General features: G+C 38.1%; 14 protein-coding genes and 5 long non-coding RNA genes across 31 annotated transcripts in view; 11 read left to right on the top strand and 8 right to left on the bottom strand.

Moving 5' to 3' along the window:
• The first annotated feature begins 4,719 nt into the window (after positions 1-4,719).
• LOC112175667 lies at positions 4,720-6,734 on the top strand. The gene is made up of 3 exons (XR_002926579.2): positions 4,720-4,784; positions 5,744-5,893; positions 5,994-6,734. It is a non-coding gene; the product is annotated as an uncharacterized LOC112175667 (long non-coding RNA).
• A 4,312-nt stretch (positions 6,735-11,046) lies between these two features.
• On the top strand, positions 11,047-13,173 carry LOC112179313 (transcription factor TCP14). Its single transcript, XM_024317700.2, has one exon. The coding sequence runs from the start codon at positions 11,530-11,532 to the stop codon at positions 12,808-12,810; it is 1,281 nt and encodes a 426-aa protein (XP_024173468.1). The 5' UTR covers positions 11,047-11,529; the 3' UTR covers positions 12,811-13,173.
• A 3,938-nt stretch (positions 13,174-17,111) lies between these two features.
• LOC112179314 lies at positions 17,112-20,426 on the top strand. Its single transcript, XM_024317701.2, has 10 exons — positions 17,112-17,343; positions 17,423-17,592; positions 17,675-17,739; positions 18,037-18,077; positions 18,192-18,280; positions 18,366-18,479; positions 18,980-19,057; positions 19,454-19,519; positions 19,798-19,878; positions 20,034-20,426. The coding sequence occupies exons 1-10, from the start codon at positions 17,235-17,237 to the stop codon at positions 20,139-20,141; spliced, it is 921 nt and encodes a 306-aa protein (XP_024173469.1). The 5' UTR covers positions 17,112-17,234; the 3' UTR covers positions 20,142-20,426.
• Positions 20,427-30,121: 9,695 nt separating this feature from the next.
• On the top strand, positions 30,122-32,807 carry LOC112179316 (transcription factor bHLH47). Its single transcript, XM_024317704.2, has 5 exons — positions 30,122-30,445; positions 30,788-30,865; positions 31,731-31,849; positions 31,992-32,119; positions 32,199-32,807. Exons 2-5 carry the CDS (start codon positions 30,801-30,803, stop codon positions 32,634-32,636), a joined length of 750 nt encoding a protein of 249 aa, XP_024173472.1. The 5' UTR covers positions 30,122-30,445; positions 30,788-30,800; the 3' UTR covers positions 32,637-32,807.
• Positions 32,808-35,093: 2,286 nt separating this feature from the next.
• LOC112179318 (HVA22-like protein a) lies at positions 35,094-36,732 on the top strand. Its single transcript, XM_024317706.2, has 5 exons — positions 35,094-35,336; positions 35,432-35,458; positions 35,584-35,706; positions 36,100-36,343; positions 36,468-36,732. The coding sequence occupies exons 1-5, from the start codon at positions 35,275-35,277 to the stop codon at positions 36,525-36,527; spliced, it is 516 nt and encodes a 171-aa protein (XP_024173474.1). The 5' UTR covers positions 35,094-35,274; the 3' UTR covers positions 36,528-36,732.
• Positions 36,733-36,959: 227 nt separating this feature from the next.
• On the bottom strand, positions 36,960-40,573 carry LOC112179315 (microtubule-associated protein RP/EB family member 1A). 2 transcript variants are annotated; one of them, XM_024317703.2, is made up of 8 exons: positions 40,158-40,573; positions 39,373-39,441; positions 39,168-39,254; positions 38,633-38,739; positions 38,433-38,530; positions 38,225-38,301; positions 37,853-37,966; positions 36,960-37,429 (listed from the first exon to the last, which is right to left on the bottom strand). In XM_024317703.2, the coding sequence occupies exons 1-8, from the start codon at positions 40,263-40,265 to the stop codon at positions 37,271-37,273; spliced, it is 819 nt and encodes a 272-aa protein (XP_024173471.1). In that variant the 5' UTR covers positions 40,266-40,573; the 3' UTR covers positions 36,960-37,270. The 2 variants fall into 2 exon arrangements, with proteins under 2 accessions (XP_024173471.1, XP_024173470.1); XM_024317702.2 differs by having other exon boundaries at positions 38,403-38,530; positions 40,158-40,570.
• A 4,279-nt stretch (positions 40,574-44,852) lies between these two features.
• Positions 44,853-46,712, top strand: LOC112179305 (40S ribosomal protein S9-2). Its single transcript, XM_024317689.2, has 3 exons — positions 44,853-44,988; positions 45,412-45,793; positions 46,349-46,712. The coding sequence occupies exons 1-3, from the start codon at positions 44,961-44,963 to the stop codon at positions 46,530-46,532; spliced, it is 594 nt and encodes a 197-aa protein (XP_024173457.1). The 5' UTR covers positions 44,853-44,960; the 3' UTR covers positions 46,533-46,712.
• Positions 46,713-46,792: 80 nt separating this feature from the next.
• On the top strand, positions 46,793-48,105 carry LOC112179304 (pectinesterase 3). Its single transcript, XM_024317687.2, has one exon. The coding sequence runs from the start codon at positions 46,937-46,939 to the stop codon at positions 47,648-47,650; it is 714 nt and encodes a 237-aa protein (XP_024173455.1). The 5' UTR covers positions 46,793-46,936; the 3' UTR covers positions 47,651-48,105.
• Positions 48,106-50,889: 2,784 nt separating this feature from the next.
• On the bottom strand, positions 50,890-52,073 carry LOC112180531 (transcription factor ILI4). The gene is made up of 2 exons (XM_024319089.2): positions 51,857-52,073; positions 50,890-51,346 (listed from the first exon to the last, which is right to left on the bottom strand). Exons 1-2 carry the CDS (start codon positions 51,965-51,967, stop codon positions 51,182-51,184), a joined length of 276 nt encoding a protein of 91 aa, XP_024174857.1. The 5' UTR covers positions 51,968-52,073; the 3' UTR covers positions 50,890-51,181.
• Positions 52,074-56,929: 4,856 nt separating this feature from the next.
• LOC112176997 (RINT1-like protein MAG2) lies at positions 56,930-60,480 on the bottom strand. The gene is made up of 4 exons (XM_024315143.2): positions 60,083-60,480; positions 59,883-59,975; positions 59,096-59,199; positions 56,930-59,023 (listed from the first exon to the last, which is right to left on the bottom strand). Exons 1-4 carry the CDS (start codon positions 60,375-60,377, stop codon positions 57,125-57,127), a joined length of 2,391 nt encoding a protein of 796 aa, XP_024170911.1. The 5' UTR covers positions 60,378-60,480; the 3' UTR covers positions 56,930-57,124.
• Positions 60,481-61,533: 1,053 nt separating this feature from the next.
• Positions 61,534-62,750, bottom strand: LOC121050548. The gene is made up of 2 exons (XR_005803317.1): positions 62,481-62,750; positions 61,534-62,342 (listed from the first exon to the last, which is right to left on the bottom strand). It is a non-coding gene; the product is annotated as an uncharacterized LOC121050548 (long non-coding RNA).
• A 1,726-nt stretch (positions 62,751-64,476) lies between these two features.
• Positions 64,477-67,598, bottom strand: LOC112177007 (F-box/kelch-repeat protein At1g74510). 7 transcript variants are annotated; one of them, XM_040510949.1, is made up of 3 exons: positions 67,347-67,594; positions 67,114-67,206; positions 64,477-66,586 (listed from the first exon to the last, which is right to left on the bottom strand). In XM_040510949.1, exon 3 carries the CDS (start codon positions 66,570-66,572, stop codon positions 64,929-64,931), a length of 1,644 nt encoding a protein of 547 aa, XP_040366883.1. In that variant the 5' UTR covers positions 66,573-66,586; positions 67,114-67,206; positions 67,347-67,594; the 3' UTR covers positions 64,477-64,928. The 7 variants fall into 7 exon arrangements, with proteins under 7 accessions (XP_040366883.1, XP_024170926.1, XP_024170927.1 ...); XM_024315158.2 differs by lacking the exon at positions 67,114-67,206 and having other exon boundaries at positions 67,441-67,598; XM_024315159.2 differs by lacking the exon at positions 67,114-67,206 and having other exon boundaries at positions 64,477-66,607.
• A 12,274-nt stretch (positions 67,599-79,872) lies between these two features.
• LOC112180136 lies at positions 79,873-87,982 on the bottom strand. 2 transcript variants are annotated; one of them, XR_005803783.1, is made up of 4 exons: positions 87,721-87,982; positions 86,691-86,800; positions 80,731-80,799; positions 79,873-80,485 (listed from the first exon to the last, which is right to left on the bottom strand). It is a non-coding gene; the product is annotated as an uncharacterized LOC112180136 (long non-coding RNA). The 2 variants fall into 2 exon arrangements; XR_002928122.2 differs by lacking the exon at positions 80,731-80,799.
• Positions 87,983-89,013: 1,031 nt separating this feature from the next.
• On the top strand, positions 89,014-92,085 carry LOC112179416. The gene is made up of 4 exons (XR_005803684.1): positions 89,014-89,088; positions 90,786-90,856; positions 91,670-91,748; positions 91,855-92,085. It is a non-coding gene; the product is annotated as an uncharacterized LOC112179416 (long non-coding RNA).
• A 4,071-nt stretch (positions 92,086-96,156) lies between these two features.
• LOC112179948 (transcription factor PRE3) lies at positions 96,157-97,703 on the top strand. The gene is made up of 2 exons (XM_024318437.2): positions 96,157-96,710; positions 97,247-97,703. The coding sequence occupies exons 1-2, from the start codon at positions 96,582-96,584 to the stop codon at positions 97,394-97,396; spliced, it is 279 nt and encodes a 92-aa protein (XP_024174205.1). The 5' UTR covers positions 96,157-96,581; the 3' UTR covers positions 97,397-97,703.
• Positions 97,704-100,974: 3,271 nt separating this feature from the next.
• On the top strand, positions 100,975-103,364 carry LOC112175133 (vacuolar protein sorting-associated protein 29). Its single transcript, XM_024312801.2, has 4 exons — positions 100,975-101,110; positions 101,252-101,433; positions 102,001-102,138; positions 102,837-103,364. The coding sequence occupies exons 2-4, from the start codon at positions 101,302-101,304 to the stop codon at positions 103,140-103,142; spliced, it is 576 nt and encodes a 191-aa protein (XP_024168569.1). The 5' UTR covers positions 100,975-101,110; positions 101,252-101,301; the 3' UTR covers positions 103,143-103,364.
• A 1,849-nt stretch (positions 103,365-105,213) lies between these two features.
• LOC112180851 (galactose mutarotase) lies at positions 105,214-107,187 on the bottom strand. Of its 2 annotated transcripts, XM_024319416.2 has the most exons (6): positions 107,071-107,187; positions 106,652-106,853; positions 106,508-106,557; positions 106,221-106,347; positions 106,005-106,103; positions 105,214-105,916 (listed from the first exon to the last, which is right to left on the bottom strand). In XM_024319416.2, the coding sequence occupies exons 2-6, from the start codon at positions 106,824-106,826 to the stop codon at positions 105,297-105,299; spliced, it is 1,071 nt and encodes a 356-aa protein (XP_024175184.1). In that variant the 5' UTR covers positions 106,827-106,853; positions 107,071-107,187; the 3' UTR covers positions 105,214-105,296. The 2 variants fall into 2 exon arrangements, with proteins under 2 accessions (XP_024175184.1, XP_024175183.1); XM_024319415.2 differs by lacking the exon at positions 107,071-107,187 and having other exon boundaries at positions 106,652-106,936.
• A 12,021-nt stretch (positions 107,188-119,208) lies between these two features.
• Positions 119,209-124,754, bottom strand: LOC112176343 (ABC transporter A family member 10). Of its 3 annotated transcripts, XM_024314211.2 has the most exons (18): positions 124,544-124,754; positions 124,104-124,443; positions 123,904-123,986; positions 123,620-123,773; positions 123,015-123,134; positions 122,802-122,911; positions 122,505-122,663; positions 122,218-122,380; positions 121,986-122,111; positions 121,805-121,891; positions 121,308-121,654; positions 120,928-121,131; positions 120,715-120,824; positions 120,523-120,607; positions 120,266-120,394; positions 120,040-120,145; positions 119,830-119,918; positions 119,209-119,701 (listed from the first exon to the last, which is right to left on the bottom strand). In XM_024314211.2, exons 1-18 carry the CDS (start codon positions 124,619-124,621, stop codon positions 119,378-119,380), a joined length of 2,814 nt encoding a protein of 937 aa, XP_024169979.1. In that variant the 5' UTR covers positions 124,622-124,754; the 3' UTR covers positions 119,209-119,377. The 3 variants fall into 3 exon arrangements, with proteins under 3 accessions (XP_024169979.1, XP_040367750.1, XP_040367751.1); XM_040511816.1 differs by lacking the exon at positions 122,505-122,663; XM_040511817.1 differs by lacking the exons at positions 119,209-119,701; positions 119,830-119,918 and having other exon boundaries at positions 120,037-120,178.
• A 2,042-nt stretch (positions 124,755-126,796) lies between these two features.
• Positions 126,797-129,149, top strand: part of LOC112180000 — a 3,954-nt gene continuing 1,601 nt past the window's right edge. For both annotated transcript variants that reach the window (XR_002928024.2, XR_005802844.1), the window contains exons 1-2: positions 126,797-127,068; positions 128,736-128,849. This is a non-coding gene — a long non-coding RNA (uncharacterized LOC112180000). The remainder of the gene's footprint in view (positions 127,069-128,735; positions 128,850-129,149) is intronic.

Raw genomic sequence — 129,149 nt, 5'->3', positions numbered from 1 at the left:
TAAATTCAGCTATTTACAAAAAAAAAAAAAAAAAAAAAAAAAAAAAAAACTCTATACTAAACCATGTCTGCATCTCCGTAGGAGTTGAGGCTGAGCTCAAGGGAAATGCGAGAGTCACCGCCATAGCCGCTACCTCCCTCGGAAGTAGTCTTCATGTTGCCAAAGATGTCCTCACCATGCATGGGGAATAGTGGAAGGGTTTCAATCTCCTGGTGATCTCCTCCTCGTTGTTCCATGAAAGATTGTCCTCCAGTTGTGCCAAAGGAGGTAGTACTGGTATTAGTGTTGAAGGGTGAGGAGGAATATGGGTCAACACCATAGCCGACACGTGACCCAAAGTTTAGATCAATGGATCTACCATCATCAGTAGAACTAGTGGATCCAAAATTGAGATCGAGAGATCCACCAACCGGAACGTTCCGAAATTCCTTCAACTTCTGCCTCTCACGAGCCTTGAGGTTCTGGAACCAAAAGAAGACGTTTTTGTCCTCGATCTGCCCATACTGTTTCAGATGAAGGCAGATCTCTTGAATCTGCTCTGGAGTTGGGTACTTAAAACCCTTATCATAGTAAAGGCCCTTGAGGATTCTTAGTTGAGGCGGTGTGGGAGCCCACCGGTTATTAGTCCCGGCTGCTTGGTTGTTTCCTCCATCCTCGATTTGTTGCTGGGTCTGTTGCTCCATTAGTTGCAGAGTTCGTGGTTCCATGTTGATGAAGAAACGATTTGAGTTTCGAAAGAAAGGCTGAAGGGTTGAGAGAGAAAGGCTGGAACTCGGAAGAATTTTCTTTTGGAGTGAATAGTCGCTCCCTCAGAATGCACCTATTTATAGAACGAGTGAGCGGATCTCCATCGTTGGATGGACGATCTCTGAGATTAAATCTACGCGTTGGATTAAAGTCACCCGAAAACCCGGAAAAGCTGTTGGCGCGTGGAAGACACGTGGGGGAACCAAACGAATCTCGAGGAGCTGTGACAGACAAGCTACAGCAGAAAGCAGGTTTAATTGCCGTGAATCAAGGAAAAGAAAGGACGCGTGGGGGAATCAAAAGAATCTCGAGGATCTGTGACAGACAAGCTATAGCCGAAAGCATGCCATAAATCCAGGAAAAGAAAGGAATATTTACACGTGGGGGAGTTTCTTGGGCCGTGAACTATCATAACTCTTCTCCTTCCCGGAGAAGCTTTGTTAAAACCGTGTGCCTGTTGAGATTTCTACCCTATTTTGTGCTTTACATATACATCCTTTTTTGTCTCCTCCAGATTTTACTAAGGTTTGTCTAAGCGTGCAGTTTCAAATTCCTTCTACTTCCTCATGGCTCGAACCAAGGTTACCCCTCGCAGGGGCGTCAATCAACGCCGTGTTCTCTCTTTGGAAGAAGAAGGTCGTCAAGCGGCCATTAGAGCTGGGCTTACTCGTCCATGGGACCATCGTCCTATCCGTGAGCGTACCCGCAGTCCCCCTCCTCTGCCTCGTCGCTCTCCCAGACTGCATCCCGGAGAGTCTTCTTCATCACCAGCTGCTCGTGCTCCTCGCCCTGTGGCCACCCTGGAAAGCTTGTCGGATTCGATTGATGATTTGCGTTCCTCTCTCCGCGATGGTATTATGGTGACAGATTGGAGAGTCAATTGCATGATCGATTACATCTCTGAGATGAACTGCTCTTTGATCCGCTGTCACACTGCAATAAACAAGCTTGCTCAGGAAGTCAATAACTTGCAGAGTTATCCTCCTGGGTTTCCTCGCAAGGACGCTACTGCATCACAACATGAGGACCCGCCTCCGAAGGCTGAAACCAGCAAGAGGGCTGCCACTCGCCCGCATACCGCTCCTCCAAAGGAGTAAATGGAGGTACAAGTCTAGGCTGAAAGACTTTAAACATTAAGCGCTGCATGGGAGGCAACCCATTTCAACTGTAGCTGTGGAGGAGACATCAAACGCAGATTTGCTTTCTTGAACTCTTCCTTCTATTTTATTTTCTTAAATTTTAAGTTGTTTTAGGTTTCGTTGTGTTCATTTTCTCTTCTATGCTTGATTTATGCTTTGCATGATTTATATTTGTTTATACATTGAGGACAATGCATGAATTAAGTATGGGGGAAGGGTTATTGCTTTATTGTGTTTTTAGTAGTTAGTATATAAAGAAAAAAAAAAAAAAAAATAGTTGATGTTGGATTGTGTTTTTAATTGATGTTGTGATACACTAAGGTATATTGGATTAAACATAGTCTTGAAAAAGGGTAGCTGTTTCAGTCCCATTGCACATCGAGACTCCCTGTTCCCGTACCTAAGTGTTGAAATTAAATTAAATTGTTGAAAAAGAAAAAAAAAAATTTTACTTTTGTTTTTGTTTTTGAGTCTTAGGATGCCCTTTCAACTGTCTAGGATGATTCTATATCTCTGAAATCATGATTAAAAGAGGATCACAAAATTGAGATGATTTTTAAAATGGTATTCTTTGGTTAATTGAGATATATGAAAAATGCATGCATGTGTAGTGGATATGGATTTCGTAACCTTGGTACAGAATATGAGCATGTTAGGATGAGTTTTGATTCATAAAAGCCCATGTGAGATATTTGAGCCATGTCCCTTTTTCTTGGAGTGATAATTGAAAAATATATTCTTAATTTCTTGGCGATGTTTTGATGATCTCATTACTCTTTCATTTGATTGATTGCTTGCCATAGATTAAGTTTGATGGACTAGAGAATGCTAGAATTCGCTCTTGTGCTTGTTGAGACGTTTGTCAATACATGGCCCTGATTCTGGAAGGGATAGAGGCAACCTAGGAATTATCACCATTGCCAAATAAGCATGTGTCCCTATTTGTGCCCGTCATGGAACTCCCTTAGATAAACCCCTTTGAGCTTACATTAAGCCTTTTCTTTCATCACCCTTAAATCCTTAACCCTGAACCTTAGTATAGCTACACTCTTACCCTTTGTTCTAAAAACTTAGTGGAGCTATATTTTGGGACTTTACTTGAGGATTTGGCATTGAGAAAGAAGATTGAGAAGAGGTGAAAGTTCAAGTGTGGGGGTAGACTTGTCCATGAGAAAAAAAAAATTATGTGAAAGCCGTGAAAAAGAAATGGAAAAAAAAAAAAATTTGTGTACGGCTAGAAAAGAAAAGAAAGAAAAATGTTTATGGATTTTAGTCCTCCATACTTGGTGAGTTTGGAGTTTGTTTTGAATTGAAGACCCACTATTGGAAAATTTGGTCTTTGTCCATTCCACTATAGTTCTAGGGAAGTTTACAATGAAGATTTGGCCCAACATGAAGACATTAGGCCCTTTTATGTAACCTCTAGGGAAAGTGACGTTTTTGCAATGCCTTGGTGGATTTCTTGAGGTCTCTACATCTACATGTGCTCTGCTAGGTTTTTAGGACACTTTGACAAATTCTTACCTTTCAATTCTTGAAACCTTGAGCCTTAGCCCCACTACAACCCTTGATAAGACCTTCTTGATCCTTAAGATGGGACAGCCTTTGATTTGTGGAGATGAGTTACAAGAGTTGAACCTATGGCTTGGGTCCATCCGTGCAAGTAGTTGATATCCTTCATGAGATCTTTTCCAAAAAAAAAAAAAATATTATATTCACAAAGTGCTTTTCGTTTCTTATATATGTGAGCTATTTGATTGCCTCAAAATATTTTCTCTCACATATAATTGAGTGATTATAAGCTTTTAAGCATTGTCTTGAATTCTGAGAGAAGAAAGAGTGGATATACCTTGTGAGGATATGAATCATACTTGTTCGAAGCATGCTTAACAGAAACCATCACCATTGTCACAACCAAGTCCTACTTGTGTATGTGTGGATTATATGTTTTAATTAACTCTTGAATATCTACATATTGATTCTTGGTTGAGTGCTAATCTTGATGTTGTGAAAGTAGGAGATTTCTGAGACAAAAAGTTGAAGGGCAATAGAGTCATTGTTTTTGTAGAGTCTTTAATTTTCGTTGAGTGTTAGTGTGTGTCTTAGTGTGATTTTGCTAAGGGACTAGCAAAAGCTAAGTGTGGGGGAATTTGATAGGAGCATTTTAATGCGACGTTTTACTTGCTTTTCCCTACATTTCTTGCGTTATTTCCTTATTAAAACCTTGTTTAGGAAAGTTTTCATTCTTTGATTGGGAAAGTTCCTATTTGTAGAAAGTTTCTATTTTTATAGTTTCTATTTATCATTTTTAGTAAGTTGCCATTTTTCATTTTAGGAAAGTTTCTATTTTCTTATTAGTTTCTATTTTTTTAGGACCTCCAAGCAAGTGGAAAATCTTGAGGAGGAAAATCAAAGTTGCAAGCAAGTGGAAAAACTTGAGGAGGAAAATCAAAGTTGCAACCAAGTGGAAAATCTTGAGGAGGAAAATCAAAGTTGCAAGCAAGTGGAAAAACTTGAGGAGGAAAATCAATTCAAGTTGAACAAGTGATAAATAAGTGGGAAGATATTTTTTACAAATTTGTCTAACATATCTAGCCCTTCATTTATGTTCATCTCCACCCTCCATTCATCATTTTTTGGGCTATAAATACACTTCTCCTCTCACTCTCAAAACACATTCCTTCATCCATTCCATCTTCTTTGTCTCTCCATTTCCTTTCCATTTTTCTCTTCATACTCTAGTTTTAAGTTTCTGCATTTTTAAGCAAAGAAAAGAAGAGAAGAAGAAGCCATGAAGCCTCCTAGCCGTCATCATCCACCTTGTGCCGTGATAGTGAAGTCTTGCTTTAAAGATTCAAGATCAACGTCTCAAGCTCTTCATCATCCACTCCCTTCATGGTGTAATTCTATCTTTTTCCTTGTAATTTCTTTTGGTTTTCTTTGTTTAGATTTGTAGAACTATGAATTCTAGTTAACAAATAATGTTAAGGGCAAAGTTTAAAGCCCGTTTATATGTTTTGAGATAAAGTTGTGATTTCTATATGTTGATTTTTATGTTGCTTATGTGGGTTTGTTTAATTAAATTTGCATGATAGAAAACTTTTGTATTTTAATCTTATGTGGTTGCAAACACTTAGGGTTTTGATATAATTGGTGCTAGGTTTAAGAACATGAAATCGACTTTTCGTTTTGTGTAAACTTGAATCAAAGTAGTAAAGGTTTTGTGCAAAGACCGAATTTAATTAACGAGGATTGCAATTAGGTGGACTTTTCCATACTAAGTTGTACACTTGAGTTGATAGCCTTTCTCTATGTCTAATGCGTTGAACATGACATGATTGACTAGCTTTCTAGGGCTTGATTGCATGTTTGATAGGATTAATCTAGGTGCTTTCGCTTAGGTTAATTAGCATTGAAAAGTAAAATATGGGAAATCATTTGCTTTCGAATGTTTCACATGATCAACTCCTCTCTCATGACATTTAAAATCAACTATAGGAATTGTAATTGGATTTCTTACATATGGATGTGGTTTTGATCTTTGTTCCTTGCGATCCACCCTTGTATATATGTTTTTACATTTTCTTTATTTTATTTATCTTAATTTTCAATTCTATAATTCTTAAACCCCCTCCCTTATTTGTGTTTACTTGTATATATTTATTCTTTATTTTATTTTTGTAAATAATACTTTATTATTTTAATTCTTTATTTGTTTATACAATTGTATATATTTATATTCTTTATTTTATTTTTGTAAATAATACTTTTCTTTATTTGTTTCACAATTACAAGTGTACCCTCAATCCCCGGAATAGAACGATCCCTACTTACTTATACTACTAACGACATTTCAGGGTTAAATTGCGCGCTTGCTTTCGAGCGCATCACTCACCCAAAAAGAAAAGCTGAGAGAAAGAGTCCTTCTATCAAGTGCTTCACGCCTTCATGTACAGATATCATATATGCTGATATAAAAACACTGAGAGATCCTGATATAGAAATAGGTAGCTACTCTAATTTTAGTCTCGTGAGCTGTAAATTAAGATTTTTATCTTTATACTGTTTTCTCGTTGATATATTCGATGATATTTTATGTATTTTCAGATACTTCTAATTTGAAAATTGATATTCCACAAAGTAAATGAAAGTCTCTCTATTAAAAGAAAGGGTGAATAGTGACGACTAGCTCAATTAATCAGAGGAGGAGGGAAAGAAAAGGCTATATATACTAGTGGATAATGCATGCAACTGCAGTGCAGACCAAGGAAAGGGATTAGGTGTGAATCACCGTGAATCACAGAATTAAGGGATCCCAATGGCCGTTGTTTACTTTTCTTTTCTTTTTAATGGAGACGAGGAAGTCATTACTCAGACTCAGACTGAGATGAGTCGGCCGGACTAATAGAGGCAGACAAAAAGTTAGGAAAGTGATGTGACTCATCTCCTCTCTCTCTCTCTCTCTCTCTCTCTCTCTCTCTCGATCCTCTCTGTTTTCCAAATATTCCAGTAGTGCCACTTCCAACCCTACATGAAGGCAAAGATTCCAACTGTCTACTACTCTAAGCTCTAAAACCCATGTCACCACAGTGCATACTTTGCTTCCAAATCAAGAAGCTTTTCAATTAGGGTTCTCTCTTTTCAGTGCCCAATGAGTTTTAGCACCACAGAACGAGGAGCCAGCCCTGATGCATATAGGGTTGATGGCTACTAGAGCCCTAACTCTTTTTCAGGATCCAAAATGCCTTGTAATGGTGATTAATGAACCAAATATTAGCCCTGATTATCAAGTCCAAGCCCAATGATTTTGTTTTTGTAGATGAAGAAAGCTCAATTAATTGGATTCACTTTTAGGGTTTAGGATTATAAAGTTGGTTTTTAGGGTCTACGGTCTAATAACCTTTATACATATGTGATGCATATATGATGGTTTTACGTACAAGAGCGAGGGTGTGTTTGAATCGCTTGTACTCGAATAAACCAAAAAAATTTGTTCCTAAATTAAACCGTCCGTTAAACTAACGATAGTGGAAGACACATGATCTTTAATTATATACCCGTTACCAATCAAACTATTTCCAACGCCCGTTACATCATACTCATTTAAAAGACATTTTCCTACAAAATCAAACTTAACTTTGCTCAGCTCAATGAAAACGAAACAAATGGACTATATACACCAGGGATGACATTTTTGCATGAAGAGTACTACTCTATTCTTAATTTACTAGCCTTGCCCAATCTGTCTTCAATGTAATCATGCATAGTTATCTATCTATGTAGAAATTGATGAGTGGAAAGTCCATTAAATTTCAACGAGAAGATATTAACAAGCTTAGCTAGTCGTCCTAGCTAGACAGCAGAAAAAGATGGGCAAGCTGTCTCGTTCATATTTGCATTGGCATACATAAGTGGCAAGGCATGTGGTCTCAGAAAAGGCAGCATAATTTGCTAATATCTGGTTCAAATTTCTCGACACTAACCCCACCATTGCCGTCATGAACAGAACCTTAATTGCCACCCCCATTAGATAGATCGATGTGTGCGAGTGTGTGTATCTATATATACCTATATATGTGTGTGTATATATATATATATATATATATATATATATATATGGCCACATGTCACAATGGTTCACCGCATGGAGCCCCATTAGATTTGTTCTATCAGCTTCATGAAATCAGTTTGATGCTTCATGAAGTGAGTTAATTTGATACAGCTTTTACTTGAAGTAGATATACCAGGGAAGACATTGATATGTATATTTTGAAGGCAAATAAAGAGTTATAAATTTGTTAGGTTCTGCAACATTATCAACTCAGGCAAAAGTCGATCATGACCTAAGAAATTAAAGTTATAATAAAGGTCATATTAAAAGGTTATTAAGACGTCAGCAATCCAAACAAATTAAAGATGATAAATTTAAGATACAATGCTCGAATGAAAATAATAAGGGTAAATTCCTCCTATAGTACCTGAGGTATTGCTACTTGGACAGTTTGATACCTGATGTATTAAAGGGGACAGTTTGGTACTTGAACTTAAACTCCGTTTGACACTTTGGTACTTCTGTTAATTTTTCTGTTAAATGTAAGGATAAAATCAACATTTAAGATATATGTATAAAAACATAATAAAAAAACATGAATTTGTGGGTTGATTTTCTTCATAATTTTATAGGTATGAATTAGTGCTTAATTATGGGTTATGTTGAAGGTGAAATATTCGAATTTTATGTTTAAGAAATATAGTAATCATATAGTGAACACCCATGAGAGTACTCCATTGAAACTAGTCTCGTACAACTAAATTTTTTTAAACATAAAATTCAATTATGTCAACTTTAACATAATCCAAAAGTATTAATTCATTTTCTCCTAAAGGACCCAAAAAATGATGAAGACCTAAAATAATACCAAATAATATCATCGCATTGTGTTTAGGAAGAGGAGGAAAAATCCAAGTTTTAGAGCAAAAATCAGTGGATTCATAGAGAATAGTACAAAAAAAATATCTGATTATTATATTTCTTTAACATAAAATTCGAATATTTCACCTTCAACATAACTCATAAACATTAATTCATACCTATAAAATTATGAAGAACGGCAATCAATCCACAAACTCATGTTTTTTTATTATGTTTTTATACATATATTTTAGATGTCAATTTTATCCTTACATTTAACAGAAAAATTAACATAAGTACCAAAGTGTCAAATAGAGTCTAACTTCATGTACCAAACTGTCCCCTTTAATACATCGGGTATCAAACTATCCAAGTAGCAATACCTCAGGTACCATAGGAGGAATTTACCCAAATAATAATAATAATAATAAGAAAGAAAATGAACAGTAATGTTATGATCAAGGTTGATCTAGTAATTGTCGAATGCCCGCTGTTATGACTGGAAAAATATCTGAATTTTACTGACCAGCTGTATTATTATTATCATCATCCATATTAATCAATTTAGATTAAAGCTGGTACGTAGGAGGGAGTTGGGAATTTTCTAGATGTTAATTGTTCAGATTAATTGCTTATCTCTGCAACAGTGATCGATAAATTGTTATTAACGTGTGGTCCGATGATAAAAGAGTTCGATCAATTATTGTATATATGTTACAGAATTAATAGATCGAATATGAATCAAGCTAGGGCTTAGGTAACACCGTAGAACTGTAACTAACAGTTACATAGAGATAAATATATGAGACGGCAGCTTTTTCATTCAGTGCTGTGGGTTGAAAAACTAATGAAAATGAACGAAAGAAAACCAATCGAGTTTGTTTGTTTGTTTTCTTAATTAATTAAGTAGATTGCTAGAATGAGTGGAAGTATGGACCAGGATTAGATATAAACAAACCTCAGCAGATTCCTTAGAAAACCAAAATGATTTAGATGGGCCTGCTGCTGCTGCACACAAAGAACCAGTAGCTCCATATGATCATGATTGCATATGATCAGCATTGTGTAAATTTAATATTTGGAGCTAGTACTGAATCCAACGCCATCTGCTCCAACAGGTCCTGAATGGTAACCCACATTACCATCTATTAAGGAACACCAGAACCTAAACTTTTAATACCATCTGCCATGCCTCTCATAATTTAGGGAAAATCAATGAGAGTCGACTTCTTACTACGAGTGACATGGTACTACTCCATAGTGTAGATAGAACTTCTCACACCAATTGCAGCCTTGTATTATAACTCTCTTAGCGAATTGCTAATGTGATCTATAGTCAAAGTGAAGTATCGCGCTAAACTTCACCCTAACAATCGATATGTTTCCCTGATCAGTACTCCAGAGCAGAAAATAAGATTAGAACAATATAAAAAAGTTGAAATTATAATCTATCTTCCAACAACCACGATACATATATAGATTTGAGAGAATGACCGACTTCTTAATTTGTGACTACAAAATGCATGTGTGGTTATAACATATTTAGAATATCGAGAACACCATTTGTTTGAAGAGAACAAATCAAATATGCGTTTCATGATCTAGTACATTCTGACAGTAACAAATTTTTGCTCCTCCTTTTTTTTAGATATTTGTCGAGGAGACTTACTTGGTTTTCCGAATTTCCGATGTATTTTAGTAGTAGTTTTATTGTCGCTTTTAATCTATGAGACTGGAGGCCGGTTAGTACCTCTATAGTTCTTGTGTTTTTTGGCTAGGGACATGGGCGTTGTTCTCCATTCTTCTGTTTGTAATATCTAGCTCTTTTAGTTAATCAAGTTGGGAGACTCTGCTCCCTCCAATCATATTTTGACAAAAAAAAAATTTATCTCATAAACAAAGTACAAGATATATATGTTGTTTTCTATTTCTTGAATAATGACTTCATATCCAAACATAAGTGCCCGAATTGATCACTAGCTAGCTTATACATATATAAGGGTTCTAAGCCAAAACCAAGGAGTGGAAGATATGATGGTGATCGGAACCCTAGCTAACCGAAAAACCCTAATTAAGCCCAAACACCGTAGAATTTAGGTCATAGGAATTAATCCTAGGGTTTTTCTTCCCCTTCTTTTGCAAAGATTGAAGAGGATCCAACTCCATCCAGCTGCTGCTAGAATTAGAATTAGAATTATAGGAAAGCTGGCTCTCTCCTGAGCTTAGGTGGTGCACCAGAGCAGAAAAGGCAAATAAAGAAAAGAAAAGGGGGCCAAAGGCAAAACGAAATGATTACTTGAATGAGTCCGGGACCCACTCGATATAATCTTTCCTTTTCCAAGTCTCTAAATTTTTTTTGACTTGGGATCGGGTCCCACCTCGGCCACCATTGTCTTTATGGATTGAATGATAAAAAGAGCACCTCACGTGGAGTCTGAACCAAAGGGGCTGTCCAACCACAATCAAAAAAGCCAATTCCCTTAAAATTAAAATTTAGAAAAAATCCAGATATAATTCATCAAAAATATTTTATTTTTGATATTTTCCCTCCCAAAAAAAAAAAAAATTTTAAAAAAAAATTTAAAAAGGAAAGCAAGCTAGCTAGAAAAAGCTCAGCACAAGAAGAAAGCAATTTCTTTTCCTAAAAAATTTTGCTTTTTAAAGCTCACCCATATAATTCCCACTCATTATCTTTGTTGCTTAAAGCTTGCCCTCTTCCCTCCCTTATCTTCTCTCTCTCTGTCTCTCTCTCTCTCTCTCCCCCCCCCCCCTCCCCTCTCTCTCTAGAACTCTCAGGACTACCATTACCACCATTAACATCACCACAGTCACATAACTCTCTCTCTCTCTCTGTTTATGTACTACTACTACTGCAGCTCCATTTAACCCAGTCCTACACATCAACTTGAATTTAAACCAGACAGACTAGTCTAGTCTAGTCCTGTAAAAAAATAGATCAGTGCTCTCTCTCTCTCTCTCTCAGTGAGTGACTGAGTCTAGTCTTGAAAGAGAGAAGAGACCCACCAGAACCAATTTATACTAAATTAAGGGTTTGGTCTGTTTTCTTACCTAAGCTCCTCTCTCTCTCACCAGTACCAGTACTACTATAGCGCTTAGTCCTACTATACTTGTTTCTCTCATAAAACCCTACACACAGTTCTACTCACTCGTACTACCACTGATCGGTGGTGGTGATACAACTTCTTCTTTCTTTTCCTTTTCCATGCGATCATGGAAGGCGGCGATGATCATTTCCACCACCACCATCACCACTACCAACAACAGCAGCAGCAGCAGCATCACCACCGCCCCAACTTCCCATTCCAACTCCTCGATCAGAAGAAAGAAGACGAAGCCGCCTCCTGCTCCAACAACTCCGCCGCCGCCAGCGCTTATCCTTCTCTAGCTATTTCCAGCGCTGTAGATCCGATCAACCCAATAAACACCAACGCCACCGCATCGACAGCAGTCACCACCGCCGTCGCAGCCGAGCCCTCCAAGAAGCCCCCGCCCAAGCGGACCTCCACTAAAGACCGCCACACCAAAGTCGACGGCCGCGGGCGCCGCATTCGAATGCCGGCGCTCTGCGCGGCCAGAGTGTTCCAGCTCACTCGCGAGCTGGGACACAAGTCCGACGGCGAAACGATCGAGTGGCTCCTCCAGCAGGCCGAACCGGCCGTGATCGCCGCCACCGGAACCGGCACGATCCCAGCTAACTTCACTTCTCTAAATATCTCCCTACGAAGCTCCGGTTCAAGCATGTCGGTGCCGTCGCAGCTCAGATCTTCTTATTACAGCCCCAATTTCTCGTCGTCCATACACCAGAGTAGTCAGAACCAGCGGCGGAATCTGTTTCAGGGTCTGGGGCTTTCCTCCTCGGACAGCTCGTCGACGCTGCTCAATTTCCAGACCAACACCATGCACTCTATGCTTCAGGCCAAGCAGGAACTGCGTGATACGGTGTCGTTGGACTTATCCGAGGCGGCGTCAGCGGCGGAGGGAAGCATGGGAAGGAAGAGAAGGCCAGCCGAACAGGACTTGAATCAAATGGGAAGTGGGTATTTACTGCAGTCCAGCTCCGGAGCAATCCCGGCGAGCCACCACAGCCAGATTCCGGCCAATTTTTGGATGCTGGCTAATTCCAATAATCCAGCAGTGATGAGCGGAGACCCAATTTGGACATTTCCTTCCGTCAATAACAGTGGGTTGTACAGAGGCACCATGTCAGGCGGCTTGCATTTCATGAACTTCCCTACCCCGGTAGCGCTGATGCCAAGTCAGCAGCAGATGGGCGGCTCCGGCGGCGGTGGAGGCGGAGATAACGGCGGAAATGACGGTAGTGGTGGTGGAGATCATCACAACATGAGCGACGGGCAGCTGAACATGCTAGCCGGGCTCAACCCGTACCGGCACATGTCCTCGGAGTCACCGCAGCAGCAGGCCAGTGGGTCCCACTCGCATCACGGCGGCGGCGGCGACGACCGGCACGATAGTACTAGTCACCACTCTTAGAAGAAAGGATGGTTTTTTGTTTTGTTTTTTTTTTTTTTTTGCGATTTTTGGACATCAAATCATCATGAATTATGAACGAACGAATGAATGAAAATTCATCGTCGTCGCCGTCGGTCGTCGGTCGATCGTCGTCTCCGGTCCCCACATGTGTAGTAGTTTGCCTGTGTAACGACACACGTGAGGTTTGATTGATTGCATCTCTCTGAGGTTTTTTATTTTTACTATTCAATTTTTTCGTGTGATTAATATTTTACATCACCCTTTGGAGGGAAGTTTCTCTAGGGTTTGGAAGCTGAAACCCAAAAAAAAAAAAAAAAAATTACACTATTTAACATGGGTATTTTGGCTGCTCTTATTTCATCATATTAGTTCTTCCTCTTTCTCATTCTCCAGTTCTCCCTGAGTTTTTATTATTTACTGCCTAGTGAAGTCAATTATATACTATCTCCATGATTGTTTGTGTAAGTAAAATTTATTGCTTTCTGTTGCTGTGCCCAGAAAATGACTGCTTGATCTAGCTAGGGTAAGTCTCCCCCACCTAACAAACAACTGGTACTGGTTGGCCTTTTCATTCTTTGATTCAGTTTGGGCCACAAGTTTCAAAAGCGGGGGGAGAGATATGAAACAGTGTCGTCGCTTGTTACCGCAATGTAGTATTCGATTTTACACTGTGATCTCATTAGCCCTAGCTTTATTTTTTATTTTTATGATTCTGATTCTTCTGAGGTTTCTGAGCTGCCATGAATGAATCTTCGAGGGTTTACTGCATCAATGATTTCAGAGAGGTTAGGGGTTAAATAGAGGACTGGGGAGTGGGGCCCGGAACCCTTATCAAGTTCCAGGTGTTGGCTCAGGTGGGTGGGACCCGCATGCTGGGACATTGCCCGAACCAATATACAACGTCACTGACAAACAGGTGGATCATTCCTCCCTCCATCTTTTTTTTTTTTTTCCTTCTCTCTCTTTCTCTCTCTCTCTCTCTGTCGACCAAAAAAGAGGGGACGGTCCCACCGTCCCGTCAATCTGAGCCGTCCGTTCGGATGAATGGGAGTACAATTGAATGATTGGGTCTGGAACTCGAGGAATCTGGTGTCTTCCTCCTCGATCTTTAACCTCAAAGTCTTGTGTGTGCGGTTAGTTATTAAGAATATTAGTTGCCAAAAAACCTTCCAGAAAGTAAAACCCTAAATGAAGAAACATTCATATATCGAAAATTCTTCTACCCGAATATTGGATTCTGGGTATTTGTATAATATTGATATAAATACTTACTCCCATGGATTATATTGTTTAATCACATAGGGAATGGCACATTGTCAATGACATTGACAAAGGGCACATGACCTAAATCTAGTAATGTCCTATCAAAGCAGAGAACATGAAAGGGTGGCCGGCCTAGTGGGTGTGGGGTTTTATGGGTTTTATTTGATTTCATCTTAAAGAATATTCACTCACACACACACACACTGCAGAAAACATTACCACTCTAGGGTTTTGTGTTTCTACTCATCATCAGTTGACAGTTGATATTGAAGGCTTGTTTAATTGGCTGTGCTTCACCGGTGAAGCATTCACAGAGAAGCACGTTTCGCTTATTTCTGTCGTACGCGTTCATAAGAAGTGTGTTTGAATATCTAAAACGTACGTATGTATATGTTTTGTCAATTTTAAACGCACGGTCCAGCAAACTACAAGAACGGTAAAATTATGCCGGTAAAAAATGATTGTGCTCAGTTTGATCTTGGTGGGATCAGTTCACGAATTCAAAGCTAATCGTGATAGTGCTCTAATATAATTATCATTATCACGGGTGGTTTTGTTAATAATATTCTTCCTTTCCTAGTGATGGGTCCTAATTCTTTGAGCCTTTTGATCTAGCTTAGCTATACATAAAGCACTACGTACAGAAAACAATTCTAAAGTGATTGCTTGTTGTTATCGTGTATTAAATATAAAGCTGTGACAACTACAAAAGTCTAATTCCATTAATTATATCTACATGCATATAGACTATAGAGACATATGCTCATGATTTGTGTATATGTGTGTGTACTGTCAGATTAAATCTGTCATATCCATAATTTATTCCATCAGATCCAATTAACTATTGATAAGATAGTATAACTGTGTTATGAAACAGAGAAAGAGAGTACTTTGTGAATGCAACATGTACAATAAAGCAGTGCGCAACTTAATGCATTTCAATGATCGAAATTAATCATTATTTAAGTATTTTACAAAAATTATTCTGTAAAAATTAGCCAACGAAAAGCCACTAAAAATATGCAATGTTTGTGATATAGATAAAAGTCATAAAATTAAAAATGATAACAGTAAAACTACCAAACGATTTTCAATTTAATTATCTCTTGGCTGAGATTGTACGTACGTCCTAAAGAAGACCTAAAACTGCATACTTATGATTATGGATTGTATAATACATTGGTTGACATTGGGACCTTTTCACATACATTCATTCCACACATCCATATATAGTATCCAAGAACATTAGCTAACTGTATGCGCGTGTATAATCGTATATACTCTGTGTACGTATTTAACCTTACAACGTACTGAACTAAAATGGTTAATGGTCATGAGGGAAAATGAAAAATACGTACGTGTGTATGATGCATTATTATTAGGCTGTCACGATCATGGTTCATGATATATGACAAGTTTGTTTTGGCATTTACTCACTTTAATGTTAGCAGTGTGGGAAATCATCATCGCAAAATATAAATCGGTCTGGGCCGTACGTGTATATGCACATGGATTTGAAACCCCTGTGGACAAACACCATCCAACGGTCCCATTTCCAGTGACCTAAAATCCAATCTTGTATGCCAAAAATAGCATGATTAGACCAATCTAAACACCCTGAATCAGTTCTCCGTAATCTCCCAGTCTGAACCGGCAACCCTCTCTAGCTCCCTGCATTAGGTACACAAAGAATCAAGATTATTCCCACTAATTTGGTTTTAATTTGGGCCCCGGGAAATCTGATGAACCCTAAGTCCCTAACTGAGCTAGCTAGGGTATGAATATGTCGATCCCACTTAGTTTTTTTTTTTTTTCCTGTGATGTGAATAGATGGGTACAGTGGGCAGGTCACATGTGCCTCTCTGCCTACTGGCTTTTAGCCTATATGGGATTGTTCGTTGGCAAGCAAGCAAGTGAATTAAGGGTTAAAGACCCACCAGCTAGCACATCCACTACCCCCTTAACTACTGAACTGTCATGTTTGTGAAAGAGAAACACTTCCCTGTGCAACGGTTTGTTCACCACACCTCTCTCTCTCTCTCTCTCCCTCGAAATATCTATAGTACTCCTGAATATTGAAAGTCTGGAATCGATTGAGACACCTCTATTAAAATATCAATAATACTTTTGAGTTTTGAAAGTCTGAAATCAGGAGCCTGATACCTCTCTCAAAAGATCTATAATACTTGAGTATTGAAAGTCTAGAATCGAAAGTCCCTGCATTAGATTAGTCGCATTTTGTCTTGTGCAATGTCCACCGACTCTTAAATATTATAGAATTTCAATATTTTGGAGCACTATAAAACACTTTCGATCCATGTATCTATCTCATCACATAATCTAAGACCATCTACAAGTATAATTCACGATGAACTTGTATTATTTTCTGTTTATAACATGAAAAACATGTAAAAATAGTCCCCAAAGTAGTCTACCTCTTAAATGGGTCTCAAAAATATTCTTTCAAGTTCCCACCAATACACTGTGAAATAAGTTATTAGGGGTCCAGCACTGAGGACAACTGCAAGTAATTTATTGGTAACAAACTTCTGGAAGAATTTTGCACCAAAAATATTAACTAGTTTTACTGTCTAACATGCATTGTCCTAGTATGTATAGCCCTAAATGCTATGTATCCATTTCATGATCAATGACAGAGACCGAGAGAGAGACTCTGTGTGACACCACTGATGTAGTCAAGTATTTCTTGGTAATAAAGAAGCTTGTCTCACATCTTTAAGGTGTTCTTCAAGAATTGTTGACCTTAGATCAAACTTTTGTGACCAATTATGCTGTGTTTGTTGGTGAAGATTTTATAATACTTTATCATCGAGATATTTAGTTACTGTTTGTTTGTAGTGTGCGTTCACATAATCAATTAATTTAACGACTCGATTCGCGACTTGATAATTTAATTCTTGAAAGATCTATTACCTTTCAATTTTACAGAAAGAAAAGACGAATGCTTTAGTTAGAAAACACACAAAAGATGGACTCTGTTTTTCTTCCTTTTGGTCAAAGAAAATTACAGAAAGATGATTGCTGTTACCTCCCTTTTAACCTCTTAACCTTAATCACTTTCCAGAATTTACAGTCTTACCTAGAGACCCCATGTGGCTTTCGGTTAAATGCTGTGGCGGTGACGTGGTGGCGCATCAGCCATGCATCACTCGAAAACGGTAGCTCTGCTCTGGCTCACCTCCGCCTTGCTCTTCTTCTCTCTCTTCCAAATGGCCCGCCGGGACTCCGACAAGGCACCCTCCGGCACGGGTAAATTACCAAACTTTTACCGTGCTATTCAATTCGTTTTCTTTATTTGGCTTTTGATCGGAAAAATTTTCCGTTTCAGGTTCTGTGATTCCGATCAGGGATCGGAGGTCGGCATTGTACGAGAAGATGGCTGGGGATTTGGACGAGAAAGGTCCGCTGTTTCTGAATCACGGCCACACCTCTCAGTCTCTGTCGCTCTCCGACATTTTTACGGTGAAGGATGATGGATCCGTGGCACCTGTGCTCAAGGTGAAGTTAATTTTTCTTTATCAATTGATTAATCGAATGTTTAGTGTTTCGGAAATTTTAGCTAAATTTGGGTTGTCTGTAGGCAGCAAATCCTCCCGTTCGTGCGAATGTGTTGTATCTGAGCACACAGTACTCGGTTCGAATCTCGTATGTATGGTTTAGATTATCGTGTTTGAATTTAGTTGTAAATGATAACGTAATGGAGCGTTGGATTGATTATGTGAAATGGAAAGTAGGTTGTAGCTCAGGGCGGTTTATAAATCTGACGGTAGACTAGAGAGTCTTGATTCAGCAATCTTTGTTCATTAGTTACTCCGGAATCCGGATGCTTTTTTTTTTTTTGCTTGTGGAAGGTAGTTTAGCTGCAGAATTGTAAGATTAGGTACGATTTTTCGTTTACTCTGCTCTAATTAAAGTCATGCATTCATGCTTGGCTTGTTGCAGGGAGGTGCTCAAACCGATTCTTGATCCGTACTTTGATAAATGTAAGTAAAAAAATCGTTTTTGAGTTGGTAGATTAGACATGGCAGAAGAAATGATAAGGTTACCATCCTAGCTTTTCAACTATCATCACTTACTTTTTGCTGTGTGTCTTGTAGTCATCTGGTTTCAGAACTCAAGTTTGTATCATTTTAGTATGTTCCACGCCTCGCATCATATTTCACCTGTTCCTGCGACCCAAGATGAGGTGATATGACTACTTGGAGCCATTTATGTATTTCTTTATGCCTAGATGCCTGTTTTAGGTTTTGAACACTGTCTATTGTCCTCAGATTGAAGCTGAAGCAGCCACTGTTAGAGCTGTTGTAGAAGGCCTGTGCCCTTTAAAGATTGTCTTGGACAGAGTGGTTTTAACCTCAACAGGTGTGCTTCTTGGATGCTGGCAGGTTATTTTCGTAATCCACATACTTTGTCTTTCATCTCTTCTCGTGATGTATTCTTTTGAACTGGAAATCATGCTTCTAAAAAGTGTGTCTTTCTCAACTTCAACTAGGTTATATAATCCTCATTTCCTCTCCCTCCCCTTATTATCTGAGGATATCTTGACTTGTTATATATAGCATTTGCTGAATAAGTGATCAATTATCATCATGGCAACTACTGTCCTTACTTCCATGTATTGTGTTCGTGACTTTTGTTTGTCACTTCAGGCTACTTTTTCCTTGTTTGTTGTCATTTGTAAAACTTAGTTTTTCCCTAAGATGAAACTCTTGGTACAACATTATTTTGTTGGTTCTTGTCTTGGAAGGTTAAGCAGGTGAGAAAACCTTTGTATTTTATATTGACATCTGTTAGGATTTTTGCTATAAATTTGTCATAGAGTAGTCTCACATTACTGTAATCAACTAATCACTAACTCTTATGTGATTTTTTTGTTCCAATGTAGGTAATGTCTGGATCAGATCCTATGACTGTCCGAGCAAAACTAAGGACCGCACTTCCACGTGCCCCTGAGAAGCAACTTGTGAGAACCATATCATAGTTCCTATAATACTACCGCATAAGCTATAAAACTATTTAGGTTAAGACTCATCTAGTTTTTTTGGAATAGTTAAGTCTCGTCTAGTTAATGATAGAATACTCCAAATGACTTGAGATCATCGAATACCTAAAACTTAGGAGCTAATGTGTTTTTCTCTAATGCAAGTCCTTCTGTATTTTCCTTATTGGCCATATTTCCTTTTGAAGTAAAATCTTTTGCTAGTTAACTGCTATCAAGGAAGAAAACATATAATTTTGTTAATCTAGGAAATACTCAAATACATGGTAAATTTTTAATTTAAACTGACAGTAAATGGCTTCTGGAACTCCACTTTGTATGCTTCTTCAGTTGCTAATCTGCTGCCATTGTTTCCTGCAGTATGATGTTGCTATTCTTCATACATCATTTGCAAGGCTTTTGGGCGAGCCGAAGGCATCATCCATGGTAGTACATCTCAACTCTCTTTGAGTGAAAATGGTTAACTATATCGCTTCTTGACATGATATATAGGTCTATTATTGTTGCAGTTGCGATTTACTAGGGGATCTGCTTGAAAATGATATTCTTGATCTTATACTGAAACTAGGCTAGTTGCTGATGGCATATATATTTTTTTTCATAGTTTAAGGAGTTCAATAAGTTTTGATAAGATTAAGAGCATTCCATCAATTTAGAGTTGAAGGAGTTATCTTTTTTTGTAATATTTTTTTTATCATGTTCAGGTCCTCTCTAGTACTTTGGATCAAATCCACTTCTTTCATGAGCTTGTTGATCGTATAAACAAAGAACTTCAAGGATTTGAGGTATGCTGTCATTGGTTTTGAGATACACTTTCAAGAGATTTTGCTGAGAATACATTTTAATGAGGAAGCTTTGATATACGGCTAGTCGTTGTGCTTACACTTCTAAGAATGTGTGTGCATCCTTCAACTGACAATGGCTTTTGAATACAATTCAGGCAGTGGTTACCGAGCTCTGGTATGTGGAGGAATTCGACGTTTTGGCCCTTGCGTTGAATGGGAGAATGAAGGTGCGCAAGTTCCAACTTGGGTGCTCAAGACATTGATGGTATGAAATACAGTAATAGCGCACAAGGTTTATACAAGATTTCACACGATGTGTAGATGGTAGCATTTTTAGTTCATCCCCTGCCCTTGGTCTATTAATGTGTTCCTCTATTATGGCCCGCAAATTGGCTTATAGTACTCATCTGTACTGGAAATCAGGGGATATCTTCACAAATGGTGTATGAATTTTAGGCCATTCTACATTTTGGTGTACCAACTTTCAAAACTATCAGAATGGTGTATCAAGTTTGCTCCAATCTTTCATTTTGGTGTACGCCGTTAAATTTTCCGTTATCTTTGCAAAAAAAAAAAAATTTCCGTTATCTTTCCTTTAGCTTTGTCAGTTTTTTTTTTTTTTTTTTTTTGTAAAGATAACGGAAAATTTAACGGCGTACACCAAAATGAAAGATTGGAGCAAACTTGATACACCATTCTGATAGTTTTGAAAGTTGGTACACCAAAATGTAGAATGACTTAAAATTCATACACCATTTGTGATATTTTCCCGGAAATCAATAGAAACAAAGAAAAGGGTGTTTGTTTTTCGAATAGAGGACTGGACTTTATGAACAATGCTTGAATTTAAAAGGAGTATTATGTTCTGATTGAAGAATTTGGTTCACTAGCAAACCTTCAATCTACACGTGAAGATAAGTGGCTGCATTCATCATCTTCAACCTTGTCGTTTTAGATGAGATGAGGGCAAGCCTCATCTCATGGCCAGCACACGCCTAGCTTCTTCTGCAAATTGAATATTGTTTTCACTTTCAACAAAGACTTGCATGCCTGTTTGCGGATACCACTAGTCTGAAGTCTCTTATATTTATGTATAAACATTGATAAGAACTAAAATATAAAAATATTAATTGATAAAAATTATAAAAATATTACAACAGCTCCAATAAAAAATTGAGAAATTTCCCTAAAATATAGTATTGAATGTTCGAACACATGATTTACAATTTTTTTTAAAGAAAAAGAGAAGAAAATTCACACATGTGCAGAGACTAGTGTAAGGTAAAGTTAGTTTCAACTAGATATATCTAAACCAGCTGTTCATCCAAACAATAGTTTTTAAAGGACTACAATGAACAAATGCATCTGACAATTGATAATAAATACACAGTTTTAAGTTGTTATAATTTCAGCATTTAAATTTGAGAAATTTAGAAAAATAACCTTTTTAGGAACATGAAATTGACTTTTAACCTTATTTTCTAAACATGTTGAAATCTAACCCAAATGAAGGTTAAAAGTACTTAAATGCCCTTATTGGCTTAAGTTATTTACATTATTCTATGACTCCAATTATGCATATGGGGTTGGGATCGGATTGGAGTTGGGTCCTTGTTAGGTTGTGTTTTGCAGCGGTCGGAGGGCGAGTCGGGCTCGATGGATTGAGGGATCGGTTCGCTGGGTTGATGGGAGGAAACGGTGTGGAGGCGGTGGGTTGGGAGCAGCAACGCGATTCCGGGTTGGTGGTTCTGTTTCCTTGGTTGGTGATGGGTTGAAGGATTTTCGATCTGACTTCTGGCCATACGGGTTTGGGATTGTGATGGGGTGTAGGATCCATACGGGTTCGATCTGGTTTCGCTGGTGGTCCGTCGGCGGCAGGGTGGTGATGGTGGTGAGGGTCTTGCGGCGACAAATTGAGGACCTTTTATATGTGCCTCAATTGTTCCTACGACAAATTGCATCATCTATGTTGTAGCAAGGATGGGTTTTTGCAGCCCAGATTGATAAGTAGATGGAGAGCAATGGCTGATAACAAGGCTGTTACGATCTGAACCAGGAAGTTCAGAACAAAAGAACAAAACATCTTCTCTCCAGTAAGCAATTCGTCGTCATCGATATCTTGCATCCAGGAAGACCAAACGTCTCCAAAATATTCCATCTTTATTTTCAAGTTTCGCACCCATTTTGGAGAGGTATGTCTGATTTAATGGACTCCACTAAGGTGGAGAAGTAAAGGAAGAACTGAGCTAATTAAGAAGATCCATGAAGTATAGAACAAGGTTGTTGATGCTACCAAGAAGAAATGTGCTTCTACACATTTTGAGGCTGCAAGTTTCTGCACTAACATCTCATGTCGTTCTTCTTATCTATACTATTATTAAGAGAAGAGGTTTTGTTAGCTAAAACTGAAAATTTTGACATATTTAACCCTGAAAGATTAAAAAACTTTGACAACAAATTAAATCACAAGGGTAAATAGGACAATTATAAAATATATTTTATTAAGAAAATTGAAAAAAAATTATCCCACAACCTCCCATTTTCTCTCCCACTATTTTCTCTCTGCAATAACTACCCACTAAATCTATTTTCTTTTGCAGATAACTTTTTTTTTTACAATTAAAATTTTTCTTACTCTGCATGTGATTGCAGACTAGTATTCTTTAATTAGTGAACATAAACTTTCCGATTACACAAAGAAAAAGTAGAACTTTGCATTTTGGGTACTCATGTCTTTTCACACTCTAAAAAAATTAGATTTCAGTTTTTTTTTTTTACAAAGAGGTTAATAATCAACTTCATGTTTAAAAAGAGGTTATTTTTCTAAATTTCTTTTTAAATTTAATACACTTGATTGAGATTCATTTTTCTCTCTAAAAAGGAATCCATTTTGTAATAGCAAAACTGTCTAAATCTAATCTATGTTGTAGTAAATAGGTAAAATGTCTATATCATGGAGTATGCACTTAAGAAGTGGAGAATGTGTGGTTTGTATGGAATGCACATTGAGAGGTAGAGAAATTGTGTAGCAAATATACTAATGTATGTAGGGCAAATTTACACTACTTTGTAACCCTATATAAACCCCCTCAATATGAGAAGAATACTCACCAATTCACTCTTCAGTTTCTCTGAAACACGTTATCAGCACGAAATCGCTCTAGAATTAGAATCGAAATCGATTAGAGTAGTGAAAGTTCTTGATCCGAACTAGGTCATTTTACCAACCTTACAAGAAACCCCCAAATCCTATCACATATCAAAGCCCTTGATCCCAGAAGCTCAGAACCGGTTTCAGAACCCCCAGAACCGGCCGGAAACCTGCCGAACCGGCTGCCGGAAGTTCTGAACCGCTGTCAGTGTGCTGCCGAGCCCCTGCCGAAGTGCTGCCGAGCCCCTGCCGAAGTGCTGCCGACAGCCCCTGCCTACCCCCTGCAGACCCCCTGCGCAGCAGCTGCCGAGTATCTGCCGACCCCCTGCCTACCCCCTGCGCAGCAGCTGCCGAGCATCTGCCGAGGCCCTGCGCAGCAGCTGCCGAGCACCTGCCGAGCAGCCTGCCTAGCACCTGCGCAGCAGCTGCCGAGCTGCTGCCGAGCAGCTGTCGACACATCTGTCGAGCGACTTTCCGACAACTTTCCGGTGACTTTTCCGGCGACTTTCCGGACACTTTTCCGGCGACTTTTCAGACACTTTTCCGGCGACTTTCGGGACACTTTCCCGGCGACTTTCCGGACACTTTTCCGGCGACTTTCGGACACTTTTCCGGCGGCTTTCCGGACACTTTTTCCGGTCAATTCTTAAGGTAAACTTTTCTAAAAGTTCCCGTTTTTGAAGTTTTTATTACTTTTCTCTTCTTTTCACGGGGACTTCCAACATCCCTTATTCTACCCCCCTTTCTTCTTCATAGGGGAGACCAAAAAGGCCGAACTGTGGGGGTTCGTGCTCACTCCAAGCTTGGAGCTTGTAGAGTCCTCCAAACTTAGAATTTGTTGAGAAGAAAACAATCGACCACATACATCATTGTTTCGATTTAATCCAAAACCCCTCTTGGAATCAAGATTTTCTTGGAAGCGACTACGCTCAGAAAATCCCTAATTTCTTGAAAGCGATTACGCTCAGAAAGTTTATAGTTTTTCGTGGTAGCCTTTTTCGCTCCGAAACTAACCCTATTTTCTTGTTGTTCTTCAGGATGAGTAACCTGAACAAGTTGAGCTTCAACCCACTAGGGACAACAGGCGCAGGATACCACAGGTGGATCCGTGATATGCGCCAGCATCTTAAGGCTGATGGGATCCTGAGTACGATCCAAGAGCCAAGTCAGGACGTGCTTACTCCTCAACAAGCTCTTGCTTTTGAAGCAAATAGAGCAAAGAGAGAGGCTAATGAAGCAAAAGCCATCATTCTCATGACAAGGCACATGAATGACGCGCTCCAAAATGAGTACCTCAACGAGGAAGACCCAAGAAAGCTATGGGTAGAACTCGAGCAGCGTTTTGGCAACGTCCGTGATTCCCTGCTTCCCGACTTAGAAGAGAGATGGCAAAGCCTCCGCTTCTGTGATTTCAAGACAGTTCTTGACTACAATTCGGAAGCACTTCGTATCAAGTCTATGATGGAATTCTGTGGACATCAAATCACTGATACGATGTTGATCGAGAAAACTCTCTCTACCTTCCCTGTCTCTGCATTAATGATAGCTAAAAACTATCGAATTGATATCAATGCTAGACGCATCACAAGATTTCATGAGCTAATTGGTGTCATGAACGTAGCTGAAAAGCACGACAACATACTTGTGAAGAACTATAACTCTAGACCCGTGGGAACCAAGTCAATTCCGGAGTCTAATTATAGTCGCACCTCCAAGGGAGGACGCAAGGAGCGAAACCCTAAAAGAAGGGATAATTATGGACGTTCAGGTCCATATTCTCGCCCTAAAGAGGAAGGAAACCGCCAAGATAGGCGTGCACGGAACCGTGGAGGTAAACGTGTGAAGAGAGAGCGAGGCCAAGCCTCCGGTTATGGTGGTAACACCACCAATGGAAACAACCGTTTTCAAAGTGCTCCTAAAGCACCTCGATCAAGGGAACCTGACCATAATGATGCTTGTCTCCGATGTGGACTACCTGGACATTGGGCAAGGGCATGTAAAGCATCCCAGAATGTTGCAAACGCGTACAAAATGTATCGTGAAGCAAGGGAGGCAAATTACATGGAACAAGAAGATCAAGATGGCAATCTCGATCTAAGGGTGGAAGACGACAAAAATCAAAACCCAGAAACTGGCGATTTTGATTAAGTCTTTTCATTTTCCAAGAGATGTAGGCAATCGCCACATTATCCTATAGTAGATGCCAATGGGATTAATCTTTCTTCAAAAGTAGGCGTACTCAATGTAATTGTGATGTCTAGGAAGGTTTTGAGATAATTGGTACTTAAGCGAGCCTTTGCTCCACCAACATCTCTCTACTCACCTGGTCACCTTTGCATTGGAATTACCGAAAGAAGTTAGACGACTACCATTGCTTTGCATTAACTAAGTTTATTGGATTACGCTTTCTTTGATGAAATAAATGATGATGTAATTCCGTTTGGCTTATTAATAAAAGTTGAGTTCTTTCCTTTATGACTCCTTTTTAATTACGAGCTTTTCTCTGAAGGAATGGATGAACTACAATGTCTCGCTGATAGTGCGACTACGCACACCATTCTACGACATAGGCAATTATTCTTGGAGATGTTGCCTACATATTCCACTATGACTACGATGGCTGGGCCATCAGGTTTAGTTCAAGGACATGGAATGGCCCAATTCCTATTGCCAAATGGCACCTTGATTAAAGTCACTGAAGCTCTCTATGCTCCTAAGGCAAATCGAACCTTATTGAGCTTTAAAGATTTAAGAGCCAACGGATTCCATGCGGAAACGCATACTGAGAACGGAAAAGAGTTCCTTTGCATTACCTCTAATGATTGCGGACGAAAGCGCATCTTAGAGAAACTTATGTGTCAATCTAGTGGACTTTATGTCACTACAATTCGACCAATTGAATCCAATAATGTCATAAGAGAAGATCTCTTGGATTCTGACACATATTGGCTTTGGCATGACCGACTAGGGCACCCTGGTCGTGATATGATGCTCCGTATACTAAAGACTTCACACGGACATCCATTCTTCAGAGTGAGAAGAAGCAAGAATCGAGAATTGATTCCTGGACTTAACAAGACCGCAACAATTGCAGCATCTGGTGCTGCAGCCGTCTTGGGGCGCCATAAGGCTGGCCAAGTCCCATGTGATGACACCAACCATGAGCATAACGCCATGATTGTTCCTCCAAATAGCTACAATGCCATAGAAGGAGATGTAGTCACACATTTTGCTTCTAATAGCGCTACAGACGCTCAGGCCCAACCAAAATCCTCATTGGTTGCTTCTAAGGCCCCTCGCTCATTTTGCAAAGCCTATTCCTTCGGGAAATTAGGACCGAGACCGTCCTACGCAAAGGATCCTAAAATACTCATTCCGTTCTTACAGAGAATCCAAGGGGATATCTGTGGACCAATTCAACCATCATGCGGACCTTTCAAATACTTTATGGTATTGGTTGATGCGTCGACACGCTGGTCACATGTCGCGCTGTTGTCCACTCGAAATGCTGCTTATGCTAAACTCCTCGCCCAGATTATCCGTCTACGGGCTCACTACCCTGACCATCCAATTAAGTCAATTCGACTTGATAATGCTGGGGAGTTTACATCGAAAACATTCGATGACTATTGCATGTCACTGGGGATTGATGTAGAACATCCAGTTCCCCATGTTCATACCCAAAATGGTCTCGCAGAAGCTGCTATCAAACGACTACAAATGATAGCACGGACATTGGTAATGCACACTAATCTCCCTGTTTCTGCTTGGGGATATGCAATATTACATGCAGCGACGCTAATTCGTCTACGACCCACTGCAACCCAATCTTACTCTGCGTTACAGCTAGTGACTGGGTACGAGCCTAATATCTCGCACTTACGCATTTTTGGGTGTACTATTTATGTGCCTATTACGCCGCCACAGCGTACTAAGATGGGTCCACAACGACGAATAAGCATTTATGTTGGATATGAATCTCCAACTATCGTCCGCTATCTTGAACCCTTGACAGGCGATCTCTTTACCGCTAGATTTGCGGATTGTCACTTTGATGAGACAGTCTTCCCATCATTAGGGGAGATAAGAACACAAATGTTCAACAGGAACGACAGGAATTGTCGTGGTCTGTCCCCACTATGTCTCATCTCGATCCCCATACCGCACAGTCCGAACTTGAAGTGCGAAGAATAATCGAGCTCCAGAACGTAGCAGACACTCTGCCTGATGCGTTTTCTGATATTGCTAAAGTGACGAGATCACACATACCTGCTGCAAACGTGCCTGCAAGGATTGATGTCCCGAATAATGGACATAACGCCACTCCTTTAACGCTAGGAGATGGCACCATTGCTCAACATGGCAATAATGTGGCATCTATGGCTGTAGGTCCCGCAAGGAAGCGCGGTAGACCGATTGGTTCGAAGGATACTCGCCCTAGAAAAAGAGCGAATGAGGCACAAATAAATCCTTTGATCATCGATACTCAAAATCCGTCCCATGAGAATGTTCCGGATTATGGTTATGTCCAAGAGACATCATTGGGGGACTCCTCAGTGTCAGAACCTATCCATGAGAACATAGAGATCTCTGTAAATTACACTAGTGTACATGGGACGTGGGAAAGAAACTCCATCATCATTGATGATGTATTCGCGTATTCAGTGGCGCGTGAGATTATTGAGACCGATGACATCGAACCACGCTCCGTTGATGAATGTCAACGTAGAGCTGATTGGCCAAAATGGAAAGATGCGATCCAGGCAGAACTTGATTCTCTAACGAAAAGAAAGGTATTTGGCAAAATTGTACCAATACCACCCAACACCAAACCAGTTGGTCACAAATGGGTATTCGTTAGAAAGCGTAATGAGAAAAACGAGATTGTAAGATACAAAGCTCGTCTTGTGGCGCAAGGCTTCTCACAACGCCCTGGAATCGACTACGAGGAGACATACTCTCCCGTAATGGACGTTATTACGTTCCGCTACCTTGTCAGTTTGGTAGTTTCCGAAAAACTGAACATGCAGCTTATGGATGTGGTTACTGCATATCTATATGGGGATCTAGATACGGAGATATACATGAATATTCCAGATGGAATTCAACTACCCAAATCAAGTGGCTCTAATCCACGGAGCGCGTTTGCAATTAGATTGAAACGCTCACTATATGGATTAAAACAATCCGGACGAATGTGGTATAACCGTCTAAGTGACTACTTGATTGGTAAGGGATATGTCAATAACGAACTATGCCCATGTGTGTTCATAAAAAGGACAAGTTCCGGATTTTCAATAGTAGCGGTTTATGTCGATGACATGAACATAATTGGCACCCTTAAAGAGTTAAGGGAAACCGCTGAACACTTGAAATCCGAGTTTGAGATGAAAGATCTTGGGAAAACACGGTTTTGCCTCGGTTTAGAACTTGAGCACCGTAGAGATGGTATCCTGATTCATCAATCAGCTTATACCCAAAAGATGCTTAGGCGTTTCAACACTGACAAAATTAAGCCTTCAAGCACCCCAATGGTCGTCCGTAGTCTTGATCCAAAGAAGGATCCATTTCGTCCAAAAGATGACGATGAAGAAGTGCTAGAGGCAGAAGTGCCCTACCTAAGTGCAATAGGTGCATTATTGTACTTAGCACAATGCACGAGACCAGACATCTCATTCGCTGTGAACTTGCTAGCTAGATATAGCTCTGCGCCAACACGACGCCATTGGACTGGTGTTAAAGATATCTTTCGATACCTAAGTAGTACGATCGATATGGGCTTGTTCTATCCCTACAGAAAGAAGATGGATTCGGACCCATCAAATGTCAGGAACGCCACACATAGTGGATTGCGTTCCCTCTCCCCATCCCAAAACGATATAAGTGTTTTGGAAGGTTTTGCTGATGCTGGGTACCTCTCTGACCCACACAAAGGTCGCTCCCAAACTGGTTATGTTTTCACCATGGGAAAAACCGCGATATCTTGGAGGTCTACAAAGCAGACCCTAGTCGCTACCTCTTCAAATCATGCAGAGATTATTGCTCTTCACGAAGCAGTTCGTGAATGTATATGGCTTCGATCCATAGTTACGCATGTTCGAAGAAATTGTGGTTTGAAGTCTACCACAGATGAGCCAACGAGCATTTATGAAGATAATGCTGCTTGCATTGACCAAATGAAGCAAGGTTACATCAAAGGCGACAACACCAAGCACATATCGCCCAAATTCTTCTACAATCAGCAACAACAGAAGCTCCTCAAGATCAAGGTGAACCAGGTTCGATCTGAGGACAATGTGGCAGACTTGTTCACTAAGTCATTGCCCAAATCCACGTTCGAGAAACATGTGGCAAGAATTGGCTTGCGGAAATTATCTGAACTCCCATGATCGTTGTCATCAGGGGGAGGCACAGACATCATGGGGAGATGTCTACATGTTCGTCTCAAAAGCGTGAAAGGTGTGTTGTGCTCTTTTTCCCTTTCGACCGAGGTTATTTTTATCCCACTGGGTTTTTGTTACTCGGCAAGGTTTTTAATGAGGCAACAAGAGAAGCACCATGTTATCCAGAAACAAACTCCACACTCAACGCGCGTTGTGCTCTTTTTCTCCTTCGACCAAGGTTGTTTTTCCCACAGGGTTTTATTACTTGGCAAGGTTTTTAACGAGGCAAATTAAAAGCGCATCTCCAAGACAATACTACTGACATGATATATCCAAGGGGGAGTGTTGTAGTAAATAGGTAAAATGTCTATATCATGGAGTATGCACTTAAGAAGTGGAGAATGTGTGGTTTGTATGGAATGCACATTGAGAGGTAGAGAAATTGTGTAGCAAATATACTAATGTATGTAGGGCAAATTTACACTACTTTGTAACCCTATATAAACCCCCTCAATATGAGAAGAATACTCACCAATTCACTCTTCAGTTTCTCTGAAACAATCTAAATATTTTTTTTTGAAATATTAGTTCCGTGTCCGATCCGTAAAACGCTGAACGTAGCAGATTTAGTCACCGAGGATATCAGCCAAAACACAAAAGTTGTAATTAAAGCTTGATCATCTAATTTTTTATCTATTAACTCGCCAAAGCACGTGAGAAGCGAGAGAAGCCACAAGCCAGGTCACGTGGCATGCTCACGTGTCCGGGTTCATTGCACTAAAACGGCGAGCGCCCGCCACACGCTTTCCCTCTCCCGCCACACACTCTTTGTCTTCCTCCACCGTCGCTCGCCATCGGCAGTTTCTCCATGCCCATCTCAGACTCTCTCTCTCTCTCTCTCTTTAATCTCTTATTACCAATTTTGTGTATAAACGCCAAGCCCCCATCTATTTCCCTTCGAAATTTCTCATCTTTTTTCTCAGTCTGACACCCAATTTGAATTTGCTCTACCCAGCAGCATTTTGATCTCCAGGTAGTTTTGATCTCTGCGTGTATTTTTGGATTTTTTATTTCATTCAAGAAAGTTTAAATCTTTTGTGGGTTTGGTGGCTAGTTCTGGATTTTGTACAAGTTTAAGTACCTGTTTTTATTGGGGTTGTAGTTTTCATTCGACAAAGCACCCAAGATGTCTATTTTATTTTGACGGGTTTCGTTTCAATTGCTTAAGGGGTGTAGTGGGATTTATGCAGAAGATTGATTTTTTTGTGGGAGAGAAAAATAGGGTTGGAGTGTAAAGTCAATTTTTTGGGGGGTTTTTGATTAGCATGTGCTTTGTAGGATTGGTCTGAATTCTGTGTTGCTTTGTTGTTTTTAGGCTGTTGGGGATCATGGGTTCCAAGGATCCTGCTCCGGTGGTTGACAAGGTTAATGAGGCAACGCAGCCGGTGGACCGGTAAGTGTTACAGATCTTAAGTTTGATGTAGATGCGCACAAGTGTTTGTGTGAGTGCTTGGAATGTCAATTTCATGTTGTGAAACTGTTCATGTGTCATTAGGGATGGTAGAGCTTGTCTTACTTTGAAAACTTGATGTAAGATAGTGTAACCTTTAGACCAGAAGGGTGCAAGATGGAAATTTAGAAATGGGATTTCAGAAGGAAGGAATTCATTCAAGGGACACAGGATATGCAAACAGTATGTTGTGGCACCAGTAAACCCTATATACGTTACAAGTACTCAAATTTTGGGCAATTGTTGGATGTGTATGTGTTTAGCCATCTTGAATTTGCTTTTGCATAAAAGGATCAATACAATGAATAGACTGTGGATTAGAAATTGCGTTATAAAAGTCTGTGTTAGTTAAGAAAGTATACCAACTGTGGAATTTGCACTAGATGAGCATTTTAAATTCTTGATTTGACTTGACTGTTAACTTAGGTTCTCTTCTTAAGATAATTTGATTCCCGCTTGATAGATTGGTGAATTTTGGATGAATCACTTCCGCATGATGTAGCACTGTTAAAATAAGATAAAGAAGAAGAAAAAAAGAACCAGCAACCCTTTCTTTATTTGAAGTTCATATGCTTTCAGAATGCCCTGGTCTTGATATGCTTATGCACTATAAAAGTTTTAGCCTTTGAGGAGGATTCCCTAACAGCATATCCTCTGGTCACATATATGTCTGAAGTTCTATGATTAGATTTTTGGATATAAGAGATTCAAATGGTTTACATGACTGTTATGTATGATTAGTTTGTGCAAGTTAAGAAAGAATACAAACTGTGAATTAGATGTTTAGAAAGCTATTTGATGTGTGCAGGGTTTGTCCTGGCAAAAAGATTCAGGGGAAAATGCCTAAGAGAATCCACAAGGCTGTGAGGGAGAAACAGAAGCGTGAGCATTTGAATGATCTTTTTCTTGATCTGTCTGATGCTCTCGGTAACTTCTATTGCCTTTACGAGAACATATAATTTTACTTTGCTTCATTTCATCTTATATTCATGATTAGCTTTCGATATTTTTCTTTAATCATTATCCATATGATGGTGGGTGGTTCGTAATTGAGATAACTTTTGCACAGAACTGAATCAGCAGAACACTGGAAAGGCCACTATACTTTGTGAAGCTACTCGACTATTAAAGGATTTGCTTGGTCAAATCGAATCCTTGAGAAACGAGAATGTATCCTTGTTGTCCGAATCTAACTATGTAAGCCACTTAACAGATTTCTTTCCCCTTCAATTATATGCGTACTGGTTTCTTATCAGTTGTGTTTTCATCTAAACAGATGACTGTTGAGAAGAATGAGCTCCGAGAGGATACTTCTGCCTTAGAAACTCAGATTGAAAGATTGCAAAGTGAGCTACAAGAGCGGGTTCGCCAGTCTAAACCTGACCTTAATGTACCACCTGTAGAAGTTAGACAAGAAGTGGCATCCCATTTTCCTGGAAATTGTGTCGGATTTCCTGCTCAAGAATCAGGTTTGCAACAAGCACCTGCTGTCTTTGTCATGCCCCTCCACCCTGATCTCCAAACTTATCCACCGGCAGATTCCGCCCACCTTACATCTAAGATCAACTCAAATGTGAGCAAACCACACCCTAGGTATCCAACCTCGGTGGATTCTTGGCCATTTCAACTTCTCAGTGAGCAACCAGCAGCAGGCAAAGACTCTCGACAGAATGGTCACAGTACCAGCGGATATAATGGCCATGATAACATGTAATCAATCTTTGTAATTGAAATTATTTTAAGCGCAATGTTGTTTACCTTTTCTTGGGTTAATTGACAATGCCCCCTAGTGCTAGTTTTGTATATTTCATGATGAAGGTAAAATACAAGTGCGTTGAGACTGCATATATTAGAAGCTGGTAGCTAAGCTTTTGCATCCATTAAACTTATTAGTACAAAAGGAATGGAGAATTTCAACTTGAAACTAATTTCAGTAATTTTTCATTGTCGAGAAAATTATTATAGACTAATTTCTAAATATAAAACCTATTATTTTTTTTTCATTGAAAAGGTCAATCTAGAATTTAAGCAAACATCCCTAATAAGGGTCGTCAGAAAGATTTGATTTTTTCTTTCTTGAGTTGGGTGTCAATCCATTAAAACTAGAAAAAGTTACATAGAAAAATAGCTCACCCAAAGAGGGCTACGACAAGATTGAGCAATTCTTAAGGAGCCTAATGGTCCGAAACTAACATAAATAATAATACAAGACAACCTAACATGTAACCTGATCATAAAATTAAGACATATGAAACCCGAAGGCAGTTTCGTGACACTACATAGGGAAAGCACCGGAACACAACCAAGTACAAGCCCTAATAATACTCATTGAACCACCCTACGGAATAGAGCACCCCTTGAGAGCAATGCAAAACAAAAAACTAGAGTAAAAAAACCCTAAATAGACTGAGCCCATAACAGGCCCAGCCCCTGTCCAACCCAGCAAGAAGGAAGCCCAGACTGCCCAGCACCCACCATCAACCACTACCCGGATCAATCCATCAAGACCGCCGCCTCCGACAGCCATCTGCACCAGCCAGATTCCAGCCGCCGTTGACAGCCACCGCCTGCGCACCTCGCGTTCGATCCGAATCAAACACACGCCGAGCAATCGCCTCTGCCAGCCAACCGAAGCAAACCCCACCAGAAAATCGTGAGAGACCACGACACCCCAAGCGGCAAAACCCCTTCCACCACCACGGAAATCGCAACGTGCTCAACCTCGCCTGCACGGCTGCACCACCCTCTCATTAGCTGCAACAAAGGCAAACCAGATCAGGGATCCAGTTGCCAAGCCATGGCACATAGGCACTTATGCTCCCCCATGCTCACCTCCCACCTCGAGGAAGCAGATCAACATGGAGGTCAAGAAGACCCGTCCGACGACGACGTCGAAACGACGTGCTGTTGGACCGAGCAAAAGAGACTGTGGCGGCAACCCTAGGGCACCAGTGCTTTCTCTCGAAAGGAAGAGAGAAAAAAATAACACGAATAGTTTATAATACAATAAGATTGGTTTCAGAAATATCTGATTTTAAGAGTACAACTAAAAAACTTATTCTAAAACAAGATAAGCACTTAGTATAAGGTCTGATTTTCATAGTACAGCTTAGAAATCTATTCTAAAACAAGAATAAACACTCGGTATACTCCCAATACACCCACAATCCACGCACCATCATTGAAACAAAAAAACATAGTATTCCGTAGTCAAATATAATAGAGAGTTAAACACAACAAAAATATGGGTGCGGCTATTGTCACCCTACCATTTTCTTAGTTCATCCTACAAACACATGAATTATTGAAAGACTATATTACCCAGATGTACAATGACTAATAAGTATACTAATTTTTAAAAATCCAAATATATGTACAAAAAAATAATACATAAATAATTAATTAAATATAAAGACTACTTAATTTCTCATTGGATAACATTAATTTTTATCTTCTCCACCCAAATTTGAATTTATTACTATTTTTTTTGTCTTTTTGTTGCCTCCTCATCGTTAATTCGATATTTAATTCACAAAACTATTAGTGTTAGCTTTATCAAAATCTTTGCAATACCCTTTGTGAACACCGCAAATAAAAAATTGAAAACACCGCAAAAAAAAAATCAATCTCTTCTTCATTTCTCATAGTTGTAAATTTATTAATTTTTTTACATGGATTGAAATAGAGAACATTGAAATTGAAAACAAAAATAAAAAATGGAAGTAAATCAGATTATGATTTTATTATGAAACTTTAATATATTTATTTTTTTATTAGTATAAATTAACTGAGAGATTTTTGTAAAAAAAAATTATTTTTTAATTTAATATGTCATATAAGGATATTCTTAAAAAGAGAAATGAGTTAGATAAGTAAATTTAATAATTGAAATTAAAATGTAGGGTGTAATGAGCAAGTAGGGTGAACAAAGAAAATTATAGGGTGGCAATAGCCGCACCTCAAAAATATATATATATATACACGTGTGTATTAAGCTATTAAAGTAATGTAAGAATTTAACTTGAGAATCAACATCAAGAATCTCGCTGTTGTTGCCCGATTTTCTCTGGGTCAAATAATTTCGCCGTCCCTAGATTTCCTTGGTGAGAGGAAACCCACTCCGTTTATTTTCTTTAGCTTAACAATACCTTGGAATAATGAATTTATAGTGTCGCTGTAGGTAACCACACTTGTCACTCTCCTTATTCTCTCTCTCTCTCTCTCTCTCTCTCTCTGAGCAGAAGCACTAGTAGCTACACACACAACTCATTAGCTGACAAAGGCAAAAGCAAAAGAAAAAGAACCCCAAGCTTCAGTTTCAGTTCTCAGTTACCGACATTCAAAAACCGGAGATGGGATCTGGTGCCGGAAGTTTCCTCAAAGTTCTCCTTAAAAACTTCGATGTTCTTGCTGGGTATCAACTGCTACAACCCACTTTACCAAAACCCTTTTTTTTTCTTTTTTCTTTTTTGGGTTCTGTAATCTGATTTGGGGGTTTGTTTCTTGCAGGCCTGTGGTTAGTTTGGTTTACCCACTGTAAGTTTTGGTTCAAAGATTATAGCTTTCTGAATCATGATCCTTGTTTTTTTTTCTTATGCATTGTTCTGTGTTCTTGTTAAATCCTCTGTAATTTGGCTAATTGATTCTGGGTTGTTGTGTAGGTATGCCTCAATTCGGGCTATAGAGACCAAATCTCCAACTGATGACCGCCAATGGCTTACGTATTGGATTCTCTATTCTATGATTACACTCATTGAGCTCACCTTTGCCAAACTTATTGAGTGGTAAATTTCTACTATGTTTTTCTTTTATTGTTCGATTTGTTTCATTGATTCGTGAATCCAATTGAATGTGCTTTATATGGGTAGCATAAGATGATAATTTGTTGAATTTTAGTGTAAGATGCATAAAGAGGGATGCTTCCATTTGATTAGTTGGACACAAGTGTGATAGAATTTGGACTAGTAAGATGTGTGAAGGAAATACTTGTTCTGGTGTTTGAACAGAACAAAAGCTTATTGATGTGTCAATGAAAGATTTATAAAAATTTATCTCGATGTGGCATTAGGTGCTAGTTAATCCAAAGCGGTTATGATATACTAGTCGGTGATGAACTGATGATGTTGCTGTCTTTTATTTAATTTTGTGCCTAAAGTGATCTTAATCTTTTGTGGCAGGATCCCAGTCTGGTCATATGCCAAGCTGATCATGACTTGTTGGTTGGTCATCCCATACTTCAGTGGTGCTGCATATGTCTACGAACACTATGTCAGGCCGTTTTTCCTCAACCCACAGACAATCAACATTTGGTACGTTCCAAAGAAGAAGGATGTCTTAAGTAAGCCGGATGATATTCTAACAGCTGCAGAGAAGTACATTGAAGAGAATGGTACTGAAGCATTTGAGAAACTCATTCACAGGGTATGTCCATTGAGATAAATAAATTCTTCATACTAATGTATACCCTTCAAGTACACGTAATGCATGCGATTTTTAACAAATGCCACTTTACGAGTGTTAACTTTTACATTGTCATGTATTGTAGTCTGACAAGTCCCAAAGGAGTGGAGGATTCATCTTTGATGATGATCATAAGTACTACTGAGGCTCATACTTGCAACGCGTTTTCAATGTCATGTAGTTCCTTGGTGGAGTAAAAGAGATGTTAGCCGTGATCCTTTCATGGCTGATGCCTAGATTTTGCTTTGTTTGTTTGTTTGTAAAGGATACTCAACGATCCTTACTTTTATGTAATTAATGGTGGTTTGATGATAATATGTTTCTTAATTAGATTATTATTTGTTCCACAATCTTTTTCGTTTTCCTCGCCTTTAACTGTGAATTCTGAGCTTGTGGATTGATTTATTGTGGGTATCATGCTTGGAAAGTATACTGCAACTCTGGTAAGTTCCTGCAAAAGAATTTCTATATGTAGACCGGGGAAATAGACTTGTGGTTGAATTAACTTCCCTCACATTGAGCAACCCTGTTAGTTAAAACACTGGCATGCTTAATTTAACTATCAGAGAGATGGGGGTTAATAGCTAAATAAGAGATTCAAGATTCAATAATACTGGGCTTCACACTACACAGAGCAGTGAAAATGCTAGGGCACACTATCCACAAACAAAGCAGTGAAAGATCTGAGTGAAACAAATGTCACTGCTTTCAGTAGAACTACTGGAGAGGCACTATTATTCAAGAAGTCATTTCTTTTCAATCCACAACAATCTGTTCAGCACATTCAAAGAGGAATAAGAAGTTCTTCACTTGACTGACAGAGATCACTGATCCATGGGTTTGTTTAGATCTAGCTACCCAGGCAAATAGCATGTCCATTTTTAAAACTCACGGATCTGTTTCAGCTTCAGGTCCAGCTCCAGCTCCAGCTCCAGCTCCTGCTTCAATTTCATCTTCTTTCACGGAAAGGAGATATTCTTGAGCTTTGGCAAGAGCTGATTCTTTTGCATCAGCAGCATACAATATCTTCTTTATTGCTACTGACATCTGCATTAAATTTAATCAGAAGCATGATAAGTCAAGCAGTTATCAACTGTGCGTATCATCCTACTACATCAGTGTCAAGAGAGATGTTCCAAAAGCGAAAAAGTAAGAGATATCCTGGCTCGTAAGAAAAAGAATACTCAGAATATCACAGATCTACAGTATTCATAGGTCATAAGCTCAAAGTTTCATTGACCATTTCAATAATTTTCTTCATAGATGATAAAAGATTGTAACTCTAGCATCACAAATGTTCATTTGTCAATGGTCACCCAGATGCAAGTGAGTTTTGAAAACTGGGGCAAGACAGCACAATAGAGGGCAAGAAATGGTAGGAAGCTGATCCATTGAATCAACTGTATATGTGGACATTAAAAGAGAAACCATAAGACCAATACATATTAAAAATCTGTCAGAAAATCCTACCGGGATACTCTCCAATCCAGACGTTTGACAAAGAATTTCAATATCCCTCAGTTTTCCAAAGTAAAAGTCTCTTTCTTTTTCCAAAAGGTCCACCGAGACCTTGAGATCTGTTATCTGTAGAGTAGAAGCATAAACAACATTTTAGGAATTGACCAAATTACCAAAGCTAGACAAACTTCACTATTTCAGTAGGTTTTAACGAGTCAACAGAGTTCAAAAAGAGCAACACACGACTGATAGTTCATTGACTGCTCAGGGCAAACCAGTTCAAAGAATATAGTACTTTTTTGGGAAAGACAAATCGAAAAACACATCAAGGAGAAGAAAGGTTCATTTAGCAACAACTAACAGACATTGGCCTTATAATGATACCTCCTTAGACAAAGCTAGGACCTCTCCTTCGTAATTAGCACCACCTGCCCCTGCATAAGTCTTCCCTTGCTTTGGTCCTACAGAAGCAAGCATCAAACAAGCACTAGGAGGTGTTAGAAAAAATAATTAATGCAGCATTAAAACAAATTTGTATTTCTTTTTGGGGAGGGGATCTAACCAGAGGTTCTGCTAAGACCAACTGGGTCACCTGAATTGTTTGCCTGCAGTGATTTTGGGATTTTTTGAGAACCCTTGGCATACCGTTCCTTCCCTCCCTTGCACCTTCGCTCAACAGGATTATAATTTCTACAAGGAGAAAAGAAAGTGAATTGGAGTAAAAGAATTATCAGTTCAATACAAGCAAACATTCACTGAATAGAGAAGCCAAAAACAGAAGATGATCCATACTCATTCATAATGCCACCATTGACAGAATCACAGTATCGTTTCAGCCATTGTAAGAACTCCAAGTTGTCCAAAGGCCTGCCTTTAACAAGCCTATTGACTTCAAGAGGCTGCAAGACAGCCAATGAAAAAATGAGAGAGAATAGCAATCAATAGAAATAAAATATGCTGGTCAAGAAAAATTCTCACTAATCCAGTCTTCCAACTCATTTAAGTTAAAACTTACAACATGGAAGACCAGCATTCAGATTTTGGTTCCAACCAACAAAACTGGGATGGTGTATCGCTATGGTATTACATGTCAGCCTCAGTCTCAAAAGATCATACACTAGTCTTAACACATAAATAATTGAGGTATAATTACATACAACCAACAGCGTATCCCTATAAAATGGGTCTTGCATAGTGATCTTTCATTTTTCCTGATAGTCTAGATAAAGTTGAGACCAACCAACTATTAAAGCTAAACCTGAAGAAGTACCTATACATGAATGCATGTTATCCTAGAGCAAACAAAGCTAAAGTATGATTAAAATACCTTCTCAATTTTTAACTTATTGAACACCTCCTGTAAAATCTTATAGTTCTGGATCATATCATATTCTGTCTTCGCATCAAAATTGACCTACAATAAGCAAAATAGAAGACAGGCAAACCAATCCGTTAGAAAAAAGGGACACTGCAGCTATTCTAGCCATAAAAATGTTAATTCAATGTAATGTGCAGATTGAAGATAGTGATACCTTGTGCATTGGAACAACTCCTGGGTACGTCATATCCATCATTTGGCATTGCACAGCACCAGATGCAGCCTAGCCACATTTGCTCAGATGTTTAGAAATATAAAAAAAAAATTACATGGTTAAATATAAAGTTTACAAGATGAAAATATCATGATGTGACCAAAGTCCTAATGACGATTGCTTAAGCAAAATCTAGCAGACATCCAACTTCCAGTAACTTAATTCCAGCATCATGCATTTTTCTTTCCAAACACTCGTACTCTTTGCATTCTCCAAATGTTTCAACACCCAAACCAGATAATTAGCTAAGAGACTCCTGGAAGACCATAGCTCCAAATCATTGAGGTGTAAACTCAAAGTTACCTCAAGTAGAGTAACGAGCTAATATCAAAATCCGCAATTAAGTTACCTAATCAGTCAGAACATACCCATGTACTTGTGATCAAATGGGTCAGCGAAAATGCACGAAAAGAAGCAACATTTACATCACAACTAGTGAAGAGATGATAAAACATTCGACTTTTCAGCACTAATGACCACAATTAACCTTTTGGTGGGTAAGATTTCAACTCAGAATCAAGAAAAGCACCAAACTTTGAAGCATTATAAACATAAAAATCCAATCTTTCTAACATTGGCAAGCAATCAAGAAAAGGACAATGCAGAAACATAGAAACCCAAAACGATTTCTGCCCAAATGGGTCACAAGAACTAGTTAACAATGCTGAAACAAAGAAACCCATAATCAAGATCCTTCCTTTTTTGCTAATACAGAGAGAACAAACCTCTTCGATGCGAGAGAGATTGAGCTGAAGACGATTGTTGATCCAAGTCAAAATCTCATTCCTTCCAACGAAGTAAGCACTGTCCATAATTCCTATGTTGGAAGCCATTTCCACCCAAATTTCCCAACCCTTTCAATTCAAAGAAAGCAGAGAAGAATGGAAAATGCAGATAGTGAGAAACAGAAGAGGAGGAAGAAGATTAGGGGTTTTGCTTTGAAAAAAGAAAATGAGCTGAAACAGAACTTTGTTTTTTGTGTTTTTGAATAAGAAAAAAAAAAAACGATAGTGAGAAACAGAAACTCAAGGAACGGAACGGAACGGAATTGAGAATTGAGAATTGAATTGAATTGAATTGAACGGTGAGAAAATAAAGAGAGAGAGAAACTGAAGGGATGGCACCGAAATGAAGGGTGTCTGTTATTCATATATTTTGCAATCTAGACGTTTTTGTAACTCCATTTGTCAACAGGAAGGATTCTGTTTTTGTTTTTGTTTTTAGAATTGTTTTATCTTTTCTTTTATTGAAGATTTTATTGGTTGATAATCTTTTTTAAAGTGGGAAGCCACGCCGGATTGGTGGTGACCTTTTTCACATGCATGATGCATCATTAGCTGTTGTGAGGGACGGCACAATCACCAATATGCACCACACATCACTACTTGACCAGTGTCACTCGCAAAGTCTTTTTTTGTTTTTTTTATAAGGGAAATTCATCCAAACAGTGTCTGAACTTTTCCAGACTATTAATTTTCATACATATACTTTGAAAAATGTCATAATGGTACCTGAAGTTTTGGCCCCGACCCAATTTCCGTACCTAGCAACAGTAAAGTCGTCAACGGCGTTAAATTTTGAGGGGTAAATCTGGAACTTCAGGTATTCTCAAGGGAAAATCTTCTAAACAGTGTCTGAACTTTTCCAGACTATGAATTTTCATACCTATACTTTGAAAAATATCAAAATGGTACCTGACGATTTAAGCCCAACCCAATATTCATACCTAGGAACAGTACAACGGTTGACTCCGTTGAACAGTACCAGAAAAGTATGTCAATAAACCGTTGGGTTCAAATATTGCCCCCCAGACCTCGAAGTCAAAGGTCTTCGTCTTACCTCAGTTGAGAGCCGCAGAACTCAGCTACCTACCTCAGTTTTCTATCAGGAGAAAAAATTGAACTCGGGTTCTTTACTCCTAACAGAAGCTCTGGTACTAGAAGATATGTTGGAATTCGCTATTACAGATCGAATCCACAATGTGAGGCGTCAACCACCCAATTATTCCCTCTCAGTGATGGCTTCGCCGGCAACGCGATCTTCTCCAGCATCTTCTCTGCTTCGATTTCAATCAAAAATTCCAAAACCCACAATCCAAAAAATCAAATTCAATTATTTGCAGCTGAAATCAATTTCAATTTTTCTTTTTTTGATGGGTTTGGGAGAAGACAACAGAGAAGAAGGAAAGAAAAGTCGTGATTAGGTAGATGCATGTGGAAATTTTGGTAGCTATAACAGCAAAAATGGTTTGGTTTGCAAGTGTGTGCTCGGTTTTAAGCCTAGTTCACCAGATAATTGGAATCATGGAGATTATTCGGGTGGATGCACAAGGAAATTTCAATGCTTTAGGTTGGAATCCGACGAGTCTGATAGCAAAGGAATCTGAAATTTTGGTAATTCCACTTTGGGTCAAGTCTGGGTCCGATCTCTGTCGGAAATGGAATGGCGAAGCGATTCCGATCTCTGTCAAAACGGGATGTCGTAGTTTGGGCAACCTGCTAGACAGCCTTGACGCGGGACCCTAAGTCAGGTTCTGGCATGGGGTGTCGGAGGACGATTCAGAATTCAGGTCGTCAATGTAGATGAAGGTCGGGTTCCGATCAAGTATGGGTCTGAGCACGGCTGTTGGCGGTGGTCTGGCATCGTACGCCGATCTTCCTGAGTTCTTCTGGATACGGGTATATGAATATTTAGATCTAGGTATACCATGTTGATATTGGTATTTGAATCTCGTATTGGGCATGGTAGTTATTGGCATACTTTTCTGGTACTGTTCAACGGAGTCAACCGTTTTACTGTTCCTAGGTATGAATATTGGGTCGGGCTTAAATCGTCAGGTACCATTTTGATATTTTTCAAAGTATAGGTATGAAAATTAATAGTCTGGAAAAGTTCAGACACTGTTTAGAAGATTTTCCCTTGAGAATACCTGAAGTTCCAGATTTACCCCTCAAAATTTAACGCCCTTGACGACTTTACTGTTGCTAGGTACATAAATTAGGTCGGGGCCAAAACTTCAGGTACCATTATGACATTTTTCAAAATATAGGTATGAAAATTAATAGTCTGGAAAAGTTCAGACACTGTTTGAACGAATTTCCCTTTTTATAAAGAGCCGGTGCGGCTGCTGTTAAACATGTAACTCTCAAATTTAAGAGACGACATCAGGCCTAAGCCCCTTATTACAATAAGCATCTAGAGTATTTTCTGAAATAATATCAGGAAGCTCTACAGAAGACTTGTATATTCTAACAAGCACCTACTAGCAAATAGTGTTATACCGGCTACTCCATTTGCTTTGACATAGTGGTGACATAATGGAAAAATAACTTAATATGTAACCCGATTACAACGTAACATAGTTATTATAATCCTAGCTTTCCTACTATGTTACCGCTAGATGATAGATTTGACGACACTTAGTTTCACCATGTTACTAGGCGGTAGCGATTATTTGACGAAACAAGGAACTCGTCGCTTAACTAGAGCACCTAAGTGCATACACAGGCACATAGCCCGACTACACCTACAAGACTACTATAGGGACTTATTGCTCGCAAAAAGCACAAACATAATAAATAATATAAATAAAAGACAACATTAAAAAAAATAAAGAAACCCTAATTAACCTAGGGTGAAGCCCAAGGCCCAGGTACCGCCAGGCCAAAAACTGGCCTACAAATGGACCAAGGTCAGAAGGGCCCAAGCAATGCGTCCAGCCCGAGACTACTCTGGCACACGGAGGTCAGCCACCACCGTCACACCACTAAGCCCGTCGCACTGCAGCTTTTGGACCCCAACAACTGTCGATTTGCCGCCAATTGAGCTCCTACAAATTGGAACCACCACCACCACAACCCCCAATCTCAAGAGCACAATCACGCCTCCTTCTGCTATGTGGTTTGAAACCCAGCCACACCCCATCTTCACTCCATCTGCAACAAGATCCAAGCAGATCAATACCCAGACCTGGAAATCAGATTGGCTGCGCCCGGTTACATGACCGACTTCCACCAATTGCCCCTCACCGGACTCCAGTGCAGCCACTGCCTTCGACTGAAACCACTGCAAAGAGAATCCTCCCAGCCCTAATCCCCAATCACTTACACCACTATCCTGTCCGACCGCACTCGATGCACGCCTGCGTGGCCAATGGCCTACAACAACACCTCGACGCAGCCGGACTAGAGTAGACGAAAACAGCGAGAAACCTAGGTTAGGGTTACCACGTGGAGCGCGTTCCCCTAGAGAGAGATATATAAACAAAAGAACCTTTAGACCGCTCGCAAAGTCTAGCAGCCTGAATTTGTAATTAAACAGAGCATTAGAGTAATCGGTTATGTGAGATATATTTCTATACGAAGTGTTATTTATTGGTTAGTTGATTAACGTTTTTTTTAAATAACAGTGGTTATGTTATTTAGTTAAGAATAATGGTGTAACATTTGTTATTTCTTTAGTTAAAAAAAGTTAAATGTCATTTATGAGCGACAGCTTGAGTGCAATTTATCTTTTCAATTTGATGTTTTTGTGTCCTTAGTATGTAGCTGTCAACCATCACAAAACATGGTCTGATTTACTCCTAAGATTTACCCTTTACAATTTCTAGGACTCACATTGCTATACATTATGTGACTAGTAATTTGTGGATCTATTTTGTTACTATTTTGATCCTATAAATACTTGTATCTATACTTGTCCAAAATTGAAGGCCTGCAGAAGTGTGAGCAGCTTTCTATTTGTTTAGCAATTTTATGAGTCTTGATCAGTCTAAAACCTTACATTTAAGACTAGAGTCTCAAAGCCGTCCAATAGGCAATAGTGGAGAAACACAACTTAGATGCATAAATTATAAGAAATTAAATAAATAACATTTATTGTTTAGCAACTATCTGAAGTGACATATAAACTCGATGCATTTTTTATCTGAAAATAGTAATGTTTTTTCTTGCAATTTTTTATTTGAAATAAATTACAACCCAATACATTACATTGGATCATTTAGGTGAGCGTTATGTGTATATATATCTTTAGCTCTCTGGTGAATATATATGAAGAATTAAACTATGGTGAGTGGTTTGAACACCTTATTAATTGAACCATACATGTGTGTCCCTATGGACCAAACCCAGATTTGATATCAAAGATGTGCCTTCAGTGCCTCGGCATTGTAATGCAAAAAACGTGGTGGTTGCATCCTCATAATTCAAGCAGTCAAGCCTTTGTCGGTTTCATTTTGTTTTTTTTGTTTTTTGAGAATATTGTCGGTTTCATTTTTATAAATTAAAATAAAATGAAAACAATGATATGTAGGCCCAAAATTACAATTGGATCTCATGCATAGGCCCTAATTTAGAATTGGGTCATAACGTTATGGACCATCCCTTCAATATTGAAGGGTTAGGGTTTTAGGGTCTCTCTGCTAATATAAGTAGAGCGAGCTAGAATTTACGGCTATTTTCAGAGCGAGAGAGAGAGAGAGAGAGAGAGAGAGGCACAAGTCGCCGCCGTGCCGGAGTGGAGCAGCCATGGTTCACGTCGTGTTCTATCGGAACTGTAAGTTCTTTCTCTATTTCCCTGACATTTGATGAAGTACTGTGTATATCATATGGTATCTGATATTTGAGTATGTGATCAAAGTTGCTGACTTTGATCTTTTTGGTTAGAAAGTTTTGATTTTTATGATCAAATTTTTAATTTTTCATTTGATTTCACACTTTTGGCTTTCTGGGTAGTGATCAGGTTTAAGTTTTGCTAGAATGTATGTGGTATTTAATTTCAGTAAGCTCTAGGAAAAGCTGAGATGAACATAGGCTTAATCATTGTGCCTCATATGTGAAACATTATTTATAAAGGTTCAATTGTGATTTGTGTTAGCTGATGGGGTTTGAAGAAGATGAAATTTTAGCTCAGTTGGGTGTGTTTTTGTGGTTTGCTGTTGGATTCTGATTTTGTAAAGGAAATTGTGAAAAATTTTAGATGGCAAGACGTTTAAGAAGCCCCGTCGGCCTTATGAGAAGGAGCGTTTGGATGCTGAGCTGAAGCTGGTGGGAGAGTATGGGCTGCGTTGCAAGAGAGAGCTCTGGAGGGTTCAGTATGCTCTCAGCCGAATCCGTAACAATGCAAGGATGCTTCTGACCCTTGATGAGAAGAACCCTCGTCGGATCTTTGAGGGTGAGGCGCTTCTTCGGAGGATGAACCGTTATGGGCTTTTGGACGAGGGGCAGAACAAGCTTGATTATGTTTTGGCTTTGACCGTGGAGAACTTCCTTGAGCGTCGCCTGCAGACAGTTGTGTTTAAGAAGGGTCTGGCAAAGTCCATTCATCATGCCCGTGTGCTCATCAGGCAGAGGCATATCAGGTGATTTTACCTTATAGTTTTTTGTTCTAGAAGTAGAATGTAGATGACAATAAAATTTTAGTACCACTATATCAATCATGGAATTTGAGTATATGATCAATCTCAAATAAATGCCTCTGTTAACATAGGAACAATATCAGATACTTGTTGTCTTGGTATATGGGTGTAGCACTGGCCAGTTGATTATTGGGGAAAGGATAGACATGGACCCTAATGTTTGGTGAAGTTGAATCTATGAGTTTTGAAGCTCACGTATTGTACTGTAGAAAGCTTGCATTTCTTACATATGGGAGTTATCTTCTGACATCAGTGTCATCTACTCAGTTCACATGTAACTGATGTAAGCAGTAGAGTGCTTTCAGATATTCATGTTCTTGAAAGGTGTCTGTTGTTTAGCCTTTTCTTATTGTCATTCCTGCTAAGAACTCATTTGATATTGATTTAAATGAAAAATCAGTGGATTGTTTAGATTACCAAACATTAAACATTGAGCAATACGTGGTTGATAGCAGATGATGAAACATTATTTTGACAATGCTGATGGTTATTTTGCAGAGTCGGAAGGCAAGTGGTGAACATTCCATCCTTCATGGTCAGATGTGATTCCGAGAAGCACATTGATTTTGCTATTACAAGTCCATTGGGTGGCGGAGGTCCCGGTAGAGTCAAGAGAAGGAACTTGAAGGCAGCTGCCAAGAAGGCTTCTGGTGGAGGAGATGATGAAGAGGATGAGGAATGAACAATGAGATAAAACCATTTTTTTCTAGGACTTGCTTCTCAATAACTCCTACATGGGCGTAGTTTTGTGCATCATTCTTTTTCTGGTTCTGAACTTAGTTTTTGAGTTCGTGAGTGAAATCTTTGCTTGCGAGAAATTTTGAAATAATTAAGATTAATTATATTACTGGAGATTAAATTACCCGGTTCTGACTTTTATGAGTTTTCGCCCAATGTTTTCCTTTGTGAGCTGTTGGTATCTAATAGGTCTGGGTGCTCCTTTTATCTTATATTCCTTATTACTCTTTGATTTCTCTGGAAAAAGTCTTACACTCCATCAATTTGCTTCTCCTGTACTCAATCGCCACAAGTCATCAACCCAAAAACACCCATCTTGTTCTACCTTTCTCAACCCCAAAACCAGAAATGGATTCCATCAACGCCCTCAAAGGCTACGGCAAGGTAAACCCAGAACACCACCTAGAAGTCCAAGCTCAGAAGATCCCCCAACCACCCAAAAGGCCAATCATCACCGCTCTTGTCATCTCAGCAATAGTCGGCTTGACCTTTGTGATCGGCCTCATGCTCGCAGCTCTCATCCATGAATCCACTACCGAGCCAAAAGACGAGTCCCCATCCCTCTCCAGCTCTGCCGAGTCAACCATCAAAATCGTCTGCAACGTGACTCGGTACCCCGAGTCTTGCTTCACCTCCATTTCCTCCCTCAACAGCTCTCCTAAACCAGACCCTGAGTCCATCCTCAAGCTCTCTCTCCAAGTCTCCATTTCCGAGCTTTCCCATCTCTCTTCGGTGTTGAAGACCATGAACTCCGATGCCGCCATCCGTGACTGCCGGGACCAGGTGGAGGACGCGTTGAGTCAGCTCGATGACTCGGTGTCGGCAATGGTGGTGGGCAAAGCGTTGACTGAAGCAAAGGTCAAGGACGTCCAGACGTGGATAAGTAGTGCGGTGACGGACCAAGAGACGTGCTTGGATGGTTTGGAAGAGATGGGATCAGCCAGTGTTGATGAAGTGAAGAAGAAGATAAAGAAGTCGATGGACTTCACCAGCAACAGCTTAGCCATTGTGGCTAATTTCAAGGCCATTCTTGACAGGTTTAGCCACAGTCCACTCCATTAGATTAAAAGCAAGTTCACATGTTGAGCTTGACTGGTCAAGACTATTCACTGCTTTTTTGCCTTGTATTTCCACTATTGAGCTTGACCAGTCAGATACTGTTCACAAAATGTCACGACTAGTCAAGTATTTCCACTATTGAACTTGACTAAAAACTTGACTAGTCGTGACATTTTGTGAACAGTATCTGACTGGTCAAGCTCAATAGTGGAAATACAAGGCAAAAAAGCAGTGAATAGTCTTGACCGGTCAAGCTCAACAGGTAGAATTGAGATTTTGGGTTGTTTCATTTTCTTCTTGAAAATCTGAATTGTGTTTTGTTGTTGGTTTATGTAGCTCATTTGTTTTTGGTTTGTTTATGAAAATATGATCTAGATTTACTTTCAATAAGCAAACCTTATGGAACACTAAATTGATGTTTAAATTATTGTTAGTAAAATATGGAATGAGTGTACAATCTCGTTATTATTCTCAACTCTCAATAAATTCGATTCAACACTTGGAATATTTTCTTTTGTCAATCCAGCGGATGTTGAGTGGTCGTCATTTTATGGTTATTAAGAATCAGTTTGGGGTAGCTTGACTTAAATTATAAACAGTGGTAACTTTTTAACAGGACTCGAATTGAATTTTACTCTGAAACCCGAAACAGGCCCTGAGGGGCCCACCTTAGAAGCAATTCCACCGAAAATTTGGCAGAACATCTCCTAAAAGTTGACTACCCAAAACTTGTAAAAAAACATTATAACACTCCTTAATAATCAAATTCATCCTCAACTTCTGGAGCTTATATACTCCCCACAATTCATAAACAAACTTCCCAACAAGTAATATAAGACAATTCTGAAACTCAAGTTTGAAAATCAAATTATCTTTCTATTAACACAACTAAAAGACGGTCATCAGAGCAAATCTAGACAATGAACAGAAATAAGGTACAAGTAGGTTAACATATAACCTACTAAGAAGATGGAAGCGGTGGTCACTATGCCTCGACTCCTACACAAGCTCGATCTCAACTACTCTGCAGACTGGGCACGAGAAATCGAAAAGCCCAAGAAAAAACATTTGAAAAACCATTAGAGTGAGTGGATGAAAATAAATAATTATAAACAAAATAAAACGAATATTTAATGCTTTCTCAAATTTATTCTCTTCAAAACCATGCATGCAATAAAATCTCGTAGAAATACTCTTAACTAATCTCTGATCTCATAAAAAAACTTCAAATTATTTCAAAAAAAAAAAAAAACTTCAAATTATTAGTGAAATCATTTCACAAAACTCTTGAAAATCTCATAATCTCAAAATACTCAAATATCAAACTAAAATAAAATAATATGGTAAATCAATATTTAAAATTATATTACTGCATGCATATTTAATTTAAAAAACAAATGTTCACTCACAGATTTGCTACTACAACGGCCGTCCAACGATTTCCTTCTCAAACTTGGTCTACAGGTCGTCCTGGAAAGCTCAAAAACCCTAGATTTTCCTCTGATCGTCGATTCTCCTTTCTCCAGCAAAATTGGAGTTACCCACAGGTTGGGTTAGAACCAGAAGAAGAGAGGTTCAAGATATGGGCGGTGGCACGGCCTAAGGTGGCCAGAATAATGAGATTTGGCCTGAAAACCGCAGATAACGTTGCCAGAGTTCTTGCTTGCTGCACCTTGTATCGCAACAATAGTGGTAAGTCGCCACTGGGAGGAAGAGGAAGTTGAGGCAGTCCAGATGGGACCAGTTTCACGGTCGGAGGTGGTCGGAATCTGCGCCTGGGAATCCGAGAAGTTCGATGCCGGTCTGCCCTCTCTCTCTCTCTTCGACTTCCCAAAACGAAAGCCCCCAAAAATAGTAAGTTTCCCTTTCGGGAAACACCCCAATATACTACAATGACCTTCCAAAATTATAAAATTGCCACTACGTTTAAACCCTAATAACTTCTTCGTTACAACTCCGATTTTAACGTGCCGCCTATCCACAAATTTGGTTTAACATGCTCTACAACTTTCTAGAAGGAAGTTTCATAAAAAAAGGACCCGAATAAAAAGTCAGCTCTTGAAACCCCTAAAAATCCGAAACAAAGGTAAAAAATAAGGATAATTATCGTTTACCATCTCAATGACTAGTAAATGGATAAATTTGGGTACATGGTGTAATACTTTTAACTCTTGAAAGCTGCATTTTGTCAATTTTTGTAAGCAGCAACTTAATGGTATAACTTTGAAATGAGCTGGCTACTTTATTAAAGTTTACCAAACATCTTTTGCTACTTAACTTATAAGTTAAACACATTTTACATTACAAAAGCTATAGGGTTAAACACATTTTACACTAAGCTAAGTTAAACACATCATACATTACATAACTTTAAATCCTAAGCTATGTCAAATTTGGCCTAAGTTTCTCGTGAGGTTTGGGTTACATTATTTGCTTTAAGTTTAGGGTGACACATGACTTGTACTCTGTTATGCTTCTCCTTCAATTTGATTTTTCATAGTATTTACTTCTCTATTTACAAAACAAAAAACAAAAAAAACAATAACATGGAGCACCATTTCAATAGGCCAGCGTAGCTCAAGTGGCATTGCTGCCTTACACAAATGTTTCGCCCTTTAGCGATGATTCGTATTAAGAATATGTGGTTTTTATGTTTTTTGTTTTTTTTGTTGAGCATTTATTTTGATAACTATGTTATACATAAATCAACTTTTTTGCGGGTGCATTTATAACATTCACTTCAACGATCCTCTTATGGTGAAGTTGTACGGAGTCAAGACTTTGAATTTTTCTGCCGACCCAATGAAAAAACGCTTTGAAATTTTGAAGTTTCTTGACAACCTTCAGTACTACAAAATTATTTATAGGAATTGAAAGTCATGCTTGATTGATTAAGTTGGATGAAATAATGATAGCTAGGTTAGTTAACAATTGACCTTTACAATTTCAACTCTGGTAGTCTGGTATCTTCTCCCATTAATATAGTCGGGGAAATGAATCATCCCCATTAATATATATACTTGGGGAAATGACTCATCCATTTTACCATGAATCTCCATAAATACATACAAAGTCCGTTTTAGCAGACAACTCACCCTTTTGGAGATTTGGTTAATTTCAAAAAAATAAATTTCCCTTGTCCTAATTGGTTTAATCATTGAATGATTGTGATACTATAGTACTAAAAGATAAGAAATGTTTCTGGTCAGTTCTGAGTAGCTATAGCTACACAATATTAATTCATGATTAATATCGATCTGGGGACCAATAATTATTACATGCTAATTAAATAGCTAGAAGCTAGCATTTCAACAATATAGAGAGACATCTCAGAAAAGGGTACACTGGAAAATAAAAAAATAAAATAAAAAACATATTCCGCTCATTCTATATATATATTATCTCTCATTGGTTGGAGACTTGGAGTACAAGAACAACCAAATTAACTCATATTACAATTAATAATAGATGTACTATAGCTAAGTAGGCGAGAGAGAGCTTGAGAGAGAAAGATCGAGCTAGCTGCATTATTAATTAATTAATGTTGGAGAGGAGTCGTGTAATTAGCTCTTCATCAACCTCAACAAATTCTGCAGAATCATGCAGTAGTTGAGATAGTCTTTGGCTCAGGTCGCCTACCTCTTTATGCAGCCTCTTGATGTAAGAACAAGTTTCTTCCAAAATGGTTGATGCTGATGCCTGCAAAATATAAAACCACATAATTATTGGTAATTATATTCTTTATGGAAAACTAATAGTTAAGAAATTTAAAACCATGCATGACTGTTCAAAATTTCTATGTTGATTAAGGTTTCTGCTTCATGCTAGAAAATATAGCTTTTCACCAAGATAATCTGAGCTCCCCTTATTTTAATTACTTAAAAGTGCATGGGGGTAACTAGCTCTGTTGGCTTTGAACTTTGAAGCAGGAAATTCAGTAGATTATAAAGGCATCTGTTTTAATTTCCTTTCCATCACGTCTCATTCTCATTGTGTTCGCAGTTGGTCATATATTGGAAATGTTCTCTTCCAAAGTCTCTCAATATAACCATCTTGTGCCGTTGTTTTGTCCGTGATGAAGTGAAAATTAGTAATCTTAGAACATCGCTATTAAAGATTAGTCGTCAAGAGGAGAAAAAAGAATTAATGAATGAAATTCAAATAGAAACAACAGAATAATGGTGAGTAAAACAGAAAATTGGCCTGTACCTTTGTGTTTGGCCTATGATTAAGCTGTGGTAGCAGTGCTTGTAGTTTTAAGATGAGCTCCTTAATCTCGTCCTCTGTGGGTTGAGAAGCTCTTGTTGTTCGGCCTGACATGGCTATAGCTAGGTACGTAGCTGAAACTGGAAGCACTAGCTTTGCTGTATCACTCTCTTGCTTAATTAGCTTCCTGGAAAGAATGGCTAAGGGGGAAGTTGAAAGTAGGAGGCAAGCACTGCTTAAAAAGAGAGTGGGAAAATGAGGCTGAGAAACAAATCGTCTGATTAGAAAAGGACAAAAACAATATTGATATGTTTTTGAGGACCCATTTGTACAACAATTTGGGACAACAAGGCCCCCTTCTTGTACAAAAGAAAAAAGGGGTCCTTTTCTTGTGGCTTATGAAATTTCATCAAAATGGCCAAACACCCTTTTGATGGTTCTAATTAGGGAATCACATCTGCCCCTATTCGGACTCGCGGGCCAATTAGGTTGCTAGATTGCTAATTACTGTGTATTAATAGTTAATAGACGTTGGTGTTACATGTTCCCAAAAATATACTTTGTCTTGGCACCAATACATAACACCAATTAGGTTGTTTGGTGATGCATTGCCTTCTTCTATATATCTTTATAAATTCTTTTTGTTATGGTTTTGTTTTTTTCTTTTCCCTAGGGTTTCAGCATCTTCTTCTTTGTCAATTAAAACCTTTTGTTTAATTTGGTTCTGTTTGAGCCTGAATGGATTTCTGAAAATGTTTGATGAGATTAAAACGTTATATATGCATGTATATTTTTCTTTCAATCATATGTAACCTCTGAGTCAATTGAACCCTAGTTACTGAATTACTACAAGTAAATGACTAGATAAACATTCCACATCTCCAATCCCAATGACTTAATTATATAAGTTACGTCTTTTAACTCGGAACAATCACATCAGCTACATCTACTGTCCAATCTCAATTTTATATTAGAAGATGAAACACTCAATTAAGACGAGCCTTATAATAGTCAGACCAGAGTAGGCTGTCATATTTAGTTTGGGATTGCTGTGACTTATAAAAAAAAAATGTTGTTGCTGTATTGTCAGAATATTTAACTTTGAATTAAAACAGTACTGTATTTGATAAATAATACTTTTTAAAAGTGTTGTCAGTATACAAACAACTTTAGAGTCGTTGAAAACAGTTTTTAAAAGTAACATTTGAGCTGCTTCTAAAATTAGAGTTCAGTGACCTGTAATTTTTAATTAAAGCTATTTTTTATTTATTTACCAAATACAAAAAAATCTAAAATTTAGATAAAAGTTAACTTTTGAAAAGGAGAAGCAATCTCAAACGGGATATTACTCCAAAACAATTCTTTGAGATATGAGGTTAATTTAGGAGACTAAGGACGTCATTGTAAGTCCTTGCACCTTTATTATTGTTCGATAAAAAAAAAAGTAAAAGAGAACATAGATAAAAATCCCAGAAAGAATCTCATCAAATTGAAGATTTACATTCTTAAGAATGGAAGAAGACTCAAATACCAAGTCACTAAGTAATTAAATGAGCTATAGTCTATTTGGCTATGGAGAGATATGACATACGTACTCACAGGACAATTGAGTTTGGCATCAGAAGAGTTGATGTGACAAAACATAGACAAGTTGTTGAGTGACTAAACTAAACAGACAATGGCTATGAAGGCGCCATCTGGGTTGTTTGGGAAACGGCCAATAAATGAGTGTTTTGGCCTCATTTACCAACCAGCCTCTCTCTCTCAATTTTGGGCCCTAAATTTCCGGTACTTTCTGCAGCTAGCGCGTGGCACTCCAGTGCGCACCATCGCTCATGACTCATGAACTGTGATGTGTACGTATCCTTTCTTTCTTCACAAAAACTTTGGTACAGTGTCTCAGTACTGGGCACTGATTAACTTCGTCTCTCTGTTCATGGACCCCCGAGCTCAGTTTTCTTCAAGGTGCTGCCGTTATCGATCCTGGGCATCTTCTAGCTTAGAGTAGATCGAGGGCAAACCTAGCTAGCTTGCACGACTAATTTAATTCTACCCTCTTCGAGCTTGAGCTGAAGCGGAAGATGCAACATGTCCCCCCCCCCCCCCCCCCCCCCCCTAGCTCAGTAATTAATAAGAAGAAGTACTATTCATAGACACGGTCCCTAGCTAGACCGTTCGTTGTTGGTTTTAATTTCTTTGAGATGCAATTCGATCATTGAACACCGTACGTACCTGCCCGTTCATTTATTAGCGTTTACGGAACCTCTATTACAGCATATACATGTATATATTCAAAGTGAAGTCTCGCTTTGAAATTTCAGAGCGAGATTAGGATTTATGATCACTTTTCAGTTGTATATCTACATCTCAACCGTTCAGTTTCTCGGTACTAATGTATAGATCATCTCTGCAAAATTTCAGCCAAATTGATGGTCGTTAAAATATTGATAACTGCTTAAAGCTAGTACATTTCATGTTGAACAAATCCAGTTCGTCCATTGGTTCGAGATGGCCTTCATCGGAACCATATTCTGCTAAAATTCTCACTGATCGATCGACTTCAATTTGGCAGCAGACTAGTTACGCTGTTCTTTTACTATTTGGATCTCGGTATTTACTCGACAATATTCATGTGACGTACAGTCTGATGTTCCAACTTCAAATCTACCTTGTTTTCATCAAATTTACCGACCTAGCTAGCAAAAGCTACCTAGCTCCTTTTCTGTGAGAGTGTCCCATATAGAACTGTACCTATGTATATATGATGCAAGACTAGCTAGCTCTAAGCTCTGACCCATTACTTCAATTCTAGCAATAATATCATTGTCCAGGTGGTCCATGCTCTGCAGGAACGAATAGTAGGCTCTTTCTTTTGGACTGAGATCGAGCAGCAGGGTGGGTCGATTAATTATCTTGATTGGGGAAACCTCCAACCAGTCTAATAGTAGACACGTTTAATATATATATTTCTTAGCTCATGCACCAAGCTTACCTTCTATTCAAGTTCTTCAGGACGATCGATGGATCAGTTGCATGGAAGACACATGCATATATGTCAGAAGAAACTCTATTTGTTTGGGTGAAAATGGCATGGCCGCTTAACGATCGAGCAGGGCGGTTCCAGCCAGATAGATCGAGTACTAGTACAGGCCGGGTTACCTAATCGCTCTCATTCGAAAAGACCTCCTCGAGATCGAGTGTTGAAGATGTTGGCCGAATTGCCTCAAAAGACCTTGAACAAGTAAAACCAAACCGGAGTTCCTCTCCGCGTGCTAGGAAGTGGCCCTAGCTAATTAACTTTAATCGTTGCAGATTGAACAGTGTTGTTCATTTGTTTTGTCACCGCCTCACCGGCACGAGCACAGCTAGAACCAAGTGGCTTTCGTAGCTAGGCAGAGAGAGACACTGGTGTGGGGAAGGGGAACAGGGTACGGAGATCGATTGATGAAACGTCAATTTTTTTTCAGATGCCAACAGTAGATCTTCTTCCTCTAACTAGCTTGCTTCCATCAGCATGGTGTAAGCTAGGGGTGGGCGCGGATCGGTGTTGGGCCAAAACAGCAACATAACCGCTTCATTCGGTTGTACTATACCTAAAACCGCAACCGCATTTTAAAAACTCACACCGCTTACTTCGGTTACACTCTTTTGCGGTGAGGATCGGTGTCGGTTGTGTTCAGTTTTTTTTTTTTTTTTCTCTGCATATTTTCACTTGTAGCAGTTGGTGTTGTTCCCGTGCTTGACCCAATTGGTGTCACATTGGGAGTTTGCGATGCTTCACTTCCCTAACAATGAAATCAAACACATAATTTAGCAGAAATGAACATAGTTTGCGATGCTCAACTAATTTGTTGTACTAGTAGCTCAATAACAGTAAACAATTAAACAATCAATTAACAAACACTCATTGTCAAACAATTATCAAACACTCAAACAGTCATTATCAATCAATTATCAAACACTCTGTAAAGGAAAACTAATGAAAATCAATTATCAAACACTCTGTAAAAAAAAGAAAAGGAAATACCACACTGAAATCAACAGATCAACAACAACCAGACTTGAAATCAACAAATCAACAACATTAAGACTTGAAATCGAACTCAAAATCATCACTATCCACACAATAGCTCAATCATGATTTCAGACTTCTCAAACAAACTTAGGAATCAGTGATAACAAAACCAAATCGATTTGAAGAACTGAAGAAGCAAGTAAGTAAGAATTGAGATAACATAAACAAGCTGAACCCAAAATCGATTCGAAGTCGAACTCAAAATCAAGGTGAACCCCATACCGATTCCATCCAGAGATGAGATGAGACGACGTCCTCGGTCGGAGTTAGTCGGCGTCTTCGGTCGGCGTTCGATTGCTGTGCGTCAAGAGAGAAGAGGGTTGTCGCTATGAGTTGAGAGAGAGGAGAGGACGACCTCGGTCGGAGTTAGTCGGCGTCGTCGGCGCCTTTGGTCACCGTTCGATTGTTGTGAGTCGAGAGAGAAGAGCGGCAGTCGCTGTGAGTTGAGAGAGATGAGGGTCTCGACGAAATGAGGTAGAGTCGACATGAGTCAGCTAGGTTTTCTTCAATGAAAGCAATCAGGTAAAATGAGGAGTACGTGTAACCATTTGAACCAATCAGATCGACAACTATTAAAAATAATATCAATATCAATATAAATAATATTAATTTAAATAAATATTAATTATTTGGACCGGTTCGTTTTTTTTCCAGCCAGTTCACAAGCTGAACCGGTCCAGGACAGTATATATCCGGTCCGGTTCGGTCAAGTCTTTTTTCCTCCCTGTTTCATCCGGTTCGGTCCCCGAGCAGGTTTTTCGGGCCGATTCGGCCGGTTTTTGGCCTCCGGTTCGGTTTCTGTCCACCCCCAGTGTAAGCTAGATCCTAGCATTATGTCAAGTAACCAACTTACCTTCAATTCCAAGTATACTCTTAACAAGATTGATCCACATCCAGCCACTCTTGTTGTCTTCAGTATGTGCGAGTTAGAGTTTCAGTTCTGAAATATCATCGATGCAGAGAAGTATTAAAAAATGATACAACCAAATAGAGCAAGAGTATATATACCATATGTTTGTAGACTCAAGAAAACATTTATCATTTAAATGTATGAGCAATCTTTGAGAAGTTTTGATTACATTTAACAACTAAACGCAATAGTTTTCTCAATCTGCAACTACAAAGAACTGAATAATTTTCCTCAAAATGGCTGATTGTTTCTCTTCATGTACAGCACAAAACCCCTGGGGAGCCCCTCAACTTGTAAATACCCTACTCTTCACAATCTTCTCTGCCTCGGCCACGCTCAAATGTCTGATCCCTCTTTCCTTCATCCATGTCTCTCCAGCCAAACTATTTTGAAGTTCCTCTTCTCCAATTTTCAACAGCTTCAAGCCCTCACTTACTCTAGGGAAGAAACCCTCGGGTCTCAAACACCAAGCCCCAAATGCCCCAAATAAAACCTCTAAATCCCTACCAAACCTCTCAACTCCTCCATCGTGAAACCTTGCATTGCTCATTAGAATACCATTGAAAAACAATCGATCTATCCCACCTGCCAAACTTCTCCATACCCCAACAAAGTCTACTGCATTCAAATTTACTTCTACCACCAATACTTTACCTTGCAAATAATCAAGAGCACCAACTAAATACTTAGATACTGTCCAACCGTCCTCACCCTTTTCCTGCCACTGCCTTCTGTTCTTCACATAATCACGACATTCAGCATCGAATCCCCTCAATATAACAACAGAAATTTTTTCTGCCCACTCTGTTCTAAACTCCTCCAACTTTACAATGTTTTTGTAGAAAATACCACTTTCAAGACCTTCAACTGGATCTACATTACCATCTTGCTCACCCATTGACATTCCTGGTTGGTCGTATTGATTTGACCCAATTTCAAGGAAAAAGACGTCTTCACACCATTCCTTCAAAACAGATTCGAAGTAGCGAGCAGCATTAATGGAGTTGGCAACTTTGATCAAAGCATCATTGTCTGTCAAGGCAGTCAGACCTTCAGCTTCTTGACACCTAAAGAGTAAGCAGTCTAAAAATTTGTGTATAACAGGTCCCCCAGCTAATCTGAGAAACCTTGACCTCATAGAGATTCTAGGCAATGATCGGCAACGATCAACCACAGATGATAGGCATCGAAGATAAGCACTGGAAATTGCAGGAGCTTTGTGATCTTCAGCGTCAGACAAAAGACCTGCTCCTTGGCCTTTCACTGTCCAATTTCTCTCATCGCCAGTTTCAAGTTTCAACTTATCTAGTATATCACTTAATTCTATCTCTGCCCATAAATCAAGCCAGTCTGGTCGATCACAGAAAACATTAAGAGAAGAAGCCTTTACGAAGTTACCATCGTCCTCAAATGAAAGTAAGATTCCAGAATGTTCTATCAGAGACTTGATTTGTTTATCAAAAGATATCATCAAGTCCACAAGATGAAGCCAAGATATTTTAGCCTGTTCCTGAGTACCCATTACACCATCCTCATCGGGTTGAGCGTAGTTTGGGAATATCTCTTTTGCCAAGTACATCGATAAGGAGGAAACCATTCCAGAAATCCATTCTTCTCTGCAACTGTACCCAGTTAACATTGCTTCATCAACCAATGGTTGCAATAGTTCATCCATAGAGTCAACATAATCCCTGGTGATCTTGTAGACAAGAGCAAATATAAATTCTGGCTTGTCGATCCATTTTGAGAAATGGCGTTGGGATGCCAATGCTATGGGATTTACAAGCTCTTCAATCACCCAAAGTGGCTGGTACAGAGCAAGTTCGCGATTATATCCCTGAAGTTGTCGCAATTTTCTTCGTCTTTGCAACTCCTGTAGGCTGCAGAGGGCAAGAAAGTTTTCATAGTACTGGTCTTTAAGGTCTCCTTGCATTGTGAAAAGAGGATTTTGAACATCATTTGATCTCCCTGAATCTGGAGTTGAGGAAAGAGGTGGTGGCCATCCAAGGGAAGTAAGAAGTGCCCTGTGATCTGCTATAGCCTGGGGCCTTAGAATGGCCAGAGCCCTATCTACTCTATGATCAACTGCTGACACAAGATGCGCCCATTGAGGGTGCGTCTTTGTAACTGAAGTTAACATGTCTTCTGTCAGTTTAAGGGTTTTAAAAGCAACCAGACGCAGTTCCTGCAGACAACATTATTTTACATAAGAAATATTGATATAAGAAACTTTGTTTCAAAAGCAAAGGGTGCTCACTTCAGAATTCTGTTTCAAGGAATGCTTCCATGAGTTTTTCTTCATGGTGGAAGATACAGCATCTTCAATATCACCAATCATAGTTTGAAGCTTCAATGCTGTCTCTGAATGGAAAAATGGAAAAATACAAAAAGACCAAGAATGGTCAGAAACTTCGCTTATACATTGAGCATGCTTTGTGATAATTAGTGCCCAAGGAAAAGGAAAAGGAAACAAAAAAAAACCCAAGGAAGACACAGGCTAAGCTATAGTAAGTGCACTCGATATATCACAGTATAATTGGTGGCAATTCAGAACAAGATGGACAATGAGGCTGGATAAGGTTTCCTGCTGTTAAACAAATACAGTATTGTAATTTGTAATATCATGCAGATCAGATATTCTTCTACGCATTTTCTTCAAGTTTAGCCCTCTATCACTACCTAAATAAATTTGTGGTTACACAACCTATAGAACAGTAGCGGCATTCACAATGCAAATCATACAAGTACATTCACAAAACAGAACAAAGCATAAAAGAGTTCAAACGCCACCTTCACCGGAGACGGCATTTACAAGATAAATGACAAGTTGAATGGAACTAAGCAAATTAAGTTTATCATTCATCATTCTCTTCTCGAACACAGAATTGAAGCATTAATAATGTAGATATTAATTCTCAACGTTACGAGGGCTTGAACAACCATCCTTATCAAAACGAAAGTGATTATGCACATAACAAATCCAATGCTTGCAACAAAAACTAGTCCATTCACTTCATTGTCCAAAAAAAAAAAAAAAAACTTACCTGCATATGTTCTCACCGACTCAACCCTAGCTACTTCCTTCGCCAGTGCCGGCAGCTCCTCCCCCAATATCTGCTCCACTCCTCCTTCTCCATCTACACCATCACCAAAATAAATACAAATCATAATCAGTTGCAAAATCGAAAACTAGAACGAAATTCAAGAGCTTCTGATAGAAAAAAGCAAAGTGAGATAAGCGAACCCGAGCTGCGGGAGCGAGTAGAAGATTCGAGACCGGTCAACTGCGAATCGATGAGGCTCAAGAAGCCGTGGGCGCGATCGGAGACGGAAGCGTAAGCTAGGAGAGAGGATCCGAGGCTCCGATTGAGGTCGATTAGGGCTTGATCCAAGTCGCCGCACTGGGCCTGGAGCTCCGAGAGGAGAGTCGGAGCCTGGCTGAGACTTTGATCGGTCCGGAGCTTGTTGTTGAGGAAGGAGAGGATCGAGGGCGAGAGGACCGACGCCGGAGGCAGCGGAGACTGGACCACCGAGTCCATGGTTTCAAGGCATTTCCGGTTCGGTGGTGCGCGTGGCGAAATTCGAACGGAGCGCGTGAGGGTAATGTGGGCTTAATGTGCTTTGCCTTTCTCTCCAGGGACTCAAAATTGACTTCCAGATTCAGGAAATGGTTTCTCGGGTCAACCCGTGTAGGACTACACTACAGTTGGGCTTGTTCTTCCATTGTCTTAGCTAGTGGGCCTCATCTTCTATTTTCTGTGATTGGGTACTGGCCCATATTTATAGACCTGGGCCTCACAGCTTTCAATAATTTAAAGGAGGGGAAGCCCAAGTGGACTTGGGCCTTAGACATGTTCATCACCAAGGAGGGGAAGTCTAAGTTGGCTGTTTGCCTTCCTTAGTCATCACCTTCCTCAATCAAACCCAAAAGATTTTTGATTTTTTTTTTTTTTTTTTAAGAAGAAAAGAAGAACGGTTACAGATGGAAACCTCTAGGACAACCCGAAAGACTGTTTTTGTTTGATTGAATATTTAAACCCGGAATCTCTCCTTTTAAGTTGGTTTTTTTTTTTGTTGCTTTCCACAGTGGTAGTACTAATTGGCTATATTTATAGGAAAGTTATATATAAAACTGTTGTTTGAGCATGCAAATTGGGAACCAAGAACTGCGGTACTATGGTTTAGTTGATAATCTCCTTCCTTTTCTGTTGTGTCGTCTTAATTTTAAACGCTATCCCATGTCAGAGATGTTACCTTTATATAGTGCAAGATAAACCAACCCACCATCATAAACGCACCTAAATTTGCAGCACAATGTTAGGCTTTAACACTTTGGACCACCCAAAACATGTCAATTGGGCACCAAGGGGTAACACATTTTATAATATTATGGCACACAGCAATGCTTCCTTTTGACCCTTCCCTTTAGGCTTTAGCTAGCTCCCATGGTGGTTGGTGGAGACCATTTGGCATTTGCACAGTAGAATTTGATGATGTACTTCTCTTCTCACCCCAATTTATATCTAAATCAAAGGCTTCTTGATAGGGATATGTTTTTTGACTGTTTGATAATTGTGACAGAGATTGGAACCTAAACCTTTGTCTATGTCAATGTCATCCCCTCGGCTAAATTACTTGCCATGCATATGATTGGGCGGGGGCTAATGAGGATAAAAAACAAAGGGATAAGGCGACTGTATCTAAGACATGCCTGTAGATTAAGAAGAGTTAGTCCACCACTACAATCGGCCTCATCTACCCCACAACGGTCTAGTTTAACATTTGATATATGAGTGCATTAATCCACCAAAGACATTAACACACCATCACATCACATAGGGTCACTTTTTTTTTTTCTTTTTCTTTTTTTCTTCTTCTAAAAATGTCCCTTTCAATTCCTTTCAGGGCCGCACCAAAATAAGGAAAGGCTGATCCCAGCAAGTAACTTCTTTAGCAATTAACAGTAACTGTTTCAGCTCCAAAAATGGTTGCCTTGCCTTTTTCTTTCGGGAGAGGATCCTCCCTCTTTCTTTTCAACCCTTTTTCTGGCAGCCTGAAAACCTGCCATGGAGTCCTTGATGACATCACCGGGATGATAACACCAATTTGCCAGTGGCAAATTCCAAAACTTTGACACCCGTAGTGGCAGAGTGAGAGAAAAGAGCCAAAGAGGAAAAAGACAAGGGTGGAGGAGTCAGCAACAGTCCAAGATGGAAACATTAGACGGTGAGTTAATAAGGCTGAGCAGAAGCCACGTTACCTCTGCAACAGTTCTTTCATGGGGTCCGTGGGCATAACAATAAGAGGGTCAGAAACTCGGACTCAGTTTTCCTCATACAGATACTATTTTGTACTTTTGCTCTCTGATTCAACCAGCCAGTGGGACTGGGACTGGGACTGGGAATGGCTCTCCTCCTTCAACAAAGATTTATACTCAATTTTTGCTTTGCAGGTAAAAGTACACCATGGAGCAGAGAGCCAGGGGAAGTAAGTGCTTTTCTTCTCTGGGGCAGTAAAACACGGTACAATAAAAAGAAGAACATGACCATGTGATTTATAACTTCCCAATAATAGAAAAATAAGATAAATACAAAGGACCCAATTATAAAAAAGGGAAAGAGGAAAGGCAAAAGAATATTTACAGGTCTGAATGATTGCAGGCTTGTACTTTTACATTTATACCCACAGGACCTGAAATGCCAGATTATAGTATTGCTGAGGCTGCTAGAACGGTTTGTGCCAAAAGGCTTAATAAATTCCCACTTCTTCTTCTGGCCTGAAAATCCTAGCAAGAAGCCAGAAAGTAACTGATACATATGCAGAAACAGAATTTCAGGCTCAATAGATTTCCATGTAAAAACAGACTAGCTCCTGCGGCATTTCCTTTACTCGTTCTTAATGCATACATTCCTCACCAGAAGCCAAGTTTCATACATGCAGTTCTGCCTAGACACAACTGTCATTGAAGAACATAACTTTCCTGAATATATATATATATACAGGCGGGTTCTGAAGCGGACGTCCGCACTTCGCTAAAGTGCGGACGTCGATGCAGCAGGAGGGTTCCAGGAGAAGACGGCGGCGCGGGGCTGGCCTGAGGGAGGCCGGAGGAGTCCCAGACCTCTTCTGGGCGGCGTTCGAGGTCGGGCTTGCCGGTTTCTGGGCAGCCACCTCACCTGCAGTTGCAGGTTCTGTGCAGCACCGCAGAACCGTCACCGGCGACTCCACCGCACCGCATACCCCTCCACACGACCTCCGGCGTCCCTCCGGCAAGCCGCGCCGCACCGTCGCAGTTCGATCGAGGCCGGAGGAGCGACGTCCGCACTTTTTCTGGGTTGCGGACGTCCTCTTCAGAACATTTTCGTATATATATATATATATATATATATATATATATATATATATATTAAAAATCTCTCCCCTTGGGCATTTCCTCTTCTCTCATGCATCATTTGAAACCAAGTTTCCAACTTCCAGGCAACAAATGTCATGGCAGTAGAAAACATGTCTGAGAAATTAATGGATGTGTCAACGCTTGTGACCTAAGGATTAACAAGAAGCAGAATCACTTACCATTGAAGTAAACCACAACTCCGCAGCTCTTTCAAAATGAGCAAGCAGTTCGTACTAGTCATTAGCATATGTACCATTTCTTTAATTTTCTGGCATTGTATTTCATACTGTTTATTAGTTTTCTGTTCTATGATTACAGAAACAACCCTGCTCTGGTGTCAATTAATCAAATTTATTTGAAAACCATCATTACTGAAGATATCAGTACTCAAGGAAAGAGAATTAAAGATTTTAACAAAGCTGCAATAAACTTATGCAATGGAAAAAGGGGGGGAAAAAGAAGCCTAAAATAAGAAACAAAGATCATATTAAATCACAACAAATGTTATCAAACCAAAAGAAAGACCAAGGACAGTAATGCAGTCATCAAACCAAATGATTCACCAGTAACTTGATTTGCATCTCGGTGTGGTGATTTAACTAGATCTCTAGGATTTCAAAATAGTGTCATGCAATGGCAAACAACCGGAATGACAAGAAATTGGTTGTATTTAGTTTGCTAATGCGATCAGTGCTGAGGTTGATATGGAAAGTACAAGTAATAATGATAATGTGAAATTAAATGCAAGCAAACACAGGAGATCGAATGAGAGCTTCACGCAGGCAATTATCTAGACAGGAAAGAGGGAAAACCTGATCCATATTCCCCATCAGTAACTTGATCTGAGCTAGCTGCAGAACCAATTGGAATTTTTTTCACCATGCAGTTCCTGTTTTTTCGTACTCTGAAATACCACATTCACAACTTACAGGCCTTAAAGAGAGTGAAATCCGCACAAACCATTCAACTTTAGCAATAACCAGAGCAGGTCAAGTGTTCCAAATCTTTTTACTTCAGAGTCTCAATCATGGAGGAGATAAAAAGACTGAAATCATGTACAGAAGAAAAAGTAGAGGGAAAATTCAAATTTTACTCTTCAGCCAGATCTTAAAAAAAAAAACCAATTACCTAAACTATTTTTAGGGTCCATTCGGATTCTGCAAAACCAGGTGAGCAACAGAAAACAGCATATATGAGCTTCGAGGATCAAGATACATTATACATTTACAACAGAAACAGAAGTCTGTCTGTCTTCCTCCTATTTGGGAGGGGAAAAGAGAACTTAAGTTATATTAACTTGAGAAAATGAAAACTTGAACCATTACATAATTCTGCAATGTTTCAATGAAACTTATGAAATGGACATCACAACCTACAAATGTACCAGAACTTCAGCTTATTCATCTTTGCTACTTCTACATGATACAACCTTTGAAAAGCTCTCAAGGTAACAAAGGGGTAAAGAAAAGAGATGCAACACACTAAAGGTAAAATTAAAAACTTTTAAAAAAGGAAACTAACTCTCCAGGCCACCTTTCTGTAAATGTATCTATGACTCTAAATTTAACCTGAATTTTCCCATGTTGAGGGCAGAAATTACCCAGGAACCAGGAACTGGAACCCAAACTCCTTGAAAGGCGAAGATTGTAAATTCCACCCTTCCAGCCAGCACATGGTGTCACGGAAACGGGACACCTCAGCATCCCATCACTGCACAATTATAGACAAAGCCTCCCCGATCCTTTATAGCGAGCAGGTTCCACTGCGGCGGACCTTCATCAGGGACCCAAGAATTGACTTCAATTTGCCCTACGCTTGAACCCCTAGGTCCACCGATTACAATTAACCGATTCCCACATGCCCGAAATGCTACTCCCCAACCATTCATCGAGGATGTCCGCTCAGGCAATCTCCCAATGGTAACCCACACTTTTCTCTCCTTATCATATTTTCTCACCTCCTGTTCTGCATAATCTGCAGCATACAGTTTGTTATTTACAACTGCAAGCAGCGGAGGTGCCTCAGCTGTAGCAGGCATATCAGTTGCTCCAGCCCCTCCATTTTTTCTAGGGTGCATGTTAGGTATCTCAGTCCAAGTCCCCCTCTCCAAATCATAAACCTCCCCACAGCTAAGTGCATTTGGGCTGCCCACTCCAATCCCGCCAATGACATAAAGTTTTCCATCCATAAATACCCCAGAACACATTTTTCTAGGTTTATTCATGCTCGGAAGAGTCAACCAAGTTCCTGTTTCTGAATTGTAAAGCTCAGCAGTGCTCAAGATATTGCCACATGGATCGCAACCGCCAGCTAGAATGGCAATTTCCCCACTGCTAGCAGAAGCGAACAAGCACCTAGGTGTATTCATCAAACGGCCGGATGACCAGCTGTGTGTCAAAAGGCTGTATTTGTAAACCACATGGGACATTATTTCCTTTCCAAATACAAGAAGTTCGGTGCCAACGGCTACAGACTCCTTATCTGAACACATAAAACATCCATTTATTTCCATTTTAGGCAAAGGCATCCAATGTCTACGATCTGGATTAAATGCCCACCATTCAGAGAGAGCACAAGAGAAGTAAGCCCAATGTTCTACAATACCCATTCTCCGCCTCAGAGTGTACAGCTCCCCAGTCCGAATTAGAGAACGGAAACTCCTACACAGCATGGCAACTGAGCCGTAATCAGCCCTTGAACAACGAAGGAGACAGTTTATTGAGACATCCCTTCCAAGTTGGTGGAATAGTGAAGTGGGGTCATTGTTGTTCCCGTCCTGATTCTGGTCATTTGGCTGGTCAGAGTTGGCATCAGAAAGAGCAAGATTCTGGGCATTTGGCTGGTCAGATTCGGCCTGGGAATGAGCAAGACTCTGGTCATTCGGCTGGTCAGATTGGGAATGGAAAGGAGCAAGATTTTGGTCGTCTGGCTGGTCACAGTTGGCATGGGAGACAGCAGGATTCTGGTCATTTGGCTGATCAGATTGGGCCTGGGAATCAGCAAGACTCTGGTCATTCGGCAGGTCAGATTGGGCATTGGAAGGAGCAAGATTTTGGTCATTTGGATGGTCACAGTTGGCATGGGAAAGAGCAGGATTCTGGTCATTTGGCTGATCAGATTTGGTATGGGAAAGAGCAAGATTATCCATCACTGCTTCCACTCGGTCAATAGCATCTGCGTGCTTGCATGCCTTCCTCAATGCCACATCTTCCCCATCTTCAAGTGGGCGCTTACTGTTTGAGAAATCAAGAACACGTTGAGTGTTGTACATCCACTGACTCTCTTGCTCACAGGAACTTGGAAGCTGCCTTGAAACAAGATAGGAAGGACCCTCCAACATGCTGTTGAATTGGGCTGCCGCAAATGAAACCTTTCCTTTGTTATCCATCAAAAGAACATAAATCAGAGAACAAAATGAAATCTACACCTTAGTTAATCAACATGCAACACCAACCATGATTGACTTCTCGGAAACCCAACCCCCATCCCCCCACCCCCCCCCCCCCCCCCCCCAAAAAAAAAAAAAAAAAAAAAAAACCCTCCCAATCTTTGAAGTTTGAACTGAATCAAGAAATCACATACCCCCAGACCAACAAACAAGATTCAAATCAAGAAACCATGAATACCCATTTCACAGAGCATAGAATCTACAGCAAAACAGCAAACTTTCCATTGATTATTTCTGTATATTGGGGGTATCAACACATATCTCTCCATATCCAAATTTCTCGGCAAGAAAAGCACATGCAACAATGCATTCTAGATCAAAACCATACACACAACTATAAAGTCTTCATCACTCATCCATAGCAGCTAAATTTTAATACAAAACATAAACATTCATGCGTGAATCCAATCCCATCCTCAGAGATGAAACTTACCCAATTCAGATCTCCGGGTTAAAGACCAACACAGAAATAAAAAAACTCCAGGAAACAGATAAGCAATTGAAAATGAATTATCCACATGACAGACTGTAATCAAAAAAAAAATATATTAATGCAGCAGCAAATCCCAATACAAAGAACCTCGCTTTAACAAAAACCAGAGATCCATACACAATTCCATATCAATATCTAACAACCCATCAACTCCTTTTTCAATTTTCTCTCACCTTCAATCACAACAACTGGTAGCTCACCCCAAAAAGCTACAGAAGCACCAAAACAATCAGACTCATAAAGAAACCGAAGCCACAGAAAGCTTACGATTTTCGTCAGAAGAAGGCGTTGAGTGCCCCAGCTCTACTGCTTCTTCCCCTCTCTCTCTCTCTCTCTCTCTCTCTCTCTCTCTCTCCCTGTTAGATTCTCACTCTCTCTCTCTCTCTTGCTCGCTGGTTATATTCGCTGGTGTGGAAGAGCAATGTATATAATAATGGGGTATATATATATATAGTGCTAGAAAAGAAAGCAAAGTTAATTAATTCTAATTTCTTTAAAAGAAAAAATAGAAAAAAAAAAAAAAGAGAGAGAGGGAGGAGGAGGTAGTGGGGTCTCAACGGGCTAGACTCGCCGGTTGAGGCAGAGGAGGACCTGAAACCGCCAACGGCCGTTTCTGCACGTGTAACGAACTTTTATGTAAACTCTATCTCCTCTGGCGCCAGAACAGCCACCACTTCTGGCAATGGGGATCACAAGACAAGTCTCTTGCATGCAGAGTTGGGTCATGAAAATGGTGTTTGGCTTTAGAGCTTTGCTTTGCCCATTTCCTTAAAGGCAACCTGGTATTAATGGGCGTTTCTCTGTTTGGTTTCGATTTTACAGATGTGATCGATATAAATTGCTTTTGGTTGATACAGTTTTTTGAAAATCTTGGAGGATACAGTTTTTTTGAAAATCTATGCATAAAAAGAAACGGTTGGTTAATGATTCTCATAAACCCAAAAAAAAAAAATTCTGAATATTTCATGAGTTAGGAAATGTAGTCAATGGAATTTACTCAACTGTTACCAGGAGTTATTAGTGTGTGACTCCGACGGCGTAGCAACACACGGGGCTTTGTTCGGCTGCAGACCACCTCAGATTTTGAAAAAAAACATAAATTTGTAAATCCTAGCTCCTCCATTGAGTGTGTCTAACATCTACTTTCGGTGTTTGTTTATGCACTGAATTTGTGAGTACGTATTGTAAAAGAGTCTATGTTTCTGTACAAAAAATTCGAGCTATGCACAACATGAGCTTTCATTTTTGATCTCTCACTCAAAATATTTCTACTTCTATGTGTTATGTAAGAACCCCATGTTCTTTATTGAAAACTCAATATTTACGTGATGGTCTCCTCGATCTTTTTTATTTTGATAATTAGTTCTATTACTAAAACTGCTTACATCTCCCAATATAAGATATCCATTTTGAGGTTTACTTATTCACCAAGTTTTTGATTGTATGTACTGGTGTCCTCTGATCTTATACCACAAACTTGAGCTATATATCTTTGATGTTCTAACTCGAGTAACAGGAGTAGTTATGTCACTAACTCATACGTTGAACATATGATTTCATTATTGATCACTCATTATATTGAAGATACTTTGAATATTATGTTGTAAGAATCCTTTTTGGGGAGAAAACTCAAACTAATCCGGTAGGTCGAGTTGTAAGAATCCTTTTTGTTTACAATACAATTGAAATTGGAGATTATATCTTCATATCAGATTGAAACCCAGATGGACAAAACACATAATCAAACACCAACTGGGCTTATATAATTGAGACCCCTTCCCTACACCCTCTCGAGCTCTCTCTCTTTCGACACCCGCAACTTTTCTCTCCTCCACAACCGTCACTACCTCCCATGTCGTCTCCAGCGCCTCCATCGGCTCCGGCCAGTACTTCGTCGACCTCCGGCTCGACACTCCTCGTCATCGCCGACACTGACAGCGCTCTGGTCTGGCTCCGCTGCTCCTCCTGCAAAAGACGCGCCAATCAGTGAGAACTGCGATGAGTTTGAGATTTGGATCGGAGAGAGAGAGAGAGAGAGAGAGAGAGAGAGAGAGAGAGAGAGAGAGTTTTAGTTTTACTTTTCATATTAGAGCAAGTTCACCCGTTGGGTCACCGGGTCACCTACTATTCATTGCTTTTTAGTGTATATTTTCATTCTTTGGGTCACGAAATACACTGTGCCCGTGACATAGGGCACGAAATACACTGTGCAGGTCACCATGGTGACCCAGAACACTGTACAGGGTGACCCAGGGCACGAAATACACTGTGCTGGTGACCCAGAGGGTGAAATTAACACTAAAAAGCAATTAATAGTGGGTGACCTGGTGACCCAACGGGTGAACTTGCTCTTAGGCCATGGAAGAGAGAGGATGAGACAAATAGTATAAGGGTGATTTGGTAAAAACAGTACACGAGGAGGGCAAAATGTAAAAGTAGGAGTGCAATTTTCAGCTCCCTTTGTCTTTGTCTGTTGCGAATAGTTAAGTGGTACTGTTGAAATAGTGGAGCTCAATTAAGGACCCTCTAAATCAGAGTGTGGCATGTGTACGTATATATTACTGCTTCACGCTTCTGAAAGGTTCTCATATATATATATATATATACAGATTCTATCCAGAGCGAGGCATCGCTCTGAAATTTCAGAGCGAGGTTAGGGTTTAGGCTAGGGTCACTTTTTCAGTCGTATATCTACATCTCAACCATTCAGTTTTTATGCATTAATGTATAGATCATCTCTGCAAAATTTCAGCCAAATTGATGGTCTTTAAGGTCCCTAACTCACTTAAACCAATGGACGAACAGAATATGTCCAAGCTGAACCGTACTAGCTTTAAGACAGTTATCAATGTCTTAACGACCATCAATTTGGCTGAAATTTTGTAGAGATGATCTATACATTAGTAGCTAAAAATTGAACGGTTGAAATGTAGATATGCGACCGAAAAGTGACTCTAAACTCTAACCTCGCTCTGAATAAAATCTGTATATATATATAGACACACACATATAAGAAATTGAGCTCAGCGTTTACTCTTTTGTTTGTTTGTTTTTTAAAATTGTTTTTTGTGTTTCTATTTCCTAATGTTTCTCTTGCCGGAAGCAGGTCTATATATTAATTATTAAAATGGCAGCAATAGCAAGCATGCACGAAAATATGTACGATCTTCACTTGTGCATAAATAAAATATAAAACTAGATAACTGATTTGTATATATGAAGGATTGAAGTTAAATGGGTATAAACGTTTGTAATGAAAGACCATTCACAGAAGGTTAAGCCCTGGTCTGTTACTTTGTTTTGAGGACTTAATCAACAGTTTACAGCTTGAAGAAATTTTCAAGCATATGTATTGATCGCAAATAATGAATTGTTAGACTCTTAATCTAGAGCGGCAGGTCGGGTGGTTGTTGGCTTCTGTTTGAATACTCGATTTGGGGTATTCTCAATTTAGCTCACTCCAAGTTGATCTGCGGGGGTTAATCTCAGAAATAATATCGCTTGCTAGCTAATCCAATCGTATTTAGCAAATTGAGGCCACATCAATGCAAGAACCTTTTAAATGTCAGCAACTGCATCAGATGCTGTGTGGTCTCTGTTGATATATACAACTAGTGCTTCAAGAATAAAATTAGCAGGACTTTAATAACTTTTTTCTTCCAATAACGATGACTTAAAACAGATCATTACTGTGGAAGTGCAATATATAGGCTACTAATTTACAAAATGATACATAAATTAACAAAGTTATGAAGAATTAACAGATCACAGATGCCTGCTGGGTTCTGAGCATAGCATCTTGCATATATAGCTACTTAGGTAGCCATACTTTATATGCTTTCATTGATATTTAAACGTACAAGTAAGAGTTGGAATTATTTAGAACAACTGGGAATAATAAGTGACTTTTTCAATCAGTTGGGAATCAATAACCTGAAACCAATGTCAGAAAACCACTTGCAGATCGATGTATCATACAAGACAAAAATGAATCCAATATTTGCATCAAATGAGACATGAATTGAAGCTAGGATCTGTGTACAAAAAAGATGTTAGTTAGCTTTGTTTCATTCAATCCCATATTGAGAAGTGAATAATGTATGATACAGTTTCCCCAGCAACAGGGAAGCTAACATTGTCGAGCAGACTAAGAACTAGCAACAGGCGGCCGGGGCAACCAAATTAGTGTAGTTTTGCATTGATCAGTAAAAAGTGATCCATCTCAAACACTAGAGAAAGTTAAGAACATCAGTAGCTGAGTTTGCATGCATACACACACACACACAAGAATAAATATTAGCATATCTATATATGGAACAGCATTGGATTTGAGTCTTTTGACAGCATATACATGAACAATTAATAACAAACCCTAGTAATTCTTCTGAAGTCATTTTTAATCTGCTAAAGTAGTGAAAGAAATATAGTTAAACAGTTCGTTTTAATATAAATATACTCATACCCTCTCCCCTGTAAAGGTTTAATTTTGAATGATTAGTTCAGGAAAATGATTTCAAATTTGCGCAGAAGATGATATTGCTTTCTCCTGAAAGGCCAATTACTTGGCATAATCACTACACAAAAACGAACCTGCTTTGACTTCAAGATTAACACCTAAATAGAATTGCTTACGATCGACACCATGGGTTCTTAGATAGTTGGATCAATGCGAAAATTGGGAAGAAATCGATCGGGTTACTTTCTTTGCTTAGGGTTAGCAGTTTTACACAATATATAAATGAGCTAGTCACTGACACTTGTGAAGCCCAGGTCAAGATTAAGACCAAACATCATATTGGGCCTTCTCTCGAGGAAGTTAGCTCAAGATGATTAGATCTAATCATGTGAAAAGATCTATATGTATGAAACCCACCAACCGGCCCACCAGAAAAGAGATCCGGAAAAAGAAGTTCAACAGATATTGGTCACGACTATCATGCAAGCCAGCTTACGGTAGTGACTAGTGAGAGGTTTTTTTTATTTTTTTATTTTTTTTATTTTTTTTTTTATAACAAAACAGAATCAAGTTACATTAATAAAACTACCTTACTAGATTAAGTTAGAGGGATTCGAAAATCCCTCATATTACATCTCGATGCACAAATATGCCTGCATAAAGCAGACCAAACAAAAACAAAAATCCAAACTAAAAACAAAAATGCAAAAAATAAGAAAGATGTTATATGTTTTTCCAATCTTGTGAGTTCTCATTTCTCAATTCCTAAACTTCCTTACAAAATTAAAAAAAAAAAAAAATCTGAGATCGTTATTTTCTACTCAAAAGAGTGGAATAGCATACAGTTTTTTAGCAAATTAAATTCACAGGTTCTTATTTTTTTTTACTAGAATTTTAAACCTCAAAATCATATAAAAAAAATTAAAGAAATTTAGTTTGAAACTTTTGTAGTCTGTCACTTGGAGCAACTCATAAAAATCATGTTTGTAGAATATAATCAATATATAATTATATATTAGCAAAGGGTGAAGCTCTAATGAGAACTATAAAAATGAGGACTTCATGAGGATTTTCTAATCAACGTTTGAGATACTCACTTTTCGATTACATTTCAGAAAATAGACTGTTATATGTTTAGGTATGCATGAGTATATCACTTTTGAAAATTTTCTTCGAAATTGCTAAACGTTAAAGTATTGAATTAGATTAAATCAATGGACAAACCAAATATATCAAACATGAAACATAAATGATAAATCGCGATTACGAATACTTTAACGAATTTCAATTTATTTGAAAATTTGCATAAATAATATACTCATATATATCTAAACATCTAATGGTTAATTTGTTGAAATGTGATCAAAATGAGTACTCTCACAATTAATCATTGATTAGAAAGTCCTCATGAAGTCTTCATTTTAATGGTCTTCATTAGAGCCTCACCCGAATAGAATAACATAACAGTATATGAGTTTTTCTTTTGGAAATAGAGTCCTTATGTGAATTGAAGTGTCTTAGGCTTTGCATACAACTTGAGAACTTCTGTACTCGCTAACAGTGTCTTTGTAAAACCATGTCATTGCTCTATTATATTATATGTCTTTTTAGACGCTGCCGACAATTGATGTGATGAATTAATTAAGGAGCAGATTTCTCAATCAACAATGTCAGACCTTTTATCAGGTCTTTCCATTTCACGTACTGTTATAGTTTGACGTACAAGATATAGCCAAACAATGTTCAACAATTGCCAAGGACTTTCCAAGCTGATATAATCGATCGAGATGTTCACACAAGAGTGAATAGCCACTCGATCACGTTGGTCTGTCAGATTGAGTTGGCAACTTGCCCTAATATTAGAATTGCAACTTGCGATTAAACTTCTAAACGGAAGCAGAGATCAAATTAGCTGCAGATATGATCCTCTGGTTCTCGATCTCTGGCATGTATAGCATAAACAGGGTTTAATTAGTTAAAATTTGTGTACATGCATGGTACACTAATTTAATTAACTAACAAAATACGAACTTTGAAATTTCTCCATCTTAATTTTCTTTTTTCCTGTTTTTTTCTAAACCTGTTATACTTCTTTTGGTTTATGAACCTAGATCTAATTCGAGTTTATCTACGCTAGCTAGTTTCTTAACTAATTAAGATTTATATGCAGTACAACATATATATATATATATACAGCCCTTCTCCACTGCGGACGTCCGCAGTTTTTCATTGGTGCGGATTTCCAGTTTTGACCCACTTTCCGATCATTTTTTCACATCTTAACCGTTCAGTTTTTAGGTCCTAATGTCTAGATCACCTCTGCAAAATTTCAGCCAAATTGGTGATCGTTAAGGCATCCAAAACTGCAATTTACAACAATGTACACGAACGGTTCCGGTTCGGCAGATTCGGTCCGTTCGTGTAAATTGCAGTTTTGGATGCCTTAACGATCACCAATTTGGCTGAAATTTTGTAGAGATGATCTATACATTATGACCTAAAAACTGAACGGTTAAGATGTGAAAATGTGATCGGAAAGTGGGGAAAAAATGGAAATCCGCACCTGAGAATGATTATATATATATATATATATATGCATGCTAAGAAAATAAAAGGACTGGCATTAGTGAACTCAGATCCACCTAAAACGTACTCGGCCGATCCCAAACTACGTACCCTAGCTCTAATTAGAAGCCTGGAGTTACTTAAACTACCTAGCTTAATTAGCTAGCAGAAATTATACTAAATATACTAAAGGCAAACTACACTTTTTCTGGTTCATTTCGCAAGTGACAAAATGAATAAAAAGACCGTTCTGCCCTCAGTTGAGATCTTCTTCTGTTTTCTACACTGGGCAATCGTGGTTTGCGTCGCATCTGTATTCCATCTCCAGCATCATCAGACTCCTATTCAATCTTCAACGTCGTCAGAGGTCTTTGAAAATTATTAATTCTGAAATTATTTATTTTTGATTTCGCATGAGTTATGATCGAATGGGATTTTTGGTTGTTTTGGGTACCGACGGAGCTCACTGTGCACGGCAGTTTGATGGGCTTCGTGGTTTGATTTTGACATTGATGATCATCCTAGAGCAAGAAACCGGGCTTGGTAGTGCTCAATTTCAGAATCTATGTAGTGGAGTGCAAACCCGAGTGGAATTGGAGGGTAGAAGGGTGTTGGCTTCGAAGTTAGAAAACATCATGTTCAGTGATCGTGTTCAAAGCTACACACAGTAGCAATAATCGTTATTAACACAAGTAAAGGTAAATTTCATTCTCATACTCCATGTGTATTGAGATTGTTTTGCTCGGTGCAGAAATGGAATGGGTTGTGGATGTTGGCTCTGTTGTATTTCGATCGATGAGAAAAGGACGAAGATAAAATAGGTAGTTGGCTTAACTTCATTAAATCTTCCGTGTTTTCAGCCGCGTTCCTCAAAAGCCATTTTCAGAAGCTACTTTTAGTAGCTTCTGATTTCATGCTGCCCAGAGAAGCGCTTCCGCCCAAAAGCAACAATTTTGAAGTTTACCAAACAACCTCACTTTCCTCCAGAAGCGCTTTTGGACCAAAAGCAGGTTCCAAAAGCAATCCCAAACTAAGCCTATATCTGATTGACAATGGTTTCTTGAGTTTGCGAGAACCAACTGACCTAGCTAGCTAGCTAGCTACTAGCCGAGTGGCCGGAATGATTCGTACACGGAAACACTATTGTCTTCCTAATCCCAATTAACATGTGATCGATGGATCTAGCATCTTGTATCTTGTATATGATCTTGATCCATCAATCTTCCTCTTGGCTGCAGGGAAAGTTCAGAGCAAAAAAAAGGCCCACCATGACTGACAGTGCCTACTTTCGGTTTAATTAGTTTAATCAATTCTCATTCGATTCCCAACTGCATAAAAATTAAGCATATTTCTTTTCGTCTATACAACTCGATCGTTTTTTGGGCAAGTAGCTCTTTTGAAAGACCCCTGTGGATTGACACAAAAGGCGTAGTGGGGGATTGTTGTGCTGTGAGAGGAAGCATTTCCGAACTTGCTGTGAGAAGAAGCAGCTGAGGTGTTTGGTAAACTTTTTTTAAAGGGCTAAATACTAGTTAGTACCCTGTGGTTTAGGTCCAAAATCAATTCAGTCCCTGGACTTCTAATTTCATCAAAAACACCCTTGCACTTTAAATTTTGATCTAATAGGTCCAATTCGTTAATATTCTATTATAGGTTCAAGTTATAGTTGGATTATTTGTTGAAAAACTATTTATTTTTAATAGTAGGACTCACTCCTAAATTGACTATGTAGACCACCTCGACACCACATCATAAAACATAGGCCATATATGAGCTACATTAATAAGTTAAATAACTCAATTGTCGGAAAACTAACAAATTGGACCTATTAGATCAAAATTGAAAGTGCATGGGTGTTTTTGATGAAATTAGAAGTTCAGGGACTGAATTGATTTTGAACATCAACCACAGGGTAGTAATTTGTATTTAGCCCTTTTTTAAAAGTGTTGCGAGAACAAAAAACAAATTTTAGGTGTTTGGTAAGTTGCAAGGCAAAAGTGCTTTGGCTAGATATAATTATCAAAATGGGCATACATGCTAAGATATGCTACTAAAATACATAATTTTGCTTTTTGATTATGTAACCATACCAAATAAAAAAAAATTTCATGTAATTGTGTACATGTAAACATAACTTGCTAGAAAGTCATATGTTGTATATTAAGGGGGTGTATTGTATATTAAATTAGTGGAAGTTTAAAGAAATCTGTGGAATTTAAAAGTCTAGGTGTATTCAATATAGACTTTTACACAAATAACATTTACTTAATCCGGGATGGTGAGAGGGCCTCCGAAACTTGCGGAGCGATCCGGTAAGATGAAACCTAGGTTTCGGTATGGCGGAAGGGAGTCTCGTGTTCTCCTGACCAAGCAGAGGCGAGATGACGGCGACGTAGGCTGGGAGCGTCCATGGTTTCTCAGGCAGCGGCGTTGGGATCTCGACAAAGGTTCTCCCAGGCCCCGGTTGAGGTGACTCTTGACTGAGGGTGTTTTGTTGGTTGTGGAGTGGTGGATCGTGTCAGAGAGGCGTGGGTGTCGGGGCCTGCCATCTTCGAAACGATCATCCTTTACATCGTGGAAGCGTCGGGTGGCCGAGGTCAGATCTGAGCGACGGGAGGCGCTGGCTGTGGTGGCGTCTGGCCGGGATGAAGGCGACTAGGGCTGTGATGCAGGCTTGCAACTGGCGGCGATAGGAGATCTGGGACTGGTTTCTGTACTGCAGTCGGTGGCTGGGTCGGGTCTGATGGCGGGAACAGGTCTGGTGCTGGGGACGAGTGCGACAGCGGCCTGCGGGTCAGAAGAGCCTCCGGAAAAATCAGCGGGAAACCCTAGTTTTGACCTAGGGTTGACCGCTGGTTTGACCGAGCTGATTATAGCTTCTGGGCCTACTGGGTTCGGGGCTGCTTTCAGTGGGCCGTTCATGGTGATCACTGGGCCTGATTGGGGAGGGCTCAAATTTGGAGACAAGCTGCAGTGCCTCAAGAATAGCCCAAGGAGCAACCTATTTCCGAGGTTGTTGGCTACTGAGGAGACTGAAGATGGTGCAGGTTCCAACCCTAAGGGGGTGGGACTAGTGCTATCTTAAGTTCTCTCGGCTTTTAGACATTCTAGACTCAAGCCTTTTGAAGTAGGGGTAATTTCTATAAGCTTTCCTAAGACGTGTCTAGTTGATATTTGTACCACAACTGCGTGACTGGCAGATTAGACTAGATGAATATTTCTTCCTTAGAGAGTGAGACTACTCTTGCTTAGCTTAGGCTTGCTGTTCAGCGAGCGTCCCTTAGATCTTAATGAGTTTAAAGTGGCTTAGATAGGTTATCTGGTTTGTCCCGGGCTTTCTTATGTAAGTTCTATTAGACTTTGACCTGTTTTTCATGGCTTTGATATCTAATAAAATCAAATCCTTTCCAAATATATATATATATATATATATATATATATATAGCAGTTGATGAAAGTCTTGGGGTATTCAATTAGGATATTTAAAGACTTCATGAATTCCACCAAAATCTATGGGTATTCAATTAGGATTTTTAAAAATGAATGAAAGTACACAAGTATTCAAAATATCATTCATACTTATAGAATTATAAAGTTATGGATAATTATAGACTTTGTAGTGCTTATTATTATTATTATTTTTTTTTTTAAAGAGGATCAAAGGGTTTCACTCCTGCCCCCATGGTGACTCGAACTCAAACTCTAATAATTTTTCAGCCACCAGACCAAAGATTTGAAAAAGTCTATCAAAATTCCATTTCTTTAAAAATAAATAAATAAATAAATAAAATCTATACAAATTCTTCTCTCTGCGCACGGAGATATTGGTCCTCCATCATCTTTCTTTCTTGTTTTTTTGTCTTAATCTTTTATGATATCACCATTTTTTGATACCCGATATATTCATTCTAGTTGTTGAATGTGATTTTTTTGTTTTTCAATAGTGATACTTGGACCTCTAATCGCAATAAAAATGATTTATGGAACCCTAAAACCCAGATATTGTGGTCTACTAATAAAACCTTGAATAATATTGCTATGAATTACTAGATTCATTAATTATTCTCATCGATTTAAATTTATATTATGGTTCAAAGAAAATTTGAACAATTGAATTTCAATTGATTCATTATAGATCAAGACATTGACCAATATCATAATAATACGAAAATGCTCCCTTGGTCAGTTGCTGACCAGGGATTTGTGGTCACTCACCGTCCGATTGAAATCAGACGGTTGATAGCTCTCACCACAGACCTCATCACTTATCTGTCAACCGTCCGATTTCAATCGGACGGTGAGTGACCACACAATCCCTGGTCAGCAGCTGACCAGGGAAACGAGACTGCATAATAATATATGCTAATCGGCAAAAATAAAATTGATGAGAATAAGTAACCATAAACATCATATATATATATATATATATATGGGAGAATTTCATAAATGATCATTCAATTATGACTCATTCGACACTTTAGTCACTCAATTTTCAAATATATCACTTTAGTCACTTAACTATTACTATGTCAATCACTTTAGTTACCGAATGAGCATTTTGTCTCACTTTAATCACTTCTCCCAATCATTCCAATTCATACTTATCAATTTTTCACAATTAGTTGGATGAAAATATCCTTGATATTGTGGCAAATAATTTTTTTTTAATGAAAATAATTAACGAAGTGACTAAAGTGAATAACAGAGTTAAAGTTGAGTGACTAAAATGATATATTAAAAAAGTGAGTGACTAAATTAAGTGTCTTACAGGTAAAAGTTGAGTGACCATTTATGATATTCTCCCATATATATCAAGACATTGAGCAATATTATTATGATATGTGTTAATCGACAAAAATAAAATTGATGAGAATAAGTAACCATAAACATCATATATATATATATATATATATATTATGAGGGCCCTTCCACTAAGGGATCCATTTTTTTGGTATTTTCTAGGGATATAGCATTAGACCAACTTTTCGATCATATTTCGTCATCTCAACCGTTCAATTTTTAGGTCCTAATGTGTATATCACTCTTGCAAATTTTCAGCCAAATCGGTGATCGTTAAGGTATTCAAAACGGCGATTTAAGATTATAAGTATGAACGGTTTAGGTTTGACAGATTTGGTTTGTTCATTGATTTATTCAAGTGATACCTTAACGATCACCGATTTGGCTGAAAATCTATAGGAGTGATTTACACATTAGAATCTAAAAACTGAACGGTTGGGATGACGAAATGTGATCGAAAAGTTGGTCTAATACCCTATCCCTAGAAAATACCAAAAAATGGATCCCTCACTAGAAGAGGCCTGATTATGTTATATATTTGTGTGTGTGTGTGTGATTGGGAGATTAGGAATGAGAACAAACCAGTTAGACAGAGTAATAATCATTCATTTGAATCAATTTCTACAAGAAGAGTTATTATTTTGTTTTGCGTTTGGGCTGCAGTGGTTTTTTTTTTGTACGTGCTATCAAATCTATAGAAGTCATTCTTAATAAAGTACATAGATTTTTATAAATCAATAAAAAGTCTGTTGCTAAAATCAATGGTTTTAAAAAATCAATAGCAGTCTATCAACTTTTTAAAGAGTTTATGGACTTTTCAAAAAGTCTGTCATTTTAAAAAAGTTTACACAAATCCAAATACAATACACCCCCGTAAGTGTACATTTGTTGTATAACCAAAATGTAAATTAGGTCTGTATATATGACCTTGATATATATTCACTATGACAAGAATATTACACAGAAATTTTGTAAAAGAGAACATTGTTCATATAAGTATATAACCACCCCTTTTATGGTACAATAGATGAGTAGAACATTAAATCTGTTGCATATATAGATGAGAGTTGACTTCATTGGAAACCGAAGTAGAGGACATGAGTGTAACCGCAGAGCTTACATGAAAAATAACCCAGATTACAATGACTAAAATCATTGCCAAGACTCTGAAGTCTGAAACAAGCCTTTGCTGAGCAAAACCTTACTTCAACTTAAACAGGGTTTGAGGGCGTCAATGAGTAAATTCCATCTACATAAAAGGCTGAAAGACCAACCAGCAAAATAACACCCAGAGAAAGAACAATGGTAACATAAATAAGCTGTACAGAAAGTTCTCTCTCTACTGGTGCTATGCTATACTTAAATGACTTTTGCCAAATGCAAGTAAAATTTCAAGAACTATCACTAATGTTGTTGGATTCATCGACGATACTACTGGATTCATCAACGACGCGTCAATCAAGATTAAGTCGTTTCATCGAATGCCATGACCTACAAAAGCCAAACGATAATTCCACAGTTTAGACTCTACGCATTCATGAATAAAGACATTTTTCATTCCTATCTTGATATCAAAAGAAATCCTAGAAATATAGCTTTAAATAGCATTTTTAGTTTCTAAAGTTGATACTTGATATTAAGGTATGCAGCATCCATCCCTCTACACTACAGAACATTGGTAGAGTTTCAAGACAAAGCAGGGTAGTGTAAAACTTTCAATTCCCAAGTGAGTCTACCTGCTTGATTGTACCTTGGTTGAGCAGAAATCATAGATATTCAACAATATAAAACCAAATTGCTTGATCCTGCAGCTCGAGTATTGTATTGGTGAGACAAAGAAAGATCTACTCCAGGATAGAACTATATAGTTACAATTTTTAAATTTAACCTTCACATATGTTGTGGCAAAGGAATTTCCCTATTATATAACAAAATAGGATTAAATATTGTTTACTCCATATACTTATAGAGTTTCATCGTTTCAGTCCTTGACCTTCAAATTTCACCTAAAAAGTCCATGAACTCTCAATTTTCTCTTAATTGGTCCCTGCCGTTAAAATTTTCTGTTAAAGTTGCTGAAAATGTCTATTATGCCCTCACTTACATTTTTTAAATTTTTTCTCTGTTTTATTTCTTTTTTTCATTTCACATCTTGAAGGTCTGTGGATTGAACCATCTTGATGAGAAGATGAACAAAAGGAGGCAAAAGAGCTGGAAGGAGAAAAGGTAAAAGAAAACAAAAAAAAAAAAAGAGGAAGAGAAATATATATTTTTTTAAGTAAATGAGGATATAATAGACTTTTTAGGGGAAGATAACGGAGTTTTTGACAGATTCTTGACGGCAGTGACCAATTGGGAGTTCATGGACTTTTTAGGTGAAATTTAAAGGTCAGAGGCTGAAACGATCAAACCCTATAAGTATAGGGAATAAGCAGTATTTAACCCAACAAACACTACTACAGAAAATGAATCACACGACACTTCTCATACGACGCTACACTGTTTTCCGTGGTGTGAATAATTTCTCATTATTGAGACGACGGTTGTAAAATTTCCGTCTTCTAATATGAATTCAACCAACGGGTGTTTTTCATGCTGGAATTATGTATTGCTTCATAAGACGTTTATAAATGGAACCGTGGTGTGAGGTTAAATTATTATAGAGGCGGCAAGTTTCTCACAATTTGGTATTCCTCAGCATGTAGTGGTGATACGACGGTTTGTTTAAAACCGTGGTATGAATTCATAGATTTGCAAGTGCAAAACATGTCCACCAACATTCCCTCCAACATTTCCCTCCATTCACCCCTCCAAATCCATTTCCCTCTTACCGGACAACAAGAGGCGGCAAAACTGAAAATTTTAAAGTGGCATTCAGACAACATATATGTGGAAAAACATGGTCTGATGCCTTGTACATATATGTGAATCAACATTAATGGCCGTGTCCTAGCTAGCTAGACAACTACACTAGCATATATCCATTCAGACCAAATTATTAGAACACTAGAGAAAAAGTCTTTCCAAAACTAATGCCTTAGCTTAGACCAGCCCACGCCTATACCCCGACACGGCATTCACTCCACAAAACCCCACAAATCGACTCACCCCGACTCTCTCTCCAACTCACTTCGACTCTCTCGCTGTCTGACTCACTCCACAGCCACCCCGACTCTCTAGTACCCAACTCTCGTGGTAGCATTCACTCTCTTTCCAAAACTCCACTGCTACTCTGACAATCTCTTCCCCAATCCCCGACTCTGAAGCCTTTGACCACGAATCCACCGCCTCCGAGATCTCTCTGGTACCCCTCCGATTCTCCCCTAGTCGAGCGAGCTGGGCGCTGGGAATAAAGTCGGCCGCTTAGGCGGCCTAGGCGGGGCTGGGCGGCTCTGGACGGTCGGAGCCTAGGTGCTTTCTCCCTTTCTGGGTTCGAAATCAAGAAGGAACGCCGCTCCACGATCAGTCGATTCTCAGACTCTCAGTCTCTCACCGAGTCTCCGGCCAGCTCTCTAGCTCTCTAGCTCGCCGGTAAATCGAATTTCTCTGGGTTTTTGTCTTTCAATAGAATTTCTGGGTTTCAATCTCACAATTTCTGATTTTCTGGGTTCGATTTTAGGTTTGATTTCTGGGTTCAAGGCTTAAAGGTCAGTGATTCTTCAACCACGAAGCTTGGTGATTCACTGATTCTTCAAGCTCGATTTCTGGGAATTCTGGGTTCGATTTCTGGGTTCAAGGCTTGAAGCTCGGTTCAACCTCGAAACTTGGTGATTCTTCATGCTTGATTTCTGGGTTCAAACTTCAAACTCGGTGATTGACTGATTGTTGAAGCTCGATTTCTGGGTTTTGGATTCTGCAAGCTCGGTGATTTCTGGGTTTTATGGTGAGTCATTGTCTCAACTCTCAAAGTATCAAACTGTGATTCTGTGAATGTTATAAACTGTGAATGTTATCAAACTGTGAGTCTGTGAATGTTTAGTTGCTGGGTATTGTATTGAACTGTGATGAACTGATGACCGTGTTGTTGATGAGTAGTCAGAGCGCGCAGATGACTCATGGTTTCCGTTGTCTTGTAACTCTTGTTGTCTTGTTGAGTTGTTGATGAGAATCATGAGATTAAGTTTGATTGTTTGGACTGCTATGTTTTGGTCCTTTTGGACAGTTTCTGTGAGTGTTTTGGTCCTTTTTATTCTGATGGTAATTGAATTTGTTGGGTTGTAGTGAGGCAGATGTGTATCTATTTGGTGGTTGCATTAAGTCGTGGAAAAACCTCTTTTTTGTGAGACCTGATGTTGTGTTTAATGGGAAGAAACCGATCAGGTTGTTTCAAATTTGTGTGTGCATTTTTGGCTTTGATATTGAATTTTTTGAAAGTTTCAGAGTTGGATTTGAATCTTGAGTACAAGCCAGATGTCAGGGAAGACTTAGAGGCTGTGGGGAAGAAACTTAAAGAATGCACCGAAAGGTGTTCGTGAAAATGCCCCAGAGAAAAACTCATATGGTGATTGTAAAAGGATTATCAACTTGCTATATTTGAGCTCAAAATTGGAGATTCAGTTACTATGCAGGGTATCTGAAATCTTGCGGTAGCTCTATTGATCTTGTTAATGTCCTGAAGCATGAGATTCAAGATGGGCAACTGAGCTTTAGAGGAAAAAGGGTACTTAAGGTATGTCTATTGTATATAAATTTTATTACATTCTCATTCCAGGAAGTTTGTGATTTCTATAAGCTTCATCATTCTGGTGCTATTCTGTTATTAAGCTTCCTTTTGTTGATTGTTTATTGGTTGATTGGTATTCAATCTTTGCACTTGGTGATTCTTTCAGCTGGGTTGTAGCTATGGCCTTCGAGGAATTTTTGCTCGTTTGAAGGTATTTAAGTCCCCAAGTACCCATCATGCCTCTGGATCCTACCCTATAGTGAGTCTTGATGAGTGATAATTAACAAGGTTCTAAAAATCGGCCCACGCGGCCGCCTAGGCGCTAGGCGCCACTACCCCGTTCCGATTTTGGCCTAGTCGAGCAAGCTAGGTGCTGGGCAGAAAGTCGGCCGCCTAGGCATTGCTAGGCGGTCCTAGGGGGGTCGGCGACTAGGCGTTTCAGTCCCTTTTTTTTATTTTTTTTATTTTAACTCTTCATACTTAATCCCAATTTACCCAAATCGAAGATAGGGTTCTGGGTGTGATGAATGTCGTTTCTCCTCTCTCTCTCTGCGACACGGCTGCACGGGCCATCTATTATCAGCCTTTCTCCGACTCCGAGTCGCCGGTGACGCCGTGACAACAGTGACATTGCTGATTTGCTGCCTTGCTGGTAAGTCAAACTTCTGGGTTTTAGAACATTCAATCGAATTTCTGGCTTTCATGAATCATGATTCTCACAATCTCACAAACTCTTTATGGGTTTTCACTTTCCAGTTAAAGGCACTGGCTCTTCACTCTTGGTTTGCTCGCTTTGACTCCTCTTCAAGCTGTCAAGCAACAAAGCAGAAGACTTGGTTCAATTTCTGGGTTCTTCAAGCTCAGTGAGTCTCTGAATCTCTTGTTAAGTTGCTGGGCTTTGGTGTTTCTGATTCTTGGAGCTATTTGGCTGTTTTGACTAGTATATAGAACCGTTGTTTAAAAATCATATCTATTGCTAACATTGTATTTCAGATTTTCAATTGGTCTTGGTTTTCGATTATTGTGTGGATCAAGTTTAGTTCAATATGTCTCTTCTATTTTATGTGTATTTTGGAATTTTTTGCTCTTAATTGATTTCTCCTATAGACATTTTATTGTTTTTATGAGTTTGCTCAATGCCTTGGTTCTTAAGTTTGAGGCTTCTCGTTTATGTCCAGATTCTAGGAAAGAAATTGATGGTTTGATATGATTTTTGCTATCTCAGACACAGAGAAGTTCTATACTGAAGTCCAGGAAATTATAGTTGCTAGGTATAATAAAACTTTTGATTGGGCTTTGAAAGCAAAAATGATGGGAAAGAAAGCAACAGAAGCTGCTCGGGTCTTTGTTGAAGACACTGGGCATAGTGACTCTTACTGCTGAGGACTTTTTAGTTGAAAGAGAGGCAATGTTGTAGAAATTGTTTCCAACAAGTGAGCTAATGCCAGGTACCATTAGTATATGCAAATAGAGATATTAGCACACTTACGCCCTTTTAATTGTCTAATCTTCAAACTTCATAATAAGCTGAACTGTTTCTCATTCGTAAGTTTCTGATTCTTTGATTGTTGAAGACGTTGCTGGGCTTTGGTGTTTATGATTCTTGAAGCTGTTTGGCTGTTTTGACTTGTGTTTCTCATTCGTAAGTTTCTGATTCTTTGATTGTTGAAGACATTATTTAAATACTTTTGGACTGTTCTGTGTTGGTCCTCCTGGAGTTTGGAACTTTGCTCGTTTGCTACTTGCTTAATGTATGTATCCTTTTGAGGCATGAAGTTTGACGTGGTGGTTTTGTTCTGCAGGGAGAAGTGGAAACCTATCTTTATAAAAGCACATTTCTGGCCAAGTTTGTCGTGGTGGTTTTGTTCTAAAAACAATGATCCAGGTTTGAAGGCTGCTTATAAACTGGACAATCATGTGGAAGATGGAGCAGTGACGAAAGCTTTTGAAGTGATAGAGAGAAATTTGTTTAGGTAGAAGTTGTACTGATGCTAGAAGTTGGTCTTTTTTGGGTTGGCCTTAATTGCAGTTCGCCTATAGATGTGATTATGTGACATTTTTAGGTACATTTCTGGATGTATTTTGCTATAAGAGTTTCAAAGATGTGATCTCTTATTTTGTGGATACATCGGATCCATTTAGAATGCTATGGGATTATAACAGCTTTCTATTATGATTAAATTACCATTCTTTTGGTCATTTTTGCTTCAAGAATCTGAATTTTGCCATTACAACAATAGTAGGAAAATATTTCATCTGATGAGGTTTTTAGGGTACAATCAAACAAAATTTCTACAATTCAGACGACCGTTTGTATTGATATCATGGTCTCAAATGTCATGGTACAACAGTTTGAGTTATATGTGTCGTGTGAAAGCACACATGCACTAAATTTTTAAGTCATCACACCACATTTTATGCTGGAAGAACTGTCGTGTGTATACAATTTACACAACATCTTAAAAATAAAAACTGACTTCTGAACAACAAAGAGACAAGGCTGGATTCCTAAAAAGCGTGGTCTGAGTAGAAGTCACACCACGCTGGAATCCTAAAACCGTGGTATGAGTGGAAGTCACACCACGCTGGAATCCTAAAACCGTGGTATGAGTAGAAGTCACACCACGGCATATTTCTGTCGACAGCATGTCGGCAGATCTGCCGGTCCATCAGACAACGGAGTAAGCTGCAAACCGTCGACCCAATGATCGGTATACGACGGTTGAAAACCGTCGTCTGACTGCGTTTCATCAGACGACGCCTCGATAGACCACGAAAATGCAAAACGTGAGACGACAGTTTTAAACCGTCGTGTGAAGCCTTTTGTGTAGTAGTGAAAATAACACTAAACTACAACTGAGAAACTATTTTGCCATATAAGACATATCTGGGAAATTAAGAAATATTTCTGGGACATTATAACAATATAATAGAGATGCATGCCTACTAGAAACTATGACTGCTGAAAATTATCATGACTCATGAGTACGAACAAAGTCTGCTTAAGGAAAAACATATTGGTAATGTTATTACCTTGCTACAAACAGGACAACTTTCACTTCTCTCCATCCACTCATATATACAACCAAGATGATAATGATGAGAGCATTTTGTCATTATTTTGGGGTTTTCTAGAGTATATTCTGCATACAAAGGCAAATGGTAAACAAGTGAGAAGTTATACAAAACAACGGTATACTTTCTAGAATTATAAACCAATCAAAATTTCAAGAAACATCAGAAGTGCAAAAGTACTCTTATCCTAATAAAACTAGCATCTGACATCAATGCCTCTTATCCTAATAGGAGACAGTCATGTTTAAGTTTCAAAGAATCACATTGACAAACGGAAACGGTAAGACTCTACAGACTTGACATCCGAGTGCAGTAGATAAATGAACTAAAGCACAAAATAGACGCAATGGATGTCAAATAAGCTAAATGGGATTTACTTCAATCATCATTGTCATATTCCCTGGGAAAGATTGCGGGCACATAACTAACTGCAGTTCTGATACCATGACTCCTATAGATCATGTTTCTAAAACAATAAGAGCAAAATGACATAATTGAATTGATAAAGTGATTATGATAAAATTTCACAAAACAAAATCTCCAAGAGAAAATTGTCTCACTTGCGTTAAAAAAGTGACCATATTTCATACCTTTCCTCATAAGAAGGCCATAACCAACATACAAAACGCAGAGAAATAAATTTGAAGTCTCACCAAATTGAAACTCATCCATGCAAATATCCTTTTCTCTTTTCTTAAGGAAATTAAAAGTTGAAAAGATCAACCCATCTTTTCAACCCAGAACACACATAAATCAAGTAAACAAGATCAACCCATTTGAAAAGATCAAATTTTGAAGCAGTCAGAGGGTTCAAAACCAAAACCCAATTTGCAAAAACAAATTTTACAGCAATCAGACCACCCATAAACACCAAAACAGAACAAAACCCTTTTGCATATATCAAACATAACGCAATCAAAGAATCAAAAACACTGTAGAAAAAGCAATAATTGCACAAAACCCATATTACAGAGAGAGAAAAAAGTACCTTTAGGTGGAATGGAGAGAGAGATAGAGATTGATCTTGGTGGGTGGACAAAGACAGGGGGCACCCAGGAATCGGAAATCCAGTGTAAAAATTTGGATTCTTTGGATAAAATTATATATAAATGATTCGAAAATCAGATACTAAAAATGGGTGGGTGGGTTTTGTAATGGAATTTTGGTGCAGCAATTGTGAGTTTTGGATTTTGGGGTGATATCAAAGAATGCTATGAATGAGATGTCTGCCTTGCGATGGAGAAAAGATGGGGTTTAGCTGTTTCCATGTAATTTTCAGAAAAGGAGGAGGACAGAATTGACAGTTAAGACAAATTTCATTAAACTCTACTGTTGTTGCTCCGTGTTTTCCCAAAGCAGCTCTTCAAAAGCTACAAATTGTAGCTTCCCAAATTCAGCTTTACGGAGAAGCAATTTCAACCAAAAGCAGCTTTCAGAGATTTTACCAAACACCATACTCTTGACCCAAAAGCAGAAGCAGCCCCAAAAGCACCTCAAGAATCAATCCCAAACTAAGCCTTTAGTTTGGGATTGTTGTGCTGTGAGAGGAAGCACTTCCGAAATTGCTGTGAGATGAAGCACTTCCGAACTTGCTGTGAGAAGAAATAGCTGAGTGTTTGGTAAACTATTTTTAAAAGTGCTTTGGCTGAGTATAATTACCAAAATGGTCATACATGTTAATACACTAGGCACATTACTCATCTCATCATCTCCTTTTTGTACTGTACTAATAAAATCAAACCAAGCAACAACCTTGTTAATTAACTCAAGGGCTTGTGAGACATTCTTCCCATGAAGTCTGCAATATATATTTTGCCATAAAAACCTAGCAATCACTGCAAACCGTTCTAGCTCCCAATCTTTAGCAACAGTTGCAACATTATTAAAAAGATCCATGAAATTTTGTTATTTCCAGACTTTGCAGACATCCACCAAGAAGTATTTTTCCACACATCAATAGCTACTTTACAGTCCCACAAACAATGAATAGCAATCTCTTCCCTGAAACCACAACTCCCACAACTTGCACTAGACCTAATCTTTCGATAGAACAAGACATGTGAGCCCCGGAAAATTTATCGAGCTTAATTGAGATAATTTGATAATTATTTATTTACTATCTCGAAAATTATTAATGGACTCATTGAAATTTTCTCCTTTTAATCTGCAATGACATCACTGATTCAATCTTTTTTGTTTAGTTCACAAAATACTTTTGATTTCTTTGTGAACGTAAAGATACTATAGGTCAATTGTATTACAGAATGCTAAAGGCTGTAGCTAACCGACCTCTTTTGTGCATGTTTAAAACAGCACATTAGCTCAAGTGTTGGGGCTCCAAAGGTTAAAGTGGACGGTGAGGCATTTTGTTTTATATTTCTTTCTTGCACCTTTTGTTCTTTTTGTGTTAATGCTTTATAAAGGGAAACAATAGATTAGGACAAGTTTTAGCTATATGGTTTTGGGGTCACCGATATATGGTTTTCGGGTTACCAGTGAGTGAATTGATGCTTTGGAAAAGGAACATGAAGTCAAGGAAAAGCTGTTTTTGTTTGTTTTTTGAGTTTGACCTTTTTTGTTATTCGTCTTTTAATTGCTGCATGTATTTGTTTTGTTTTCTTTTTCTATCTTCATTTTCAAATTTTTTTTTCAGAATGAATGAATGGATCCATTTTTGTTCTAAGCTGATAGGTGCACATATTGGTTTACAGTATTGACTGTCATGCTCTGTATAAGTTCCCAAGCCCAACATTGATACACACACACACACAGGTTCAAAAGTTTTTAAGAGGCTTGAAAGAACCTAGTTTTTGAGAAGCTTGAAAAACACAAGAAGTAGGAGAAGCTTGAAGATGCTTAAAGATTAAATTATTCATGTAGCTCCAAATAGCCCAAGCAGTGTAGAGAATTGAAGCCAGCGCCTCAACAGCAGAAGAAGAATTCTTACTCATGCTCAATCCAAGACAACAATGAGCTATTCCAAGATAAAGGATTAGGAGATGGAGCTAAAGACCAAACTTGAAAGGCAAAAGGACAATGCATAAAAAGATGATCAATGAATTCTATTGTGTTTAGAAAAAATGGACACCGGAGGGAAATATTATGCTTATAATAAGAAAGCTTATCTCTAGTGATAGCTATACTAAAACCCAATCCACAACAGGACAAACGAAATGAGAAGTGAAATGACGGTTTTGCCCACTTGCTCTTATCTTTAATTTTTTTTACACCTTTGTCATTGACCTAGCTATACACCTATACGGCTATACCCAAATACCCAAATTGTTGATCCCGACTGTGCCACTACCGATTCTTGCGTGTCTTCTACAGCCGTATAAACGAGTTTGAGATAGTGGGTTGATTTTTGGTTCCTTGCCTTTGATCTGTGAATTTGGATTTGCTTTCTTTCTTTCTGCTCATTATCCCCTCTAATTTCAGGTGAGAGGGTTGGATTCGTTTCTCGATTGTATTTTCGATGTGTGATTTTGTGAGTCTTCTGATGCAGTTTTCGTTGGGTCTTTTTGATTGCTTGCTCTTGGTCCAAAGAACTATCTGATCAGTGGATTATAGTTTAAAACAGGATGGAACTGGGTGTTAAGCAATTTTGGGTGCGGTTTTGATTTTTTTGGGTTTGTTTATTTATTTTTATTCATTTATGTTATCATTTAGGAGATTGTAAAAACCATTTAGGAGACCATCAGTGAATAAAGTCATAGCAATAGCAAAGAACGTTTGATAAAACTGGCATTGATGTTTCTGAATAGATGGGTGCTGAAGTTTAATGTTCCTTTGTCCTGTTTTTGTGACTATTTAAGGAAGTATTTACATTTGAACATGCTAAATTTTCAAGTTTTGAGCTCTGTTTGTCTAGAAATTATTCTATGCACGTTGGTGCTCTGAATCATCTCCCAGTCTATTTTATTTTGTTTAGATGTCATATTTTATCTACTCATTGATTATTGTTGTGGTCATTGTTTTTTATTTATTTATTTATTTATTTATTTTTTATCTGTCTTTATGCATTGAAAATTTGATTCATTGTTTTCTGTGTAGTTGGAGCTTGAAGGCTGCATATATTCAAGAAGTTGGAAAGACGTTTGGAGACTTAAGGATTCTGCTATGAGGTTAGTATGATCACTGACTAATTTAATGGAGTCAGCGTATTCCTTGCGATTGCTCTATGTCTGTATTGCAATTACCATGACCATTTTAACTCAAATAATGTTAAGTTTTTGACACTGCAATCTTTTTACTATCACACCACCATCGTGTCTAACTTCATTAGTTCTGGTATATCATAGATTTTGATTTATTGACTTGAAATATCACCTGAAATCTTAGTCCTACGTTGTTAATGAAATTTGGTTATATAACATCATGTCTATATATACTAAAGAAAAGATTGTTTTGGGACTGTAGTCTGGAAATGGTGGTTTAAAGTTTAGTATTTAATATATGTATATGTTAATTGATACACCTTATTAATCAAACTACAATTTTGAAAAATATTTTTCCTTACTCAATTTTTACATGAAACTTATGTAGAATTAACATCGTGCATGTATCTACGTTTTTCTACGAGTTTATGTTTCTTTGATATGCTCCCTTTTTTTTTTAGTAGTGATTAGGTGCCTTTATGAAAAGTTGAGGGACATGGGTTTAGTAATTGACTGAATCTCAATCATTAGCCTCATTCTAACTATTGGTGATTCATTCTCTACATAATTACATATTTTGTTCCAGAATTTGGTTGTTGCTGTTTTTTTTTTTCTTTTGCTATTGTTTTTAGTGTTTGCTAATCACCATATGACTTTTACTTTCCTCTGCATAGAAGTCTGATTGAAATTGGATCAATCCACTTAATTCTCTTTACTTATATCTCTGTTCTTCATAAAAAATATTTGAAAATACTAACTTATCCTATATATTCTTTACAGATTTAAGAAACAATGAAATTTGTACTCATCAACAAGATAACAACTCCAGCTCCAGCATTTTGTGCAGCTACAATGACTGGTAAAATTGATAATACGATCTTTAAACCGACTCCAGCATTTTTTTAACCTGCCATTACCACTTTTCTCTTGCTTAGTGCTATATCTTAGACATGTTTCTTTTGCAGGTAACTAAAAGTTTGGATCAACTCCAACATTTTGTACAATGACAATTGGAGCAGCCACTTTTTATGCCTACTTCAGCAACAACTTTTGCTGACTTAGAACTAAACCTTTTGTAAAGCTACAACTGAAGCAGCCAACCTTGTTGTACAACTAGCATTTCTGAACCAACTCCAGTGGCAACTTTTTTATGTTAACCTGTTTTTTTAATACACTTTTGTTAGATTAACCTTTGGGTAAAATCCTCAAATGGTACCCGAACCATTACGAAATGCACGTTTTGGTACCTACAAATTTTCAAAGAGTCTAGTAGTACCTGTAGTATCTCTCCGTTAACCCTTTTAGTACTTCCGTCAATTATTCAGTTAAAGTAGGGATAAAATCGTAAAAACCCTATTTTTTATATTTTTTTTACAAAATTTTTATAAAACTAAATTAAACTTCGTTTTAAAAAAAAAAAAAACAAAGAGCTATAATTGAATTTAATTAGTGAATATCTACATTTACCATTTCCTTACTACTTCCATTGGTTAATTCTATTAATTGTTTGAGAAAAAATTATCTCATTAGTTGACCAAATGAATATATATTAATTTTTATAAAAAATAACTAAACACAAACAAAATACTTAAATTAATTGCCCCAAGTAATGCGAGAATAGGGAAGAACGGATTGGGTATTATTTTTATTTTTTATGTGTCAAATTACTTTTTATTTAGAGACCTTCAATATATTATAATACTATAATTCTAGATTTGAATGAAAATACAATTTTACCCTTGTTATTTTACTCACATGAGTCTCACATGGCCGCCACGTAGGCCTTTTTAATGGAATAATGGACGGAGGTACCATAGGGGCTAACGGAAGAATAGTGCAGGTATCACTAGACTCTCTAAAAATTTATAGGTACTAAAAAGTGCATTTCGTGATAATTCGGGTATCATTTGAGGATTTTACCCTTAACATTTTTGTATAAAAAATCTTTCACTGTTTCAATGGAATGCAATAATTTTCCTTTTACATTTTATTGTTATCATATATTTACAAACACAAATTCCGCAGCAAAGCGCGGGGATAATTTCTAGTAATTCCCTAATTATATGCAAAACCATGGGAGGATTTTATACGAGCAATCAAACCTAGAAACTTGTCATTTAACGTGGTCGACACTTTTATTTGTTTGTTTGTGGATTTGGATTGGTGGAATCATCAAAGTTTATTATTGATTGATTATATCTTAGTTTTCTCCCCTCAATGCATGGAGAGAAGGGAAGATGCTGCTTCTAATTAAGTCCTACACGTGCCCTGGTTTTTCAACTCTTGCCTCTATAAGCTCTACATTCAAGTTTCTAACTTGATCATTTATATTGAACACCTAATATTAAAGAGTAGGTCTTACTTAAAAGACAAGCTAGATCGATTAGAGGCGAGAGCCAGAACCTGATAATAGGAGCTTAAACTTGATAGTTAATAAGCTCTTAGCTAGACGCAATTCTGGTGTACGTCCAAGATATGCCTGGAAGTTTAGATTGTTGATCATTCATATAGAAACTTTTTTTCTCAATGTATTATTTATATCGTAGTTCTCTGTGTATCATGCATGTAAAGCCCTATTGTCGTGTCTAAATGTTATTGAAAATCAACTTAGGTGGCAAGTCATATATGTGTCTTGAGGTCATCACTTACGTGATCAAGATTGGGGTGTTGGTTTTCATATGAACAAGAAAAACTTAACTATGTATGTTTTTTTTTTTTTTTTGAAATAACTATGTATGTTTATAGTATGTGGATTGCAAAATTGCAAAATCACACGCACGTACCAATTTAGTAATTAATCTGTTAATTAACAATTACGATGCAAAGCATCTGGTCAGTACAGTTAATCAGTTACTTAGGACAGTTGAAGCTCAATTAAGCTAGCTAGCTACTCTTAATTAATATATTTTGAAGCTTACCTTCACCGGCCGACTTAATTGGAGAGCGATACTTTGATTAGTTAATATCTCCATGAAGCAGATAAGTGTTCCATATTATATACAGGCTACAGAGAGCATATGCTATGAGAATCGCATTATCTTTTTTGGAGTTTCATAAACTGAGCACAATCTGAAGAAACCAGCCCATTGAAATCACTGGATTTGGAAGAACCTCATAAACAATTTCTCAACGAATTGAGTAATGGCTAAGTAACTAAGAAATGAGGTTCCCCTCATGACCTTGAGCACACTCCTCGCTGTCTAGTGAATCTTAAGTCATGTGCTGCGAGATGCACGCTGAGCTCGATTAGCCACTGCACGCCTCTTTAAATTCCCAGCAGCCAGCACCATGTATTTATAATTGTTTTTTCTTTAATATCTATGCTTTAATGATTTGATCAAGCTGCTGCATCGATCCATAAGATTACTTTTTGCTTCGATCTTTTTGGTATCTCCGGTTTTATTTTTTTATTTTTTTAGGTACTTCAGGAGTTTGGTTGGTGTGGATCGAAGTCACATGGAATGCAGTTAGTTTGATATAAAAAAAAACTAGGAAAACTTGGGTTTGGAAAGATTAGGAGCATAGAAAATGATTTGAAACTCACTTATATTCTTATTATGGTTATATTTCAAAATAATTCAAAATTTTAGTTATTTCGGTTAAGAAAATAACATCGATCGTTGTCATGAATTTACATTATTATGAAATATTTTTACGAGAGAATGTGATCATCAAGTATTGTATATGATATACAGTAGCATTCTAATTATAAGTAACTACAAATTCTCTTATCAAAATGATCGTGAGGTGAACATGATATCTATCATTAGCTAACTAGCTTGGAAAAGGCTTGACTTGGAGTTTGCTTGTGAAATTGTATATGAAATATCAGCTCGTGATCATTAATCTAAAGTTGTAGTAGAGTTAACTAACTTTGTATTAATGTAACTACTACAACTAGTTGAACCTGATGTTACCTCGGAAACTATTTCTTTTTTGCTAGATTAATACTAACACAAAGGGACCACTACTACTTGAACATTAAGATACGAAGTTGAAAGTGGAATTTCTGAATAAATATCATGGTTCGAACAATATAGTTGGAAAAATTTAGACCTTGCAGGAACGAAAAACCATTAGAAAATTATATTATGATAATTTTTTCTCAGTGAGCCAATAAGCTCTGAGTCTTCCTAAAGTCATGTATTAAATTTGCTTGAATTATTTAGTTGCCTTGCCACCATTATTGAGAATGGGTCATGACAGGCACGTGATTTGGAAAATCATGTAGAGTATTCTAATAAAAATTATAGTACAACAAATTAGATCTTTATTCCGTCGATCATCAAATTAACTGTGATTTCTGCAATCAATCACATTATTTGTTTTGGTTATGGATGTACTTTGTATTATTAGTATTTTACAATTTAAGATTCCACAGCAAGTGCTTCTGCATAGGGTACTAAAAATCATTGGATACTGTATGTTATATACAGTAGTTTTCAACTAGTTAATTATGTGTGGTTGTTTTCTGAGATGGAAAAAAAAAAGTATATAATTATCTCAAAAAAAAAAATGAAGAAAAAAATAGAGAGGAAGAAGCTTGTTATGTGTGTTCTACACTTCTACTTCTACATAATTAACTTCTTTAATTTCAGCTAGCATATATATCCAAAGTAAGACTATTGCATGTGGAGGAAGAAGATGTTGCATATATGCACGTTGAAGTTTGTTTCTGCAATTATAGGTTTTCTACGGTTTACAAATGTACTGACACATCAACAACTTTATTTTTTATATTAAATTAATTATATTCAATGTTCAATACGTTAATATCTTAAAACTTTCTCTTAATTCAGCTTGTTATATGTAAAAGAAATACTTTCCATAACTCCAAACTTTAAACTGTAGGCAGAGCAACAATTTGCTTATCTTTGCATCAACTATATAGCACTACTCCAGTTCCCTCTGCAGTGTACAGTGATCTCACAACAAATTTTATCATAATATATGACGGTGGTCATAACGTAGGGGTTTGATTATATAAGGAAAAAATAGATGTAAAATATTTATATCATTGAATCGCCATGGCCGGGAATTTCGAGTCGGTGCTTGACGATGCCACGTGGCTCTATGTCATCTCAACTCGGGGGAGAACATGGCGTGTTCATCACTTTTGACTGGTCAACACTTCCGACCCCTCACGTAACCCTAATTTTGACTGCTCTCTCTCTCTCCCTCCCTCCCTCCCTCAACACTGAGGATATTTCTTCTTTCTTTTTTTTGGGTCTCTCACACACGGAGAGAGTCGAGAGATCCAAAGCTCAAATTGAAATGATCCTGTGAGGGAGGACAGTATGGCGTATCTGTAGCAACTTGATTGTCTCTCTCTCTCTCGCTTGAAAACCCTATTTAAATACAGAGCTAGGCCACCCTTTCTCTCATTCAATTTTCTTCTACATTACCCAACATCCCACGCCTTGGTGTCTTTGTGCAACTACACCGGCCCATCTCCTTCAGTCCTTCTCATATTCAATTTCAAACCAACACAAAACTTTGCTCCATAACTCGTACTCCTCCTCCATTCTCCAACACATATTCTCTTTTCCCCCAACCACGTTCTTATAAGTTGAACACACTCCCTTAAAGCTCCGACACTCACAACTTCCTTCCCATTTGTCTCTTAAGCTTTAGCTATCATTTTCACTCTTCTGAGTATTTTGTATTCCATATCAATCCTAAACCGTAAAAAATGTCTAGCCGAAGGTCAAGATCTAGGCAATCTGGTGGATCGAGAATCTCGGATGATCAAATTAATGATCTCGTAACAAAGTTGCAGCAGCTTCTTCCTGAGATTCGCAACAGTAGACGTTCTGACAAGGTAAAAACTGTCTACCTATATGCATTTCCTCAGTAGTCAGTACTAGCTAATTGTCATAATTTTCGTTGATTTTTCACCTTTCATGTTTATAGCTTCTCTTTCATGTGAGAGATCACTAGCAAATGTAAACCCTAAAGCAATCAATCAATGCCTAACTAATTGCCAATTGGCCATGGCTCATATGATTGTAATGAATAAAGCCAGAATAGAACATGGGTTGTGACTATTTTAGTCGATTCCCTACTTTATCCTGATCGAAGAGATCGATCAAAAAGTAGAGATTTTGATTGTACGTACGTCGATGTGCGTTTAATATATATATTTTTTTTTTTCAAACTAATACTTCTCCTCAGTTTACAAGTACTCTGTGTTCTTTCCTAGCTAGAAATTTTCTGGTGCATACATTGTTTAGAGTGTTATATATACTGTTGGCAAAAAGTGAGTGTCGACAAAAAAGAAAAATATATGCTTTGGAAGTTGTAGAGAATCTTATAACGTAGACTGTTAGATATTAATCAAAGATTTGTGGTATACAGGTTTCAGCATCGACGGTGTTACAGGAAACGTGCAACTATATAAGAAACTTGCACAGAGAGGTGGATGACCTAAGCGAGCGACTGTCGGAGCTGTTGGCAACAACTGACACTGCCCAAGCTGCTGTAATCAGGAGCTTACTTTTGCAATAGATCAGAGAACCGGCCAGTTAATTCAGAACGACGACGTCGCCCGATTCTGGTTAATTATATGATGATCGGTACTTCACCACTTAAAATTATGTAATAGGCATCGTTTGATCTTCTTAATTTGATCTGTTTCTCTAGCATTTCTATATTTTTCTAGGGTTTTTGTTCAGTAGTCTGAACCTGTAGCTGCTGGTTAATGATTACGATCGATCTAGAAGATCCTTAGGCAAAGCTGTACTTGTACAGCTGTGTGTTACGATTGAGGAGTTGACGTCATATAATAAAAGACTCTGATCATCAGTTTTTACAAGCTCTTCTCGTTCGAGCATTCGATTAACTGTCAGTAATCCTTCTTAATTAATCTGATTATTGAAAGAAAGCGAGCATTGACCACGTTAAAAATGTTAAATGTATGATCAGTAAAAACCATAGCCCAAGCCGACCCTTTCTGCTTGTTTGATTAATCAGTAAAAGTATGGGTGCATGTAAACTCTCTATTCTCTAACTTCTTGTTTGCATGTATATACTATATAGAAGTATGGGTAGCCCTGGCTATACACTTTCACTACTCAAAATGAGCATCAAAAGCTGCAAGGGAATAAGCAAACATTGACTTTTGCTGCTTCCACTAAGCATTGCAATCGCACATATATTTATATAATCATGGGTGAAGGGCGTTTTATATGCATCTAGAATCTCTCTAAAACCTGTATAAAGGTATATGTACGTATATAATTTTCTGTCTATCAGTTGATGTTTAATCAAAAGAGAAAAAGTGCGAACAATTCTTAGGTTTATCCCTAGGGTGAACGAGTATATTCACCCCACTGTCAATTAACATTCTTTTACTTAATAAATTTATAATCTAACGGTCCATATCTCAAATTATTTTTTAAAGATTATCTCTGTAAAAAATTAATCGAATCATAATTTTTTTAATTATCTAATTGAATCAAACAAATGAATGGTTCTAACAACACTTACTACTATTATGATGAACCGTCCATGTATTTCATATAAATGAATAACTAAAAGGTCTTCAATTTAATTAATTTTTTTATAGAGCTAATCTTTGTATTACTCTATACAACATGAATGTTTGGATTAGAAAATTATAAAGTTATTATGCATTAATCGCAAAAGATGGTGAATATACTCATTCACCCAAGAGATGAACCTAAAAATTGTCCTATGTACGTATAGTCGCATACAATACCTCTTAGAGTAAGAGGTCTTTGCATGTGAACATAATTCGTTTGCCAAGAATTTACTTTTGTAAACACAAACCATAATGCTAATTTCAATTCATGATTTGACCATTTTGAGAGGGACTAGCTATTTCGTGGTGAGGGAAGGTGGGGAATGTCAGAGATTCAATTGCTCCAATATAATTAAAAAAAATTCAATTTTGGCGGTAAGTATTAATAATTTAATACTAGCCTTTTATCCATATGCATAGACTTACAAAATTAAATAAAAAAAATAAAGAGGTAGTTAAGTTTGGTTTGTGAGTTTATCCACTTACTTTTAAGTGTGAGAATTTGGAATAAATACAGTTATCTATCCTCTATGTTTCTCTTCCATTTCTATAATTATCTCTTTATTTATTTATTTTGTTCTGTTCTTTTGTTTATTATTATAATAACTCTTGTATTTATTTATTTCATTTAACTCAATAGAAATAATTAAGATAGTTTAAAATTTAGTGAAGCTTGAGCTTTGCTTTATAAGTTTATAGTAGGGCTGCCATTTGGTTTGGTAAATACCGAACCGACCGAATACCGACCGAATATTTGAGGTTTGGTAAACCGAATCTTGGTAACCGAAATCGAAATGACCGAAATCGAAAAATACCGAAAAAGTTGGTTTGGTTTTGGTAAATACCGAATTTACCGAAATGCTAGGGTATATATATATATATATATATATAATTATGTAGTCATTTATTTTAATATGTATGAATATGATACATTGATATGGAAGATATATTTAATTTGACAAAGTATGTATTTAGTTTTATAATGAAAGACTGTTATCTGTTTTGTGATATTTTGCTATAATATGATTTATTTAATTTGTCAGTTTTAATTTTAATAAACTACATTTCTTAATAAGATTTTTAATTTTTTAGTTAATTGAAATTAAATCATATACATTTTATTTATATTTTTAATTGATTTGGACGTTTATATCATTTTAAGTTATTGTTTCTAAGGGTAACAGAACTGGAATGATTAGGTAAACGTATATTGATCCCATGAGAGGGTAGGGGTGAACCTTGTCCTTGGTAGGATTTGTGATAGATTGACTACTGGTATTTTAGTTGTAAAAGTAATAACGCCATTACAATTGACCATGTGGATCGAGGTTAATACGAAGATGAAATCGGCTTATATTTTTACCATAGGCATATCTTATCCCATTCTTTATATCCACCGGTCGGTTATCCAATGTATTGATTTTTTGACTTGTTGGTTTTGATAGGTATACATTTCTACATAACCGATGAATATGGTAGACAACACTAGTAGACATATAAACATTTCGTGCGAGCTGATAAATAAAAAAAGTCTGATGGTAAATCTGACTTCATCCACGTATTCATAGCATAGTAATAGACATGATATGAAATAATCGGTCTCGTTTGTCTTCGTTTCGGTCTCGGTCAATGCAGTCAATCTTCTTTTATAGTCATTTACCAAAATATCCTTTTCGCAAATTTGGCCTTAATAATTCTTTCTCAAATCCGATTTTTGTGCCCTTTGAAACCACATTCTTCTACAGACGAGCTCCATCTACCAATGTGAAAAGTTGCAACTCAAAATCTTGTTTAAGTGCGGTTACCCTTTAAGAACTCTAATTAATAACTATATGGACAAAAACGACTATTGTTAGTGATCATATGGATTGAAGTCGAAATGAGGACTAAAATGATCAAATTTTTAACTGTATGTTTAAAATATTTAATCATCAAATCCAATCAACGTAGGAAATTAGCATAAATTAGCATTTTTAACTCTATATAGAAGACTAAATTAGCATTTTTGTACCTTGGAGGTAGCTTTTGTTTATATCATAAAGAACCAGGGATGCTCATATTTAGAAAGAACTTAGTATCCTCATTTCAATAGCAGAAGCTGATCCTTTTGTATTTTGGAAAGTAGAGTTGCACAAAGATCTCTAGCTATGTATTTAAGGACAATATCTTTTATATGTGTCAGTTATGAGACTCTAGATATAAGAGTGTTATTCAGTTTCGGTGAAGTCATATTGTTTCATTCTAATTTATATTTTGAAAATATATTTGTTGTAAAGTTTGGTAATACCGAAAACCGAAATACCGAATTTGGTAAAAATAATTAATAACCGAAAGTTTTGGTTGGTAATTGGTAAGTCAATTTCAAAACCGAAAGCTTTGGTTTTGAAGTTGGTAATGCCCATAACCGATTCGAACCGACCGAGTGGCAGGCCTAGTTTATAGTATAGTAGAGTAAAGCATCTTCTATGGGAGCAAACTTCTTCACTTTTACGTAAATTGGGTTGGATATGGGCCTATTGGGAACCAAAGGATCCGGCCCGTTGTTCGTTGACAAAATAACAATTGGGCAAGAAAAAAATAACCAAAAAAAAAAAAAAAAAAATTCCGTCAACAACAACGAACCAGATGTTCTACAATTTCATAAACTTGAAGATCAACAAAGATTGAAAATCCCTCTGGTAACGATCTCAAACCCTCTTCTTATCAATCACCCAAATCCTTATATAATCACTGACTACTCATTTCATATGGGTTCTGTTTGATTTATAATTTAGCTGTTGTTTGAGAGTTAAAAATTTTTTGTGGGTTTTATAACGCAGATTTTTGTGAGAATTGGGTTGGAGTTATTGGGTTGAGTAAGTGAGTGAGGATGGTGTTGGTTTTGGCCTTGGGGGATTTACACATACCCCACAGGGCACCTGATCTACCTGCGAAGTTCAAGTCCATGCTTGTTCCTGGCAAGATCCAGCATATAATTTGCACCGGGAATCTTTGTATCAAAGTATGTTTCTTTCTATCTATCTATCTATCTATCTTTGGTTCTTGTTTGGTTATAGTCGGTTTTGCTTGATGGGTTTTCGCTTTTTCGATGTTTTACGCATGTTTAAGTTGGTTGTTGCTGAGTTTTAATCTGTTTAGTTGCCCATAAAGAGAGAATCTTTTGAATAGTTTTGGTGTTCCGTGGTGTTTTTGTTGTCAAAGTTGTGTGCATATGGCTGGATAGACTCGTAGTCGGAGTAGTTTCCCTGAAACCAAGTGCAATCAGTTAAGAGGACTATATGAGATAGCGTTCATGCACCCATGTTTTTGGCGGGTTTCTTCTTAGTTAAATAAATCATCTTTTAACACTTATTATCTTATTGTGTTGCTAGACTGCACAAGACCATTTGGTTGATTCGTACATTTGCTCAAAGGGCTGTTTAATTGAGCATGGATTTGTATCTGTTTGTCTTGAACACTTTTACAAGTAATGTAATAGCTCTGCAGCTACCGATGTTCTACTTTTTCATCATTGTAATAGTACTGCTAGTATGTTCTTTGTTACTGAGAAATTTGTTACTGTTTACAGGAAGTTCATGACTACTTGAAGACTCTTTGTCCCGACTTGCATATCGCTCGAGGTGAGTATGACGAAGAGACACGATATCCAGAGACCAAAACACTGACTATTGGTCAATTTAAGTTGGGACTATGCCATGGCCATCAGGTTTGATTCCCTTTGATCTCTTCTCTTATTTTTATCTCTCTCCTTTAGAATTGCTCTATGTAGGTATTCCCTTTGATCTCTTCTCTTATTTTTATCTCTCTCCTTTAGAATTGCTCTATGTAGGTCTTAGTATTGTAAGAAATCGGATTTGGTTTCAGATGGAACATTGTTTTTCTTTCCCAGACTGAGAATGACATTTTCCTCCCCGCACGTGTCTCTTCCACGCAGGACACATTTGCTGTTAGAATATAAGCTTGATTTGTCATTTCAATCATACGCCCATTTTTAGATACCCCTCATCCCATGGTGCCTGTAACATGAAGCAGATTACTATTTCTTGATGTTCTGCAATCGTTTCGAAGTGATAAGTAAAATCTTGCATGGCTCTATTTGTCAATTAGATCAATGAAGTTTTCTTTAAAGGGTAGGAAAACAGAATTTCAGCTCCTGATATGTAAATCAGTATCCAACCCCCAAAAGAAATAGTCTGGCTACTGTATTTTGTTTCCATATGTAGCTCCACTATTTGGATCTTCAATTATGAATTGAAGGTATTCCATATTGTTATTTGAAATGAATTTGATTTTCTTTCTGACAGTGATTAGAGAATTCGTGGGTCAAGGATCTGCATTGTCCTTAGATCTCTTCATGTTTCACTCTTTGAGAATTAGACTGTAATGGGTTTTGGTGCTGTGTAGGTTATTCCATGGGGGGACCTAGACTCGCTAGCCATGCTTCAAAGGCAGTTGGATGTAGATATCCTTGTCACAGGTCACACCCATCAGTTCACAGCCTACAAGCATGAAGGGGGTGTTGTTATAAACCCCGGGTCTGCCAGTGGCGCCTATAGCAGCATCACCTATGATGTCAACCCAAGCTTTGTCCTCATGGACATTGATGGCCTTCGTGTGGTTGTGTATGTATATGAGCTCATTGATGGGGAGGTTAAGGTTGACAAGATTGATTTCAAGAAGACAACTGCCGCTACTCACTCCGCTCATTGATCACAAGTTTTATCTGTTGGGGATTTGCTAGACTTCAGGATTCCTCAGTCCTTTTTGTTAGTGATGTATGCGATCCCATTATCTTTGTATTTGTGGGCAATTTTCTGGCTTATAGAGATCGACTAGGGTTGTACCTTCCTGTGGATTTGATTGACTTGTGATAATGCTTGACTCACCAATATGTGTTAATGACTGTTTTGAGTGTTTTCTATTTGTATGGCAGATCTCTTTCGGAAAGCAACTATTTTGTTTATAGGAACTTTGGGAAAAAGAACAGGGCATCAATACACCCAATATTATTTCATTTTAAAGGACAAAAAGAAAATGGTAAATGAAAACTTCAGAAGAAAGAAAATGGTAAATGAAAACTTAAGTTGCCTAAACGGCTAAACCCTTTTAAGAGATATATCTCTCAAGCCGAACATCTCAGCACAATTTCCCATATCAGGCACTAGCAGTTGGCTGTGCTATGGTGATGATGGTTTAGAGACTGAATGTGTTCGAGTGTGGTTTGCTTGCTTTCGGCTTGCACGTTTTTGAAGGCTTTGGGGAAATGGAAAGACGTCCATGGCTATGGAACTTGACATCTTATTGACAATCATGATTCATGATGTTTTTGTTACAATGCTTTGATTAGTATGTACTCGAAGTGTGGGCTCTCATCAATGCTGGGCAGATATATCAAAAGTGTGATAACAATTATCTGAATGCTGGATTGGAGGAATTGTGTTTCATTAGGAAAAGAACGGATACTGCTTTACCTTTCTCCTACATCAATCAGGAAACCTTTTTCTTATATGAGAGAAAATGGAAGATGAAAACCTAGTTGCCTAAACGCTCGAGTCATCCTTAACTTTAAAGTCACTCCTCTCCTTAACCAAACAGGCTTTGCAAATCACAATTCAAAACCCAAACGCAATGGTCATTATAAAAGTAAAGAACTGCAAATGCAAATGCAAATCCAAATCAAAAGCAATAATGCAACACAAGTCCGAATCTAATAACCCAAATGTACAGTAAATATAAGTACTAGGCAGCGGCAGCTCCAAAAGTCCCCATAAGCCTTTCCTCTGATTACAAAGTGTGTCCTTACAGTTTTTCTCTGCTTCCTTTTTTTAAGATGCCAAGTGATTGTGAAGTATGGCAACCAGAAAATCCAGAAATCGACCAATTATACGACACTTCTTCTGCAGAACCCGAGTTCTTGATTGAGCTTTATGCTTCCATTGATGAAAGTCTGCACTATGAAAAGTTCAATGCGCGGTGCCACCTTTTGACAGATAGTAGGACATCCTGGTCTGTAATATCCATCATGCTTTCTCAGGTGGGGGTTCCCTATCATGTTCAGCCAATAATGATCCAAAAGATTTCGACTGATGCTCACCAGATAGCCAATGATCCTGGTAACATGTACCTCAAGACTATTCCGATGGTAGTGTCTCTTAGAGTACCTCAAGACGGATTGCCTGAATTTCCCGTCCATGAGATAAGGTTTGTGCCCACCAGTAAGTCAGCAATAGAAGAGATGCTTGACTCGAGGGTGAAAATTGAAGGTTGCGAAGAGCAATGCATGGTATGTTTGGATGAAATTCTGATAGGGGGTGAAGCCACATGCATGCCTTGCTCTCATGTGTTTCACGAAAGTTGTATAGTGAATTGGCTGCAGAAGAGCAATCTTTGCCCATTGTGTCGATTTGAGATGCCTGCCGAATACGCATGACATCTCTCTCTTCATTCTTTTGGGTGTTGTTATTAGAATATTTCTGCAGAATGATGATAAGATTATCAGTCTGTCTAGCAAGAATCTGTACCGTATAACTACGTATACAATTTCCATTAGTAAATGTTCACAGTTTTGCTTTATTTCTCTATTTGTTTCTGTTCCGGCCGAAGTTGTTATGAGATATATGGAAGAATTTGGTACCAAACTTTAGCAATCTTGAGGTATCAGTCATGCTTGTATAATAATCATTTTCTACCTAAGTTGTTGAACCAGCCAGTTTGGTGAGTAACAGAAAAATGATTAAAAAGAAAATTGCAAATTATGATTTCAATATCTACAATACAAGAATTCTAAAACATTACGCTGAGCTTAATTTTATTTAGTAGCCACATAGGGCTAATTTTCACAAACTAAAAAACACATATGCATCTCTAGTTAGCTGTGAACCTATACACCATAGCATGCAGATAAGTGTCTCCTGGATTCACAATTTGTGAAGGGAAATTTGGATGATTCACGGAATCTGGGAAACCCTGTGTCTCCAAGCACACTGCGGCATGCTTTTTATACACAAATCCACCTTTCCCTTTCACATCATCCAGCATGTTACTAGTGTAAAATTGCAGCCCTGGCTGGTTAGTCCACAGCTCCAATTTTCTCCCAGAAAAACTGTCATGCAGCATTGCAGCCTTCCTCAAGTGCTCAGGGCTGGAAGGGTCCAGAACGTAGTTGATGTCATAACCATCAGGCAGCTCATTGATCCTGCTACCGATCTCTCGGGGCTCAAGGAAATCGTAGGGTGTTCCTTTCACGGGGGCAATGTCGCCGGTAGGGATGAGTTCATCATTTACTGGGGTGATGTTGGATCCAAAAATGTGGATTTTGTGAGAGAGGATGTCACCACTGGCGTGGCCGCGGAGATTCCAGTAGGTGTGGTGGGCTAGGTTTACTGGTGTGGCCTTGGTGAGAGCTTTGGCTTCCATTTTAATAGCTAGAGCGTGTGGTTCAATAAACATGTATGTTGCTGAGACTGAAAGATCACCGGGGAAGCCTGCATTGTTCAGCGGAAGAATCATGTTAGTGTTCTTAAACATCCCATGACATAATTCATAATCAAACCCTAAATCCTAATCATATACCTTCTTCACCATCCCGACTATTATAGGTGAACGTTATGTGACTATCTACAATGTGATGCTTCACTGTCCATAGAACATCACTGAATCCTTTAGAGCCACCTGAGATAAATTAAAATCCTTTTATTCATCAAATAATAGTTAATTTAGTTCTGAAGGAATATTAGAATTGGGTATAAGATCATGCATGAGAGAACAAGAAATGATGAAGCTATATACCATGGAGAGTGTTCTTTCCATGATCATTAGGAACCAACTTATAGTGGTGACCATTCAAAGTGAATTCAGCTCCACCAATTCTATTAGCAACACGCCCAACGGTGGCCCCAAAGTAGACCGAATCATTCTGAAATAATTTCAAACAAAGGATTAGGCAAGATTTGCTCTTCACTCTTCAGTACTAGTGAAGTGCGCCGTCACTCATAAGTAACGGCCAACACTACCTAAAACCTCAATAAAAGCTAGAAATTCATTACAATAAATTAGAAGAGGAGTTATAAACTGACTGTGTAATCTTTGAGGGATTCAAACCCAAGAACAACATCATCTAACTTCCCTGAAATTGATAAGAGGAAATAAATTATACAATGAAATTAAAATGCAATTGTTTAAGAATATTGAAAATTTGAAATTATAGATGAATGACAAACCATTCTTATCAGGGAGAACAACAGAGAGCACAGTTGCTCCATAATTCGTCAGCTTCACGGAGAAATTTCCCTTCTTCAATTCATAAATATTTCCCACCTTTTCATCATTTGCCTCAGAAAAGTTCAAGATCAATGGCAGGAAAAGAAAACACCAATACAAAGATATCTTATTCATCTTAGGTGAACAAGTTAGCAACAAACCCTGCACCAAACAAACGGGCCTGAATGACAATACATACATATATAAGATGTAGATGATCTAGATTTAAACTGATAAGTTTGACAGATTTGAAGGCTTTGCTGTGGATAAGGATACAAGTATATGTTAGTTAGGAAGATAAGATAGAGTACTAATTAGAATTCAAAATTGAATTGTCTTCTTATAGAATCAGATCCCTCAGATTTGTCAGTTAACGTACATTCTTCTGTAACGGAGAGATCGACCGTTCTGAGTTGGATGCAATGAGCTGCTTTGAATAGAAGAAGATAACTTCACGACGTCTTCTTACATCAAAAGTTTACCCATTTCCACCTTCAAAGGCTTGAATTGTGGAATTTGATTGGGGGGGGGGGAACCTTAAATGGAGTTCATTCGTATTTTAGGAAATAACTACCACAATATTGTCTTCCAATAAATCATGCCACTGATCGATTTGTCTGAAGTTTTGAACCTGATAATATCGAAAAATTTAGATTATGTAATCATTATTAATTAGGGTTAATTACACATAAATACATATTTGAATGTTTTTTCAGCCATAAGGTCACCAATTAGTTTTTTTTTTCTTCATAAGGCCACCAGATTAAAAGAGGTGTTATATTTTAGATATTAAAAATCAATATATTTACATAAATGCCACTAGAGTACAAAATCAACAATCATTCTCTCTTTCCTCTCCAGCGAGGTCTCCGGTCAACTCCGGCGGGTCTCCGACCGACCTTCGGCTAACTTCCGATGAACTCCGGTGACCACAAAAGCTACTGTCACTAACACCAAAAGATACTGTCACTAACACCAAAAGCTACTGTGATGAGATTTCCAGTAACCTCCGGCGAGGTCACAAAAGTTACTGTCACTAGCAACAAAAGCTACTCTGGTGAGATTTCTAGCAACCTCCGGCCAGATAATAAAAGCTACTATCACCAACAACAAAAGCTACTCCTTACCAGAAAACCTATGCTCCCCAAAACGAAAACTACTATCCCCACAAACAAAAGTTACTGTCACCAATATTAAAAGCTACTCTCACCAACAACAAATGTTACTCTCATCAACACTAGAAAACTACTCTCACCAACACCAAAAGTTGCTTTCACCAACACAAAAGCTACTCTCACCAAAAACAAAAGTTACGGTCACTAACACCAACGAGCTGCTCTCACTAACATTTGAGAGTTACTCTTGTATTAAAAACTACTCTCACAATCAACAAAAGCTACTCTCACAAATGCAAAAAACTATCATCACCACCGCAAAAAAACTATTTTCACCACCGACAAAAGCTACTCTCACAAATGTAAAAAACTATTATCATCACCATAAAAAGTTGTAATCATCACCACCAAAAGCTACAATTATCACCACCAAAATATACTCTCATCAACATCAAACCAGAATAAAACACCATAAGAAACATAGATACCATAACATCAAAATTGAACAATGAGGCATAAAATTAAGATCCAATTTCATTTCCTTCTTAACAGAAACTTCAGCAAATCTCATTTTGTCCTACAATTATGATCTAATCCAATTAGAAAACCACAATGGATCTACAACATTATATAGGCAAAAAGCAATAGTCAATTGATCGAATAGAGATGAAACTGAAACAATTTCAATCACAGGAACTAATCTGATGATTTGTTAATATGAGATCAAGGATAACAATGATAGAATTCACCAAATCAAATTACAGAGTACGAGAACGAAGACTGGAGGTTCCAGGCTTCTGGCCATCAAACATCATCGCCCGAATCCATGACCTCAGCTTAGCTTACTAAAGCTTCTCGGCTGCGGCGGGGCGACGCTTTGGACTCGCTTGCGTTTGACTGCGTTCGTCCATGACTATGAAACCTCAACTTCACTGTCTCCGACAGCTGCTTTCTTCACCGCCAGAGAGATCTAAGTTGGACTCCAGTGAGAGAATCAAAGAGATTTGAGTTGGACTCCAGTGATGTAGAGGCGGTGGTCGTCGTAATCGGGGCGTTGGGGGAGGGGGTGGAGAGAGCATCGTGCCTTAATCTGCGATGGGGTGGTTAGGCTTTGGTCGGGTTTGTGTTATGGTTTAATTGATGGTGACAGTGATGAGAAATGGTGGCCGAAATTGATTCATTCCGGTGATTGCAGAGGGAAGAGAAGAAGAAGAGAGAGAGAGAGAGGGAATGAATTTCTTTCATTTTGGCAGGATGATCATGGAGTTAGTGGAAAGGTACGTAAAATTGTCGGGTTGAAAATAATTTAGAGCTACAAGAAAACTTTGGTGGCCTTATGACTAATTTAAGTTTCAAACTGACACTTGTGTGTAATTTTCTATATTAAGATGTTCACCTGGTCAGCTGCTGACCAAAAAATTTATACTCAACAACCCTTAGATGTAAATCTAAGGGTGGAAAATAAAACACCTTAACTTAATAATAATTCTATCTGCCCTTGGATTTACATCCAAAAGTGGTTGAGCATTATTTTCTTGATCAATAACTGACCAGGTGAACATTTTCGTTAAAAGAATAGGTTTTGTTTCCCGAGTACTTGGGTCTAATTGTTGACATTTCCGTACTTATATCCTCGAGATGTGAATGAAGAGAAATTCTTATGTAGGGCAAACGTATCAGCCACTTCGTACGCCCGTCAATCATATATCTCTATTTGTTAATTGAATTCCAAAACTACTCATATTTAATTATAATGAAATATCCAAAACACTTCCTGCATAGGCCCATAATTGGATGGGTGTATGGCCATGTGGCACACATGCCCTACCTAAGAATGTCGTGTGAATAAAATTTCACATTCACCAGTCTTTTTAAAAATAAATAGGTGATATGGTTAAATTTTCATAGTCCCTTCAAATACTCTTCTCTGATTAAATTGTTTCAATAGAAAAGCAATCTCATGTTGCATCACTTGCATGGACAATATAATAAAAATATATAAAAAAAATTAAAAAAGAAATAGGCTCAGGAGTGAGATAACTCTTTCGGCTGAATAACTTGTTTAATTATTTTATAATTTTATTAATCTATCTATACTATTATTAAGAGAAGAGACTTTGTTAGCCAAAGTGCGTGTAAAATTACATATGAATCCTTACATCATATAATAATTAAGGAATAAAAAGGTAAATAACAAAATTAAAATTGAAAAAGTTAAGAAAACAATATTTTTGCTCCTCTGCGGGTAACTTCCCACTATCTTCAGATGATTATAAAAGTGATTATTCAAATGAAGTGCATGTGGAATTCATTAGTTTGGTTAGGGATAAGGATAGTGATCTGAGAAGTGTAGATTTTGTACGATCAAGTCAATGTGTACTTGCCTGATGATGATAATGATATTGAAAGCACCTCTTCAGATGATTATGCAGGTGATTATTCGAATAATGAGGAACCTGTTAATTTAGATTGTGAAAGTAAGGATGCAGAGAGAAGTGGGGGAGAGGAAGAAAGAGTTGTTATTTGTCAAAAGAGAGAGAAAATTGGAGAGGATGGTCAAAAGTTCAATTGTGTAGCACACCATACCCTGTCACGGTCTGCAACTCATTCTTCTGGCCATGATGATCCGAGGGATGATCTTTATGAAAATCATTAATTGCAATAGTCAGACATATAGGAGTCCTAAAATGAAATCAAAGTGCAACAATAGAAGAAGTGGTGACAATGAGGATGCAGAGAGAAGTGGGGGAGAGGGAGAAAGAGTTGGTATTTCTCATTTGGTGAGCTGCCTAGTATTGAGATTTAATTTGTCTTACATGGTTAACCACCTCTAAAGTGAACTCCTCGCCACCAAGTACAGTGTTTGACATCATTATCCTTATCATCAGGGTGTCGAAAGAAAGTTAAACTAGGATGACAGTTTCTTTTGGGTTTAGATTGGGTTATTGGGTTGGGTTGTTTTTGGTTGTGTTGTTTTGGGTTGGGTTGTGCGAAACCCTAAATCCAACCCAACCCAACTTAGAGCTTCAATCTTCGCTAAAATAGTGTCTCTCTCTGCCTTGAGAGCCTCAACATTCTCCTTGAGAGCCGCCATCTCTTCATATATAGTTGTAGTGAACCACTTGAATTTTCTTTTCTTGAGTTAGACACTGCAATCCCACATAGGCTTAAAAAAAGGGTTAACTACAAAGCACTACCAGACAACAGATTTTTTGACAACTAAGTCCACAACTTTTCCTACTATACAATTAAGGACAGACACTATTCTCCTTTTACCTTCTTTGTTTTTGTACACAGTATCAGCTCCTACACAGTATCAGCTTCATATTATACTGTTCTAGACTAAACACAGTATCAGCCTAAGGACTAGCCTTCAACATGCCACAATTTCACCTAACGACTTCCTGTCTAAACGGCTACTAACAGGGCGGAATCACTGCTGCCTTAGTATTGGTAAAGGGTTCAGTCTATAAAGTAAAATATAAACACTGCTACTGCTTACTAACTGCTACTGTCGCATAAACATAGATGCAAAAATAGTAAAATATTTTTGTGACAGAGTACTGGGCACAAACTGAATTTATTTATTCAAACATAAATACAGATACAGGATTCAGAGCCTCACTCTTGGGCAAACAGCTAAAAGCTGTTTAGTTACTCATAGCTGAGTTACAAAGACTTACTTGTACTAAAAAGCACACTGTGTCCACAGACGGACTGCTACTATGAACTGCTTCTTAGAGATTTTCGAATATAGAACTGATGTTCTTTCTTTTTCCCATTTTCTCTAAGAGAAGCTAAAGCTCCTTATATAGGGAGCGGAACTCAAATTACAATTCAAAACAACAAAATGTACAGTACGACTCCGTGATTTCCTGCTTTCCTTAGTGCTCCTGCTGGTGGAGGTCGGCCGGGGAAAAGCAGATTCTTTTAGGTGAAATGTTTCTCACTTGCTTTTTGAAAAGCAAAAGTTGCTTTTGGAAAAGGTCCAAAAGAACTTTCGGTGTTTTCTACACCTGGTGCTTCACATGTTCTCGTCAGTTTCTGAATTGTGACCAAGGACAAACGAGTCGTTATCTGCCTGGGCCAGTCTTACTGTTGTTGCATTATCTTCGACATCTGTATCAACATACATCTTGTAGTGGTTGTCAGTTTCAAGCTTTTCCACCCATCGTAAGCATGCCAGTGTCGAATCTATCTCTTTTCTGGTAAGAGATAGGAATAAGTCACTGCTGACTACGTCAGGATGATCGTAGGCAGTGATAATAATTTTTTCTCCTGCTGCCAGGAAGGTATTGTGAACGTCTTCAGAGATGATCTTTTTGATATATTCTAGAGTCATGGCCTTCATCCACGGGATGCTTGAGTTTGGCTGGCCATTGTACCTTACACAGGCTGGTTGAAGATATTTCCTTTGAATAATTCTTACATAATAATAAGGAGGAATATATTCAACTTCACCGTTTGCCTTTTGGATCCATTCTGGAGGAGTGGATCTGAACTTCAGTCGAAGCATACAGTCATTCTTTCTTACATTTTTGACTGTGTTGACAATGACAGGCGGCAAACCTTTTAGATCATCATTTGTTTTAGTCCACAGATTATGGACAAAACCATTTTCAACAAGCCAGAGTTTGTGTTCTTGAGGATGTTCACTCTGAACATTAACCAGGTATCTTCCAACATAAGGACCTGAAATAATAAAGAGAGTTGGAGGAACCAGGTCTTCTGGATTATGTCTAACTATCAGACTATGGAATTCATGCCAGTCTGATTCATTAAGTGCCATGACAGGAACCCTAGCACTTTCTGGACTTTCCAGGAAGAGAATTTTTTCTTTCTTTACAGCACTCTTCTGTATATAACTTTCTTCAAATTGTGGTCTGGCATTCTCATATAGTTCTTCAGCTAGTGCAAAGAGTGCCGGGAACATTAGACCACTGCTTCTTTCTTGAAAGGCAAATAAGAGATTATCCAAGATTGCCTTCTGGTGATAAGCTAATCTCCTGCCAGTTCTGAACACAGGAGTATCAAAATTTCTTAATTCATAATTAAAAACATTTATAACTCCATTTGGAGTTGGTCTGCTTTTTGGCAAAGCAGCAGCCATCAACGGTCTTGATGAGCCTTTACCGTCTGCCGTTTGAGACGGGCTAGCCAATCCTTTTCCCTGGGATTGATCAGTTGTGGCCAAGCCTTTTGGACTTAGCAGAAACCTTTTAAGAACCTTTTCTTTGGTTTCCATAGGATCTTCTTGAGGTTCATGTTCTTTCCCAGTTCTTCTGTTTCTGGGATTACGACCTTCGTCGTCTTCTCTCTGGCTGAACATTGCCAGTTCTCTGGTCAATGCGTCTGGAAGATAATTCTTGTTTCCTGCAATTAATTCAACATTATAATCATATTGGTTAAGAAATAATTGCCAGTTTGCTAATCTTCCTCTATCAGCAGCTTTATCAAGTTTGAAATTTTTGAAATTTTTTACTCTGGCACAATCGGTGCGGACAGTAAAGGGTTTTCCAAGAAAAGCTGGAGAATTTAAAATCGTTTTCTTGACAGCTAAAATTTCTTTTTCCCCTGTGGGATAATTCAGTTCTGCAGGGCTGAACTTGCCGCTACAAAATTTGCAAATCTTTTCGATGTTAGTTCCAGGCGTTTTTGCAAGGACTACACCGGACCAGTAATTATCACTCGCATCTGTTTGGAGGATAATTTCATCATTCTCTTCTGGTTGTTGAAGAGGAGGGAGGTTTTTGCAGAGATTTTTTATCTGCTTCACGATCTTTTCATCATCTTCTGTGAAGTTCCATTTTCTTTTGGAACTAGTTTTAGGAGATAACATTGTTGTTAACCCTAAGATTTTAGGGATGAAATCTCTCCCGTAGTTTATGACACCAAGGAATCTCTCTAGACTCTTAGCATCAGGAATTTTGTCTGGAAACTTCCAGATCTTTTCAAGGATATGTGGTTGAAGCTTTATGACTCCATTCTTGATGTTTATCCCTAAGAAATCTACTTCATCAAGGATAAAGAAGATTTTCTTTTCTCCTAGGATAATCACATGCTGAACTATCAGCTTTGTTACCTCATGGAGGTGCTTCATGTGTTCTTCTCGGTTCTTGGAGAAGACCAGGATGTCATCTATGTAGACGACGCAGAACTCCGCCACATGCTTGAAGATGTTGTCCATCTTTCTTTGGAATATTGAGGGAGCTTGCTTTAGACCAAAAGGCATTACCAGCCATTCGTAATGACCTTGTGGTGTTCCAAATGCAGTGAGAGGTACACTTTCAGGATGCATCTTGACCTGCCAGAAACCCGACTTTGCATCGAATTTCGAAAAGACTTTGGCTCCTCTGAGCTGGTTGATCAGTACTCGTACCTGAGCGATTTGATAACCGTCTTTGACAGTCTTCTTATTGACATCTCGGTAGTCAATCACCATTCTAGCTTTGCCTCGTAGGTTCTCTGCATGATTTCTTACATAGAATGCTGGAGCATGATGAGGGCTAGTGGAAGGTTGAATTAATCTCTTTTTCAGGAGATCTTCAATATCACTTCTGAATTCTTTCTGGTCTTCCTCTTTGTACTGAGGAATGGCTTTGACATGGCAGATAGCGTTCATGTCATGTCATCTTAATTCACAGACCACTGGGTCTTTTTTCCAAAACTTCTGAGGATTTGTATCTACATTCTGCTCTAGTAGTTTCTTGATTTTTTCAAGGGTGGGAATTTGCTGAGACTCAATCTTGTTCTGAAAGTGCTTGAGGTTGTGCTCATGGATGAAACTGGCTTCTTCATCTTCACTCGTTTCTTCTTCTTCTTCAGAAGATTCTTCAACAAGCAATTCTTCTTGTTGCTTGATTTGGAGTATGGGTTCAAATTTGGGTTTGTAGGGGGTAAGATCACCACTATTCTGTTGCGATCTCTGATAGGGAGTAGTAAAACCGGGACCTACTACACTGAATGCATGTGTGAGTCGGTCTGCCCAGAACACCCGTTCTCCTTTCCTGAAGCCTATCTCTTCTTCATCCTGAATGAATCGTTGTTGGAGAATAAAGTCATTTCCCAACAAGAAATCAGATCCTTGGCCTTCAGATTGCCAAACATTCTGGATGATAAATGTTCCGCCACCAATGGTGATATGAACATTTTTTGCTACTTTTTTCATGGTGAGATGGCTCCCATCAAATGTAACACCAGTAGCAGATTTTTTTCTTATCTTCTTTCCAGAGTTCCTCTGGAATTGCAAATCTCTTTGCAACAGTAAATCCCGATCCATTATCTACAAAATCATGTAGATGATATTTCCTGTGATCAGGGAACTTGAGTCCAATCTCTATATAGTTGCTGTATCTACTTGTAGAGACGACTTTTGATTGTTGAGGCTTATTTTTCTGAGCTTGTTCCTTGGGAATGAATGGTTTGCATTCTTCTGGAACATTTTCCTGAGTGGGTGATTTATCAATTCTATCATCCCCGTTTGTAGGAGTTATCTCTGTGATTTCTAAATCATTGAACCATGACGGAGGGTCATACCTGACTTTATAATCAAACTTGCCAGATGGTTGGCCAAGTAGATCCCATGTGTTAGTAACCTCCTCTTGTCGTTCGAAGAGATGAACAGTTTCTGGTGGTTTCACAAGTTCTTCTTTTTCTGGTATTTCAACCAGTTCAATATCTTCATCGATGTTTTCTTCACCGATGATTTCTCCCTTTCTTTCTGAGGAAGATGGAGGAGAAGGTTCCATAATTTTTTGGAACAGAGTTTCTATCTCTTGTCCTTCTTCTTTCTCTTTTTGTTCAGAGAAATATTCTTCATATTCTTGCTCAACCAATTGGCTGACAAGGCCATTCTTAGTTTTTCTTCTTGCTTCAGCTATGAAGCATTCTTTGTGATAAGTCTTCTTAGACTCTTCACAAAACATATGGAGACCATTCTTTTCGTGACAAAAACAGTAGTCACAAACGAATGTACCAGGGTTCACCTGATAAGAAGACATTATGGATTCTGTCTTGCTTTCTTCCCAGTTTTTGATTTTCAATACATTCATTTGTCTGGATTCGAAGTACTCTACTTCAGAATCTATCTCAGACTCATCTGATGAAGTTTCTTCTTCAGACCAGGCAGAATAAACTGACTCGTCATCTTCATCATCAGAATAGGCTATTTCGTAGCCTTTCAAGTTTGCTACTTCTACTATTTGCTCATATTCTTCAAAGAGAGCTTTAGTAGATCTTTTACCCTTTTCCGGGCATTCATTGGCATAGTGCCCTTCAGCTTTACACAACCAACATCTGCAAGCTTTCTTGCTAGGTTGTTTATGCTTATGAGTATTCTTCTTTTTCTTGAAGAATTTCTTTTTAGGATCTTCATCCTTCTGTTTCTTGTAATTGGAACTTTTCTTGAATTTCCAATTCTTCTTTTGATTACTCTTTTTGAATTTTTTAGAGTAATATTTTTCTTTTCTTTTTCTGTGGAACTTGGATTCATGACATCCCCAGTTTGTGGGCATATCCAATATTCCGTAACAGAAATTTTCAACTCCTCTGAGTTGCTTCTTGGCCATCTTAGCTCTAAGATTGGCTTTGCATTGCTCTTTTAGTAATTGCCGGATTCTGTCGGCAATTCCTCCAACTGAAAATCGTTCAATTGGTTTTTCAGCTATGCTTTCTCTCACAGCTGTTCTCCATGGTTCAGGGAGTTTTCTGTGCAACAGATTAACTAGATCAGTATTCTCTAGTTCACCGATTGTACAGTAGTATTCCTGAAACTCATTCAGCTATTCTTCGAAGTATCTCATGTCACAAATTTTGAGAGCATAGATATTCGACTTTGCCGTTTCTTTGGCTTTTTCACTCAAATTTGAGAGATCTCCACAGAACTGATCGTACAGGGGTACTGCAAAATCATATGGAGACTTTGAAGTCTTGATTTCTTCCAACCACTCTTTTCCTCTGGCTGTTTCCTTGAAAGAGAAGTAATACTTTTTTGCTACCCCGGTGAGAGTAGTCTCAAAGTACATCTGAAGATCAGGAGCTTCAAATTTTCCAAGGGTAAGAGCAGAGGCCATCATTAGGCTGTCTACCCATTGGTCAAGAGTTTTTCTCTTGTCAAGAGCTTTATCCAGATCAAGCCAAATTCCATAGTTGGAAATTGGAACTCTGGGTATCTTGTCCTCTGGGACAAATCTTTGAGAGTTTCTTTCTCCGTTTCTGCCCGTAGGGGCCTTCTGTATTGGGAGTTTGACTTTTCCCTTTTCTCGAACGATGGAAGTCTTGGAGCTTTCTCCTTCTTCCATTTCAATATCTTGATATGGAAAGACTTTTCTCGTCTTTCTGATTTTGAATTCTTTCATTTCTTCGATTAGTTTTTCTAATCGTTCAGGATTTTCACAATTCTCAGCTTCTTCATAAAGATCATAGAGCCTCTCAGCTCTGAGCATATGGACTGGTCTGTTTAGATCAGCTTCCAGATCTTCTTCTGATATTGGCTCTTCAATAGTGGGTTTTGTACCACTGATGCTAGCTTCTCTAGTGCTGTAGCTTCTTCTCAGAAGACTGCTATTTATCCTGAGGTTGTTCTCAGGACAGACATCACTCTTCCTGTGATTGTCGAAGTTGAGGCTGATTTCTCCAGTTCTTCTACTCTCGTAGATTTTTGCTTTTGCTCTTTCCGGTTGCTTTTTTGGACCGGACAATTTCCATTCAGGGGGAAATGTTACTTCATTTCAAGTAACTTTGTGGATCTGCTGTGAATGGTTCTTCTGATTGGTGAGGAATCCAGTAGTAAGACCTGGGATATTTGTAATCCTCGTCTTAGGGGCTACTGTGGTGCTCATCAATTTATAGTATATCATGTATACTATTTCCAGTTCTTGCATATCTTCTTTCATAGATATGCCATCTGTCTTGACTCTCAGTCTGAGACAGTGAGCTGCATCTTTCAAGCTGGTAGTGAAGTTGGGGAAGCAGTTGAAATATGCTACTTGGTCGCATAAGGATGCTTCAAGTGTTCCCAACAGACTAGCTTGGAAGTCTGTTAACCTGTTTTCCTGTAGAACACATAGGACTGAACAGTTTATACCTTCACGAGCAAGCAAGTTTATGCCTACTTGGACCGCTCCAATATGCATAAATTGATATTTTTTTTCTTGTGCTCTGGAAACTTCTGCTGGAGTGATCAGTAGAAGATCAGTCTCTCCACCTGCCGTTGCTGGGGTTGTAATTTCCAGTAATTTGAAATAATGGCTATCCAGTAAATCAAATTTTCCTCTTTTGTAGATCTGTTTGAAATCTAACTTTGGGATTGAGGAATTTTTTACTTCTTGTTCAATCTCATTGAACTCAAATTCTTCTGCATTTAAGAGTTGTACTCCTTTCTTTTTTCCAAAGATGCTTAACATCTTCATTTCTCTTTTTTCCGGGTTTTCATACCGGATGCTAGTAGAACTAGTTGAAGGATCCAGAAAAATCATGTTTGGAACAGGATTCTTGTCTGGCCTTTCTAATGGTTTGAATCCATTAGCTTTCTTTTTTACTGTAGGCACTTTCTTGTCCTTCAGTATATTTTTCATGGAATCCAGCGTTTTTTGCTGTTCATTGATTTTTCTACTGACGACTGTCAGATTTTCTTCTTCCGTTTTTGGAAGTTCTTTGATATAATCCAGTTTGTTTTCCAATCTTTCCAATTGGTGGATTATAGTAGGAAATTTTTCTAGATGATCTTGACATCTAGATAATTCTAGTAACAGCTTCTGATATTTCTCATCAGAAGATTTCAGTAGAGAATTTATTTTCTCTAATAACAATTCTGACATTGTCCCCATTAAGGAGGGGTTCTCCTTTGAGCTATTTTACAAGCTCTGATACCAGTGATTTGCGGATCTAACCAATGCTCAAATAATCCAGAGGCTTTTGTTCTATTTCTAGAACATATAAGAGATTATCAATATCTTCTTCTAATTTATAGATTCTGGTTTGGAGTCTATAAATAATATCCCAGTAGTTGGGAGTATTTCTGTTGAGATTATCTCTAAAGAGTTTCAATTTTCTCAACTTTTCTCTTTCTGTTTTTAATTTTTTGCTAGTATTTTTGCAAATAGCAAGTAACTCTAGTCTGTCAACAATCGAAATTATGAATAGTAAAATAACTGTTTACCTTTGAGTATAGAGGATGAGTTTATACCTGCAAATGTTTAGACAAACAAATTCAAAGCATGGGCCCACTACGCTCCGTCAATTTTCTTTTTACTGAAAGGAAAGATAAAAACTTGAAGAGAAAGTGAAACTTTGCTAAAGACAAAATGTCCTTAAGTGTCTAAAAAAAAATGTAGTGGAGTTTTTTGTGTTTTAGAGTTTGGTCAAGGAGGTGGGTGTAGTTTACTTTAAAAAAAAAATAAGTAGAGTGGAAATGTACGTTATTGAGTAAGATTACAATAATATCCGTATTTGACTAATTATAAGTATGTCCATCAATATATAACTATTTACAACATGGTGCCAATTTTACACTGCATATATATTATCGGTATTATGAGCTTAATTATTACATGTACAAGACCATGACTTCGATTATTCGATCAAATTGTCTCTACTTAAGACGTTGGATTCAAGCCTTTTGGGTGCACTTGCAACCTTAATAAAGACATCCTCCAGAGTAGTGTCAGCCAGGCCCCAAGCATAGACTGTGAACATCTTCTTTACATGCTCCACTGTCTGGAAAACATCTGCAATTCTGACCTCACTTTTGGGAAACTCGAATTTTTGTGTTCCGGCGAGATGGTATACCCTGTTGGCGTTCGGGGCGAGTCTCTGTACCAGACTCTCCACTTCTTGGTCATGACATGAATCTGTTGTGATTGTGAACACATATGATCCTCCATATCTGCCCTTCAACTGCATTATATTATGCCATATTATATTACCACAATGAAATTCATGTTGTACCACTAGTTTTGACAATGTCTTGTCGTGTTTTACTGTGTTCGTGTCTTGTTGGGACTTTATAGCGATCATATGCGTACCTCTTTTGGATTTCCTATGCACTGCAGTCTTCCGTCTACAAAAATTCCTATTCGATCACACAAGAACTCTGCCTCTTCCATGGAATGTGCTGATTATCAAATGCAGATAAACACAGAATCGCAAGTTAATTACTTAAGGAGGTAACTGATTGAGCTCACTAATATGTTAGGAGGAAGGAAGGGGGAGGGAGAGAGGGAGAGAGAAAGAACTGGTTAATATGATGACACGGCCTTGCTTAGCGAGCTTTACAACATTCCATAGAGTGTTTCTTGAAGCTGGATCAAGTCCGGTACTGGGTTCATCCATGTAAACAGCCTACATATATGGATTGGATTAATGCGCAATTACCTAAAAAATATAAAGATAATTAAATTAACAAGTAGCTTTGCGTGATTAACTGATCAGCAAAGATGTCGATGGTGAAGAGATACTTACTATGGGATTCCCTATGAGTGAAATAGCGACGCTAAGCCTTCTCTTCATACCTCCACTATATTGCCCTGCTCGTTTGTCAGCAACCCCACCATTAAATAGATTCAAACTCTTCAAAGAATCTTCCACTGCCTTCATCATAAACAAAACTAGCTTATTCGGCAAATAAACAACATCTACATGCACATATAAGTACATACATACAATCTTACATCTTATGGTATCTATAAATATACAATTATTGACTGTATTGGACTTACTTTGGTTAAGTCAGAACCTTTAAGGTTCTTAAGTCTGCCGTAAAATAGTAGATGCTCTCTTCCTGTTAGGGTTGCCCATAGTAGGCTAAGTATATATATACGTCCAAAAAGAAAGCAAAACTAATCAGATCGAATTGAGTATCTAGAAGAAAGGAAAGGAACCACGAAAATCTTATGGAAAATTCTGCTTACTCGTGCTGTGGACAAACACCAATGCAGGAATATATTTCATTCATTTGAGTTACAAGGTCCAAGCCCTGAACATAGGCTGTGCCAGTAGTTGGCTTTGCGAGACCAATCATCTGTCCAAAGATATGTGATATGAAAATTCATTACCTAGATTAATACAGTGATACAATACAGAAACACACAGACACACATATGATCATGAATAGTAGTACGTACCATTTCAATAAAAGAGGTCTTCCCTGCACCACTAGGACCAAGCATACCAAAGCATTCCCCTTGAGGCAAAGCAAGAGACAACCCTCTCACTGCAAATTTCTCAGGGTTTCCATCTCTTCCTGGATACACCTTCTTTATGTTGTCACATATCACAACATGACTTGTATACTTTGCTTCTTCCATCAGCTTCTCAACTTTTTCCTTCTGAAGGAAATAAATTAAGCAACCAATTAATTAGTACTGGAACTTCAAATCCATCGATCATGCATAAAAGTTATGTTATTTTTATGTTACTAGATTTAATGGTCCTGGCCATATTCTAGAGTTAAACCCTGAACCTAAATCAATTATTTTGCTTTTGTAAAAAAAGGTTTACTTGCCTCTTGAGCGACATCAGGTTTCTCCATGTCACCAAAACTTTTCGATCCACGCCTTTCCATACTAGGGATTTGGAAAGCTGGTGCTTTCTTTCTTGGCAAGAAGAAAAGAGGAGATTTTCCACATGTCACAACTTGATCTATGTAAAATGCAAGAAGCAGCAGCACTGCCCACTCTAATAGCATGATGGTCAAGACGTCTCTCATACCATTTGCGCTATCATTCAAATTCCCCCAACCCATACCACCAGTCTTCGTGATTTTCGCTTCGGAGGTATATTGTCCAAACTCGTATAAGCCTCGGTACAGAGAGAAGCCAGGATATAACTCTAGAAGAATGATCCACGCTTCTGCATAAGTGCAATTTTAACGCAAATAGTTCATTAGTTGATCATGATCAATCATCATCATTTTTTAATATTGAAAGTGTAAAGTATAAACTACATAGAAGTGTCAATATACTTCATCAACTTTCGTCAGAAATATTAATCTCCACTTACTAGACACTGTTTGATCACCATCGAGAAGGTTCTCAAAGAAAGAGGACCCGAGAAGCCCGCTACCAAAGACGAAAAGGTAAGCTACAACTGTGGTCATTAATATGATTTCATTTTAGACATAAGCACGAAATAGACATGCAGCACGTTCCAACAGATACAGTTAGTCAATACTATATCAAACCTGTAGCAGCCCTAGTGTGCGAGAACATTGACGACAAAAGAAAAGCCAGCGCTATTTGCAAGTTTACAAAGAAGAAGTAAAATATAAATTGGAGGGAGTAGTCATGTTCGTAGAAGAAATGTAAGCCTGCAGGAAAAAACTGTATACAAATTAACTTCAACCAGAGAGAGATATATCACAAGTATGAGAAATTCTTCGGCACACGCATGTTTCTCATAATTTACGTACGTACCTACAAGTGAACCAAATCCAACAAAACATATAATGTAGAGTACAGATATTGCAAGAAAATAAGAATATTGAATCATCCAGTAAGGCCCATCACCGAGGCCATGCATTTTCATCATCACTCTCAGTCTTTCTTGTTTTTCATAAACCAGAGACGCCAACACAACCTACAAGTATCCATCTTATTAGCAAAAGCGAAAACTTACATATATATACATATTAGACTTAATTATATATATTGAAGATGTTTTAGTATATACTTATATGGATCATGAACATTATTAATCTTACCGGGAACAGCTGTAAAACAACCCATGAAAACAACAATGGACCTATCAGTGCCGTAAAATCAGGAAGGTTTAGGGTAAAACCCTTAGGCATTTCCTTAACAAAGTCGAACATAATTTTTGTTTCATTTCCTTTCACTAACCGAAGGTAGGCGTTTGATGCCTGTGAATATATATATATATATATATATATATTACAATTGTTAGAAATTAGAACCATTATTGATCAATTAGGTCTTTACTGAGTAGACGAACATTGCTTATTGCAGTAATTCTTAAAAGAAAAGAAAAAAATACATACCATATTGACCAAGCGTGGAATCCGTTTCAAATTCGTATTGTCGCCCTGGTTTGAATCGTACCATATGGTCACATTGTAAGTATTCTCATCTGAGTTTGAGATATCATAGGCTGCAAGAAAATTTTAACTGTCATATTGCCCTACATGATAATTAGTTTATGAATATTGTGAGACAATGAAGTGCATGCATGTAAATTAAGTGGATTAGTTAACCTGAAAGTGTGTCATTAGCTTCGCTATGTTGATTCCCCTTCCTCTGACCTTTGAACAGTTCATCATTTATTTCAGAATAACTACTACGCCACAATATAAAGCATCGGAGACATTCAACCTCTACATGATTTTAGACAACAAAATTAGCTAGGTCAAGAATAAAAGTTCAACTAATCAGCATGCGGTGTGCAAGTGTGCAACAAATATTATAAGTGTGCCATAAACATTATACTGTACACAATTACAAAAAGTCTACTCCACCTTTTATCCATGCACAAGATAATAGTGATTGGTAAAATTTTGTTTTCAGTAGTCGGTTTATATAGTTTATTTTTTATTTCGGATGTAAAGGCTTTGTTTCCCATCCTCTTTAACTATTTTATTTCAATAAAGTCTGAAAACTGAGGCCGGAGACTATGCCTTTGGAAACTAAGCAGTTTCTAGCCAAAAAGAGAAATTTATACTTCAATCCTCGTGTGCTGTAACGACTGTCTACTCCAATATCGTTCATCAGGTTGACTTCATCTTGTAGTCAACTTGATCAACGGTTAATTATAGCTAGAGAAAAATACCACAAACAAAAGCAAGATCTCAAGAGTTTTTACCTGTTTTTAATGGCTCGTTATTTGCTAATACTTGAACTGGAGCACTGATGACCCGATCTTCATCATCCTTGCATTGATTCTGCAGATAAAAGTTCCTGCGATCTGACTCGAAAGCAGGATCCATATAAAATTGTGATGCATCGTAGTGTGAACCCTGGACATATATTCAGAATAAAGTAGCTCATAACAATTAGTATTTACAAAATACAGTACGTATAAGTACCAAATAGAGATAGAAACCGGCCAAAAAAAAAAAGGAGAGAAGAAGAGATATGGCAACATACCAGGACAAATTTGGTCCAATCCGTAAGGTTGCCGGAGGAATTTTTCGGCAAATCATCGGGAGGCAACATGTTTGAACCCAATTCTACATTACCATAGAATAAAATAAGGTTAATTAGTCAGCGATTTTTATTCGTAATACGCCAATTACTATAAATAACACGTCAGATATGTGGCAAGATGACAATGCAAGGATTACTACCTTGTCCAAATGTCTGGTTATTCCCGGTGATAAGTATCGTCACAGGGCAAGTGCCTTCCAACCAGCACTCCTCATCGGGCTTGGGATCAGGGTCATCGCTTCGGAAAGAGCGAGAAGGGGCTCCTGGTAGTCTTACCAAGGGAGGCCATTCCGGAGGAGAAGTGATTGCACACTGTTGAGCAATCAGAGTCTCTGGACCCAATAGCCTTGGCCTCTTCTCGCATGCCGTTATGGCAATTGCGACCAACTTGTTATCTATCAGGAATTGGATAACGGCGAAGAATATGCAGAAGAAAACTGGTATTAAAATGAGCGCAATGTTGGCGCACATTCTTCGTTTCTACATGAAAAAAAAATTCCTCAACAATATATACCATGTTTATTTATACTCAAAAAGATTATTTCACCAGCATATATAGCATAGAAATGATGAGAGAGACCTGAAAGGTTAAGTTCTTTCTGAGCAAAGCATTGGACTGAACCCAGAAACTAGCTCGGCTACCAACAAATTCCGCCATTACTCGATCTTCGAAACAAAGGGAAATCCGTTAACTTGATACCCAAGAAACCCAAATTTGTATGTTAACGTCAAAGATTCAGAACTAAGTTTCAAAAGAGAAAAGAAAGAAGAAGCTATATTGTGAAAAAGGAAGAAAACCCGGGACTAGCTATACCCTCGCTTTAATACGACATGCATTCTTTTGTTGCTATATTAAGTATGTTTCTAGAGGTAAAGCCTGATTTATTGCGTTTTGACTCTCCATTAACCATCACAAATGAAATCCCACTTTAAAAAAAAAAAAAAAAAACTGTTCATTATATATATGGCGTTATGGACGGCCAAATGATCAGCTTTTCTATGATGCCTTTAATTTCACATCACTATCTGCAATAGTGCTGTGCTGTTACTGGCTTACATTCTTTGATCACATACTCCACACCCAATTGTCTGGTAATTGTAGTGGATCACACCCAAATTTGGCCAAACACCATATACTAATTATGCTATTTAATTACTAGAATTTTTGCTTCATATATAGAAACAATACACAAGTAATTGGAAACAGAGAACCAACATTGCAAAGTACCAATGAACTACAAGTATCTGAAACAATATAAGGGGTCAGCTTAAGCTACTAGTTTATTAGTTATAATGAAAAGTATACCTTCCATAAGCAACAATGCGTAGGAAATAGACTTTATCAAAATCGACCGTAGGATGTTATCATGATAAGAATAAATGGTTGTGTTCAAAATTTCAGCTATTTTCGTCGTCGTTTGGGTTTCGATCTAGTAGGTCAACCCTAAATTTTAAAGACTACATAAAACTAATATGCTCATAACCGCTCACTCGTAACTTATTTTTTGATCTGTAAACTCTCATGCTCTCATGGGTAGAAGCTATATCAAGTAATGTAAAAATTTCTGAAATTTTATCTCCTCAAGGGTCGGCTCCCCTTAGGGAAGTAGTAGCGTATAAAGGGTTGACCGGTTTTTGGTACAGACATCTGTGTGAAATAAGTAACACACACAGAAATCCGTGTGAAAAGAACCATTCGCTACAGAATTCTGTGTGAAAAACTCTATTAGCTACAGAATTCCGTTACAACAAGTGTTTATTACAGAATTATCTGTGAAATGAGCAACACACGAATATCTGTGTGAAATGAAAAATTAGCTACTAAATTCCGTGTTAAAAAAATAGAATAGAGACAGAATTCAGTGTAAACAATAATTAACATGACAGTTATATATTACCAAGATAAATACACACGAAAATCAGTGGTAAATATATATGTATTTCACACGGATTTTCGTGGTAAATTTTTTCCCGCTCACTTTTTTGGAACAAATTCAATTTTCCTCCCGTAGTAGTATTACACACGGATTTCCGTGGATTTCTTAAGTGCATACACACGGATATCCGTAGCAAAGGTAAATGTATTTCACACGGATTTCCGTGTGAAATAATATAAACACACAGATATCTGTGCATAATGCTACTTAAAACCTGAAAATTTTCCACAAAATAACAACACACAGGGATTTACTGTATTTAAAAGCCACAGAAATCCGTGTGAAATACTAACAGATATGTAGCTCACACGGATTTTCGTTGTAAATTTTTTTCCCGCTCACTTTTTTGGAATAAATTCAATTTCCCTCCCGTAGTAGTATTACACACGGATTTCCGTGGATTTCTTAAGTACATACACACGGATATCCGTAGCAAAGGTAAATGTATTTCACACGGATTTCCGTGTGCAATATTATAAACACACAGATATCTGTGTATAATGCTACTTAAAACCAGAAAATTTTCCACAAAATAACAACACACATGAATTTACTGTACTTAAAAGCCACAGAAATCCGTGTGAAATAGAAATACTAACACACTACTAGAATTTACCCTTTTAGTCACAAAATTATAGGTGACAAACCTTAATTTTGTGACCTATTGTAGGAATGGGTCACAAAATTTCTAATTCCGTCACCCATACTTTTGTCCTTTGGAACAACAATGTTCCACCTTTATTGTGACGGAGTGCCTATAGTTAGTGTCGAAATTTTTTGACACTAATCAGTTTTTTTTTTTTTTTTTTTTAAGGGAAAGCAAAAAAGATCCTAATTAAAGTTTTAGACTTTTAAGGCCTGGGTGGGAAATTTGCCGCCATTCGGACCAGCCGAAAGGCTGGGCTTCAAATTGCATTTTTCTTCTGTGCTCTCACATAAAAGGAAAAGAAAAAAAAATTAATTAGAACACTGCCTGAACCTATTATCTCGCGCTTTCAATCCCTACGCCGTCAGTACTCATAGACCTTTTTACTCTCCATCTCCATTACTTTCAACTCACAATCTGAATCTCCATCATCGTTTCGCCGCAATCTCTCTCTCAGTCTCCCACCTCGCTGCCAAATCTCCATTGTGGTTGATCTGTGGTCTCACATTTTTCGAATCTGTGGTAAGTCTGCTACGAGATCTGCTTTCAAATCCTTATAACCGTTCACTTTCTGAAGATTCATCTCTTATAACTTATGGGATTTATTTCTGGAGATGATTTCTCCATTGTTGGTAATTCGTCCGTCTCTCTCCACAATTTCACACTCGTCGCGAAATTCAATTTCAAATCCTTATAGTTGGTCATTTTTGTCAAGATTCATCGATTAGAATTTATGGGATTTATTTGATAAGATAGATTGCTCCTTGACGAAACCCTAGAATCCTTCTTCCTCTTTGGAATTTATTTATCTGAATCTTCTTATTAGTCTTAAAATGTTAGGCCTTTTCTCTAAAGTATATGTATGGCTTTTTGTGAAATTAGAAAGGATCTTGGGCAAATTCAATAGTTTTGTTAAGTTTCTGTTGATAATTGCAGATGGCCAGGTATATATTTTGCCTTGTTTCATTTTTTTTTAATTATGCAAATAGAGTGCCAATTTGCACTGGCTCTCTCTCTCTCTCTCTCTCTCTCTCTCTCTCTCAGACTTTAAATTGTTTGCTCAGACTTTAAATTGTTTGCTACATTAGGTTCTTGATATAGACGCTGGAATGATCTTTATGAATCAGTAGCCATAAGGGTGTCCAATTAATAAAGAAGCTGTACTAATCCTTGCTACCCCGAATTTTCTTGCCTTGATTGATTCACTTAATAGAGTAGTACATAAGATCAATTATTCTAGTTAATATTGCATTATTTATGTGAGAAGAAATGGCCTGTTCTCAGTTTCCTTGATTCTCATCACCCTGATATACCTGAGCATCGTTATCCTCCTCATTGCATTGGTGATACTAATGAATCAAAGCTAGTTCCAGGTACTAAAGTTTTGTGCTTTTCGGCTTTTGTAATGTGTTGTTGGTCCAATCAAGGAAGGTAACTGTGTTAGTCTTGACTAAAATGCTTGGATTTAAACCTACCCTTAATTGATATGAAGAACTGCAGTGGTTGGAGAGTGAACCTAATGTGACACTCCAGTGTAAAGATTGCATTGATGGGTTTCTTGGTTCGATTGAGAAAGACGGTTCTAATGTGTTTGTAAATTGTGTTGAGAGCAATCAGATCAAAACTATAAGCATTTACCAAACCCTGAAAGTGTTTGTTTACTTGTGAGTTTGTGCAATTTGTATTTTATATGTTTTAGTTCGTGATTATTTGTTGTTTCTGGGATTTTGTAAGTTACTGTTTTTGATGCCCTTGGTGCTAGGGATATGCACAGATATATGTGTGCTGGATCAATTGGTATTATTGACATGGTTGATATTTGGGAACGCATCAATTGCTGACATCTTGCTGGAATTAATGTCCTTTCTCCTTATCTCTAGAGTTTTCTATTTAGTTTCATCAAGTAGTTGTAACAGCCTAAGTTATTGCTGTATTAGAGTCCCAATGAGTTCTCTAAGCTGCTATAAATTAAGCCTTGCTAATGTATTGCTCCTCATTGTACGTTCATACAAGGGGACATTGTGGTGGCTCGTTACCCCTATATGTCCAAGATGAGTTGGTTGCTTGTTGCTAGGCTCAATCACTGCAGCAACGAACAAAACCACTGGTTTTTTTTTTTCCACTTGTGTCTCTCATACTTCAATAGTTGCATTTATATTTCAAGTTTATTATCTTTGTATCTCTTGCAGGTATCCTCCACTTGGGTTCCTCATGCTAAAATCTGCCATTACAACAAGATGGTATTGTCTCCTCCTTTCCTTCAAAGGTTCAGCAAAGGAATATTATCTATCGACAATCATGAGGTATTTTACTTTTTATTTTTATTTTGGTGGGTTTAGGGTGAGTGTGACATTGACATGCTGTTATGACCAGCATCTGACCATTTATCCCTGCATCTTGATTTTTTGGGATCTCTGGCTCCCCTTGAAAAAGAAATAAAGTAAATACTAGTGATCTAATAAGAATCTGGGGGTATGATGTCGATATTGCAACATTGGTGGATGAATATTTTTTCTTCTTGTTTTGCATTTGTATTATGTTCTTCCCCTTTCCAATTATTAGCCTTTCATTTCCTTTGGGTTGAGGCCTTGAGGGACGGGCGG

This window comes from Rosa chinensis, chromosome 7 (assembly GCF_002994745.2).
Source record: "Rosa chinensis cultivar Old Blush chromosome 7, RchiOBHm-V2, whole genome shotgun sequence".
Taxonomy (NCBI): Eukaryota; Viridiplantae; Streptophyta; class Magnoliopsida; order Rosales; family Rosaceae; genus Rosa; species Rosa chinensis.
This window is presented reverse-complemented; position numbering and strand designations above follow the sequence as displayed.

What these genes read in the sequence shown, in the direction of transcription:
- LOC112179313 (XM_024317700.2), top strand. Translation starts at nt 11,530, where the DNA reads ATGGAAGGCGGCGATGATCATTTCCACCACCACCATCACCACTACCAA.
- LOC112179304 (XM_024317687.2), top strand. Translation starts at nt 46,937, where the DNA reads ATGGATTCCATCAACGCCCTCAAAGGCTACGGCAAGGTAAACCCAGAA.
- LOC112177007 (XM_024315158.2), bottom strand. Translation starts at nt 66,572, where the DNA reads ATGTTGGAGGGTCCTTCCTATCTTGTTTCAAGGCAGCTTCCAAGTTCC.
- LOC112176343 (XM_024314211.2), bottom strand. Translation starts at nt 124,621, where the DNA reads ATGGCGGAATTTGTTGGTAGCCGAGCTAGTTTCTGGGTTCAGTCCAAT. An exon ending in GAAAGAACTTAACCTTTCAG is followed by an intron (nt 124,444 to 124,543) that starts GTCTCTCTCATC and finishes TTTTTCATGTAG; the next exon opens with AAACGAAGAATGTGCGCCAA. An exon ending in AGACCTCTTTTATTGAAATG is followed by an intron (nt 120,825 to 120,927) that starts GTACGTACTACT and finishes ATCTTTGGACAG; the next exon opens with ATGATTGGTCTCGCAAAGCC.
- LOC112180531 (XM_024319089.2), bottom strand. Translation starts at nt 51,967, where the DNA reads ATGTCAGGCCGAACAACAAGAGCTTCTCAACCCACAGAGGACGAGATT. An exon ending in ATCATAGGCCAAACACAAAG is followed by an intron (nt 51,347 to 51,856) that starts GTACAGGCCAAT and finishes TATATTTTGCAG; the next exon opens with GCATCAGCATCAACCATTTT.
- LOC112179316 (XM_024317704.2), top strand. Translation starts at nt 30,801, where the DNA reads ATGGGTTCCAAGGATCCTGCTCCGGTGGTTGACAAGGTTAATGAGGCA. An exon ending in TGATCTGTCTGATGCTCTCG is followed by an intron (nt 31,850 to 31,991) that starts GTAACTTCTATT and finishes ACTTTTGCACAG; the next exon opens with AACTGAATCAGCAGAACACT. An exon ending in TGTTGTCCGAATCTAACTAT is followed by an intron (nt 32,120 to 32,198) that starts GTAAGCCACTTA and finishes TCATCTAAACAG; the next exon opens with ATGACTGTTGAGAAGAATGA.
- LOC112179315 (XM_024317702.2), bottom strand. Translation starts at nt 40,265, where the DNA reads ATGGCTTCCAACATAGGAATTATGGACAGTGCTTACTTCGTTGGAAGG. An exon ending in AATGGTGGCATTATGAATGA is followed by an intron (nt 38,531 to 38,632) that starts GTATGGATCATC and finishes TTCTCCTTGTAG; the next exon opens with AAATTATAATCCTGTTGAGC. An exon ending in TCCTAGCTTTGTCTAAGGAG is followed by an intron (nt 37,967 to 38,224) that starts GTATCATTATAA and finishes TCTACTCTACAG; the next exon opens with ATAACAGATCTCAAGGTCTC.
- LOC112179948 (XM_024318437.2), top strand. Translation starts at nt 96,582, where the DNA reads ATGTCTAGCCGAAGGTCAAGATCTAGGCAATCTGGTGGATCGAGAATC. An exon ending in ACAGTAGACGTTCTGACAAG is followed by an intron (nt 96,711 to 97,246) that starts GTAAAAACTGTC and finishes TGTGGTATACAG; the next exon opens with GTTTCAGCATCGACGGTGTT.
- LOC112180851 (XM_024319415.2), bottom strand. Translation starts at nt 106,892, where the DNA reads ATGTATGTATTGTCATTCAGGCCCGTTTGTTTGGTGCAGGGTTTGTTG. An exon ending in TGGAAAGAACACTCTCCATG is followed by an intron (nt 106,104 to 106,220) that starts GTATATAGCTTC and finishes AATTTATCTCAG; the next exon opens with GTGGCTCTAAAGGATTCAGT. An exon ending in TAGTCGGGATGGTGAAGAAG is followed by an intron (nt 105,917 to 106,004) that starts GTATATGATTAG and finishes TGAACAATGCAG; the next exon opens with GCTTCCCCGGTGATCTTTCA.
- LOC112179318 (XM_024317706.2), top strand. Translation starts at nt 35,275, where the DNA reads ATGGGATCTGGTGCCGGAAGTTTCCTCAAAGTTCTCCTTAAAAACTTC. An exon ending in TTTGCCAAACTTATTGAGTG is followed by an intron (nt 35,707 to 36,099) that starts GTAAATTTCTAC and finishes CTTTTGTGGCAG; the next exon opens with GATCCCAGTCTGGTCATATG. An exon ending in TTGAGAAACTCATTCACAGG is followed by an intron (nt 36,344 to 36,467) that starts GTATGTCCATTG and finishes CATGTATTGTAG; the next exon opens with TCTGACAAGTCCCAAAGGAG.
- LOC112179305 (XM_024317689.2), top strand. Translation starts at nt 44,961, where the DNA reads ATGGTTCACGTCGTGTTCTATCGGAACT. An exon ending in CGTCGTGTTCTATCGGAACT is followed by an intron (nt 44,989 to 45,411) that starts GTAAGTTCTTTC and finishes GAAAAATTTTAG; the next exon opens with ATGGCAAGACGTTTAAGAAG. An exon ending in ATCAGGCAGAGGCATATCAG is followed by an intron (nt 45,794 to 46,348) that starts GTGATTTTACCT and finishes GTTATTTTGCAG; the next exon opens with AGTCGGAAGGCAAGTGGTGA.
- LOC112179314 (XM_024317701.2), top strand. Translation starts at nt 17,235, where the DNA reads ATGCATCACTCGAAAACGGTAGCTCTGCTCTGGCTCACCTCCGCCTTG. An exon ending in CCGTGGCACCTGTGCTCAAG is followed by an intron (nt 17,593 to 17,674) that starts GTGAAGTTAATT and finishes GGTTGTCTGTAG; the next exon opens with GCAGCAAATCCTCCCGTTCG. An exon ending in AGCCGAAGGCATCATCCATG is followed by an intron (nt 19,520 to 19,797) that starts GTAGTACATCTC and finishes TATCATGTTCAG; the next exon opens with GTCCTCTCTAGTACTTTGGA.
- LOC112176997 (XM_024315143.2), bottom strand. Translation starts at nt 60,377, where the DNA reads ATGGACTCGGTGGTCCAGTCTCCGCTGCCTCCGGCGTCGGTCCTCTCG. An exon ending in TACTCGCTCCCGCAGCTCGG is followed by an intron (nt 59,976 to 60,082) that starts GTTCGCTTATCT and finishes GTGATGGTGTAG; the next exon opens with ATGGAGAAGGAGGAGTGGAG. An exon ending in GTCGGTGAGAACATATGCAG is followed by an intron (nt 59,200 to 59,882) that starts GTAAGTTTTTTT and finishes TTTTCCATTCAG; the next exon opens with AGACAGCATTGAAGCTTCAA.
- LOC112175133 (XM_024312801.2), top strand. Translation starts at nt 101,302, where the DNA reads ATGGTGTTGGTTTTGGCCTTGGGGGATTTACACATACCCCACAGGGCA. An exon ending in CCGGGAATCTTTGTATCAAA is followed by an intron (nt 101,434 to 102,000) that starts GTATGTTTCTTT and finishes TACTGTTTACAG; the next exon opens with GAAGTTCATGACTACTTGAA. An exon ending in GACTATGCCATGGCCATCAG is followed by an intron (nt 102,139 to 102,836) that starts GTTTGATTCCCT and finishes GGTGCTGTGTAG; the next exon opens with GTTATTCCATGGGGGGACCT.